Source organism: Agelaius phoeniceus, chromosome 16, assembly GCF_051311805.1.
Source record: "Agelaius phoeniceus isolate bAgePho1 chromosome 16, bAgePho1.hap1, whole genome shotgun sequence".
NCBI lineage: Eukaryota > Metazoa > Chordata > Aves > Passeriformes > Icteridae > Agelaius > Agelaius phoeniceus.
Genome location: NC_135280.1, coordinates 8,146,676 through 8,290,854, shown reverse-complemented (window position 1 = coordinate 8,290,854; position 144,179 = coordinate 8,146,676). Strand labels below are relative to the sequence as shown.

The following is a 144,179-nucleotide window of genomic DNA, read 5'->3' as shown; positions in this document are numbered from 1 at the left end:
GGTTTTCCTCCTCCTCCCATTAATTTTGGGTGATCTTCCCTACCTGATGAGAGCCATGGCTCATCTAAGAGCACAATGTCCTACATGACAGCTGCTGTGTGCTTTTTTTATCAGTTTTTTTAAAAGCAGCATATTCAGTTTCAGCTGGAAGCAGGACACTGCCCATGAGAACTGGCTGATGTGCCAGCATGGAGTCTGAGCAGCACAGATTGAATTAACCTCCTGAGGTGTCCCTGTGGGGACAAAACCATAACCATTGCTTCTGCTCAAAGTCTGTTCTTCCCCAAGCACAGCTTTGAATTGAGGGGGAATGGAAAGGCTCAGGCACTGCAGGCTGCACACAGGGCACAGCTGCTGCCTGGGCACACCTGCCCAGCTTTCAGCCTCTGGTGTAAATGTGAGCTCAGCAGGCACCAGCCAGGAGCACCACACCACAGGGAGGCTGCCAGGCCTGCCCACATAATGCAACTTTTCTGTCTGCTCCAGCTTAACAGCAAAACTTCTTGACTCTGGTGTAGGAACAACTTGGTCACAGAGAAGAAGCCCCCAGACCCAGCATTATTTCCCTTCCAAGAAATGCACAAATATTTCCCTTTAGCAACCATTCTTTAGGCTGAATCACAACGATGGGAGAATCCTCTGGTTACACAATGTTAGTGTTGCAGAGCCTGAAATTGAACTTCAATTCCTTTACAACTCAAGACAAGTTCCAGACAGTGGGCTGAAAATACATTTCAAACAGATCTTCAACATTCAGGACCATCTGTTTCCTTTTTGCGTGAAGTATTTTTATTTGCTGCAAGTAATGATCTTAAACAGATTTCAGGAGATTTGTTATTAATAAAGGAATGTGAAAAATTTGCAGGAAAGCAAAAGCCACGTTCTGTACCTGGGCCTGCTCAGGAGCCTGGGCATTGCTCTGAAGCCTCTGTGTTCTGTCACATCCCTAAATCCAGATTAAGGTTTCTGAATAAAAGAGGCTTCATCTTCAGCACTAAACCACCCTTTGTGTAACATGGTTTAGGAGAGGGAGAGAGGAGCAATTTCCTCACCTGACTCTTCCCCGGGAATATTCAGCCTGCTGGGCAGAGTGCAATTAGCAGGCTGGAACCTGGCCAGGCCATTAGGGTGAATGGCCCTGCTGCTGCCAAGTGCCACGGGATGTAATGAGTGCCAGCAGCAGGGCTCACCCAGAGCCTGGCACCTCCACCTGCCTGCTGTCCTGCTGTCCTGCTGTCCTGCTGTCCTGCCACAGCCCCCCTGGGACAAGGGACAGCCTGCTGCCACCCAGGAGCCAGGGGACAGCACCAGGGAACACAGACAGGGATTTAAATGGGATAAATGGGACAAATTTCCTAAAATCATATGCCAAGAAGCTGTATTGTCACTGGACATTCAGCAAGACTTTAATACAACTAACACCACCTTCAGTGTCTGTGCTTTCTCCCCACATCTATTATTAAAGCTCTGGTTTGGCCAAGACAGATGTATGAAACACATCACACCAACTGGAACAAAATGCATTATCTGCCTCATTAAAAAAAAAAAAAAAAAAAAAAAAAAAAAAAAATATATATATATATATATATATATATATATATATATGTAAATAGAGCTCCCCTCTTTTTTCAAGGTGCAGCTTTGCTGCTGTGACCCCTGTGAGCAGCCAGGCCCAGGGGAGGACACAGTGAGGTCCCTGAAGGTACTGGGAGCACTCTGCTTTAAGAACCCCTGCGTGGGAAGGGACAGATACCCCATAACTTAAACAAGAGATTTCCCATGCAGTGTCTGTATTTCCCTACGGATGCTGCAGGAAGAGCCCCTGCTCTGTGCACCCCCCTCAGCCCCAGGACAAGGGCACTGCTCCACCTCTGCCCTGCTGCTGTCACCCACAGTGGGTCATTACCTTTGGGTAGGGGCTGCTGCTGCTGATACCCAAAATTATCTGACCCAAAATTAACACACTGGTACAACAGCCATGAAGTGCCAAAGCTGGGCCATGTCAGCCAGTTATTGACTGCAGTCAGTATCTGTTTTGCAGCTGCTGTCTGCATAGATAATGAATCAAGCAATACATCTGGCAGGGTGACCAAACCCTTTCATTCAGCCTCTCTTGAACCAGTTAAATTCTGCTGTGCTCACCTGCCTGCCCCAGCCCCAGGGAGACACTTCTGGGGAAGGGAGGACAGGGGGCTTTATTTCTGTGCCCTCTGTGGAGCATCCAGAAACCAATTCCCCTTCAGCTGCAATCCTCTCATTTTTATTGAGGCAGGGAGCAAGACTGAGACTCTTTTGAACTACAATATCTTCCCCTCCTCCAGGCACAGCTCACTGATTTCTAGACAGAAATCCCAGATGCTCAGGTTTTCTTTTGAATGAAAATCTCTGTTGCCAGCTTTTTGTCCGAGGTGATGCCACCATGTGCCACTTGCTGTTGTCCTTCCAGCAAGGACCTGTGCCACAGGAGGGTCACCCTGACTTGGTGCTGTGGTGGGGAGATGCCACCATGTGCCACGAGCAGGAGCTGCTGGACAACCCCAGCCTGAGAAGAGCCTCTGGCACCAATGGCAGGAGAGCCTGACAGGTACAGCAAAGGGTAGGACTTGGTAAATTTAATATACAAACAGCCTCCAGATAAATAACAGCCAAGAAAGCTGTCTAAATATAAAGCCAGGTTTGTATCTGGAAAAATATCCCTTCCTGTTTCAATTAATTGCTGTTTCTGGATTGCATGAACTGCCAAAGCTTTGTGTTTCTATAGCAGCATTTTCCAGCAGAATGACCTCTTTCCATGACATGGATTTTACCATTTTCTATAGTCCTTATGCCTTTTCTGGATCTCATCATACTTGTGGCATTTTACATGAATTTCTGCTTGCCCCAGCTGACTTACTTGATAATAGATCCTCTATCTTTGGCATATTTCTTGCCATTTCTCCACTGTTGAAAGAAATTATCCTACATAGCACTGAAATCACAGTTTCACTAATGATCAGCTCTCCAGTGTGATTTTTCTTGTTTTAATCACCAGGAAGAAAAATCAGCACGTTCAACATGCTATTCAGCTACCTTTCTGTCATGTTTCTCCATTTCAAAATAATTTCTATTTTTTTTACCACAGGCTCTCCCATTTTGCACCTTACACACCATCCTGCATCTTCATCATGGCTTTGGGGTTTTTTTTGTTCTCACCCTAAATTTTGAGCTGGAAGTCTGGGGGGGATGTTCCTAAAATGTGTGAGACATCAGGACTTGCCTTTTATTCTAAAGCACCAGGATTTATTTTTTTCTTTTTGCCATCCAACTTTTTTATGCAGGAGCACTTGATATGCAACAGTGCACAGGCTGCCAAGGAGACTCTGACCTGGGACAAATCTCCAATCTGTATTTTGGTTTTGGAGCCATAAACACGACATGCTGGGAGCTCAGTCCTGCTCTGTCCTCCAAACAAGCCTCTGTGTTCTCCATGGCAGATGCAATCTGATCCAGCCCACTGCTCTTGCTATTAATACAGAACTAAGGTGTGCTTTATCAATGGCTCTGAGTCATTGTTCTCTTTAGGAAAATCCAAAACAGTTTTAACCACTACCCAAAGAAATTTGCAGTTCATTTATTCACAAAGAATAAAAGCTCCTTTTTCCTTGTTCTTAGAAGGCTTTTTAAACTGCCAAAATCTACTTGGGAGCAGGGTAGCAAAGATTTACCCAAAAGTCTCAATAAAATTCATTTGGACCTATTTACAAGACAGAATCCACTTGTCAGATATTTTTAAGAGCTCACTTAGGAAAGTAGTAAATACACAACCCAAGTTTTAAAAAAATAAAATAGCATGGTACTGTTCCCCACTCTCCATCCTACCTAACAGCGCTTTAAATGTAGTTGTGAAATTCCCTAAATCAATGTGAGTAAAACTGCACAGTCAGTGCATCAATGCCCAGTGCTTGGGCTGGAAGAGGGGCAGCAGAATCCCTCTGGAAAGGGCTGACAGCAATTGCTCCACAGGCCTGGGATGAAACCTGCTGCAGCTCAAGGTGGCATGTCTGCTTTTCCATGGCCCTAACCAGGCTTTCTTCCCACCTTCCTCTCTGTGCCAGTTTCTCCCATGGCTCTGGGCTTGGATGAGCTCTGGTTCAGATGTCTGAAAATCTCAGGTGCCCCCAAAGCAGCCCAAGCCATCCCTGCTGGGGAAGGGCTCATCTTACCCAGTAAAACATGGGTGAGGTGGGGTGGACAGGACATCTGCAATGTCCTTTCCAAGTGCACTTTTGAGACCAAGCCCAGAGGAGTTTTGTCTCAGACCTCAAATGAGAGCAAATAGCACAGACAGGTGCCCAAAATGGCCTTGGGCCAGCTCAGCTGGCAAAGCCAGGTGTGCAGGGAGGGCTGCAGCTCCCTGTGCCCCCAGCCTGGCACACCCAGAGCTGTCTCAGCCCTGGCCAGGCCCATGACAGCTCCGTGCTGCTCCCCTTGCTCTCTCCTCTCTTGTGCTTTCATCAAGCAGACAGCAACAAATTGCAAGCAATCACCAGGAAAACCCCTCAGTCAGTTTAGGGCAATGCTTTCCCTTGTCTCATGGTGACCTACTCCATAAATGATGTTAAACTGCTTCTGCCATCAAAAGGGGGTAGATACTGTGCCTGTGACCCCTGCAGCTGTGGCCACATCAGAGGATATCCATGGAAGCCATTAATATATTTTAAAATAAATACTTTTTTTTCTATTGATGTTTTCTTAAATGTTTTAGTCTCTAGAACTTCCTTCCTTCCTCCCTTCCTTCAGTACATGTTAGCCTTTCCCTGCCAGATCTTCAGCTGGAATAAATTTGGCCTCCCAGCCCTGATTCATTAAATGCTGTGAATTTGTGTGTTCAGTTAAACAGGCCATTCACAGCCCTAATGCTTACAGATGAATTTTGGCTTGCTTGGCTTGAGAGGTTTGGCACATGTAGGGCTCCAGTTGCCATTCCAATAAGGACATGGCCGAGTCCAGCCTGCTCACCAGCACACCTGTGCAACAGAACATTCCCCAGAGAAGCTTTTCCAAAGAGGAAATACCCAATTTCCCAGGCTCTTGTTCAATTACTGCCAGATATTGTGGAACACAAACATCACTGAATAACATCATTCCTTCAAACACAGAACAGGGATGTTTGAGTAACTGGAGCATAAATATAATTCACCTCAGGCAGGAGATAAATTACATTAATAAAGTGTGGTGGTGTTCTTTAATTAGTTTGATTAGGCATGACAGAAGATGGTATTGTTCAGAAAAGCTTCATTTCCTGAAGTAAGGAATTGTCGCTGTAGATCCCAATCTCTGGGGTTTAGGTGGGCTTTTTGTGGGGTTTTTTTTCACAGAGCAAACATTAGCAGAGGCTGATGCTGCTGCACCTGTCCTTTGGTATCCATGACCCATTTTCCCCTCTCCAAATGGACCCTACAGATATTCACACTCTGGGGAGGGTCCAAGGCTGCACTCTCCCTCCTGTCAACCTCTCCCAGACTCATGGGGAGACAGACAGACTGTAACTCACACTCCCTCTTCTACAAGTCCATTTATAGTATACAAAGAGAGAAAATTAAAAAAAAAAATAGAATTGTTATTCATCAAGGTAACTGAAAACCTTCCAAAGACCCTGCCAAGTCACCTTGCCAATTCTCTGTAAGACACAAAGTTCAGCCACAGCCCCATCCTCTCTGCTGCGTGTTATTTATTTATTTACTAAATTTGCTGTGCCATTAGGGTCAGTAAGACCTGCTGTGATGCTCATGCTTTGCAAATGTTGGAAACTGTGAAGTGTCAGGTCTGGAAGATCTATTTAACAGTGGCTTTGTGGTGCCAGACCTGGCTGCTGAGGATCTGCTCAGGCTCTGAGCCCCTTTCTGTTTGAGTCAGACCCCTGTACCACACTCTCCACTGTAGCCCTGAGCTTCAAAAAGCTGTGTGTATGTTCCTAATTCATTCATGTGAATAAATTCCAAACCATATCTTTATGTACCTAAATATTGCTGTGCAATCTGTGCAGATTCTTCCTTAGATTTTGCTGTAGGAAAAATCAAACTCTTTCTAAATTCAGCAGCTGATTTTCTATTGACATACAAGAAGGCAAGATTGTGTTTAAAATTTAAAAACTACCAATGTATGGTTCCAGAACAGCCTGTGTCCCCAGACAGGAGAGAGTCAGTCCTGCCAGAATGTGGCACCTTGCTGTCACCAAAGCCTGGTGCTGTACATCAGCACTGCTGAGGTGGATAAAGTGGTCTTTCTTGCCCATTGATCACACAAATCCAATTTGTAGCCTTGTTTTCTCTACATGACAGTTACAGGAGACAGACCTGATTAAATATTTCTGTTCTGATCAAGGAGCTCTCACAGGCAATCCTGTGACTGCACACCAAATCCCTCCCCAGAGCTCAGCTGCACGCTCTGCCTGATGGGCTGAGCTCAGCCGTGCTTCCTGCAGCCCTGCTTTGACAGCAGTGCACAAGGAGTCTGGAGCTTCAGGAGCAGGGATGTTCACACTTTGATAGCAATGCACAAGGAGTCTGGAGCTTCAGGAGCAGGGATGTTCACACTTTGATAGCAATGCACAAGGAGTCTGGAGCTTCAGGAGCAGGGATGTTCACACTTTGATAGCAATGCACAAGGAGTCTGGAGCTTCAGGAGCAGGGATGTTCATACACCTGTCCTTGAGATGCAGCAAAGACTGCTGGAAATTGGAGGACACTCAAGGTTTTCACACCTTTCCTGGAGCTCACCCAGACAGGATCTCAGCCACTTCCCAGGGTCTCTGCTCACTCTCTCCCAGTTAACCTGCTGCAGGACCCAGTGCTTTAGGAATGCCCAGCCAGGGCCAAGGCTCCATGTGCTGTCTGTTTATCCAGCAGCACCAAAACTGCACTAACAAGATGATGTTGAACTCTATTTCCATTTCAAGTGCAGCCTGCTCCCTACAGCAATGTTTCATTACAGGTTTGCTCATGGCAGGGGAGCAGCAACTGGTGGAGCACAATTCCTGCAGCCAGTGGCTGTTTGTTTGTTTGTTTGTGGTGTTTGTGACTGCTCTGTGGCAGAGATTACAGCCTTGCTGTTGCTCTCAGTTGAACAGCTGGGGATTAACTGTGACAGCAGTGCAGCTTCCCCAGCACTGCATTTGGGATCAGAACAGGCACTGGCAGGGCTGAGCAATGACAGACAAGTAAAGGATGGCAAAACTCATTGGCTCTGCTGCTTTCTCCCAAAGGTTCCGGGCAGATCCTTTTGGAGGAGTACAACCCAAAGCACTGTTCCCAGCTGACACCAGGGCCCTTCCTGTGGTGCAGAGCCTGGCAGCTCAGAGGGAGCCAGAGCACTTCCCAGGGAGATCACAGACCCTGCAGGGTGCTCTTGTTTCTGCCCCAGCCTCTCCATCGTGCTCAGCCCACGGCTGAGCTGCCCCCATAAATCTGGCAGGCTGCAGCTCAAACCACTCTTCTCATCCTTCAGCTCCTCGTACAATTCCCTGACCTCCTTTCATCTCATCTGGAACATCTGAAGTTCTCCCTGACATGGGTTATTAGATGGATTTGAAAGAAAATCCCCCCTGAGAAAATTCACCTTTGAAAAAGTTCTTATTGGAAAATTTTGGAGTTCCCAATGGAAACAGGGACAGCAGGAGGAAGGCAGATTTCATTCTGCTAGAAGTGTTAAATAAGCTTTTGATTCCAAACTAAGTTATACATTTTCATAAATGAGAACACAATTTAAATTATTTCTTTTTATGCTAAAAAAGATTATTGTTTTCCTGCCAAAATACCTCATTTTAATTGGTTTTTCTAAGATGACGCTTTAAGGCACAGACAAGACCAACCTCCAAACTATTTTCATAAAACCCTTTCATTGCATTTCTTTTAGGTCATCAGTACCTATTACTTGTATTGAAAGAATAAGCAATAAAGGCACTTTGTGTCTCTCCCTTGCTACCCTTTAATTCAATCTGTCCACCAATCCAATTGTTCCATCTTGAAGCATTTCCATCTCCTAAACAAAATTGCATTTTACTGCTAGAATATTCTCCACCCAAATCCTGAACAGCTTGTAGCTAAGTATTAATCCATAAAAAACAGAAAACAATGTCTTATTAATTCACAAAAATCAATATTCCAGTACACTTTTTGGTGCCAGTTCATTACATATAAGTCTAGATTTATATGCTGCTCAATGGAAAACTGTCCAAATGTATCTGTTTACCTATAATGAGATGAACTTATTGCTAAGCCTCATTCCACCAAAAACAAGCTTTGTGACAGAACTCTGGTTCAGGGAAAAAGAAAAACTATCTTAGAGTGTGTGTAATCCCAATGCAGTGGCTCTTTCTTCTTTAACAGAGGATAGCACAGGTATCCTTTGGTTTTCTTGCTCTTCCTCCCCTGTGGCCAGGATATTTTTTTTGTAAAAAACCCAGCTCTGCACTTGTCCCAGTGACAGTTAATCATGAAGGTTGTCTGTCAATTCAAAAACCATTGAAAAAGATGTGCTGATATGGATTTCTCCACTGGTTTCAGTATATATGTGAGCTGAGATCCTAAAAGCAAATGAAGCTTGAAATTCCCAGAAATAGAACTCCACTATTACAGAAAAAAAATGCTCATAGATATGTATGTATGCATATATATGTGTATATGTATGATAAATGATCATATTTCATTTGCCAATAATGGGAAGAAATCTATTTATTTTTATTTATGTATATAAGTTTTTTCATTACTGACTACTGAAGTCTGATCATTTTTCACATGGTGACATCAGGCTCTAAGATGTTCCTTCCCTTTCTCTTTAGTTCTCAGAATGAAAGTGGCTCATGAATCATGAAGGTTAAATACAAATAACTTGCATTACCACTCACAGCAGACATGTGGTTAATTGCTGTCTGCCTTTTCTGTTAATTGCTGAACACCAGTGCACTGGCACACCTACCACATGCTTCTGAAGATAAAAAAACTCAGCATATGCCCTAATTGTTTGTGTTCTCTTTACAACACTTTTTCTTCCAGAACAACATGGGTAAAATTCACAGATCATGTCCCTTAATGTCCTTTCCTTTTTGCTCTTCACATGGATTGGTCTGGCTGGTCACTCCTGTGTCACACCAAGGCACACAAGAGCCAGGCCAAACAGAAAGGCTTCAAACAGCTCCAGTAAATTAATCCACCAGCCCTCCAAGACCAAGATCTCATCCTCAACCCTTGCCATCCACAAGCTTTTGGATAAGTCAGTTCTTAGTTAGATAAATAAATTAGTTCTGGGTTAGTTCTGATTCCTTTGAAAATGCTGAGCTGATGCTCCTTCCACCCCCAGAGTATGACATGATCATACCAGACATATCCAGCTCTGAAAAACCCCCACAGGATGGAGGAAAAAAAGACTTAACCCTCACCCCTCAGAAGGGTTTGGGTAGATGGAGGAGTTCCACCGTTGGATCAAACATTTCTTTCCAGTTTAAGTCCCTTGGAAAGAGGAAACTTTCAGATGAGGAAAGGAGTCCCTCTCCTCAACTGTGCTGGTGTCTTCAGCCCTTGCAGGGTACCTGGGCCCTTCCCTGGGTTACCTGAGGGATTTCTCATTGCCAAAAGAGCAATCAGGTGTGTTATCCAGGACATGAGTGCTCTGTGAGACTGAGTCTGGCCAGGCAAGAAGGCAGATGTGCCAGATGTGCCCTGTGGCAGCAAACACTGGCCCTGCCCTGCAGCACCCCAGCATCCCCGGAGGTGGAAATGCCATTGGAACCACGAGGTGAGAGGCGTTGTCAAAGCATCTCTGCAAAAGAGACTGCACAGGTTAGACACAGCTCATTCCTCAGATCACATCAGTGCATTCAGACAGGAAAATAGCCCGAGTGTTTGCTGGGATGATTTGCCATCTGCCTGGTGTTTCTCTTGGGTTCCCATATTGGGTTCTCATTAATTTCCTCACTGTTAGCCCTCACAGGCACTTTTTTTTCCCCTCCCTTTTTCATGACATTAACTGAGTTCTGCTAGAGAGCAAGGGCTTCTTTGCACCGAATTTAATTTCCTCTCTGTAGAAACAGACTAGCAAGAGCCATATTTTCCAGTCTATTCTTGGCCATAACATGTTCCTGACAATCAGGCTGAAAAACCTAGAAGGCAACAACCTTGCCAAAAAATTCAGGTTGGGATGTAATGGAGATAAAATCAGTAACAGAAGTGATTAAGGAGTTGTAGGTGCTACTTTTCCAGGAAAGACTGAAAAAAATAATCTGTATAACCAGGCTGAAGGATAATTAAATTAAATCAGCACCTTTAGAGAATATTGAAGCATTAAAGGCAAATCTCCAAAGACACGGAAATCAAGAGGATTTGGGCCCCTGAATGGTTCTGAGAAGTCAGGTGAACATGCCAGATTAATTTTTTTTTTCTCCTCATGCTTTTGAGGAGAATTTTATTTCAACTTCATGTCATTGAAATCAGAGTCACTGGAACCTTAAATAGCTCCCCACTTGTTACAGAAAAAGCAACAAAATTACAGCTGAAGAAATTAGAGGATGTTTACAGAGTGATCCATGGAAATGCTACCAAATAATGGGGTAAAAAGGAAAGGAAAAGGTCAAAGTATAAGGTGAAAATCCTGTATTTGCAGACCAGTGGCACGTTGAAAATTGGAGTGGCCAAAAGATGAATGAGGACAGTGTTGTCTGAGCAAGTGAAGAAATATTTATACTCAATTTAAATTTTGTATTTATTAATTGCTCTATCACTCAGTAGCCATTTCTTGAGAGACAGAAAAGGAGGAAGGAGAAGAAAGGATGTAAGGAACCCCAAAAAATCAATAGTCAAGAGCACATTTAACAGGTATGGAAAGCCTGGAGCCTTCCTCCCTCAAGGAAGGTGTTTGGAGGTCTCACCCCTCCTCATTCTCCTGTAGGAAGAAATGGAGCAGGGGAGGAGGGTGCCCTGACTGATGGAGGGCACCCAGGAGACCAACAGCAGAAACAGCAAGAGGCCCCAGATCTGCAGAGCCCTGCCCTGAGCCTCCTCCCTCTCCTCCCTGGCTGTTTCCATTCCTGCCAGCCATCACTCATTACAGATGGCATTAAAATCCAAAGAAAACACAGCAAATACTTATTATTAATTTCCAAAAGAATACAGGCCTATTTTTCCCATTGATTCCTGGCAGATTCTTTCCCGAAATTTGCCAGATTGGTTCAAAAACAAATACATATAAATTAGCAATATACAACATGACATGAATGAGAACATTCACTCTCTCTAATCATTCCCACAAGCATTTTGTCATTTTTTCTGTCAGTTCTGCTGATAGGAAAGGAAACTGTTTTGCAATTTTAATTTCTTTTCCCTGAGCACATTTTGTTCTTAAAGTTCACTGATATAAAGCAAACGTATTGGAAACGGGGGAGGCTGGTGAGAAATATGGAAGAGTTTTTTTTGTTTCTCCCTGTTCCAGAGTGAACAAACATCCACTGGCACTTCTTCAGGCATCTCACTCCTGCCCCCATCTCCTCACCTCCTTAAAATATGCAAAGGCATATTCTCTTTGAACCTCTCTGAGAGGGAAAAGGATGGGTACTTCCTCTTGATTGATCCAAAAATTTGAACAAATCCACAGCTGACCTTGGTGTCAGGCTCAGAACAGCACAGCTGTATTTTCACATGTTCAAAACTAGACCACATCAAAGGCATCTACACATGGCTGCATCTTCATCTTCTGGCACCAATTAAGTGGAAAAAAGAAAAAAATGGTGAGCTGAAGAGCTGGTGATGAGCAGCATGGCCACACCATCCTCCCTGCCCAGCCCTGGGGAAGGCTTTGTTTGTTGCCACATTTGGATTTCAGTTTCTCATGTGTTTTCTTGCACACTACAGAGAAAGCCTGGAGCTCTGCACAGCACGTCTAGAGATAATAAAAACGTGATGAGTTTATGACACAAGTGATGTAACATGACATGCTGCAATGATGGCTCTTACACTGCACAGAAGGGAACAAGAATGGCTGGGAAACGACAAAATTATAAATTATGCCACTGTTTGTTTGACATGAACTGAGTAAGGTATCATGAGAAAGGAAGGGATGAGGAGCTGCACCTTGTGCCCCACAAGTCAGAACAACTCAAAGCAGCTGCAACAGATGTTGAATGGGGCAGCAAATGAACAGTGAAGCATTGACAGAATTCTGTTAATTGGGCCCAAAAACCTGCAGTAGTCTGCCAGGGGGAAATCTCGGTCCGTGGGACCATGAGATTGGGTCCCTCAGATATGGAATTTCCTCTTCAGAAAGGGAAACTCCCACATAACGTGTCCAAAACATATTCTATAAAGCAGAAAGACAACTAGCTCTTGTGAAAGTAGGTGTTCAGCCATTCCCCAAATCAGAGACATCTAATAAAAATCTGCTCTCCTATCAGTTTAGATTGCATTTCTTGGCCATTTTCTATGAATATAAATTACGTTTTTGTGCCTATTGCTTTATCTTTTTCATGCCTCTCAGACCCAGCTATTATCCATCTTGCCAATAGTTATTTATTACTTTGTGATTATGGGCAAAGTAGGTAATGACCTATTAAATCACAAACCCACACTTATTATCACCAAACCCAAACTCCAATTGCTAGAAAAGAATTGCTTAATTTCATATGCAGTTAAGAGTTTACTTTCTTTGCAGCCAGGATAATAGATGGCCATGGCAAACATTTTTCCCAGGAAACTGGCAGTTGGAGTAAATAGTCTATAGCTCATGTTTAAACTGTAAACAGAGGGATTGCTCTTGATACATATTCCAGGAACAGACCTATACCCAGGGCAGCAGAAAACAATAGCAAATATATTTCAGGTTTTATATTACAATGTGTTCTGAAAAAGTGCTGGCATTTGTCAACACTTTCTCCCTTGGAACAGCTACAGGTGGGTTATGCAGACAGGCACAAGGCAGGGGCACACACACCCCCTTCCTCCAACCATTTCACATTCTCCCCCAAAAGCAGAATGAGCCCCTGAATGAGGACCAGAGCCAGCACATGGGCACATTCCTCCCCTTGAAACAGAACAAACAAAGAGGCAAAAAGAGCAGCAAGCTCAGCATCACCTTCCCAAGGAGATGCTCCTTTTACCAGAGAGAGCCAAGCATCATCACTTGTGCATTGAAGTTTTTGGGATCCTGGATGAATTATTAGTGCTGGCTCTGAAAAGGACAAAATCCTGTTGTGGCAGATACAAACCCTAGCAAAAACTATAGCAAGAAAGAAACATGACAGATATTTAGATCAAGTGCAAACCAGCTGTGTGTGTTCTGCATGAGAAACTATATTTAACTAGTAAAGAAATAATTATCCAAGAGACTTAGTTAGCCAGAGGTTAAAAAAATTCTTACTTGGAGAGAATTCAAAATCAAGGCCAAATTAAAAAAAAAAAAAAAAAGAAAAAAAAGTGTAGTTAAATTTGACATGCTTACATGAAAACTTTTGTGATAAGTAGCTGCAAGTCTCCTGCCAAGAGCTGACTGACTGCCAAAGGTTGTGTTCAGAAAGGTTGCAAGCAAACCATTGGCTCAGGTCTCTATCCAGAAACCTGTGGAGTTGTAAAAAACTCTTTGCAATGTTCAGTGACTTACTTTCCCCACTCCCAAATGGCAACCTATGTTGAAAAACAGTATTTATTAAGCAAAATAGGAAAAAAACAGTGCAGTAGGTAAGCCCATCACATAATATCTGCTTCCTGAGATATAATTAAAACTATTTCACAGTTTCTCCTCCAGCAAGGCAATTCTTACCACAGCTGGTTGTTATCTTCCTTTTGCAACACCCCTGTCCCCTCAGGCCAGGTCTCAGTGAGCAGCAAACCTGACTGGAGTCACCTCTGGAGGGGCAGGAGCTGCCCCTCTGCTGCCAGGCAATTCTCCCCTCTTCTCTCACCCATGCCAGCCTTCCCAGCAAAAACACACAACCCCCTTCAAGGTTAAATTTTGCTTTCCAGGTTCCAAAATCCATCTCAGACTTCTCTTTTTCATGCTCAAAACTCTGCATGCTAATAGTAGAAGCCAATGCCTGGCTGCATTTAGGGAGACACAAAGCACGCTTGGGCACAATAAATCACATGCTAGTACACTGGAGAACCTTTCATTATTTTATGGGCCCTTTCTAACAGAAATTTCTCTCACAGAAAAAAAAGAAATAGAAAAACATTAATGTTCCAGACACTTTGGGCCCTCACATTTATCTTTCCTTCCCTCCTCCAGAGAGTTTTGACTGTTTTGGGATTGTCTTGCCTCTGAAAACCCAGCTCTAGGGAGAAAATCAGTGGGGGCTTTATTTTGTGTGAGACTCCAGTCCCCAGACCTGTGCAGCCTGAGACAAAAAGCAGCAGGGCATTATTCCTGACCAGTTTGGATCCACTTCTGCAGCAGCATGGCATTTAAAATAATTTCTTGTGCTCACTCTAAAGGCTGAACCCTCAGCTGATGTGAGCAGGCACAGCTCTGCTTTGACCCCTGCACGAAATGTCAGATGAAAATGTGTCCTGATAGCCCTGGAACCCAAAGTCAGGTGTGACCCCACAGACAGCCCTGCAGACAGAGGGGTGTACAAATATGTTACTTATTTCTCCTCCAAAATAGCCCTTTTAGACTGTCAATAAAATGGCTTTTTCAGAAGTAGTCAGTCGTACAATGGAGCAGAGAGATCCAGAAAATCTCCAAGGTGCCAGCAGAAAACAATGATGAGATTCCTCAGCCCAAAAAACACATAAAACATATTAAGTTGCAGCATGTGGAAAGTCCTGCTGACTTCTTTCTGAAGAGCCCAAAGGGCTTTAGATTCCAGGAAACTGCTTGCTGTTATGGCTTTAATACTGATGTGAAATTGGGGTGCTTTGGGCTTTGTCTGTGTGAGAGCTAATGGAAAGATTAACTGTCCATTTTTTTATTAGAGCCAAAGGCTTGTTTTTCTTCTCGCTGTTCTAGGCGCTTTCAAAAGTGAAGCCCAAGAAGAAATGTGTTCTGGGGGTTCCCAAACTCCTGCAGCTGAGAGAAAAGTGCAAGGGAATTGTTGCTGATTCTATTTATTTATTTGTCCTGAAATGCTGCCCAGAATGCCACATGACACGATGGGATGCAGGATCTCTGCAGAGAATCATTCACCCTAAATAAAGGACCAGCCCCTCTGGGTGCTCACACTTTGCCTGCCACTTCTCAGGTGTTATCAACCCAGATGCCACAGAAACACAGATCTTTTCCTTTTCTCTGTGCCCGTGCACAGGAAGAGACTGGAAGGAGTCAGACTGTGATGTCTGGAAGCCCAGCACAGAGCAGAGGCACTCCCTGAGCTTTCCTGCATTTGCAGGATTGTCCTGGCAGTTCTTTTCTGCCCTCCTTCTCAGCCAGGGTTATGTGCAATCTGTGCTTGCCATACAGCAGAGAAATATAAAATATATGATTTCCATTTAAAATGCAATGTTCTCTGCACAAATATAAATAGTCTTTAGCAGAAAGGAAAATATCTTTACAAGTCAGAGATACTACGGACAGCATGCCTTGGTAGAATTTCTCTTCTCACCAAGAGAAGCTCAACAAAAGAACTGGAGAAAGTTCATCTCCACCCTGAAAAGCAATCTCCCTGTTTGCTCATTGTTGGCTGTAAGTGCTGTCAGGTGATTCATTGGGAAAATTTTTGATAAGAGTATTTGCCAGGACACTTTAAAATGTGTTAAATACTCAGAGAACCCGCCCAGCTGAGAAACAATACACAGAAACAGTTGTTCTGCTGAGTCCAGATTCAAAGGCCATGATATTTATAATCTTACAGAATTACAGATATATTTTAAGTCTTATAATTTCTTAAGGAAAATTGTAGTTTAAAAGAGTGATGCTGGGAAAAAAATCTCTGTGAAGCCACAGGAGCTCACCTCTTTTGAATTCCAACATATATTTACACATGAGTGACTAAGATGTATCCATTAGCTGCAAATACACCTCATAAATTCCTTTAGCAGAAACCACAGGCCTGGAAGCTAGTGCATCACGTTAGTGTCTAGTTCTTTCAGTTTCAGAGGGAGTTTCTGCAATGATATCTTCTGCAGCCTAGGGATCTATTCACTACTGTGTAGCAGGTGCTCCTTCATGCCTGGATGTTCTAGAGAGACCCAACCCTGAGAACTTTCATCCCTGCCTCACAAAAAAAGAATAAAAAATAAAAAAACCCACAGAACAACAACAACAAAAAACCCACCACAAACACAAAAATATCCAATTATTTCCATCCTCATCTGGTGAGGGTTTGGCTGCCCCTGTCTGTAGCTCTGGGAGGCAGTGCCTGGTTGCACACCCAGTCCTTCCCCCTCTGCATTCTTTTGCTTGAAGCTTCCCAGTACCTGCACAATCCAGCTTGCAAAAATCCAAGGGCACCAAATTCCCTTTAAAAATACCTCCTTTTTTCCTTTTCAGAGCCTTTTTTCAGCTGAGGCAATTATTGCATGTCATAAATAAGAACTGCCAGCTGTGAAAAACATTCCATTCACTGTTCTAAAAATGCTTTCTAATTGTTTCTTTCTTCAGCAAAGAATTTTCTGACTACTCTGTGGTGCATTCAGGCAGTCAGGGGATGCAGTGGGAGGATTTCTGATCAGGCTGTCCATCACTGTCACTCAGAAGGATTGGACCCCCAGGGTGCACTCACAAGCAGGGAGTGTTTGCAGCACACTGGCAAACCTCAGGGTTCCACTGCAGCTGAGGATGCTCAAGAAATGTCACCACACAGAAGGAGAAATGGTGTCCATCATGCTAAAATCATGCCTTTATCAGAGCTGGGGTGTGGTTCTTTGCTTCTAAACTGCCTTTCTGAAAAGAGCACGTGTGGATTATGAGAAGAAACAAATGAGTGGTTCTGGCAGTTAATGCCCAGGACAGGCTGAGGATGAAGGGTGAGGCTGAAGAAGACATGAGAGCTGCAGACAGCTCTGCCTGCAGGTGGAGGCTCCAAGAAAGAAGCCAGCTGACTGAGAAAATAGATCTTGCCTTAAGTAACTTTTTTGCAGTGTCTGAAAGAGAGCTGGAGCATGGCAAGATGAGCTGCTCAAACTTTGCTTGTCAAAAAATTCAGATGAACTCAGACAGATTTCAGTTTGCAAGAGTTTTACATTTCTAGATTTTCCTTTTTATATTTATAGGTTCAACAATCCCAAAATGAAAAGGAAAAGAAGTCTTAGTTTAAATGAATGGGGCCCAGTAACCAAGAGAATTCTGTGGTGCTTCATTCACCTTTCATCCTCCTCTGAGATTTGGGCTTTTTGGGAAAGGCCAAAATGGGGAAAGAGTTGGAAAAATCAGCACTAATAAGTGGCTTCACTTTGCTTGATCTACAAAAAAGAAAGCCAATAGGAGAGCTTGATAGTCTTTTTATACATTAAACACCATTATTAAAGGATGATGAATTCTAGGTTATATTCTGCCCTAGTGGCTGAGGAAACAGGAAAAAAAGGATAAGAAATAAAAAAGGGCTTTATTAGCAGCAAAGGCTCTTTTTGGATAGTAATAAAAATATTTCCTTGAGGTAGTAGGGACTGAGATACACTGCCTTTGGATGTGCAAAAATCTCCTCAGTGCAGCAGTGGAGAGCAGTTAAGCTGTGATATGTCATGGGAGCTGTGTGGGCTGACCTGATCCTTCCTCAGAGCAGCACCTTGGGCTAGGAAGCCTCTGGAGGCTCCTTCCAGCCCTGCACTCTCAGCTTCCTCTGTGATACCCCAATGCAACATCAAGAGGAAACATTAATTCTGCCTTCCTGTGGCCAGAGCTGCAGTGGTAAATATCTGACCAGGGAATTGAGAGGAAAACATCTTCCTGCCAAATGAGACTGTGAATGACAAAGATGGCCTTTGGGCCAGGGCCTGGAAATGAGGGAACAATCACAGAAATGCTCACAGCAAATCCAGCTGTAACAGGCATCCCACAGTCTGAGCAGAGGCAATACAGCTGTGAGGGACAGGATTTCAAGGGAAATTAGCACTGCCATGGAGAAAGGCACAGGCTTTGTGAAATGAAATCATCTCAATGAGGTCACGGTTTCCACAGCCAGATTTTGGTGGTTGCACAGATGCTTGCTTCCCCTACAGGAGAATGCTGGCTGAGTGTTTCTAATGCTAGGTCTCACTGTGCTGTCAATAAAATCCAAGCACTTCCAAGTGCCCAGAGCAGCTCTGGGGCACACAGGTTGATTTTCCTCTCTGGAGGCAGCAGGAGCTCCAGGCTCCACTGTCACTGCAGCATCCCAGTCAGCACCAGGGAGCCCTGGCTCCCTCACAGCACCCTGGTCACCCAGGCAGTTCCTGACATTCTGCCCCACTTCTCCCTCAGAAAAGAAGAGTGGAAGTCTCTGCTTCTGTGCCTGATTGCTGAGAGGGGCTGGGTGTCACTGCTCCTTCTCACCACTGAGCTCTCCTCCTGCCCAAACCTGGCAGCTCTTGGAGGCTATTCCAGCTCTGATGAAACACAGGCAGGAAGCAATCCCTCCCTCACACCAGGTAGCACAGTCACAGTTCCTCCTAAACTAATTGCATCTTCTTTCCAAACTTTGGGATGAAAAAATGTTAATTAGTTATTTTAGCATGGCTGCAGGGAGAGCTGGATGAGAGCCTGTGCTCTCCAAGGTGACTTGTGTGCTTAGATCTTCCCAGGTTGGGAAACACCAACAGCTCCAGTTCCAGGAAGCCAGGGGACCACATCCTTTGGGGACAGATACATTAGGATGTGTGTCTGAACATCAGAAGCCATCTCAAAACTCAGCACCCAAATGCAGAGTCGTGCTTAAGTCTAAGCAATCCAAAAACAAGCTGGGAGTTGAGGAGTCTCAGGTGGAAGAGCCACATGATCTGTGTGCAGAGGTACCAATCATAGCAGAGATCCAGCTTTGAAACACTCAGCAAACAGTTCAACACCTCAGTGGAGCAGCAGAATGCAATTCCTCCTGGAAGTGCTCTATTCCCATCCAAAATGATGGCTGGGCCATATTTACAGTGAAACTGCATTTGCCCTTGGAGAACATGCCTTCAAAATGCTGAGAAAATGCAAATTCTGTCAGATGGCAGGTTCCAGGATGGGTGATTTGGATTCCTCAGAGCCTGCAGGAGAGCTCCCTGGCAGGGCAGGAATGTTTGCAGCTGCCCTTTCTCCCTCCTGCATCTCTGCCCCAGCCACACCTCAGCCCCTCATCCTGGGCACAGCTGAGCCTCACTTGGTGCCAGTGCCACACACAAAGCCAGCCCTGGTCCAGCAGTGATTTGTGCCCAGTGTTCCCAGCTGTGAGACCACTCAAGGATGTGACAATACAGTGTCAGCTAAGCAGGGTGCCCAGGAGTGCTTGAGCATGGGTTACACAACCCACGGCAAAAGAGAAACACATCCCCTTGCCAGGAAAGCACAGAACATCAATCAAATAGGTTAGTTATGGCCAATGCAGGGAAAAACAGCTCTCAGTTTGGCCCACAGGCAGCTGCCTGGTGATTTGACCACATGACTCTTCCTCTTCATCCTCTGAGATGCCCAGGCACAAACACACCCTCTCAGCACCTCCAGTGCCCTGTTCCCCTCTGCCCTCCCACACCTTTCAGGCTGGCCCCACATCCCTTCAGTCTGGGGACAGTCCTGCTGTCACAGGGGGACCCAGCCCCACCTTCACCCCTAAATGTGAGGCTTTATCCTCCCATTTTTTGTCCAAACTGGACAATCACTTTGGCCACTCTGGACAGCCACTTAGGCCACAAAGAGAAAGGAGTTGCATGCAAATTGTTCCTTGCAATTCCTTTTCTTCTAATCCCTGCCTGACTGCTCTGGCCTCCTTCAGACCATTCCCAGGTGCCTGAGTCTGCTCAGACCCTACTCTGGCTGCCACTTCCACAATTTCTTCTCCCACCTCACCTTTCCCCCTCTGCAGCTCAGAGTGACACACAGCTCACCCAAGGGGTTTGCTGGTTTGGGAGAGAATAACACCAAAAAAACCCACCCAGCCAGAACTGCAGAGGCAAGGTGGGCATACACAATGAGGAAAAGTGCAGGAAAATGACAGGAATGCTCAAATACTTCTTTAATGCAAAAGCTAAGACATATAAATTCTCACAGCCCAATTTCCAGCAGTGCTCATCACCTGTCACTGATGGAACAGCTTCAGGAAGGGCCCAGTCACAGCCAGCCAACACCTGACTTTCAGAGAGAGGCTTTCCATCAGTGGTTTTGCAGACTGTGATTTGGATCCACAGCCTTGTGAAGGCTCAGAGAGCTAAAATCTGCACCGTCAGACAGGTGCAATTAGCCCCATCTGTTCCTGCAACTCATTTACTGGTTTGTGTAATTTCTAGTGCAAAACTGAGCTTGAGGGGGAAAAAGGAAAAGTTACTTCAGAAAATCATTGTTAGGAGATAGGATTTGCTGTTTCCACAATTTTGAGTGACGGTACAGGGAAATCAAACATCACTGTGCAGTCAAACCTTACCCAGTGGCAGCTTGGACAGTCCCTACGTGCACTGTTGAACATAAACCTGCCCAAAACCACGAGGCTGAGCCCAAAACCTGCTGCCCACGATGCTGGGGCCAGGCTCACTCTGCATTCTGTCCCCAGAGCCCAGGAGCAGCCCCAGACCCTCCCTGACCTCCTGTCTGCTGGCAGCAAGCACTGCACGCTCACCTGTAATTCAGTAATTCAGTGCTGTAAGCTGGGCTAAAGAAAACTGAATTAACAGCAAACTCACGCTTTGTAAATTTGGATTGAATTCAGGCAGCACTTAATCAAAGAAGGAGAACCACTGAAAGCCTGCTGGCCTTACTTTATATTTTCAAGATTCATTACTGATATTGCATTCCACAGAAATTTTGTTCTTTTCTTTTTTGCAGCAAAAGCAAAAGGCTTAGATCATTTGAAAATAAAATTACTTATTCATTGCAAGCTGAATAAAACATCTGGGTTGGAATGATGTTGGGTTTCCTTTTACCTGCATTTCCCCCAGAATTAATTTTTTAAATGTTGTCCTTGTAAGAGGCAATAGCATGGTTATGGCACCCAGTGTCTTTCAAGGAACCTCAGGCTGGTGTGTTCAGGGTTTGAAGCCAGGAACCAAAATCTTTTTTACATTTACAAATGGATGCAGAAAAGGCTGTTTGTGTACCACAGAAAATGACAGCTACCTCTGCTCTGCTGCTGTGAGCAGTGAAAGGGGACCTGCAGATCCATGTACAGCTTAGATCTACAAATATCCCAATTTGTTTTGGGAACCAAGTCATTTCCACAGAGCCTTTCATCAGCCTGCAGAGAATGGATCCCACCACATCATCTTACTGGCATTAAAAACAATGGGCTGTATTTCCATTATGACAAAAAACATTCCCAGCAAGTATCACAGCTGCTCTAGGAAGGTTTTTATTCTCCTGCACCAAAGCACATTATTTGAATTGTTATGATTTAGCCTGTCTTGGACACAGGTGCCCACACCTTTCTAAGATGGTGGAGTGACTGCAATGTTATAAAGATGAATGGATGATATAAGTCATCTCTATGATACACAATATTTTTTTGAGAAATTGTGCATAAAAAGTACAACCAATCCCTTCTTTGCAGGCGTATGAAGACACAAAGGAGTGGAGAGCAGTGCAGGATGGGCGTGGGGAGTGGAAAGCACAGAGACACCTCACACCTCCATTGTAACACCACACAGCTGATTTCTGGGTGGCCCAGGGTTGGGACAGGTTCACACACCTTCCAGCACTGATTCACATCAATTTTAGTGTTAAAAGGGACTAGAATGGTCACTGGTTTCTCCACCCTGCCTGTGACAGGATTTCCCCCAGCAAGTCCTTCACCAGACACCATCTCAGCAATGATCTTATTTTCAGAAGAGGCACCCAGGTTTTAGGACTACACATGACAATGAATCCAGCACAACCCAATGTAAATTACTCAAGTAACTAATTCCCCTGGCAACAAAAACATTGACACATTTCTAGGCCTGGTACATCCATTCCCTCTTCACTGATCTCCAGTACCCAGGAGAGATTCTTGCACAGCCTGCTCCAGTTCTGTGGCCTGGCCAGGAGCAGAGACAAACACAAACAATGGGAGGATACTCAGAGGGCTGCCAAGCACAAGCCCAGCCTGTGGTTCTAGATGTGCAAACACAAATGTGCAAACACAAATGTGCAAACACAAATGCTGCAGGCCAGGAACCTGAGCCTCTCTCTCCCTGCAGGGCCCAGCGGGCAGAGCTCAGCCTGCAGCCTTGCAGCCTTGCCCTGCTGAGCATGAAAGCTCAAAACTTTTCCATCTTGACAACAGCAGTGATTTACAGCAGCACAAAAGCTCCGTAGAGCAACTTAAAGCAAGGCTCCATTAGTTACCAGACAGAAGATAGGAGTAATCAATTTTGCTCAGTCTGGACTGAAGTTCTGGAACTTTCCTCGGGTTCAGAAGAAGCACAAAGGTGTTTGAGCATCATTTTTTAACCTATTGAAGAGAAGATGATAAAAAAAAAACCTCCTAGGAAAAAATCCCACAGCTTGCCCTTCTGCTTGGCTCTTCAGCACGTATAAAGAAAATTTAAACAAATAGTGGTTGAGATAAGTGAGGATTGAGTTAAGAGTTTTGTGTTTCTCCTGGGACTACTCTTTGCCATGCTTCCTGCCATTCAGTAGGACCTTGCTCCTAAAACAGTTCATGGTGAACAGCAAGATTATTCAGAGAAAAAACTCTTTATAGAGGAGGCTACATCAGACTAAAGGAAAAGTCAGGATTTGAATAAGAGGGGGCTTTAGGCAGCTGGACTTCAGCTGTCCTGAACTATATCCTTGGACTGCTCAGTGTGTCAGCTGCATATTGTCTCATTTTATCTTCAGTAGGTGAGCCAGAAACCATGGGAAGAAGCAGAATAAAGAAAACAATGAGTGATGATGAGGGCTTTGAACAGGAAGAGGTTTGTTGTGGTTCTTTAAATCAAATACTTTCACAGAAAGGTTTAACAAAATTTACCTATGTTGTAATACCCTGCTAGATTAAAGGCTTAAGCACATTTGCAAAATGAAAATGAATCCTGTGTTTAATCATTCTATTATAAAATTCATTAATATTGCAACAGCTTTGAATTACACAATTACACAAATATTTTGCATTCTATGATTTGATTCAGTAATCTCATTTATTTTAGATTTTATTAGCTATTTGCTTCAAAATGTTCAGTGAGATGCTCATTTGCTGTGCTTCAGAATGGGAAGGATGATTTCTGCACCCTAATGGGAAGATCAGAACCAGCCCTCATATCTCAGGGCTGCTCTGGAGACCAAGTCTCTTCTCCCTGGAGCATTGTTCCTCTCAGGGAAATAAGTTCATCTCCCACCTTTTCCTAATTTTCTGGAAGTAGAGGAAATGGAATAAACAACTGGTGCTTTTTGCTTGTGGAGCTCTTCCCAGCCCCTCAAGGGCACAGCTGTGGGACCATTGCTGTCCTGCAGGTGACAATCCCTGTCCCTGGGCATCTCCCCCACTTTTTATGATTTCCCCTCTCCTCCCTGCACAGCACAGATGAGGAGCAGGGGGCTGATGCTGGGATCTGCTCTGGGAGCACAAAGGGGCACAGAACTGCTTGGGCTGCTCTGCTGCTGGTGTGCAGGGTGAGGGAGGACGATGCCTTCAGGTTGGGGGTTTCTCCACAGCCTCACAAGACTTTGGATTAACTGTGCAAAACTTCAAGACCATTTCCTCCTCATCCTCCCCCACTACACAGGGATTAAACAATTTAGCTGATGATTTTTGGTTAACAGACCAGGTGAACAAAAAATACCAAAATGAAAATCCCCATGGGCAGACCCCCACAAACACAAGTAATCCTCCTGATCTGCAAAGCAATTTGTTTTAACAATCAATTATGTGGAAAATATACCATTTTGAATGTATTTGCAAAAGCAATGGTTCAATTTCCTCATCTACTGCTGAGGCATCTCCACTTTAGAGATGACTTAAACATTTGGAGCCAAGATCACTGGGTATAATCCTTCCCTGGCCTCAGTGAATCTGTAAACAGATAAGAAATGATCTCTCCAGCAGGTCAGCCTACACAGACATGCACACACACACACTCTCTTCCTCTGTTCTAAAGGTTCAGAGTATTTTGTTAGCTGCAGGTAGGATTAAAGAAGAATTAAGTCCCCCAAAGCCTTTCCCTAAATGTGAACATGTGATAAGACTTTGAGTTGAATCATCAAAAGCAGTGAAAGTTGGGACTGAGAACAATAACAAAATCAGCACTGCAGATCCACATGAGCAATGATTCACATGATCAGCTCTTTCTAGGGGTTAAAAAATGGATCTAGCAGGATTATTGCAGCCAGCCTTAGGCTTTGAAGGCCCACACAGACACATTTCCAAGGTAGAGGGCTTCATTCCAACTTGAAAGGCAGAGGGAGGAAAGAAGAAAACAACAGGTGTGATGTCCTAGTGCATTGAGAACTGAAAATCTGCTTTCCACATTCATTACAGAAGAATAAACCTGAAGTCACAACATGGTATATCCACACAAAATTAATAAGATCTGCAATTTATACAAGAGCTTAAACCAAATTTTCAAGCTCCTGTAGGTATTTCTAATTCATAGTACTGATGTATTTCCTTAAAACAGTTGGGATATATACCTCATCCTCTCTCACACACACAGGTAAGGTGGCATAGATGTTAACCAGAGTGTATCTCCCTGTAACCTGCTCTGTCCTGTGAGAGGGGTGAGGCTGACCCTGTTCTGAGCACCTGCATCACCTGCCTGCTGCAAAGCAACTTCAGGAGCTGCTGGGGGCCAGGGCACCCAAACTGGGCTCCCTTGTTTGCAGACACAGCACCCTGCAGAAAAACCAGCAGCAAATGATCTCAGCTTAATCCCCCTCCTAAGGGAAATTAAAATCTCAGGGAAGGCTTGGAAAGACAGCAGAGCCTATCAGTGATGTCCCAGTTGTTATTAGTGGAAGGCCAAAGTACTGTGGAATTTTCACCTCCCTTTTTCCTCTTGAGGATGGTATCCAAACCTGCTCTCAGCACAGGCCTGTGGTGCTACAAAGATGTAGTTCAGACACCAGCAAAGGGCTCAAGGGTTTCCTCACCCTGAGGAAGCTGCAGCTGCCTTTGGGGCAGTGCTGTCCATGCCCAGGCAGGAGGCTCACTTGTCCAGCTTGGCAGGCCACAGGAGCCTCTCTCAGGTTCAGAGTGAGGCACTGATGGGAAGAAGAAATTCCCAGTTCCAGATGTTCCCTCCTGCTGCCCATCCATGCTGGTGGCCTCCAGGCTAAGGGCAGCACAGGCAGGGTGTGGACACCTCTGCTGCTTAAAATGCCCACTGCCCTTGGGAGGTTCTTCACTCCTCCCTGGGTCTCAGAACTGCAGGAGGGATCAGGTGTGCTGCTGCAAGTGCCATCCCCTGTGAGCAAGCCCTGTCCCTTCAAAGGACAATAATTTATAAATATGTAAGAGTGCAGCATTTATCTGGAACGCTGGCAAACACAAACAATTGCTACAAGGTCACTCAGACAAGAATTTATAATACTTCACATCACATCTTCTCACTGGGTATCAGTAAAGAATAGCTCTTACTGCCTTTGCAGACCACTTTTAAATGGTTCAATTCCATAGTGTTTGTACACAGAGCATTGCATTTTGACTTATAACTTACACCAAGATCTGTAAGCTCTATTTCTTGAAGTTAAAGTTTCATTTTTTCACTTGAAAAAACACAAAGTCACTTCAAGGCAGGGAACATCTTCATATTGTGTATATGGGAACCCCAGTCCCTGCTTTGAGGGAGGGAACAAGACCCAAATACATCCATGGGCAGCATCTCTGCCATGATGCAGGGCCTTAAGATGGGTCTCTAAATGCACAAGAAGTGGTGGCTGTGGCTGAATCAGAATCAGGCAAAAATTTTTTGTCACTGAAGCAAAGCTGCAAAGTTGATGATGAATTGAAGCAAATTTGGTATCACTGCCTTGTATCGCAGCACACATCTGACACATCTGCTGGGTGTTTCCTCTGTCCAAACCCCTTTCCTGGCCCTGCAGCCACAGTGCCTGGAGAGGGGCTGCAGAAAGCTTGAATGGTTTGTTCAGAGTCCTGCAGGACAGGTTTGAGCTCCGGACTGCTCCAGCAGCCTGGGCAATCCCCCTTCACTGAGCTGGGCTTGATTTAGCACCATCCAGCCATTCTCAGCCTCACAAAGACTCAGAGCCAGGCATGCATGGCAAGGAAATGACTGTGCAGTGCAGGCAGGGGGCTGGCACTAACAGACATTTAAACTACAAAACCAAAACTAAATTAAAATTCAATCTCCCTTATTAAACTTCTAATTGTCGTGTGATGCTGTGTAATCATTTTTAAACCACTGGCACCTTTTTTTTTATGTGACAAAAGTGGAGGAAAATATGGGTTGAACCCAAACCTTTGCTTGGCTTTATTATGTGCAATTCCTTTTTTAGCATTCTGAGCATTTAACCTTGAAAAATAGTGTTGTTTTGCTGCTGTGTTTTCTGATTGTTAGTCTCAAGGCATCTCGGTGGCATCTTTATAAATCTGCTGTAGCTGGTAAATATTTCTTGTGGTCCAGAGTGAGGACTGAAAAACCCAGATCACTTTTAGCTGTCAGGCAATTAATGTAATCCAAAGGAAATGAAAGGTATGTGCAAGTGGGACTGCTTTTAATAATACAGGGTTCCTGACTCATGCTTCTAGGGGAACAAGGAAAAACATCAATAAAAGAAAGCATAGACAGGGTGCTGGAAAAGATCCTGAGACTCTGAATGCCATTTCATTGCAGATGATGTGACAATATTGAGAGAGAAAACACTATAAATGTATTTATGGGTATCCTGTTTCAAACAACAGCCATATTAGAGTTACACAGGGCTGCATCATCTCACACCAGCCATTTCTAATTCTTCCTCTTTTGGGTCATTCATTTTTTTTTAAGTAAAGCCAAGCACAGGAAAGAAGTATTTATGTTTAGAGATGCAAAGCCAGTACTGCTGGCTGTTCTTAGCCAAAAGACAAGGGGGCAGAGGGAGCTGAGGTGGTGAGGTACAAAGGTAGTAAGGCACAGGATCAGCACACTTTGTATATGAGCCAGGATCTGAAACAAGCTGCAGGCTCCCTGTGGGCACAGAGCTGCTGCTGCAGCTTCAATCCAGACTGCAGGGGCAGAGGTTTCAGCCTTCACCCAGGTGATGGTGCCATCAACAGCCTCCCAGCAGGCCCCAAGGGAGGAGGCAAGTGCTTGGCACTTCAAAACTCAAACCAAAGTTTAGGGATATGGCAATCCAACAGCAATTCAGGGCTTTGGCAATCTGGCAGCCTTTTTATTTGGTCAATAAGCACTGCCAGTGACACAGAAGACATGCAAAAGGAGTGAGTGCAAAAGCCTGGCTGGGGCAGGGCTGGAGATGAGTAAAGTAAGGAAGGTTTTGTGAGCTTCTCCAAGGTCCCCTGGCCCAGCTGGGGATGCTCCTGCTTTAGCAAAACAGGGGCAAAACCTGGTGGGACACAGGAGAGAACCTTCTAAGCTCCAGTCCCCCTGAGCAGAGCTGGGACAGCATCAGGGCCTGTGGCTAACAGGACACAGCCCCTCTTCTGGGGATTTTCCATGCCCTTCACCCCCAGAGCCTGGACAATGTTCCCCTGCCTGTGCTGCCCTAAGCACTGTACAAGAAACCTCTGGGGCATCTCTGCAAGCCCAGAGCCACAGCATTCCCACCTGCATCTCCTGGGTAGTTCAGCTTGCATCTAACCCTCCTTTCCTCTCTGGAGTCAGGAGGAGTCCTGTCTGTATTAGGGTGGCAGGATCAGGCCCTTTTATGGTACTTCCAATATAGAATAATTAAAGCAAACTAAATGAATAATTCCAGCGGATGAAAATTAACTCAGTCACATAGGCAGATAAAAGCATCTCCTGTTATTTGAAGTGTCTGTGGAGCTGCACCTTTAAACACCATGGCAACCAATACCATTACTGAGTTCTTTTTTAGATCTCATTTAAAATGTAGGAAAATTGATGCTTTATTCACTCCGGGTTTTCTTTTTTTTTTTTTAATGAAAAAAATATTTTATTTGGGTATGGTCCTGCTTTTAACAGCTAAATCCCTTTTTCTTGTGACAGCTGTCCTCACCTTTCTGCATACAGCTTTTCCTTCTCTAGCTCCCTGCAGGTTGGCCATTTAACCAGCACCAAACATCCCTCCCCAAGAACCCCTTATTGATCTGATTTCTGCTCTTACCATATCCTTTCCCAGTTCCAAAGGCTGCACTAAAAGCAAAGTTAGGACATTTTCATCTTGGCACCTGATTCTCTCAGCAGCCCACAAATGCTGCGTGGTTTTAATCAACAAAGCAATCCCTCATTAGTCCTGTGTGCTGACTTGGAGCAAGCATTGCCCTGGCTGGGAAGGGGCTGTGCCCCCTGCTCACCCTGCAGAGTGAGGGGTGCCTGCCTTGGCACAATCCCACACAGCCCATTGGGGGATTTGCTCTGCCTGGTTTGTGTGTGTGAGTTATGGTCAGCCCTTCCCTTTGAAACACCACTGCAGGCAGCAGCAAATGGACAGAAATGAGGATTTTTTTCCTCCCAGAAGATCTAGCTTTAAGCACAGGAAGGCTGAAAGCAGGAATTGCTGTATGGGATTCACCAGCCAAGTCAAGCATTTGCTGACCAGTCCCAGACACGTTGGGAAAAGCTGATTATTAACACCCTGTCATGAGAACAAACAAGCTGCCTCTCCATCATACTCTGCTGTCCCTGCCTGCACCATGGCTGCTCTGGAAGGGTGTACAAGGAGTAAAAGGTGCATGAGAGCTGCCAAAAACCAGACCAGGCCTCTGGCTTGCACAGACCCAGCCACAGGACAGCAGGCAGCTCCAGGACAGGCTGCACAGGACACAGGAGCTCCTGTTCTCATTCCAAAAAAGCTTCACCTGAGCCACCAGTAAAGTTTAATTTACAGCCTGAAGGACAGCACAGGAAGCCCCTTCCATCAGCCTTCAGGATGTTTTTGCTACTGCAATTACAAGTTCAATCCCCTTTTTATTCTTTCTGTGTCTTGGCTGCAGTGCTGCTGCTCCAGAATTTAACCCCACTGTTGCCACTCTGCCTGCTGCCATTATCTAACAGTTCACATCCTGCTGAAAAGGCCAGAGGGCTGCTGCAGCACTGAAATGTACAGGAGGCACTTTATACCAGAGTAAAATATAAAAAAAGCCCCTTAGGTCCAGCTACAAGCTACAACAGAAGCATCACACTTTTGAGTCAAACTGTTCATTAAATAAATTACTTGTTCAAGAAATTTAGCCCTTCTTCAGCTCATTAACTGTTCCTCCAAAAAGAGATTAATTTTTACATGTTTGTTCATTACTAACAGCTGCTTAATATATTCAAGAGTGCAGACAACTCCCAAGGTGGATTTAAAAGAGAACCTAAACTGTTGGTGTGTTTGCTGCTCTGAGTTTACCTCTGTGTGCCAGTGGCTATTGGGGGTCAATTCTCCCAGCTGAACTGAACATTTCTGATTCATCCTAAAATTATTTTTGGTTGTTCTTTATACATATTCTGTTTTGTCAGACCCACAGAAAGAGTTTGTCTGTCCTTGAAAAATTACCTAAATTAAACTCTGGCAATAGAGGTGTCCATGAACAGTAAAATGGAAGATGAACAAGCAAATAAGTTACAGCAGAGCTTATACAGATCTCCTCAAGAACTTTCTCCTCAAGAAAGTTAAAAAACTGTTGCATACTCTGTTATTTGCACTTTTCTACTCACTTAACATAAAAGTAATGACATTTTCTACTCAATTCTGCACACTCTGAGTTAAAGCAGCAATGCCAGCTCTGAGCTTTCAGCTCAGGAGAGTAAAGCCACTCTTTGCCACCCCAGACAGAGTGACAGAAGTGTTCAGGGGTGCAGTTTGCACTTGCTGGGTTGCCTGTCCTGCTAGCAGAGAATGCACACTCTCCCCCAGCTGGGAGTGCTGACACAGGTGGCACTGCCAAGCTCAGGTACTGAGAGAATATTTTCCCACCACTGCAAATATTTTCCAGAAAACACCACACTGGTGTACTGAATACTTGATCAGCCAGGATCAGAATATTGGGAAGAAAATTCAAATCAACACCACTTAGGAATTTCTCCTGCCTTCAGCTTCCAGGAAATCTGGTTCTACTGCATGGCTGGAAGAGGAGCCCAGCACTTCACACAGCTCCATTGTAAGATCAGGAAAGAGCTGGGTGAGAGCTGAGGGTTTGCTTTGAATGGTTGAGTTTTTGACATTTCTCACCAGTTACCAACAGGCTGTTGGATTGGTGTGGCTATGCTAAACACAGGGGCAGGAAAAACAACTTTATCTTTGCTGTTGGAGCAGACGTGGCCAGTCAGGCTGGGCTCACCTCAGAGCCACCTCCCTGCTGCTGGCACGGAGCTGAACCAACCCCTCCAGCTGCCAAAACTCCCCTCCACAGCACCAGTAACATTTTCCACTAACAGCCTGTTTACCAAATGAGCTATTGCACCCATCTACCAGCAACACTTCACATTTGTTCTTAGCAATTTTTTTTTAATGTCGCTTGACTGAGTGACCTAAAACACGACCACAAAATGTGCACATGGATGCATTGTTAGAAAAGATTCTAAAGAATTGAGGAAAATGAAATATTGTGCTATAAGCCAAAATGCAATCTTCGCAGAGCTTCTTATTAAAATCTGAGAAGCAGCCTTTTTAGTACTCTTCCTTTTACTGATATATGGAGAAGTGCCCAGGATAGCAAATTAACTCCCCTTGGTTGTTTTTATCAAACAAGACACACAACATTTCTATCTGTGATGTTGTGTGCACTTATGAACACTTGGCCAAATTTAGCCCTGAAATAAATGTGTCATTACAACTAAAAATCATCAATCCTACCTGTCCAGAAAGGAATTTGTCCTTTTGTCCTTAAGGGTACATTTTGTTAGAAGGTCACATACCTTCATGGAGCTGTGCTTGACCCCTACATGGGGGAAATAGGAAAAAACCCCAACTCTTGCTGACCACTGCATACAGCTGGCCAAACACTGAGATGTCTGATAAATCAATACCTGTTTATATTGAAACAAACCATGATATCCCCTGGATTTTTCTTTTTGAAGAGAAAATAATTTTTGACTAAAATAAATTTTTCCCCAAATTTATTTTTATTTTGTGGAATCAGGAGCAAGGAGTTGCTTGGGCATTTTTCATTTCCAATCTACAGGAAAGTTCCACCAAATGAATTCCCATTACAAAAGCAGCACAAATTAATAAATAAAAATCACAAAACACAGTAAGACAGCCCTCACTTAGCTGATCCAATGTAACTTCCTATAAAACCCACATACTATCTTGCATAGGTGAAAAAGATCAGCTTCAGTAAAATCAGCCTCATTACAACTTGCTGACAGCTCTAATGTGCTGTACATATGTTTTGTAGCCCAGAAACTCAAACATTGCTGATGTGTCCACACTTCCATGTGCCATAGTGACACACAAGTCAATCATCCAGAGTCACTTCTGCCATCACAAACAAATCAGATGAAGTTTCATGACAAAGATATTTCTATGATAAATAATTGACACCCACAGAACACAAAATATTCCATCCTTTGTGTACCGACTTGAACTCTGCAGGTGCCCTCGATGAATTTCACAACTGCACTCAAACTGAGCAGAAAAGTTCTCATAACCAATGAAGATTTGCATGCCCACAAAATAAAATTCAAGTGAGGTAAGACAGTGCTGAGATTTTACAGGGGACAGTGGGACACATAAAAGGTTCTTCTGCTTTCCCCTAGTCCCTGCTAATATCTACTTCCACAGTAACTCCTTACTCTCTCTCAATGTTTCACAAAATAAATATGGTTTAAGGAATTTTCAACATATAAATTGTAAGAGGAAGTGTTGGACATGCCATTAAGGTATTGTTTGGCCCTGCTGGCTCCATTATTTCTCCAGAAGAAGCATATTTATTGATAAAAGACTTCATTATTGCCAAGATGTCTCACCCTTTCTAGGATGCTGGTGGTACAATTACACAGAATGTGACTTGATGGCATCAGCAACAACAGAAAAAAGACATCTACTAATTTCATTTTGGGCTCCAAAACAAGCAGGTCTGGCTGTCAGAAATGCTGCATTTGGCAGCTCCCAGCCTCACAGTCACACACCCAGAGGATGCAAGGAGGCAGAGGGAGGCTTGCAGCTGTAACTGTGAATGAAACAAGACCCCAGCACCTCCCAGGCTGGGCAGAGAAGGAAGGGCCCAGCTCGAGGGGAACCTCTGGAGACAAATCAGCCCCTGTGAGGAGCAGGATGAGGGGCTGAGACACCTTATTCACCTCCTGGAGGGGATAACCTGGTCTGATCTGCCCAGCTCTGCAGCTGGTTCCAGTGCCCTGGTGCCAGCAGCACATCAGGTCATTTACCTGCCTGTTTCTTACATTTCCCCATCTTCTGTTCTTTTTTTTTTTCCCTTTTAAATCATTCTCTCAGCTTTCTGCTGCACCATCCTCACAAACAGCCCTGAGGAAAGGATCTCTTTGCAATGGGATTTTCTGCCCTGAGAGCTCACTATAAAGTTCCTCATCAGCCTGGCTCCATCGTGCCTGTGCCACTTCACATCACAGCTTAAACAATAGGAATAAATCAAGTAAATGAAAATATGCATCCTGAAGGCCTAATGCAAGTGATTTCATCCATTTTAAGAGTCACCAGCTATGATTTACCTTAGAACCTTGCTTCTGCCTTGAGGGTGCCTCTGAAGTACCCTGTGACTAATGCCCCTATTTTTAGTTTTGTAGCAGAAGCCAAGGAGAAATTAAAGAAATAAAATGGAAAAAATAATGAGAGCTCATTTCAGCTTATAATGGTATTTTCTCAGGTGACTAAACATTCATTTGACTTTTGGTAGTGTTGAATTTGTTCTCCATTAGGGCAAATATGATTTGGAGGCTAGCTTGACCTCTGAAGTGTAGAGCTTTCCTTTATCTTTATTGCTGGCTCCAGTTATTTATCAGGTCAGTGTGCCTGCCCAGGTTCCAGGAAAACAGAGCAAAGAAATGAAATTAGCACCAAAGACAAACACAGTTGGAGAAGCTGGCTGTTGACTCAGATGAGCAATTCCTTTCAGACTGTCACCAGCCTCAATACAAGATGAGATGCCTGTCAGAGTCCAGAATCTGTCATCTAAAGATTCATTTCATTGAATGATGGGAATAAGAAAAAGCTTTTTTTCTTTTTTATAAAAGAATCTAATCTGGAAGCATTTACAATATGCTTCACATATACTTGCTCCTTTTTGCATGGTCCTACAACATTCAACTTCCATAGAAGTCTTTATAAAAACTAACAAATCCTAGGATACATATTTTTAGGAACTAAGATTGCTGTGAAAACCACATTTATTAATAAATTTCATGTAGAAGAAACAAATGTTCTTCTTGAAATGCAAAGTCAACTCATACTCTGAAGGTGGACAGCTTATTCTGTCTGTTCATCTGTGAAAGAGAAAAAGAGGGACCTGTTTCAGACTCTCTGTGAGAAAATGACAGATTTTTCTGATTCAGATCAAAATATTTCTGTATGTGCCCAGCAGGTCTGAGGCCACACGTTGGGAATTGGCTGCATTAAGGTTTAAACACAGCTTTTCTCCCAGCCCTGCTGCAGGCTCCCAGCAAGTCTGAACCGCCCATGGGGCAGAAGAGATTTTGCTAAGCAGAGCATTGCTAACTTATTTAGCAAAAAGTCATCCAGGACAAAGACCTTGCTCGAGCCTGCTTTGCTCAGAGTTTGTGTTATGAGGGGAGAGACTGGAGTGGGTTGGAAAGCTATTGGCAATCCTGCCTTGTCCCCTGAGAAACACCAAGCCAGATTCAACAGGACTAAGACGCTCTGTGATACAAACAAAAATGGTTTCCAGTGTAAGGAAAAGAAAAAAAAAAGGAGCAGAGCCCAACTGTCGGTGGGAAGTGCTCCATTTAGCAAATTCAGTTCTTAGAAATGCAAAATGCAAACTAGAATGCTCCCTGTTGGATAAACAGCACAACTGGCTACGTTTAGCCAGCCTATATGAAAAGTGACATTTTTTCCCAGGAATATTTCTTGTAAAATTAAGGATTTTTGGTGGTTGTTTTTTCACAGATCACAACAGGAATTTCTGCACTAGTGAAAGGTGCCAAAAGCAGCTGCAGATAGTCAAATCCAATTTATTCCTCAGCATGAGCAGAGCAGCAGCAATGCAAGCCTCTGCAAACATGCTTTGAAAACGTCCTTGAAAGAGCCATTCCCAGAGGTGGCCAGGGAGTTGCAAGTCCCAGCTCCACAAACATCTGCCTCTCACAGGGCTTTGCCCTCCAGAGTGTCAAACACAGCCTCTGCAGGGCACAGATGGGAGGGGATTCCTCACCAGGCAACAGGGAGAGGGTACAGCAGATTTCACCTGAAGGGGAACAAAGAAAAGGTGTTTTTCAGGCTCTATCCACCCAAATCTGCATGAGAAGGTCTCATGCAAGCCAGGCACTGCTGGTGGACCAAGGATCTGAGCTGCCACCGGGGTGACAAGCTGTTCCTCACTCCCTGCCACCCCCACACACCCTCATGGGGAGGAAGAAAAGAGGGGGCTTTGAGTGTGAAAGGTAGAAAATGAAGAACATCTCCATTATCTGAGAATAGACTGTGCAAGGAATGATTTCTGGGTAGCCATGCCTCTCTCAGAACACATTATTTACCTGCTGGCCCTGCTGTTCAGCTCAGTGCTTCAATTAGATGCAGTGTTTTCCTCAATTTTTTTTTTTTTTAGAAGATTCTTCCCTGTCAAACTTCTAACTCCACTCTGCTCCATCCTCAGCAAATCCCAGATCTGTCCTTTTTTCCAGCCCCAGGAGCAGCAAAGGAAGGGTGACAGTGACTCTGTGGAGTGTCCCTGTGCCCCAAACAGCCCCAGCTGTGCTGTGATCAATGGCAACACAGCTCCTTGGGCAAAGGGCTGCACAGGGCTTGTAATTAATGCTGAAAGGATAAGGGGGATCAACCTGACTGCTGCACCAAGGGCCAGCACATGACAGAGCTCTGCTTGAGGTTCCCAATTAGATAGAAGAGAAATTAATTTTCTCAGAAACATCCTCTTTGGGATGACAGGAATGACCATAATGGCTATTCCAGCCTCTCCAAAGCAGCACAGCAGGCCACAGAGCAGTAAATGAGAAGCAGAGGGTAAGATACCCTGCTCCAAGGGCAGACTGCAAGAGAGCAGGACCTCAGCAAATCCTGCAACAGCAGTATTCACTTTTTTAATCCCTTTCACAGAACTGAGGATTCCTCCCATCAAGAATTCTTTTCTATGAAAACATTAATTTCTTGTCTTAAAAAAAAAAAAAAATTAGTCTGTGAAGGCAGCTATCCTGCTTTGGGTAGGATTTCAGCTTTTGATAGCTGCTCCTTCCACTTATTTAACAATGTAAATTATAGTCACAGTGCCATGTCTTCATTCCACCAGTCAAAGGATTTTGCCTCCCACAATGAATTAGAAAATGCACATTAGGAAAAAGCTGGCAGACAGATTATTGTGATTATCTTAACAGCAGGTATTTAAAGCTCATTGTCACTAAAGCTCCTTGCCAATGCCCAGATCCTTTGCCACAGTGAAAGGTCTGGGCTGCTGCCCTGACAGACATCACCTCCACTGGAGCTGCTCCTTGTTTGGGCTCAGTGAGGGCGGCTCAGCAGGGCTGAAGCAGTGCCACGGTGACATGGGCTGCTCACAGGGGGAGATGTGGCCTGCCATCTGCTCATCCTGCACTTCATGGTCTTGAAATTGCACTGGAAGAATTTCCTGGCTGTCATCCTGGAAGGAGCTGCAAGCAGTGTGAGTTCAGCCAGCCAGCAAGGCAGAGGTGAGCAGAGCTTTCAGGCATTAAAGAGGAGAATTATTCAAGCATCAGGTGCTGGAAGGATTCTCTCATCTTACACATGGATAAAATGAGAGGAAAGGAAATATTTTCTGGCCTCCAGCTTCCTCCTCAACATTTGTTCACTTTGTACCATGTGAGGTGTTTCTGAAGAGGACACTCAGTGGACAGGGACTGGTCTGGATCCAGCCCAGGAAAAGCACAATGGCAGAGTGAAATGACTGGAAAAGGGTTGAAATAAACAAGCTCCCATCACTCAAATATCTGGGGCTTTAAAACTCTGAAGCTGTAAAGCATATAACAAAGTACAAGGCGGTTAAGGAGCAGCTTTGATCACAGGAATATCACCTTGCACCTGAGGTTTTGAATAAGAAAGCTGCACCCCAGCACATCTCCAGGGAAGGTGGGACACAGAGGGCCCTCGGGCTGGGGAGGGTGAGCTGGACAATGGCTGAGGCTGCTGAACACAAACACCAGGTCAGAAAGGCAGTGGGAAGGGCAGGACATGCAGGACTAACGCAAAGCAAGAGGCAGAGTTTGACTCCACACTGCACTGGCTGCAGACAGGAGGAGCTCCCAGCAGTGTTTAGCATTCCCAAGGGAGGGGGAATATGTCTGAAAGAGAAAACAGTGCTCAAAGACTGAGCACAGACAGACCACGTTATGATTTTTGCCTTCTCTATTATTTTTCCTTATTGAACAGATTAACAGCAATTAGGAAAGCTCAAATGCTAAAGGTCAAAATTTTAAAAAGAGGCAAGAATAAAAAATTAGCCAACTTCCAGGGAAACACAGTGTTATTAACAGCACAGACAAAGCAAACATAGGATGCTGGCACGAGAGTCAGATCATTTGGCTTTCCTTTAGGTTTTTAATTTCCTCTCTTCTCCAGCAGCAGGCAGGGCTCAGCCTGAGCTCCCTTGGGGGCTGCAGCACCTCACACCAGCCCTGTGCTGTGCTGGGAGGGAGCCAGGTGACAGCAAAGTTGGGGTTTAGGAGGGAGGAAGGGAAGGTGAGAGCTATAATCCACTGGTGTGCAGTTCTGGGGCTGGATGTCCCCAAGTGCCACCACCCCCTCCTGCAGGTCCCCCAGCCAAGCAGCCACAATGGCAAATGCTGGCACCTGGTTCACTCCTGCCAAGGGAGACTCATTGCAGTCAAATTAAGAGAAATGCACAGGGAGAGCTCCCAGGTTATTGCAGCTGGGACAGCTCTTTACCTTTCCTTGCAGAAATGTCAACACAAACAGGGTGAGCTATGAACTCAGGAGAGTTGCTGGTATTTGCTAGCTGGCTCCATCAGACTTCATGAGATGTGATAACAGACATGCCACACTGCCTCCCATCAGCCAGCTCCTCTCAGCCTCATCACAAGCAAAAATTATTGCTGTTTTTAAAAATTTATGTATTTATCTATTTGTTTCTTCCTTTTTGGGAAGCTGTCCAAAGAAACTGAAAGCAATTCTCCCTTTTCCCAAGCCCCAGATTAAAAGAGATCAGAAGCACTTAAGAATGCAGTATGAGAGGGACTCAGACACTACAGCACAGCAATCACTTGTCTTGAGTGTGATACACATTGAAAGTGGGAGGTGAAGGGAGAGTGCCCTGTGAGAGAGGCAAGTTAGTCTGTTCTCTGTGAGATGCAGCAGTGAGAGAGGGTGATCTGCAGCACAGAACCCAAGGCAGCCCTTTTTCAGTCTCCTCAGGGCTGACCACCTCTGGCAGGCTCCAGGCATCAGGCCATACCCCAAGGGACATGCTGCTTTGTTCCAGGTCACCCTTCCCTGCAGTCCTTGTCAGGACAGTTGAGTGTGCTCCCATGTTAATGGCCAAGCAGCTTGTGACAGAACCTATTGTTTGAAATACCCCATTATTCCTGCATTCATTAATTTGGACACTTTAGCAGTAGAGTAAATTTACAGTGGGATGTAGCACAATATGTTTGTGCTTATATTTACAGAACATGCCATGGTGCATTTTTGTCTACCCAATAAATCACACAAACTGCTGCTGTGTCTCATGTACTCCAATATATTAAATGCAATAGTCTCTTTTATATTCTTCAGCACAGAGGAGGATCTCACACTGGCTATGGAGATTGCTCCTAATGTCATTGAAAGTCAGCAGCCAAAAATCCCTGAAGTGCTGAATGTCACTGGCAATATTATGGTACATGGACAGATGAACATGATGTCAAGCTCCATGTCTGCTCCAGAAGCTGGAAGAAAAGCTCTGTGTGGAGAACAGAAGCCTGAGCAGGATGGTGGCTGTGCTGCAGAGGAGCTGCTCTCATGATAACTCTTACACCACAAATCCTCATTTCACAGCACTGCTAGATAGCCTCATTTCCTAAGGGATGATTCCTAGAAAACTATCTTATCAGCAGTGCAAAACTGGCTGCTCTGGAAAGCCACATTGCAGTTCTGAAGTCCTGGAGAGCCACAGCCAGTCAGACATGCCAGGCTCACCCAGGAAAGCCAGTGCAGTCCCCCATGGCACAGAGCCCCTGTGCTGGTCCCCTGGAGAGCCACTGCCACCCAGGGCATGCCAGGCTCACCCAGGAAAGCCAGAGCAGCCCCCCATGGCACAGAGCCCCTGTGCTGGTCCCCTGCCCCTTGGAAACACCTGGTGACCTCCACAGAAACCAGAACTGGAACATCAGCTCTCCCCTCCCAGAGCCCATCAGGGCACTTCCATCACAGGGATGGGGCACCCTTCACTGCCTGGGGAGGTGTCTGGAGCCAGCAGCCCAGGGATGGGACACCCTTCACTGCCCTGGGGAGGTGTCTGGAGCCAGCAGCCCAGGGATGGGACACCCTTCACTGCCCTGGGGAGGTGTCTGGAGCCAGCAGCCCAGGGATGGGGCACCCTTCACTGCCTGGGGAGGTGTCTGGAGCCAGCAGCCCAGGGATGGGGCACCCTTCACTCCCTTCACTGCCTGGGGAGGTGTCTGGAGCCAGCAGCAGCAGCCCCAGCGCTGGGCAGAGGGGACAGCACTGCGGGGCTGGAGCCTTTCCCTCGGGATCCCTGTCAAACACGGGCCACGCTGCCCCAGCCTGACCACGGGGCCCTGGCAGCAGAGATTAAGGTGACAAAAGGTCCCCCTGCCATTGACAGCAGATCTGGCCAGGAGAGAAGCAAAGGCCGAGCACGGAGCCCTTCCCGGCTGTGCCACACCGCAGGTGTGACAGTGCCACCTGCTGACCCTGCCCCGGGCAGAGGGACACTGCTCCCCAGCACAGACAGGGTGATGCTCCTCCCTGCACCCAGCCAGGGACAGCTCGGGAGCAGCAATCTTTGGGGTTCACTGATTGTTACTCCAGATGCAGCACAAATCAGTCTGCAAGGCTCGGCTGTGGGGACAGGCTGACAGACACAGATATGTCCCCATGCCTTTAAAAGCCACTATAACATGCAATAGTCTTAGCTTATTTAAATGAACAGAGGCAGAATGAACTAATTGTTGATGCCAGTGCAGGTGGCCTGGGAGCTGCACTAACCTAGGACAGGCAAGGCTTTACAAAGTGAGCACTGTGACACATTCTCCTGAGCTGGTCTGAAGGTTTAGACAAAGTGAGCCCTGTGACACATGCCACCGAGCTGGTTTGGATGGGGACAGGGGCAGGAGAGCAGCAAAGCAGCAGCAGCAGCAGTGTGAATGCCAGCACTCCCATCCTCAGCAGCAGTGCTGCCTCTGTGTGAACGGCCCATCCTGAGCCCAGCAGGCTGCAGTGGGGCCACATGCAGCTCCTTGTGAGAGGAAGAGTGCTGTGAAACTAAATTTAGAGTACAGCAGAGAAAATGGTCACACCAGCCTTCATACCAAGTTAGGCAACAGAACCTCCACAGGCAGAAAGCAGCACAGTGCAATAAAGGAAAAAGTGGTGTCTCCTTTTTAAGATCCTGTGGTGTTTGCAAAGCCCAGAGGTGAAGGAATGCAGATGGTGCTCTCTGACAGCTGCCTGCAAGGAGCATGGAGGAGCTGAGGCTGCAGCAGGGGCAGAAAGGGCTGCCAGCATCACAGCTCTGAGCCCAGCCCTTTTCAGCTGCTGGCACAGCTGGTGACATTTGCTGTTAGGCTCCCATTAATTTTTCCAGCTCCTCTAACATTCACTAGCTGGACAGGCTGGGTGGTGTTGGAGTGCTCCACCACAGCAGCACCACCAGACACAGGCTCCGTGGCCAGGCTGTCCTGGCTGCCCATCCTGAGGCTGCCTCTTCCTCTGCTCCCAGCCACACAGCACTGCCCACATTTGCTCTTTTCCCCTCCTCCACAAAAGAATATGTCCATGGTTTTTTTCTCTCCTCTTCTAATACTTTGGAATTTTAAAATTATCTCTTGCCAGAGGCTAATCCCACCCTGCTAAAGCCCCAGTGCATGGGCTCTTTTCACAGGCAGCCACCTGCCCTCTGCAAATACCCACCTGAAGGCAGGTTCTAAACACCACACCCCTATTTTTGGGCTCAGTCCCTCAAGTTAATCAAAACTCAGGTCATAACCTGACATCTCAGTTTTAAAGCACAGATTAAAAGCAAGTTTTGAGTCCTATCCTGTGCTACCTGCACTTCACACTGACTGGGGAACCTTAGTCCATGTATTAGCAACTCAAGAAATTAAGAAATTATGAATTCCACTTGCACATCATGAACTGTTTGTTCTGGTCAGACTGGGAATTACTTAGAGAAGAAACTTGCAATTTGCTGCAATGAATTTTTCGAGAATTTAGCAATCTGCTCACAGGCCATTTTCAGACAGAACAAAGGAGGAACACATCCAACTTAATAATTGCAAATTAATTTCTCATGTGTAACAGAAGGACTTTCCACTGAGCTGTACTTCCTTTGCAGAAGTTTCAGAACACTGCACACAGCAATGCAGAAGCACAACTACACTGCCAGAAAGGAGAATCTTGCTCTGTTATACAAACTGAAAACAATGAACCAAAGCTAGGCACTAAAAGTAGCTAAAATACCCAAAGAAAACAGAAACTGAAAATTGTGACTTTCAGATAATGAGAGCTCAAAAGTTTTGTGGGGGAAACATTTCTCATCCTGCAAGGGAAAAAAAAAGAAAAAAGGACAAAAAAAAAAAAAAAGACATTTCCCCTTCCATAGTTAATCAAAAAAGTCAGGTCAAGACTCCAACATTTTCACAGACAAACAAACAACACCAAGAAGCTTTGAGGAGTGTCATCAACTATCCTGAATGCTCTATTGCAGAATCAAACAGATTTGCCAAACATATTTTATTAAGAAATTTTTGAATCCCATTTCTGCAGTTTCAGACAGTCCCCAGCAAAATCTGGTTTGGGAGACTTGCAGGAACCAGTACTTCCCTGTGACCTCCCTTTCTGAAAAACACTAGAGTGCTTTTCACTCTAATGTAAAACATCAGAGTTCCTACTTTAATTCCAGAGAATTAGAACAATCAGAAGCACCCAGCTAATAAAACTGAGCTGGATGCACAGGGTGAGCATGGCCAGAGCTCTCTGACCCCCTTGGGACAGGGGGGACAGAGCACAGGGGGCTCTGAGGAGCAGGAGAAGCCCAGGTGTGCTCAGAGAGCAGCCAGCCCAGCCCTCCCTGCAGAAGGTGCCAGGCAGGCTCAGCTCCCCATGGCCAGGACAGCCCTGCACAGGCAGCACCCAGCCCAAGGCCTCTCAGCTGAGCAGTGAACCCCAGCAAAGGCTTTGCTTTCTGCAGGACACTGAGGTTAAACAGGAGTAGCTGTGTCTGTGTTCCTGGGCCAGCCCAGGCTGCTGGCTGCATGTCACTGAGATCCAGAGCTCTGTGTGAGAGTGCAGGTGACAGCAGCTGCTGCTTACAGCCACCAACAACAGCCTTACAACTCCAGCAAAGGCTCACACAAAGTGAGGCCTTGGGGCTACAGCTGAATCCCCTTTCCAAGAGATGCAGGTACAGTAACAGCTGTGCTCCCCATTACTGAAACCTGATGTCTCAGCTCTGTGCTGAGCACTCTGCCACTGGCAGTGACACAAACCTGACTCAGTGCATTTTGGTTCCTAGCTTTGATGGACACTTGGATGTGTCTGTTGTCCCTCCTGGAGGAAAGAGGTTTGTTTTCCTCTGTGTCACCAAGGTCTCCTCACCTTCCAATGTGAGAATGCCAGGGTGGTGCAGAGAGGCTTCACACAGAGAGGTGACAGCACAGCACACAAGGACACAGCCAGAGGGGTTCCACCCCTTTGAAGTAACACCACCAGACAGCTCAGCTTCACTCAGGCAGCTGGGAGCAGCAGGGCCCAAAATGTGTATCAGTATCCTCTGCTCACACCAGTCAAAATCTGAGACCTCTGGTGTCAGGCATAAAATAGAGCTTGCATGGTAATGTACTTATCTAAAACACACCCTTATATTTAACTTAGCTTTCAAAAGCGCTCAGCTAGAATATCCTGTCAAAGGATAAAGCAAAGTTGGAATTTCAGAAGAGGCTGTTCAGTTGTTTTAATCATCTACTCCAGTTCTAAGTTCCTATTGTATAAATAACATGTATTTTAATCATGTCACATAAATTAACTCCACATACAAAAGTGAAATCAAATACTTAATTAAGGTTTGTGTGATAGAAATATCCTCATCTAAATGAGCTCAAAGGAAAGCACTCTCAAGACTCAAAAATCATTTCCATTCTTTATCTCAGCACAGAGAGAACAGATTTGAATTGAGGGAGGTTGGGGATGTGCTGCTCCAGCAGTTCAGGGTGTCCCCAGTGCTTTGCACAGAAGCACTGAACCTTCTGGCCCTGGCTGCCCTCAGTTCCTCTCCTGCTCCTTCTCCAGCCTTCCCCATGCCCTGCTGTGCTGAAACTGCTGCACCAGGCTCTCCTCCCACCACTGATGACGCCCCAAGCCCTGCTGGAGAACAACTGAGAAACACCTTTAATGCCCCTTATCTCCTTGCTGGGGTCAGGCATGCCAGGGCCCTGCTCACTGAGGTCTGGGCTGTGTCCCCTGGGACACCCTGCACCTTTCCCTGCAGCTGCCTGGATCCACACCCAGCTCTGCTCCCCTCCCTGCCACAGGTGTCAGAGACCCCAAAGCACTTGGTGATTAATAACACAGCATTTAATAACACAGCATTTAGTCCTTGTCCCAGCAAAAATCCCACACCATCTGCAGCCCTGAAAATACCTTGCAAAAGCTTTATCATCATCACCTCAGTATTCCCAGCTCAGTGAGAAACCCAGTGTTCTTCCAAAAAGCCAGCACAGGATTTTCTTGGAACAAAAGAACAGGTGACATCAGTAGCCCAAGAACTTCCACAGATTTTTTTAAAAACCCTCAGATTTCAGAACAGTTCTGGCTCTCAAAACATCTGCCTTACAAAGGTGATTTTTGTGGCTACTTAAAAGCAGAGCAAACTCCAATTGTCACACAATCAGCACAGCCAATTGAATTAGAGAAGCATATTTATGCACCTAACAAGTTGAATCTGAATCTGCACCTAACAAGTTTGAACCTGCTGGGAGCAATTTGAAAAGACTAATGAGACTTTTCCCATCAGCAGATGGGTATATTCTCCTTTAAAGGTTTATGAGCATGTCATTTCATTTCACTACAGCTTTTACAAAATCATTAATGAACTTGTGAAAACAATTAGAGAGATAAAAGGCCAAGAAATTTATGTGTTAGCCTGAAACCTCTGATAATTCAGAGTAGGCCAGGCAGAGGAGAATGCACTGCTTTGAAAGCATCAGACAGAAGATCCTGGTGCCTTATGCCTTTTAAAATTATCATTCCTAGTTTTGCTCTTGATAATATTTAAGTGGAAAAATATCTTTTTAGAAATTGATCTTGGAGACTCTGTTGCTTATTAGAACAAGAGGGACAGCAGAACAATCTCATTAGGGTGAGCAGAAAGACATGACTGTCAGGCCATATAAAACACACCTCATTAATATCTGCATGAACTGAATGGCAGAGCCATGAATGCTATAAAGACTGCATCTGCCTTTGATCTTTTGAAGCTACCTTTGAATAAGTCCCAACCAACTACAGATTGCAGAAGAAAAGCAAATGTTCAAAGGGAGAAAGGACCCAGAATCACAGACTCAGTGCCACAGCAGTCTTTTCTCACTCTGGGCATGCATGGATTACTTTAGCAAATGAGCCCACCAAATGCTGTAACCAGTGAATACACGGAGTACTTTCCCTTGCAGAGGCATTTTCTCTTCTTTGCCAGGCCTACAGGAGCAGACATAGAGAAAGCCCCATTCTGCTTTAGAACACCACATTCTCCCTGTGAGCCACTCCAGCTCCCCAGCAGCACAAATACCCCCAGGGATGTCTGTGTCTGTCAGGGCTCTGGGCACCAGCACACCTGGGCCAGGGCTAGGGCAGGACAGCCCAGGGTGTGTCACCAGAGCAGCCAGCACATGTCACAGCTGAGATGGCCACAATACACAGGACAGAACCATACAATTTCAGAAGGCTTTTAGCATTCCCCCAAACACAGAAACACCTCACCTCATCAGAAGGCCTCAGGCATCTACCCACACAGAGTAACATCCCTTCAGAAGGCTGCAAGCATCTGCCCTTCCTGTCCTTCAGCCCAACCTTTTATACCCTCCTGTTGATGCCCTGCACCTGTGTGCCCCTCACTGTTAATGCCCTGCACCTGTGAGCCCCTTGTGGTTCATGCCCTGCACCTGTGTGCCCCTCACTGTTAATGCCCTGCACCTGTGAGCCCCTCACTGTTCATGCCCTGCACCTGTGTGCCCCTCACTGTTAATGCCCTGCACCTGTGAGCCCCTCATGGCTCATGCCCTGCACCTGTGTGCCCCTCATGGTTCATGCCCTGCACCTGTGTGCCCCTCACTGTTAATGCCCTGCACCTGTGTGCCCCTCACTGTTCATGCCCTGCACCTGTGTGCCCCTCACTGTTAATGCCCTGCACCTGTGAGCCCCTCACTGTTGATGCCCTGCACCTGTGTGCCCCTCATGGCTCATGCCCTGCACCTGTGTGCCCCTCGTGGCTCATGCCCTACACCTGTGAGCCCCTCGTGGCTCATACCCTGCACCTGTGTGCCCCTCGTGGCTCATGCCCTGCACCTGTGTGCCCTCTGCTCCCTTTGGTCAGTGATTACCCACCTGGGCACTCCATGGCTCGTTGCTGCCAATGCTGATCCCCTGCTTCTCACAGCTGTGCCCATTGGGGATGAGGTTCAGCGACAGCCCCACTCCCAATTACTTCAAGCTGTGTGCCTGCAGCCACCAGGGCAGGACTGAGCTGCAGACCGGTGTCCCAACTCCCTCCAGCTGTCAAACTGCTCCCCTGCTTCCCCAGTGACCTCCTGGGCAGCCCTCAGCCCATCTGCTGCAGCACAGACAGGACCTGCTCTTCAGCTCCCCTGATAGCATAAACCTCTTCTCTGTCTCCATTTGTAAGGAATAACCAATAAATTGTAGAGAGACTGCTCTGGGGACCAAAAAGAAAGCGATGATCAGCTTCCTAAAGTGACAAGCAAGCTACAATTTTTCTCTTCTGTACATAAAGACTGTTGTATTCTCAGCCCTGTGCAACTGAGGCTGTGCCTTGGCATTCACCATCATTCCTGCAAGTGGCTTCACTTCTTCACTGGCTCCTCTCAGGCACACAATTGCTAATTCAGAAAATGGAGACTGCAAGCTTCACTTCTTCCCCTTTCCCTTGGAATCACCACAAGTTTGGCCAGCTATGTGGCAGAAAATATACCTAAATACAGGTCAAAAACCAACATTGATTCTGGGTGATTTACTGGTTAAGCTTGAAGACAAACTCCAGTAGAAACTCGCTGTCTCTGGCAAAGTCTGAAAATTTAATCCCTTCCCCTGTGCTCATTAATGACCTGGAACTGGCACATGGGATCCCAGCAGTCTGTCCCATCCCAGCCTCAGGGCTTAGGTAATGTCTGCAAAGCATCTGCTCCACAGGAAGGGGAGTGTTCCCAGTGTGGTTTCAGTGCTTAGGTGACTATGTCACTTGCAGAAATGGAGCTTGGCTGCCTCTGTGATGCCATCATTTATAAGTGGTTTAACCTACGTGCTGGGCTCTCTTTCCCAGTAGCTGTGGACAATTCTAGCCTGGGTCCAGAGTCCCAAAGCTCTGGACAAGCACACTGAGCTCCTGGCTGGGAGTCAATCATCTTGGAGCAAGAGAACGAGTACAAATGGCTCAGAGTCAACAGACAGGGATAGAAAAAAGTAGGACATTTTACCATCCCCTACACTCACACAAACTGGACTGCACTGAGCAGGATTGGTCCACAGCCCAGAAAAAGTACTGAAAATATTGGCAAGGACTCCAGTGATTTTAAATCACTTTGGTGGTGAGTGAGAAACTCTAGCTGGGATCTCCAGCCCCTAGGATCCACCTCTAGGAAGAGCTGCATTTTATCTTCTGCTGCATCCTGCACAGACCACCCTTGTGCACACAGCTGACACTGCAGTCCCTGCTGCCACTCTGTAAATCTGCAGGCTCCAATGCTTGCTCCACATACCAGAATCTGGCCCAGCCTCTGTGTCTGGCAGGGAAATTTGCATTCAAAGGTTCTCCACACTAGTCATTTCTTCCTTTCTCAACATGCTCCAGTCTTCTAATTGCCTTGTTTGGATTCTCCTCTCATGCCTCAAATCTTCCTGATGGGAATAAAATACACAGTAGATGACAATTTTCAAGTAATTTTCATGTCATGTCTGATAGCTGTGGTAGGAAGGTTATTGATACTGTTATTAATTCTTTCATTTCAATTTCCCCTATACATTTCTGCCCCCAGCAAACTCTCAGTATAAAATGATTTCCTGAACTGTTTCCAGCCTGTTCCTGATGTTGCTCTCAGAATGATCTGGAGACAGATAATACAGCTGTCATTTCTCAAGGCTCCACTGCCATGCTTTGATAAAACCCAAATTGTGGTTTTGATGGTGCCAGACTTTACTTTTATTAAGCTGTCTCTGCCAAGGATGGTTTTCCCTTTACAAATTCTGGGCTGATACAGGGTTTCCATGCTCTCCACAACATTTAACATCCCATCTCTGCCCAATTCTCTGCATTTTTTTTATTATTTTTTCTTAATCTGACTGCCATTATAGCAGCAGACTCAAATGAGAAAATCAGCACAGCCACAAGGAGCAATCACTTTGTTTGTCCTCAAGCAGGGTGTCAAGGACAAATATTTGCATTTAAACAGGAAAATATAAGCTATGTAAAAGAAGAAGATACCTTGCCTTCTGGTTTGGATTTCTCTACCTTTCCTTCCTGCTGAAAGATCTCACATTCCCTCCTAAATCTCACAAGTCCCTCCCAAATCTGAGAAATCAGAAGCAATGCATATGGCCAAGAACTGCATTGAAATCCCAGCAGCTTTAATGAGACTCAGACACTGCAGACAGTGGAGATGTAGAACAGGTGGGAGGAACAAGACCTACATTTCATCCCAGCTCTGTTTGATAACTTCAGACATTTACTATTCTCATCTGCCAGCTGGGTCTTGCAGGACATACCTGGCCTTCTCCAGGCCCCCTGGATTTTGCTCATGTGGACTACACTGGAAAGAGGGCAGACACATCAATTTAACCTTTACTTAAACATCAGCTCCTGGGCATGCTACCCATCTGCTGAGAGTTTCCAAGAGGCTCACCAACTCTTGCCATAGGTTGCCAAATAAAAGAGAGTTTTTAGCAAAGGAAAATTATTCACCAAAAGCACAGGTGGCTCCCCTGACCCCAGCACAGCCTGCCCACAGCAGATTTGCTTTCAGCCACACTCTGCAGCTCTTCCCTGGAGGTGCCTGTAAAACCTCTCACACCCAAACCCCAGCAGTGCCCTCGTGCTCCATGGTGGGTCTCAGACACAGCTTCTCCTCCTCACTCCCATCCCACCTTTCCCCCAAAGCCCAGCCAAAGGAGAGAGAGAAGCTCCTGTTCCCCCTTTGCTGAAACCTCTCCAAGCACTACTGAGTGAAGCACGTGACAGATTGCAGGTCCCTCCAGCCATGCCAACACTCTCTCCTTCCTTGGGACTCTCTCAGTAGGTGCACTCTCTGGAAGTGGCTGTGGTCCCAGGGATGCTGGGCTTTGCTGTCTTTCCTCATAAAAGAATCATCTCCCAAAGGTCATATTCCAGCCAAAAGCCCCCCAGAATGACAGCCCAGCACAGAGAGGCAATGTCCCCTGCCAGCAGCACACAGCCTGTGAGCTGAGCACACCTGCAAGTCTGCCCCAGCTCTGCACCGAAAGCAAAAGGCTGGGACTCTGCCCTGGCACAAGGGAGGACAGACAGACAGACACAGCCATCTGTGCCATGTGTTGCTAGACCACTTAGATCATCCCCATAATGTGCCTGCATCATGGAACTGGCTCATTTTCCCAAACACTGAGGCAGTGTCTGCACTGGGAAGTGCCTCCCAAGTGCACTGCTAGGGCACCCAGCACAAGTGTGTACTCCGAATAGCAAGACCAGAGTTGCCTTCAATGCAAGGGTCAGGCAACACAGTTCACTTCAAATTCTTCCCTTCCAAGCTCTTTAGACACCTGAAAGAGCCAGAAAAAAAGGGGGGACAATATTGCTTGTTCAACTGTTTTTCCATGCATTACACATACTTAGATCCACGAGACTGCCCCAACTAGATAAGCAGCTGAGCCACATTTACACTTTCTCCTAAATCACTGATTTCCCATTAACTGCTTTAGGATGGCAAGAACATCAGGTTAAGAAGCAGTAATTTTCCATCATGAAGAGATGAGGTCATATCTGCCTATTCTGCTTTAGATTTTCCAGTGCAGAAGTGAGCTGTTGCTTTTTATGCATTGCCTTTCAAGCATACTGTAAGTTGTTTTCTAACGAGCTGGAACATCCTGCTTGATGACATCTCTGTTTAAATTGTTATTTTCCTCCAGCTGGGTCAGGGCTTTCTGACTGACACAATGAGAAAAGCACACACATTTTCCATTATTTATACATTGCAAAGGCTCGAGTGTCCACGCTGGCAGATGCAGCACTCTGGCATCCACCCTTCTTCCAACCAGTTGCTTCCCCTTCCTACCCAACAAGGGGATATTCCCCTTTCTCCCTTCAGCTTCAGGAGGGCAGAACCAGTCATGGTCCTTGCACATGATGATGTGGGTCATTTTCCTGTGTGGCCCACTATTGTATTTGCTGGGAAATGCCCTGACGAAGGCAGGAATGATGAATCTGACTCCATGTTTTCAGAAGGCTAATTTATTACTTTATAATGTTATATTATATTAAATAATACTATACTATATTATACTAAATACAGTATATTATACTATACTATATTTATATAATATAATAGAATAAAGAATTTCTAATTCTATTATAAAGAATACAGAAAGGATACTTACTAAAATGCTAAAAAGATAATAATGAAATCTCGTGAGTCTTTCCAGAGTCTTGACACAGCTGGGCCCTGATTGGCCAGAGAGTCAAAACAACTCACACCAGAATCCAATGAAACAATCACCTGTGGGTAAACAATCTCCAAACACATTCCACATGAGCAAAACACAGCAGAAGCAAATGAGATAAGAATTGTTTTCTTTTTCCCTGAGGCTTCTCAGCCTCCCAGGAGAAAAATCCTGGGTGAAGAAGGGATTTTTCAGAGAAGGTGAGTGCCACAGCCCAGCACACAGTGTGACAAAGCAGCCCAGGCTGGCCCTGGGCAGCAGCAGCAGCATGTGCAGCAGGTACCCTGCACAAAGGCGTCTGTGCCAAGCAGCCACCAGCGTGTGACACAGCCAGGCTGCTGCCAGCTGAGCTCACCTGTCACAGCTCTCAGATCCTCAGCCAGCACTTGGCCAATTTGCAGTTATTTGCTTTCACAGTGTCTCCTGCTTGACAACAAACCTACCCCTGCTGCAGGGTTTCACAAACAGCCATGCAGGGCTCTTACCTTCAAAGGAAATTCCCACTGAGGCCACTGCTTCCACTCCACTGCTCTTCCTCCACTGGCACCAGGTGTCCACCCTCCCCAGCAGGCACAGAGCAGCAGATGTGTGCCAGAGCACATTGCACAATTTGTTAGATCAAGGCTAGAAAAAGCAATACTAAGCCTGTCTCACGGATAAGCAGACCTGTTTAATTACAGGTGTGCTCTGACAGGGAGGATTTGCCATTCAAGCCCTTCATGGCACACTCCCAAAAATAGATGAGGACCCCAAAAATGTCAACAAATATATCCTCACATCACCCCTGCTGGGTGAAGCAAAGTCCATTTTCCAGAGAGGAGCATGAAATGGGGTGTGTGCCTGCAGAAATCCATGGCACACAGAATCCACCATCTCTGATGTCACAGCAGCAGAGCCCCTTGTTTGGAAGTGAGGCCTCCCATCGCAGCTGGGCAGCACATTTAACCCATGGGCAACATTCTGCCTAAAATGTCACACTGTTTTATTAAGGTGTTGCTGTTGTGGTTGATTTATCAGGAGAAAAAACAGAATAGAGGTGATTCCTGCCTTCTTTCCACCCTCCTGGCCTGCCCTCAGATTATTCAGTAGCTTGACGGCAGAATGCAAAATCCTTTCTCAGCCACTCTCCTCAGAGAGACTGGTTCTTGTTTTACACTGGTTACACCAAAGATGGCAAAAATATCAACTGCATGGTAAAGATGTCTCTGTCAAATTGCACCAAGGGAATTTTAAGGTTCAACATTAGAAAAAATCTCTTCACTGAAAGAGTTGTCAAGCATTGGAACAGGATGCCCATGAAAATGGCGCAGTCACCATCCTGGAGTTATTTAAAAGATGTGTGGGAGATATGGTTTAATGGCAGTGCTGGGTTAATGGCTGGACTCAATTATCTTAAAGATTCTGTCCAATTATCTAGAAGATTCTATTACTCTAAAATTCTGTCCCAGCAAACTGCAGTTGTTCTGCCCTTTCAAACACAGAGACCTGTGAGAAGGCAGTGGAGCCACCAACACTCAAGCAATGTAGATTTTATCTGCTCTGCAATTCCCACTGTCCATGCCAGGCACAGCAGAGCAAAATGTCATCCAGAAATGGGATATCTTGGAAAAGGGATAACAGCAGAATTACATTAAACACCCAAAAAATCCTGCAGGAAATGCGGAGCCTGAACAGGAGCAAGTCCTCCAAGGCTCTGAAGGGTGCACACAGAACAGCAAGGCACAGGTCAGCAAGAATTTGATCTCCTCTCACCCTGACTTTGATGAGGTGCTCAAAAAAATGGCAAAATTGGAATTTGGGTCTACTTGAAAGTCAAAGGACAGCTATAAGGTAGAGCAGTGCTTCAGCTGGTATTTAGGGGCTGGATTGTGCTCCCTCTCCTAAATCTGAGAGCAAAGAGCTCAACAAATGCACTCCTGGACACCCTGCTCGTGGCCAGACATTATTTGGTGGCCACTGCCACCTCGTGGCACTGTCACCTGCACAGGGGCCCGAGTCAAGGCTCCTTCACCCTGACACTCAGCCATGAACAACACAGCAAAAACAAAGGAGTTCTCTGGACTGCACAGTGGCATAGAAGCAAGAAGAGACCAGACTGTGTAGTTTTCCCCAGCTGGAACATCCTCTGCCTAATTCCAGGCCAGTTTATTCAGGCCAGGACCTTGATGCCTGCCCCTGTCAAGACATTTTTACCAGTACAACAGAACAAAGCAGGTTCTGCTGCCTTAAAAGCACAATTGTGACTAAGATTTTTTTACATGTGGTACAGTTGCCCTTTAAAAAAGGGAAATCTAACATTTACAAGAAGAATAAGGCCTGGAGAGACACAAAATTTTCAGTCCTGATGCATGCTGAAAAAATGCAACACCTGTACTACTAGAGAACTTGTTCAGGGTGTATTGGGCAGCATCTCCTGCAGATAAGGTGCTGTTGGCATTGTCCCAGCTGTCCCTGCTCTCTCAGAAGCTCACTCAGCTTTGGTAGGAGCTGATGCAGAGCACTGTTTTCATGGTCTACACACAGTCCTTTGGGCAAGAGTCACCACAGGTCAATCCAGGCAGCACAACAACACAAAACATTTCCTCTAGGGGCAAATAAAACCTTTTCCAACCTTCCCCTCCACAGCCCAACAACACAGCAAAGTTTTTGTAAAAATGGAGATGAAACATGCAAGTTATATCCTTGAAGATGCAGCAGCCACCCTCGGATGCCCAGCAGAAGCCAGGCTCACCATGTCTTGCTTTTCCCTGCCAGGTTACGTGGGAAGGCACACACACAGAGCAGGCACCCCTGCAATTACCACTCTCATCTGCCCAGCCCCAGCTCCTGGGGAAATGGCAGCAGAAAACCTCCTCTTCCTCCTGCTGCTGTGTGACCCCTGCCCACTGCCTGCAGTGAATTCACTCCTGTGGTCTCCCTCTCACTGTAGGCTGACTCCCAAAGTCTTTTCACTTTGGAATGTGTCAAGTAAATGGAAACACTGACAGGGAGAGTAATTTAAGCATCCAGAATCCAAACTACCATTAAAACACTGGCACACACAGGAGCACATACTGATATCCTAAGGAACTTTAGCCAATCTGGAGAACAATAGGCAATTTTCCTCTGTCTCCTGCTCTTTTTATGGCTCATACTACCTGTCATAAGTAGCTACTGAGAAGCCCATACCACAGCATGGCAGAGAGGAGGGGGAAACCCAAAGTATTCTACAAAACATTCTCCCTCAAATCCTGCCCATCAAAGGGAATTTAATCTCCAGCTGTCTAACATTTTAAAAATATCAAGTAAAATTGTGAGAGTAGACTGCAAAATGCTGGGTTTGCCATTATGCTCACTGCTGAGGGAAACGTTTTTGATGGGGTGACCTTTGCATGGAGCTGTGTTCAAACTGAAACACATTCTGCAGACCATGAAAAAAAGCTGCTCCTTTTGACAGCTGAACTCAATACATAAGAACTATTTAAGAGAAGCTGCTTTACAAGCAGTGGGTGGCAGATGACAATTAGGTTTTTTCTTCTGTTATGGTACTGGGGGGTATGGGAAATTATCACCATTAGTCACAGTGTGCTTGATGCAACAACAAAGAAGGACCAGGCCCTCTCTGTCTCCTTTCCCATGTTTTATTTTCCCTGTGTATCTGCACACATTGCCTTTATTCCTCCCTACATGCACACACACACTCATTCTTCAGTCTGCTCCCAATTTTGTCCCCCTTTGCTTTAATTCAATCCTAAATATGTTACATATTTAAATATTTAAATATGCTAAATGCAAATCTGACCAGCTTCCTGAGCTGTTGGAAGCTGTTTTGCTTTGGTCCTTAAAGATCAGGATAAAAAAGTTGAATCCAAGCAAGACAGGGATTAAAAGAGGAGGAGGGGAAAAAGAGAAGAGCGGGGAAGAAAGGGGGCACAGCACAGATCCTCCAGCAGCACTCAGTCACAGGGACAGCAGGAATGGGACAGAGAATGGGGAGATGGGAGAGTGGGAATAGGGGAGATGGGACAGAGGGAATGGGGGAGCTCCAGCTGGGCAGGGCTGGGGGGTCCTGCCTGCAGCCCCTTAAACCTTGTGTGGGCCAGGAGCTGTGCTGGGCCATCAGCCCATCCTCCTCAGGGGCACTGAGGCCTTCCAGAGGTGCCTGGCCCACCTGAGCCCCCAGGCTGGGCTCAGCACCAGGAGAGCAGCCTGGAAAGGCAAAGACCCCAAAATCCCTGGGACAGGGGCCCAGTGTCCCCTCAGCCACAGGCAGAAGTGGCCCAGGAGGGAACAGCAAACCCAGGTGCTTCTTGGCCACAGAAAGGCCATTCTCAAGGTTTTGGAAGCACCATCCCCTGTGGGGATCCTCAGAGCATCACCTGCCTCTGTGAAGAGCTGCCCATGGCTCTCCTGTGCCCCACAGCTGAGCCTGGAAGCACCAGCAGAGCCAGGCTGGGCTCAGGAACACCAGTGAACACCAGCAAAGCCAGGCTGGGCTCAGGAACACCAGTGAACACCAGTAAAGCCAGGCTGGGCTCAGGAACACCAGTGAACACCAGCAAAGCCAGGCTGGGCTCAGGGACACCAGTGAACACCAGTAAAGCCAGGCTGGGCTCAGGAACACCAGTGAACACCAGCAGAGCCAGGCTGGGCTCAGGGACACCAGTGAACACCAGTAAAGCCAGACTGGGCTCAGGAGCACCAGTGAACACCAGTAAAGCCAGACTGGGCTCAGGAGCACCAGTGAACACCAGTAAAGCCAGACTGGGCTCAGGAGCACCAGTGAACACCAGTAAAGCCAGACTGGGCTCAGGAGCACCAGTGAACACCAGCAAAGCCAGGCTGGGCTCAGGAACACCAGTGAACACCAGTAAAGCCAGGCTGGGCTCAGGGACACCAGTGAACACCAGTAAAGCCAGGTTGGGCTCAGGAGCACCAGTGAACACCAGTAAGGCCCAGCTGTGCTCAGGAACACCAGTGAACACCAGTAAGGCCCAGCTGAGTCTCCCATCACTCCCTTCACTCCCAGTGACCCCAGCAGCACGGGCCCTGCTCTGAGCTGCAGTTCTCACCAGGAGAAGCTGCAGCCCTCCCTTGCTGTGTTCCCTGTTTGTATCAGCACTCCATGGTGTCCTGCACTGGATTTGGGGACACTTCCTGAGCACCAGACAGTGGCCTGGGCTAGGTGGCACCTTTTTGCTAAGAAAAGGACAAATTTCAGCAGACTGTGTGCAGTACAGTGACTTTTTTCCTCAGCTTGGCACACAGCACGTTGGGCTGAGGGGGCAGAGGCCACGAGGGCTGCAGGCCCGAGTTCAGCACAGGCCTGAGGGTGCTGTGGGAGACACACACAAAGACATTTATTGAGCACATTCCCACCAGGCAAGAGAGTACACAAAAGGGCAAGAAAAACTAATAAAAAAATCCCATCAAAAAGTTATTTGGCCATAAATGAACATCAGGGTGGCAGCATCAGATATGATGGCTCTCAAATGCTTTCCTTTCCCCTGAAGGTCAGGCAGCCCTTTAATAAAATTTGAGAATCACAGCTGTAAAGTCTGCTCCTGCCTCTGTTCTTTGCCTGCAGAGAGAATATATATGCATGAGTCTGTATTTCTGATAGCTGGGGCTAAGGAAAACTCAAAAGATCTTCAAAAAAGGATAAAAACATCCTTTGTCATACAGCAGCTCCTAAGCCATGATTTTGGTAGAAAATAGGCAGAGTTGTATGAAAAGCTACACAGAGCATACAAAAGGCAACAAACAAAAGTATGTGAATTCAGGACACGGCTGAATCATTTTAATATCAGCTGAAGCTTTGAAAATGTGATTAGCATATAGTTAGGAGACACATCTCCTTTGCATCTAAAAATACCATGCCAGCTCTGGAAGAGAGCAGCCACCAGCAGAGCAGGAGTTGCATAATCCTCCCTCAGCCATTGTCTGCAGGGAGCAAAAGGGCCCCAGGTGCTTCCTTGGTGTTGTGGAAATAGCAGCTAGTTAATTTAGCAGTTTGATTTTTATGACACTTAGCATAACAAACACATCAAGGTCAGCCTGAAATAGTCAAAAGACATCCATATTCACACCAGACACTGGCATCCTTTGATAAAAGGCTGTGCATCTCCTGTAGCACTTAAAAATGAAGGAGGAAACAGCATGAGGAGCCCAGTTTTGTGCCTCTGATTTGCATAGGTCCCACCTTGCAGGGACAATAAGGAGGCCATGGCTGCTCTGAGGCCAGCCCAGCTGGCAGTGCTGCCTCTCTGGGCCAGCAGAAACCTTCCCTTCCCCTGCTGGAGCCCTGGGTGGGGTCTGGCTTGCACAGCCCTAAATGTGGGGGATTTGCTGAGGAAGGACAGCTCAGCTCAGGGCAGAGCCCCTGGCAGGAGCCAGGATCAGCCCTTGCTCTTCAGACAGAAGAAATCCCTTTATCCTTCACACTGGGAGCCAAAGGCAAGCACCTGGATGTGTCCCAGGCTGCAAGGGAACCCTGAGATCACGATCTTGGTCTGTCCCCCCTCTGTGCCCTCCCAGCTGAGCCTGGCACAGCCCCAGCCCCGCTGCTCCCCACACCCCCTGTGCCTCCCACAGGATCCTGGGTGCAGCTCTGGGCAGCCAGCTGGTTTCACTCAAGGCAGTTCCATGCTTTTCATTGTGTTTTTAATTTTCATTTCACCGAGATTCACTCCCACGACCATGTTTTCTGGCTTCTTCCAGTTTCTGTCCTTTATTTTTACTGCTGGAGTCAGAGATGATTATCTCCAAGAAAGAGATTTCAGCTGTGCTATATTGATGGTAAGTGCTGTTTTTCCTGCTCTGATTTTCCATGCAAGATGCTTTTGGTGTAGCTTTAGCTGCTGCAGATTGTTTGCCACGTCTGGGAGTTTCCCTTTCCCTGCTGTGCAAGGTGCCAGCATTCCTGCAGGGAGGGACTGCAGCCTCTGGAGCCCCAGAGGAGCAATCTGCTCACTTGGAGAGGGGCACAGGAACAAATGCAGGCTGCTCTGAGCAATCTGCTCACTTGGAGAGGAGCACAGAACCCCACAAATGCAGCTGCTCTGGGGCACTGTGCCCTCCCCAAGTGGTTTCCTGGTGTCTCCAGGCTCCTCTGTGTGTGTGTCCCAGGCAGGAGGGACCTTCCTGTGCCAGGCACAGGACAGCCAGGGGATCCCAGCCCCAGCAGGAGCCTGTCCCAGTGCTGGGCTACCTGCAATCTAATACAAAATACAAATCTTACAGCATTTACATCCAGCTTAGAAGAATCATTACATTACTATATTGTGTTACATTTTAAACCCTAAAAACTACTCTTTAAACCCCTTCTGCTAAGCTAATAAGGTCTGCCCTGATCTTTGGACCTGTCTGCAAGCTGAAGGTATTGTTTCATCAAAAAGAGATTACTTTCAGCTGGCCATGCCATTGTTTTCCAGTTGTTCAGTAGCTAAAGTATCTCAAAGCTTGCTTTCATTTCAATCTCACTTATAGTTTCTATATTCTCAAAATCTTATGCCAAGCAACCATATTTATAAGGCTTTCCTGTTTCATCTTCCCCAACACTCCACCCTGCTGGGAAATGCCCAGGCAGCAAGGACACCCTGCTGAAGGCCAGGACTGAAGGCACTGATGCCACCCAAAGTCACCATGAGCTGGACCTGGCCAAGGCCATCCTCCTAGAGCATCATTTTCTCCACCCCAGGGCCTTTATTGAGCTGCCCCATGGATCTCCAACTCTGACTAAGCATCTTCCTCCTCCTTTCAGACAGAGATGGCCTCCCCACCTCTCCAGCAGCACTCTGTGTTAGCCTTGCCCACCCTTCTTTCCCAGCACCACTGTTGGGTGCTCGTGCTCCAGGGCACTCAGCTGCTCCCCAGCCACCCTTCATAGCTGAAATCTCCTTCCCCAGCCACCCTTCACAGGTTACAGCTGCTCCCCAGCCACCTCTCACAGGTGAAATCTCCTTCCCCAGCCACCCTTCACAGGTTACAGCTGCTCCCCAGGCACCTTTCACAGGTTACAGCTGCTCCCCAGGCACCTTTCAGAGCCCCCAGAGCAGTGGAAGTCCCTCCCTGCCCTGCCCCAGCCCTTGCACAGAGCCTGGCAGTTCCAGAAGCTCTCTCACATCCCTGCACTGGCACTCATGGCTGGGAGAGCAGCCCTGTAAGGGAGGCACGAGCAGGAAAGCAGTGTCCCCACCTTGTCACAGGTCACCAGCAGCCACCAAAGGTCCAGCAAGGCTCCCTCAGCTGTCACACTGCCTGTGCTCTGCAGGGGACACTCGTGTGACTCCAGCCAAGGCAGCACTGCAACCTTTCCCTCCCTACCAAAACTAAAGCCAGCAGGAGAGTGCCCAGAGCATCCCCCAGGCTTGGGGAATAATCTCTGTCAGGGCAGTGCAACAGACAAAGTGCTACTGAAAGTTGCTGCTGCCTCAGCATTTTTATTTTCAATCAAAGCAGCATTTTTTACTTTTTTGTAATAGTTTTTCCCCCTTTGGCATTTTCAATAAAAGACCAACAGGAAAAAAAAATCCTCAACAATCCCAGAGTGGAAGTTATAAGCAGCCTGACACCTGGTAATGTGATATTTCAAGCTCTGGTCTGGCACTTTTATGGTATTTCTGAACCAAGCACTCAATCAAGTGGGGCTTAAAACAGAAAGTTTGTTACTCCCAGGTTTTTCATCTCACATTTCAGCAATGGAAGAATACAGTACAATGAGGCAGGGAAATACCTAGCAAGTAAATACTTTTACCACAGTATAATTATTCCCCTCCACAAAAAGGCTTGTGAGATGCTCCTGAGACAGTGCTCAGCACTCACAGCCCCCCTGAGAACACCTTGCCTTCTTCTTTGAAATGCCTCATGGCTTTTCTTAAGGAAAGAGGGCTCTAGCAGTCCCTTTGTCTGTCCACCCTGCTGTCTTCCCTTCCCTAAGCAGCTGTGCAGCCCACTCCAGGCTGGAGCAGGACAGTAGAGGTCCAAGACTGTCCATATCCACACATTCTGACATTAAAATGCAGAAGAGAGGAGAAATTGCTGTTTCAAAGCAACAACACAAAGATGATGCCCACTGAACCACTCACATGCCAGATTTGTCTGGAAGCTCTTGCCAGGAGCTCCAAGAGCTCTCGCAAGCTCTTCCCTGCGCTGGCTGGCAGTGTCTGCCCAGCACAGACTCCCAGCAAAGCCTTCCCTCCCTCCTTGCTGCAGGGCCTTGGGGAGGGAGGATATGACAGCAACAGTGCTGATGTCCTCACTGAACTGCTCAGTGCTTTCCCAGTCACTGCAGGGGTGAGAAATGCCAAACCTGTGGAAGGAGGAGGGCAGGGCTGCCAGACCTGGCACAGCCAGACCATGGCACAGGCACCAGGAGCAGAGCAGCAGGACAAGGCTGAGGTGGGCAGGCTCCCAGGAGCAGGAGGGAGGGCAACCTGCACATCCCAGCAGCCAACCTATCCCCACCTGGCTCCTCAGGAGACAAGAAAGCCTTCACCCAGTCACCCTCACACCTGGGGCTGATTCCTGAGAGATAATCAAATGTTTCCCCTCCCAGTGCAGGCACAGTTCCAGCTCAGCCTGCTGGCTGTGGGCAGGAGCCCTGCAGCACCCAAAGGAGAGCAGAGCCACCAGGGGCAGGCACTGAGGGGGGACAGGAGCCAGCTGTGCTGCTCTGCTTTCTGTCCTGGGTCACCACATTTCACAGAGAAAAGCAAGGCACAATTCTTCCCAATAATATTTCTGGGTTTCACATTCTCTGAACCTCAGAGAAAGGAAAAACAATTCTTATCATTTGCTGTGCCTGTGTTTGTGCAAAAGTAGAATGCAATATGGAGACTGTTTACCCACAGTGATGGGGTTTTGTTTCCTTGGCCTGTCAGGGCCTATCAGTGTGTGCGTGTGTGTCGGGACTGTCCCTGACAGTCACGGGATTCTGTGCAGGGTGTGCAGAGTTGAGTGCCTGGCAGATTCAGTTTAGATGTAATGTAATATAATGTAATATAGTATAGAATAATATAGTATAATAAAGTAATTAATTAGCCTTCTGATAAGATGGAGTCAGATGCATCATTTCTCTCCCCCTCATCAGGGCAAAAACATCCACAATGGTCCTGCCTGCCACAGCAAGGGAGGGTTTGCCCAAAGCACAGAAAGGAAAGGTTTGCCCAAAGCACAGAAAGGAAAGGTTTGCCCAAGGCTCAGCCATGCCTGGGCCCCTCTCTCAGTGCCACAGCAGCTGGCACCACCCAAACACCAGAGCTAATTGCAGAGACAGCAGAATCATCTGCATTCTGCCCAAAACAAGCCATTGTTATTTTTATGCACGCACACACAGACACAAGTAAAGAACCCTTCTTGTTTCAAGCTGTGCTATTATGCTAACTACAGAGAAATAAATATGCCACACTGTAGCTAATAAGTGTCATTCACATCAGTATTTATTCCAAACATGTTTCCCCCATCACGTCTGTTCTGCCTGGAACTGCTCATCACTAAGGAGGAGACCTTTATTTCTAGTGATTTAAGCAGACAGGAGAGAGTTAGCAATTAAAGCACACTTTTGTACAGTTTAATTCTTTTTATTTCAGCTATCAGGGAGCGTTATGTGCTACCTCTGTATCTATTTCTGGAGCCACCACCTACCAGCACTGGCTTTGTAATTCAGCAGTTTGCAAGATGGGCTCTCTGGCCTGGGCCTGGGGCTGACTCCTGATGTGCCACAGGCCTGTGGCTCTCAGCCCCACATCCTGCTCCATAGGACAGGGTCTCTCTCGGGAAAATGGGCTCAGAATCATTTTTGTTCATGCTCAGATGCCTTCCTGCACCCCAGCAGTTCTCTCTCAGCCCATGCCTGGTTAGGTGGTGGCTGCAGGTGGCGGCTGTCCCAGGAACTGTCCCAGGAGCTGTCCCAGCCCTCCCTTCCCACACTGAGCTGCCAGCAGCCCAGCTGATCCAGGCACCTCTGGCTCTTCCCTTCAGGGATTATTTCTCTGCTCATCAAAGGCTGGCAAGGACTGAATGTCATTCAATAAAAGTATTTCAGAGCTAAAAATAGTCTCCTGATTTTTGCTTCCTTCCCAGAGCAAACACCTGCCTGCAGATGAATTCGGTGGTGCTATGCACACCTCTCCTCTTTCCCCTGATGTAACACACACTGCACAAGGCTTCACATAAAACCCCACCTCCTGCTACCTGGCCTGGACTATAAACTGGAAATAGAACCAGAAATCACCACCAGTCATGGAAAACAAGCAAGGCTTTGGCTTCTGCCCAAGAGGGACAGACCCATGAGCCCATCCTGGACAGGACACAGGTCCCAGCAGGAACACCACGAGGTGTGCAGTCAGCTCTGACACCCACAGCCTCCCCAGTGAGGTGAAAATGGTTTCAAATTTGAGGAGGGCAGGTGCTTAACTGAGGGGCTAATGTTGCTGCCCTAAGGAAGGAACCCAGGGACTGAAGGAGGGCCAGAGCTGATTACCTGCCCTCACAGACATGGGGATCAGTGCTGAGGATCCTGTTATGCAAGAATACAGCTGGGCATGCTACTGCAAGTGAGGAGACAAGCACCCATGTGAATTGCAGAGGGGTAGGGAGAAAAGGAAAAAAATAACCTTCAATTTCTCCCCTTTTTTTTCATTATTATGGTTAAAGGCCTGATTTGTAAAGATACTGAAAACCTAAAGCTGTCATTGATGTTCCTGGACTTTGCTTTTTAAACTGGCACAAACAGTAGTGGACCAAACACAAACTGAGCTCCATCCATGGAGCTAATGAGACTCAGACAGTGCCCAGATGTGGGCTGCAGCTGCAGCTTTTCTCTAACCTCATCCATCACTTACTTTTCCCCCAGTCCCAGATACAACCTTGCCCCTTCCTGCCTACAGCCTGGTCCAGCTGAAAGCAGAGTTAACTTGCATCAGGGGAGCACAACAGGAATGGCTGTGCCATGTTTCTTCCCCACAAGTGAAGGGGCCAATCCCACTCCAATCTAATGGGGAGGTGAAGATGGAGGAGTGCTGCACATACACACTTCTATCCAGGATCACATACCAAGTATTTCAGTACTTTTGTCTTTTTCATATTTTCTTACATTAAGGCAAGAGAGACATCTAGGGATGGCAGGCAGGGGATTGCAAGCTCCTGGAGAAAAGAGTTTTCTGGAGAATGTGTAGCATGGTTTGTTCACAGAGTGGGAACAATAAATCAAGTGAATTAAATATGAAAAAAAATCAACCCCTAGTCATAAATTATAAAAGTCCAAGAGGAAATAGCAATGATTACAGAGTGGCAGGAATGGTGTCCATTTCCATGGCCCTCACACAGAATTATCCCCAATCTGTTAAAAAAGCAGTCTGAAAGCTGGGGAGGGAGGGGGTCACATACCCTGCTAGAGCACCTTGTCCAAAAGCAGGCAATGCCACAGGAATGCACACACAACGATTAAGTGCAGCACCAGCAGATAAAAGCCTCAATAAAATGTAACTAAACTAGACTAGGAACTTGAATCCTGCCCCAGCACAAACGTACCAACAGCATCACTGCTCCCAGCTCCATCACATGCCTGATCAGATGGGCTGTCCTGAGAATGAGGATAATTACAGCCCATCACTGCATTTAATGATACAAGAGCAGCACCTGAGCAGAGAAAACATCAGAGGCATGAACAAGAATGGAGGCCACCAGCCTCTGCACCCCCCTGACTGCACTAGAACAGTTCTCCAGACTAAACTGTGGTTAAATCCACCCAGATATTTACTGAGAGCTGGATACTTACATTAATAGGCAGTAAGACATAGCTTTTAAATCTAAATCTTAAATCTAAATTAGCTAAATAACATTAGACAAAAGGATGAGAAGGAAAAGGTGCATTTCCAGTCACACACCAGGTTCCTGAGCCTGCTGCAGTATTTTGCAGATCCACGCTTATTCTCACCTCCAATATTACCTTAGAGTAGGCTCAAAGCATCAAGGACAGAGAAAACTCTCATTGAGGACCGGGGCACAGGAAGCAGGATCCTCCTCTCCATCTCCAGTGACTGAGGTCGGCTGCTGCCCTCTGCTGACACCTTCTCAGGCACCAGTAAATCGCTGTTTGGACCCACGGCAGGCAGTTTGAGCATCCTTCATCCTCTTCTTTAGCCACGGCATGAGGAGCACTCCAAATACTGATCTGACTACAAGGTGAGACCGGGCTGTGCCTCACAGGGGCATCACCAGCCCTCTCCCAGCTGTATCCAATTTACTCATTTTCACAACCAACCAAAGTTCTGACCCCACTGTGCCCCTGGGGCTGGGCTGTGATGCTGACCCGTGGCTGTGAGCAGGGGGGCAGCAGGAAGGGGCTGCAGGCAGGGCAGCTCCAGACGGGCTCAGGGTGAGCTCTGGGCTGCTCCAGGCATGGACAGAGGGCTCAGATGGGTGTGCAGGGCACAGAGGTGACACCACCACCTTCAGTGCTAGACCACAGGGCACCCAGGACTGCCCCAGGGCAAAGCTGGTAACTCAGGGAACTCCTCAGGGATTCCCACCCTGCCCTGTCAGCTGCTCTGTCCCTCAGCTCCTCCATCCACCACTGATCTTGCCTCTGCCCCACAGGTACCAAACCCCTGCTCTGAAATCTCACCTGCCCCTGATCACCTGTTGTAATCCACACTGCACCTTCAGCTTTGTGCCATTTCCCCTCCCATCTCTATCAATCCTCCTCTTACCCAAAATGCTTTTACCTACAGACTGCTTGCCCAAGGCATATAAATGCCCTCAGCCCAGGAAACATCACTGAGGTTAAAACAATGACACCACTTTCAGATTTTAAGCATATCTGGGAGTAAGAATTCCTGCATTAAAGCACCCATCTAAAGCTTGTGTTGTCGTGATCTCTCCTGTCAGCTCCCAAGGCCACCTTCCAAAGTTCATGGCTCTCAGCCAGCAGCAAAGCTCTCACCAGTGAGGTGCAAGCTCAAAGATCATCTCAGGAACCCAAACCAGCCACATCAGCTTCCACATGTGGTAAGCCTGGATGCAGTCATTTTTGTAGATATCCTGTAGAAAAGGTGCTTCTGCGGCTGCTTCCTTACCTTCAAGTCATTCTTGTTACATCAGAGCTCTAATTTCCATTTAATAAGTCTATGAAAGTTCCTGGGCTGGCTTGTGGAATAAATTTACAGTTCATTCCCAACTGATCTGTCAACTGAGAACATCAGAAATTGTTACCTCAGGAGTCTCTGTGGGAGTAAAGGACACACAGCTAAGCTAGGTCAGGAAAACTGCCATGTATGTCCTGTGTAAAACTGATTTAAAACAAATGTCAAACCAGCAGGAAACTTGCCATAGTCAATTCATCTAAAGGAAGCTTTGAAATTGTCATTGGCCTTCTTCTACCAGGTATGAGAAACGTGTTCTATTCTAGACTTGATAAAAATCAAGATATTATAAAAAAGAATAGTGAATCTTGATAAAATCTTCAGGGTTACTCTGAGCAAGAAGTACAAGATCTCAGCTGTCAGTGCCTGGTACTGCAGAATGAAACCCATTAAGGATAGAAAAACCCCACCTGTCACTAAATATCTCCATTTGACAAGAAAATGAGGGCTGAAACAGACTTTGTAACTACTCTAATTCAGTGTACAGACCTGCAGCTAAGCAGATTTGTTTCCAGCCAAACTGAGAACCAGTGATGCCATTTGAATGTTTTCTGTCTCCAGTCCATCAGAGCTGTGACCCAGCAGGCAAACCAGCTTTATCCTGTGCCCCTGCTCTTCTCAGCCAGGCCCAGGTCAGGGTGCTGCTGCCACCACATCCCCTGGGAGCACTCTCAGAGCTCTGCTGGCTCTCACCCTCCTCGGGGAGCACCAAGCACATCAGGGACACTGCAGTGTCTGCCCAGAGTAAAGACCTTCTGCTTAACAGTATCACCCTCTCCTTTTCTCCATAAAGAGTAACAGACTGCACCAAGAGAGGTTACAGAGTTATTGAGCTCAGACTCAGTGCCTGAAGAGCCCCTTCCAGCTAAGGTTTGTGATAAGTATCACCTTCAAGGCAGGACACTTCCAGCCCAAGCAACTGTACACGGTGGGCATGGGGATGTATCACCAAGCAGGAAAACTTGGGTTCCAACTGTTTCTATCAGAATCACAAATTTCACCAGCTGGTTTAGAGTGTGTTGAAACACTTGCTACATCTCCAGAAGTTTCTTCCTGGTAGGACTGACTCCAAATGAAGTGAAGCAAGGCAGGGCAGTTCCAGCTGTTGCTGGACAATGCCATCAGCCCAGCTTGCTGCCCATCCTCTATCAAGTTGTACAGCTCCATGTACTGCCTTGAAACACATCTGATTTCTCTGCATCAAGGACACTGTGCTGTCATGTGCCTGAAGAAAACCAACTCATTCAATACTAAGTATTCCCTACCTGTAGGTTCAGACAACCTTATTTCCCCACTCTGAAAATGTAAAGAAATCCCAAACAGTTGTTTCTTTGTGCCAACACACAAAACAGATGCACAGCAACTACTCTACCCAAAATCCTGGAGTTTCAAAACACTTTCAAAGGAGAAATTTGAAGGAAAAGAATAATTCACCTCCTAACCTCAGTAATTCCTTTCACATCCTATGATGTGAAACAAGTTTTTGATCTGAAATCAAAACTTCAACCATTTTAATTATTCCAGAATCCCACATCCCACAACTTTTTAAACCATAAATAGGAAATACCTTCTGGCAAGGCATCTTCTATTATAGAGGCAAAAGGTGAAACTCTAGAATCACACAGAGGTAACTGCAAACACATGTACTGAACACCTGTGAGGTGAGCCCTAGCAGGACAGCTGGGATGAGCATTGGTTTAGAATTAGAGCTCCCCTGCTGAGGCTCTCCTGTACAGTGCCCCCAAAATGCCACTCCAGTGGTAACTTTTAGAAGTACATTATATCATTAACAGAAATAGAATTGTGACCAGGGATGGTGTGGAACCCAAACATCATCTGAAGTGAAGCTGGACCTCCAGCACTACTGAAGAGCTGTTACAAGCACTGTCACAGGCAGTGTTCAAAGCCATTAAAATACCCACTGGAAACACCTGAGTCCATTTGGACAATTTATTAGTATCCTCTTTTTTTACAAGTTTTAGAAAAAGAATCCCAGGATTTTGCCTCCTGTGTGTTTTCGTCTCGCCTCCTCATGGTCCATGATCCCAGCTGAGGTTGTCAGGACAATATACCTGCCAAGAGAGAGCAAATGTTCAGGTTATCTCCCTGCTGCAGGCTGCTGCAGAGCTGACAGAACCACCTTCATCTGTGTCACAAACAGCAGGGCCTGCTCCTGTAACAGGCCCAACACAGTGAGACTGATTATCACCAGTGCAAGGCAGCTCCTCTCAGGAGCACAGCCCTGCAGCACACTCAGGACACTGACAGACCTTGCTCCCCAGCTCTTTGCCTCCTTCCCTACCTATTCCCACTGGGCACTCCCTGTCCAGCTGCTGGACAGGTTTCTAGCCCAAGTCCACTTCTATCCTCCACAGATGCTGCTCCCCAGTGCAGGCAGAGGTGCCACAGTGCCAGTGCTCCTCAGCTGGGATCTCTGCCTGGTGCAGAGCAGCATCTGCACCTGCAGCAGCTGCCACTGCTAAAGCCAACATCTGCCTTACCAACACAGCTCACCCACACAGCCCCAGGTCTGAGAACCTCCTGTCCCACCACTCTATACTCTTAAAACTCCCAATGACAACACAGAGTAGCTACACAGGGCCAGCTCAAGCAGGAGCTACTGCTGGAGCTCTAACAACAGAAACAGCACAGAACTATTAATCAATCCTTCCTTTGATGGGACACACTGGCTGAGGCCCTGGAGACTCTTCCAGCTCTGCCATCCTGGTGCACAGGGAATTACAGCTCTCAATTCCACACACTTTGTGAAGAAAAGGTACATTGCATAATGTAAGATTTCCTGTGTTGTGGAGGTTTGTTCAATGGAGCCTCCAAGTTACTCATCATTTCATACCCAATTAACTTGCACAAAGGACATGTGAATTTAAGTAGCACAATTTACTTTCACCGACCTGGTAACTTACATAACTCCTTCCCCATTTAAGAACAGCCATTCATAAAACCAAAACAAGTATGAGAAAAGTCCTACTTTCCATTAAACTGTGAAATGGTCAAACAAGGATTTCACCAAAGCCAAACAGAAACAGATCCTTGCTTAGCAGTGCCCCTGTATAACTGGTTTAAAAGGGCATTTATATGGAGGATCGATTTTTACACTGGAATTTAACTCCAGGCTGATCAGAGGAAAAGATGCCAGGTGAGTCTAACCCAGGCAGTTTGTGAGTGTAACATTTTTACGCAGAACACACATTTGACCCTTCCTCATACTCACCCAAACTGACGGGAAGGCAGCAGGTTGTTCTGCCACTTTTCCAAATCCTTCAGCTGCACATCAAATCTGGGACTGATTACACCACACTGTAAGTAAAAGAGGATTCCATTACAAACTGAAGAACTTCATGGATTTGCAGATGTGTGATCCCAGCTCCCTGCCTGCAGGACCTCACCAAGTGCTGTCACACACTCTCCCTTACCCCAGGACCTCACACAGCAGCTCCAGCTCCTGCCTCAGCCTCACTCCTCCTCCTCCTCACCTGCACAGCCCTAAACTGCTGCTGAAGCCACACCACCCACGTGATACCCACACCTGGGGGAAGCACTAAAGCATGCTGTAACATCAGCAACATTCCTGGGATTGCTCAGGGATATTCCATCTCTAACCATCATACACAGTTAGCAAAAAAAAAAAAAAAAAAAAAAAAAGAAAAACAAAAAAAAAACAACCTCACACAGATTTTAACCAGGAAGAAATTAACATTTACTGGAATTTTCAAGGTAATTGTATCACTGACCAAGACCACCAGCACCACCCCCAGTTACCTCAGTGGCTCCAATCATCTCAACTATCCAGCCCCAAACCAGAAGCACACGTTCCTGCACTACTCACATTTTCTGAACTAAACAACTGTTCCCTTACAGAAATGGTTGAGAGAAACATTATATCCATTAGCCTGGAAGATCCATATCATCCTGGAAGAGTTCAAGGAACACTACCCTCAAACCTGACCTACATCACTTTTATTACAGACACAACACTGTGTCTATTGTAATTACTGTAACTACTGCAGTAATTTGGGGGTGTCAGCATTATCTGCCTTATACACTCTGCAATTTTCAGATGACATCTCCTTCATGAGGACAGCCTCCAACATATTCTGACCAAGAAATATTTTTTATTTCTTTACTGAAGAGCCAACTCTCACTGGAAGAGCTTAGCTGTAAACAGTGATGCACAGCAAGTCACACAGAACTACACAGCTCAGTAGTTTGAGACATAAGCATTTAAGAATTTCCAAAACACACACAAATGCTTCATATGCCCCAGGAGCTTCACAGGCATCAATTAATGTAACATTCAACTTCTCCTCACTGCAAGCAAAGCCCACCTGGCAGCAGGAGAAAGGTCTATCTTCTCCACGTCTGCAGCTATCAAACATCAACTGGAAACCAACTCAGCCCCTATCTCTTAAGACAAGTCTTCCAGACAGCTTAAATATCAAAGAAACTGAGAAAGCACTAGGTAGCCAGAAAGCCTTTGAACAGAGAGAAATACACAGCACTTGCAAGCAGACTTCCCTGAAAGTGTATCTTACATAGTCAGAGTTTAAAAGAAATATAATTAGTGACCCACACCACTTTGAATCCAGGCAAATTAACCACCCTTTTAACTGATAACATCCATGCCACTCTTATTTACACTGATTCAACAAATACCACCTCCTTTACAAGCAGTTCTTTTAGAAATAGAGCAGACAAACATAAAATTAAAAGAAAAAAGTCTCACTTAAACACCTCTTTAGAGAACTGAATTCAGGAAGACAAATCCTACCTTGTTGAGTCTGCCTGTGAGGTTGACAACAATCTTCCCAGCTCTGTGATCATCAATTATCTCGAATTCACCAATGTAACCTGCAGGAGACCAGCAGACAGAGACACACACAACACTTAGCTACAATAACACAACTAATTAACTATGTTGCACCAAACTACTTCAAGCACCTGGATTTACATCTTTTACCCCAGCAGCACCCGCAGACACCCGGGGGAGCAGGGCCGGCACTCACCGTGCTTCATCATGACGGTGAGGAAGCGGACGATCACCTTGGAGCACGGCCGGATGAGCACCTGGCGCTTGCCGCGCTTCTCTGCGTTGTTGATGCTTTTGAGAGCATCGGCCAGAACGTTCATCCGCACCATGGTGCCTGCAGGGAGGGCAGCAGTTACTGCACCGGCTCCTCGGCACGGAAACGCCGAGCAGCGCTGCTGCCACGGCTAATTCTACATCGAAAACATCCAACACTGACAGAAAGTTGTACTGAAGCCTGAAAAGCACTTCAAGCCAAAGAAGAGAAGCGATCACACGCTCAGCTGTGATCAAGAAGAGTCACCACTACCAAAACACGTCAGGAAGCCTGACACGGTTAAATTTGGCTCTATCAAAGCACACACACGATTTCAAAAGCACCATCCAGACACCTATCAGCAGTGTGACAGCTCCTCAGGTAAATCAGTTTGCTCTTAAAACCCAATTAACACCCAACTGCACAGTACCACTCCTGTGCAATAACTAGATCCTACGTGATACTAAATCAACAGATGCTGCTCGGCTCACTGATCTGCAAAAACCCTGCAGGATGCACAAACACAAAGCTTCGCAAAGGAAACCCAGCAGCAGCTCTCAGAGGCTCGCCAAAAGGAGCCTCGAGCAGCCCAGGCCGGCGGGGATGACTTGGCACGGCCACCGCTCCGACAGAGCCGGGGCGCTGCCAGCACCGTGCCCAGAGCTGTCCCTGCCCGGGCACCGGGGCAGCTCCTGTGGCACACGAGGACTTTCACCACCGGGATACCAGCACCGCGCAGCCAACTCCCGCCCCCGGCGAGAGCCGCCAGCCCCCCGCGCCAGGGCCGCCTCCTCCCGGGGCCCGACCGCGCCCGCTCCCCGCGCTCCGCTCCCTCTGCCCCGGCCCCTCAGCGCACCGGCTCCGTGGCTGCCCCGCGCCCTGCCCGGCCCAGCTCCCCACAGCTCCGGCTCGGGCCCGGCCGCCGCTGCCGCTTCCCGCCGCGCATCGCTGAAGAGCGCGGGGCCACGGGCGGGAGGAGCCGCCCCCCGCCCCGCGTTCCGCGGGCTCTGGACGGGGCCAGCGCCGGTGCCGGCGGCTCAAACCGGGCCAGGCGGGTGGCGCGGTGCCCGCTGCCCGCGGCGGCGCGGGCGGGGCGGGCGCGGGGCGCGGATGGCGGCGGGACGGGGCGGATGCTGCGCGCCCGCAGCTCCGACCCCACTCACCGAAAGCGCGATGGCGGAAAAGGAAGAGCCCGGGCCGCGCGGGCTGATGGGAGGGCCAGCGGCGGGCGGAGATATCGCGAGACTTCGCCTCTGAGACCTGGCCTTCCCCATTGGCCGAAGCCGCGCGCCGTACTTCCGGAGCGACGCCGCCGCCCGGCTGCCATGGGAACGGGGACGCTTCGCTCGCGTACGGCGGGGCGCGAGGGACAAAAAGCTGCGCTCTGCCGGGCAGTGCGCAGCTGAGGCCCCGGGCCGGGACAGCGCAGTGGGGACACCGCGACAACGGGGACACGGGGCTGCGATGAGTACAGCCCCCGCCGATGGATGGGCTGTGTCTGTACTGAGCTCGCACTCCGAAGGGGCACACTGTGACAGCAGACGGGCACCACCCAAGCCGCTGTCAGTACATTCTTCACTCTCGAACACAGCTGGGGACACGGCGCCGTGTCACCACTCGGCTGCACACACCCAGGATCTCCCCCATCCACAGGCTGTGCCCTTCAGCACTCCCTCAACCCTTCCCAGACCTCCTGCTACACTGAAAAATGCACTGACACCCTTCTCTGGACATGGACGAGGAGCAAGTGTTCAAGTAGTTTCTCTTTAGTCTGTATTTACCTATTCAACAGTTACAATAGACACTGAAGAGAGTTCATTTAAAACAGTAAACTTTTAAAACATTAACACAGGTTTTAGCTTTTTAAAGAAAAACAGTTCAGTTTTAAAAAAGGAGGGAGAGATCATAGAAAAGCACAAACAATTCAGGCTTATTTACAGAGTCAAACTCAGCATATTCAGAGTGATTTTGTATACAGACAAACATTCATAAAATCAAACGTGCTACAAGGCTCCATGACAACAGCAGTTTCCAGAACAATCAGCTCTTAAGGTTACACACACCCTCACTCATTTTCTACAGTCTCAGTGCAATGAGTTTTCACTACAGTTTACACTAAATAACTGAAGTACAAATTTATATATTCCAGACCCTACTTCACACATTCTCAGGTACACACAGCCAAACAGGTTCAGTGAGACAATGGAACTTTCTGCCCCCATTTTGGATGTGCACCCTCAGCCATGGCCATTCTCACTCTGCTAATTGTCCTCCTGCCACAAGGATCAGTAGTAACAAGTCTCCAAGGAGCATCAGCCTTCAGAACTGCCTCTCACACTTGCTGTAACCACAATTAATGACCAGCAAATCTAACACAGTCACAGAAATACTATCAGGCATTACAGCTCTGCTGTTGGGGTAGTTATGCCCAGGGTCTGTTGGATGAAGACACTTAACAAGCTCCATACATCAAAGAACAGGATGTCTCAGACAGATCAGCTCCAGGCTGCAGAGCCCTACTCATACTCAGCACAGCAAGAGACAAACCCACAGCAGCTGCTGGAATGACTTTTTCACCTCATCAGGGAGCCAATTAAAAAAAAAGTCAGTGAGCAATACAACTTCTATTGTCTTAATTATACATTAATTCTCAAAACTGTTCCCAAGAAAACCTTCTACTAGAGTGAACAGCACTTAAGCCTTCATTCATTTTTCTTTTCCTTGTGCTTGAGAAGTTTGTTGATCTCCCTTTTTGCCATTCCAATGTACTTTGTGATGATCCCATGTTGGTTTAGTCCAGGAAACAGCAACAAGAAGCTTACTAAAGAGGAGAAGGAGAAAAAAAAAAACAATTAATACTCCCTTAACAAGCTACTGTCACTCTGCAATTCTTTGCTTCCCTTAAGCCCCATTAATTGCCTGAAAAGAGAAAAACATAACCCTGCAACAAAAACATCCCACCACACTAAACCAAAAATTACTTCTACCAGTCTCAATCCATTTCAGGCAGCTAACAAGAGAGTTCCTTGTGTTTTGCATGCCCACACTTACCAATAAGATAGGTCAGAAAGAGATTGTGAACTTGCTGTCCAATCCAGGCAACCACAGCAAGAGTGAAGACCATGGTCATGAAGTACTGAAGGTGAAAAGGGAGGAGTTACCACAGACCTGTTGGGGATTCTGCCTTCCCTTCAGTATTTGGCAGAACTTCAACATTTCAAACTAACATGAAGCTCTCTGGCTCTTCCACCCATGATACCTATGCACAGGCATGTTAAAACTGAGATTACAGGATCTGTAATTGTCCATTCTCACTTATTTTCAGACCATCAGCTGGACAGGGTACATGTTCTTTTTTGCCCAGGTATTCCTTAGTGCCAGACTGTGCCATCCCCAATGCTGCACCCACAGCTGGTTTTGGGACAGTGGCTCAGTAGCTCATGTACCAGCTGACACACTACTGAAGATCCAGGTTTTTGGAGTTTGTGCACACTGGAAACAGCTTGTTTCCAAAAATTTACCTATCCAGAGAAATCCAGTCTTCCTTTATCTAATTATCAAGGGTATGGTCCTAAACTACACAGAACTGCAAGTTTTTAAGCTTTGTACCTTACCACTCACTCCAGGTCTGAATAATTGTGTGACCAGTACCAAGTCACAGCCAGAAGTGCCAGTTGCTGGTGTGGAACACCAGTTCATTCAGACCTCGCCAAAATACTTCAGACAAAGCTAAATCACACAAAATCTTAAGACAACACAGATTAATTCCTAGAACTCAGTACCATTTTAGGCTTTTCTTCCTTCAGAGTGAAGAGGCGCTTCCACCAGCCAACGATCCGGCGGCGACATTTCACCAAATTGCGGCAAATCTCGTGAAACCTTTGCTGCTGTTCCGTGGTCCTTTTATTAAAGGGAGGGGGGAAAAGCCAGAAATAAGAATTCAAGATTTAATTTTAAATTTTAAAAATCCCCCATGGCATTTTCCCAGCAGTAAAGAAGTACCCAGTGCTTATCCAGGCCTTTGCTTTGCTTGATACCTTATTGAGCACTGCAAGGAAGTGCCCGTGTAATTCTCCTGTCTGCTGACTGTTAATTAAACTGACTCCCTGACCTTCATCTGATACCAGTGTGATACACACAAATAATGCTTATCTACATAAGAACATTTATCCATTAGTCATCCCAAAGCAGATCCACTAAAATTCACCTTTAATTCAAAATGTTGTTCAAATTAGGTTCTTCTTCAAGTTACTGCTTTTGTACAAGACTTGCTTTTTTCAAATCTGTTTCAATCACAATCACATTCATACTCTCTGCATTGCTCTCTTTTTTTATCACATTTACTACCGCTTTTTTCCAAACATACAATCAGTACTCTTCCACATAATTTTACTTTTCAGTATATATTATCCATTAATTACTAAAAACTAGTCTAGCAGAACTAATTAGCATGCTTAATGGAGAGCAAAGAATGTGCCTACTTCTTAAAAAAAAATCTGATTTTTCCAGAAGAAAAGGAACAATAAAGGTATGTAGTAGTAGTAGTTAACCTCAGAAAAAGAATAAAGAATATGTTGCTACTGTCCTCACTTCATGGATTATAGAGATTGCTGATTTCTCTCTACAATGACTCTACAAAGTAACTATTTGATATCCACAAATCAGATATCCATTTTGATGAAGATCATAATTACACTCAATAAACTTTCAATTGAAGCTTTCCTCACCACTTATTAGAGCCAAAGATTCGAGGAGCAAGAGCAGGAACCAGGTAATCAGCCAAACAGAGGAACATGACCAAACAGGAGACACCTGAGAGAACTGATGGGTCCAAATAGTAGATCATCCTGCAGAAAGAAGAGAAATTATTTCTGAGTGCTCCAACTGCTCAGTACTAGACACGCTTGGTCGCTTCTTCAGGCTGGCTCAGAGCTTCCAACAGCAGAGCTCTCTCTTCCCTAACCTCAAACAAAATTACAAAAAATGCCTTTTTCTCTTAATATACCAGATAAGAATATACTACAAGCAAATAAGGTATGAATTCAGTAGAAGTAAAATTTCATCATTATTATTCTCTCAGAAATTGACCAACAGTGAACTTAACACTGATTGAGGGATGATGATGACTGAACAAATGAAATAACCAGGCAGAGTAAAAGCTCTAATTTTGTTGCTCAAGTCACAGAATTCAAATCCACTAGAGGCTGTCATTTGCTCTGTCTCTCCTGGGAGAGCCAGCCAAACCTGTTCTGGCCATCAATCTCCACTTAAAGCAGTGCTGCACTCTCCATATTCAGTCTGCCATCACTCAAACACAGCAGAAGGGCAACTGGATAAGAACCAGCTATCTCCTTAGTATCTGATAACACCCAGCTGGGCCCTCTGCTATCCAACTGTACTTCACAGAACTTCCTGAAAACTGAAATAGTAGAAGCAAAGAAATGACCCAGTCCATGGTGGGGCTGTTCTGTACATCTGCAGAGTGCTACTGCAGGGCCATGTGCTCTGTACATCTGCACAGTGACACTGTGCTGAGTGTTCAAGGTCATTGTGGTGAGTTCAGAACCTGAAGTAGTTCTGCATTTCCATAAAGTATTACTCAGCACAAGATCTTCCCTGCTATAACCACAGAATTTATAACAGAATACCCTCAACTTCACACAATTACTTCTTTTAAAAGTTACTTTTCAGTTTCCATTTATTTCCACCATCACCTCCCCTAAAAGCAAAAAAATTTATATTAGCCAAAAGACCAATTATTCCTGTCTCACCTGGCTGAACATTTTTTTTTAATAATTTCTCTCCTTACTGCAGGAACAGATAGAGCTGGCAAACTGCAGAGCTGGCACAAACAGCTGTCTGAGCAAGGCAGTCAGGTCATCTTTACTACCATGTTACATAAAGGCACATCCAAGTACCTCCAGCACCTCCTATCAGACAGGCAACATCTTCCCACCCTGCTGACTGCAGCTACCTGCAGTCTTCCCTTTTCTCCTTTCTCAAAAGACATGACAGAGAATATTTAAAAACCCTAGCTGTGCAAAAAACACCCTGAACTTATCCTGAACCCACAGCAAAGAGGCAGAGTAGGAACATTGTGCCCTATGGAAACAAGCTTTCTGTAAGGACACTGCTGCTGCTGTGGGGGGGAACCAAAGGAGATCATGAGATCTGACCAAGAAGCAGGGGACAAAGAATGAGGGCAGAACATGAATGCAGCACTGAAGAACATTCAGCTGAGCACAGGAAAAACCCCAGCATCTACTGCTGGCAAACAGCTTTTGCAGAAACCATTCTGAGCAGGATGTGAATCATGTGACTTCCTGATTTCATTACTTTTGGGTTTAATTTCCAACAAAGTTCACACGTTTGAAGAAAAAGAACCTAGAGTAAAAGCCTTCCTATTAGACTTCTCCAGGTGTCTTACTAATTTTCTTAATAGGCTTGGTCAGAGCCATGAAGATGCAATGATGCTGCAGGCTCCCAGAAGGTACTCACAGGAAGGAGAAGGAAACAACACTCATCAGTGCCAGAGGAAACCAGGCTCGCTCCCAGCGCAGAACTTTATCTGTCATCAGAATCACTTCTCCCCATCCTTGCAACTGCTCTTCCAAGCTTGCAGTTTCAGCTGCCTAAACAAGAGAAGAAAATTCCTTTAACCAGATTATCAAATTAATTCCCACACTGAAGTAGCTAAAAAAAAAAATACAGTGTAATAATTAAAGATCCCAGACACAAATCTTTCTGAGTAATTAAATTAGTAATAATATTGTGAGTTTTGTACTAAGTTATGACATGGCAGCGGTGATGCCTTTAAACAGTCAAGATCCTAGCAGCATGGACAGGCCAAACAATACCTCCTCCCAGATTTTGCCAAGGTGTTTTCCCCTAATCTCCCATTTACCATACCCCATCCCCCCCATTCGTAGAACATCAGGTTTTAATGCCTCTCAAGTTTTCAGTGTCAATGACTGGAAAAGTGTAATATGAGAACTGTTTAAAAATAAATGTATTTTCCAAGACAACTCTACCACATTAAATTGAAGCTTTCTGGCTGCTGTCCAACGCCAGTTTATTATGAGGAAGATGGATAAAGACTCAGAATCCACAGTAAAGTCATCCAACTGATCACATCAGGACAGCACGTTTTCCCACAAGCTGCCCAAAACAGCCTTTCAGCTCCACTTCCTATGTGATTCCTACATTCCTCCCTACACCCCTCCTGCAAGGAGGCCCCACCTGTGCTGCCATCAGCTTGCTAAGCAGTTCACCTGAGGTGTTCCACATTTAACAGAGCTTAACAGTGTCCCCTCAGTGGGAGATGGCATCTCAAAGATTACAAAACTCCGGTAAACCGTGAACAGAACCGACAGCTGCCCGAGCAGTAAGAGGCGAAAAGCCATGAAGACTCGCACGTCTGCCGTGCAGAGCTAACAGAACAGGTTTCACTCGCACCAATGTGCTACACTTAATTCCAATGAGAACTCCGACGCCACTAGAATAACAAGCACAACACAGCTCGTGGATTTTCTACAAATTCCGGAGCCCCCCCCCAAGCTCCGAGCTCCCGAAGCTGCTCCCTGTGCCCAGGCTGGGTGTGCAGCACCGCAGCGCTCAAACGCCTCCAGCCTCTGCCCCTTCACGGGTTTTTACTGCCATTTCCCCATTTCCCACGGCAGCCGCTTACCAACTGAGGCATCACTATATATATAGCCTTGTGTTTATTTAACTATTCAAGCATATCTTGGCACGTTTAGTTAAGCTGAATCACCCAACGCCTGCCGCTCTCCGGGATCGCTGCGGCGCTCGGTCCCGCAGCGGGAGGCTGCACGCACGCAAACAGACACACAGGGACATGGACTGACAGACTGACATAGGCTGTAACCGCCGCAGACCACGTAACGCCAAGTGCTGCTGGGGGCTCCGGCCCGCGAGCAGCAGCGCAGCCGCCGCTCCCGCGCCCCGGGCCCGCAGCGCCCGCCCCACGCGTGGGCCCCGAGCCCACCCCACACCGAACCCCCAGCGCTGAAGCGCGTCACACAGCGCGGGGCCGAGCAGCCCCTGCCAGCCGCCGCTGCGGGTAGGACAGGACAGGACAGAGCACAGCAGGGCGGGCCTGGCTCCGCCGCCCCCAGCAGGCCCGAGCGGCCGCCCGCCCTCACCAGCTGGTGGGCGCTGTTGTTGTCCCCTTCCGCCATCTTGCGCCGCTCCCGCACCGCCGGCCACGCCCTCTCTCCGCAGGCCACGCCGCCGCCTTTTATAGCCTCCGCGGGCCGCCTGCGCGCTGTGATTGGCCAGCCCGGGCGCTCCGCCGGTCGCCGGTTGGCTGCTGGGATTCGAACCGCGCGGAGCGTGCGCGCGCCCCCCTGCGCGCCGCAGTGCGGCTGAGGCGGCGCCGGGCCCGCGCGGGGGGCGCTGCTCGGCTCCGGGGAGGGGCGCCACTCCCACTTAAAAAGTCGCGTTGGAAAAGAGTTCTGAGTGCAGCCTGCGAGCAAGCACCGCTTTGTCAACTGCGCCACGGCACTGAGTGATACACATCGGATATTTCCTTAAAACACCTCCAGGGACGGTGAATGTATCACCTCCCTGTGCCGCCCGTTCCAATATGTAATCACTCTGTGAAGAAATTCTTCCTAATGTCCGACCTAGACCTCCCCTGGCTCAGCTTAAGATTCTGTCCCCTTGTCCTGTCCCTTGTTTCCTGGGAGCAGAGTCCGACGCCGGGCCCCTTTGACGAGCTCCCTGAGGTCACCCCGAGCCTCCCTGTGTCCCCATGAACACCCTCAGCTCCTTCAGCCGCGCCAGCCCCTTCCCCAGCCCGTGCCCTGCTCTGAACTGTGTCCCAAATGATCACCTTCAGCTCCCTCAGCTGCTCCAGCCTCTTCCCCAGCCCGTGCCCTGCTCTGAACTGTGTCCCAAATAATCACCCTCAGCTCCTTCAGCTGCTCCAGCCTCTTCCCCAGCTCCGTGCCCTGCTCTGAACTGTGTCCCCAGTGAGCAACACCCTCAGCTCCCTCAGCTGCTCCTCACACCGCTGCTCCAGCCCCTTCCCCAGCTCTGAACTCGCTCTGTCCCCAGTAAACACCCCCGGCTCCCTCGGCTGCTACTCCAGCCCCTTCCTCAGCTCCGTGCCCTGCTCTGAACTCGCGGTGTCCCCATGAACACCCCCGGCTCCCTCAGCTGCTCCAGCCCCTTCCCCAGCTCCATGCCCTACTCTGAACTCCCTGTCCCCCTAGTAAACACCCTCAGCTCCCTTAGCTGCTGCTCCTCACAGCTGCTCCAGCCCCTTCCCCAGCCCCGTGCCCTGAACTCCCTGTGCCCCCAATGAAGACCCTCGGCTCCCTCATCTGCTCCAGCCCCTCAGTGTCCGCTCTGAACTGAGGGACCCTGACCTGGTCACAGCACCCCAGGTGCGGCCTCAGCAGTGCCCAGCACTGGGCCAATTCTCTTGGTAACATCAAAGCCCAGCAAGGTGTTTTATTTCCTTCAGAACTTGTGGCAGCATGGAAATAAATACAGAGAAAGGCACTGGGATATAAATATTGTTTCTGACTCAGCTCTCTAAATGCTTCAGGCACGTGAGTTAATGAGCGTAATCACCGTGCCCAGGATGCAACGCAAGGCTATAATGAGAGCAAAGAAAACATCTCGGGCACCAAGACTGCTCTGGCACCAGCTTGATGGAGACAAAAAAAAGAGAGGGACTAAGGAAGACTGTAAAAGCAAACATATGTCTGTCCTGAATGGTTTGGTCTTTCACAGGGTGCTTCTCACTCACCCTAGAACATATGTAAAGAACAGATGCCATACTGAATAACTTTCAAATTCATTCACATGCCACTAAAAGCTAACAGTATTTTTGTGTAACATTCTACACTTATAAATGGTGGAATTCACTCTCAAAATCTGCAATTTTACCACAGCAAAGCTCACACAAAAGGTGATTTCATAAGTGATGATGCCAGCAATAATTTTATTAGTCTTTTAAAAGAGCATGGAGCCATATAGAGGCATGACCTCATAGTAACCTTCCAGTGTCTGAAGGGGCCTACAAGGAGAGGGATTCTCCATCAGGAACTGTAGTGACAGAACAAGGAATAAAGGGTACAAACTGAAAAAGAGGAAATTTGGGTTAGATTTTTGGAGGGAATTCTTTACTGAGGATGGTGAGAACAGGTTTGCTCAGGGAGATTCAACGCTGGGACATGTCCCTGCCCATGGCAGGGGTGTTGGGACTAGATGGTGTTTAAGGTCCATTCCAGCCCCTCACCATTGTGTGGGTCTATGATGCACAACAGTTTCCACAGATACTTGCAGTGCCCTGCAGCAACACTGCTCTGGCTATGAGATACCATCAGCCAGCTCCTGGTTTCATCTATTTGTGTGATTCTCACCACAAAACCCCAATCACTTACCAATGGAAAAAGGCACTGCCATCATCTCCAGCCAGTCTCTCAAACCCAGCTCCCCAGCCAGCTGCCCTGGCAGCATTTCTCCATCCAGAGGGCCCGTGGAGGCGCCTTTCCCTCCTGTTAGGTGTTGCTGCATACCTCAGAGGGACAGGTGAGCATTGCTGGGTGCCCTCAAGCCCAGAAATGCCAGAGAGGCCATGGAGCACAGCACAGGGCAGGCCCTGCCACCTGCCCACCCCTCCCTTGCTGAGCAGCCAGGCCTTGAGACACCAGGTCTAATTAAAAAATGTGCCTAAAGTACAGGTATTCACAGATTGCATTGTTAAATCTCAGCCATGGTGCAGGAGGCAGAGGATCAGCAGCAGCTCAGCACCTCCTGCACCCTACCTGAGCTACACCCAGCTGTTCTGCTTGCCTGGATGCATGGCACAGACCATGCTGCAATGGGATCCATTCTTCCTGCACCAAGATTCTCTCTTAGCAGATGCACAGAAAATTAAATCCCCAAGCTGGCTTCAGAGCACCTTTAAAAGGGGCAGTGCAATTGCTTTATGCACTGAGAACAGGCACACAAAGTTTACATGTCAAGCCTCCACCCTTTCAGCATACCTAATACACATTTACTATGCTATTAATAAAAAATTAGCCTGATGAATGGCAGAATTGCTCTAATCAGGAATGCATTTTGGTACACAGCAGTAGTTTGTAGCTAATATCTGTAATTTCTGTGAAATTCTTTAGCTAAAATGGTTAACAGTATGCTCACAACTTCACTAAAGAAAAAATGCATTTTATAATTTGGGACCACATTAACAAACACACAGATGGCAGATGTCCTCTCAAATATTTTTCCTAGTCAAATTCTTTAATGTATAAAGTGTATCTGCTAATTTTAGGAAAAGCTTGACAATAAAAAAAAGGGGAAAAAAAAAGAAAGCAAAGAAACCTTTGAAGTACTTGAGTGTACTAAAACAGAATGGCTAATGTACCAGGCACAGAACAATGATGAATAATTGAAGTAAATTAACCTTAAAGACTACAGCACCTAGAGAAACAGAGCTTCAGCTTGAGGGACTTGAGTCTTTTACAGACATTTGAAAAATTAGACAAAACATTATTCTGTTTAAATAGGATAATCCTTGAGGGCAAAAATATTATTGCAAAGCAAAATCAAACCATGAAGTCCCTAAAAAGTACGAAACTAATTTCTGTTAACTGTATAGATCTGCTGCATTTTCCATTTGTTATATTGACTGTGCCATTATCCTACCAAAATATTCTAGGACACCACTAATAATTCCAGTTTAACACATCCCAGCAACCCATTTGGCAGAGCCATGTTCACATCATGGCTTTCCAAAAGGGGAGAAGGAAGAGAGGCAAAAAACCAACTCCATTTTCAAAGGGCATCTCAACCATGAGCCTACAGAATTGTGAGGGGGTAACAAAACTGCTGAACATATGTGGAATTTGGCTTTGAGAAATCACTTTATAGCATGGTCCCTTGATCAATATTTACTGCAGGTAAGCAACAGGCAAAAAATTGCCCTCAGTTGAACTGTTTGACTTCTACAGCTCCAGCTGATTTGTATGTATTTAGAGAGGTGATTCTAGTCTTGCATTATTCTACGTGTGCCTCAGTGCAGAGAAAATCAACACCAGTTCTACTGAAAATAAAGGAAGGACCCTTATGTCTTTGTAAGATGCATCTTTTAAGAGACTGGAACTAATGCAGTCTTATTTACTATGCAGGATGTGTGAGCAGAACCTGAATTTTAGGTTTCATCAAGACTGTACCAACCTCCCATACTGTCAACATTTCCAAGAAAAATGTGTCAGCACACATGTGAACAGTGCCAGTCCCACTAACTCCTGCACATCTGAGCTGTCTCCCTTGCATTAGTTATGCAAATTTAAGTCTCTGGAGAATCCTGCTGTAATTCGGGGTTTGGTTTGTTATTTGTTTGTATCAGGCACTTTTATTCTTCCCTGTAATTTTCACAACCACACAGTGTTGCATAGAAGGAAATTAAAAACACGTATTCTTTTTTATTTTTTAAAACTTTATTAAATTACGCAGTAAGAACCCATCTCCACACAAGTGTTTCATTTCTGGATGGCAGAGGTATAATACATGAGCCACAGGTGAGTGCATTACCCCTCCCTTCCCCCCAGCTTCCAAGAAACAAAACAGCAGGTACAACACACTCCTGTCACTACACTTCTCCAACAGATTGTTCATAAGGTCATTTTGAACTGGAGAAAAATGGAAAGGACCAACAGTGTCAAGTGTCCTGTTGTGCACATGAATGTTCTTCACTGCAACATTCCAACAGCGTCTCCTGCGGCGAGGGTGGCAGAGGGTCAGGAAGCAGCGGCAGTGGAATGCGTTTGCACGGGGACTGTTAGATGCAAAGCCTGTGACTTCCCTAGAGGTAATCAGGCAATCAGAGTGCAAGGAAGGCCATATGACTGTTGAAAACTGTTACACTTCAAAGTGCATGTCCACAAAAAGTTGGCAACAGAGGAGAAAGTGAATTCTACGACCTACTGCGGAGGCAGAGCAGTCAGCATAGTGCAAATACTGAAAGGAACAGAAGTTTGCTGGCATTATCCAAAAATCACCAGCCAAGCTTCCTACTCAGATGAACTGCTGCAAACTGCTTTCAATTAAATTAATTTTATGCCAGTAGTGGGCTTGGCTCAAATATTTTAATACTTGGATTTTGACTGAAAAATGCTGTATTGAAAGTGTGGTTTTACTCTGAAAAGTGACTAAAATGGCATTAAGGATCTTCCCACAATTTTCAGCAACTGTCCATAATGAATTCACCAAGTTTACAAAAGAGAAACTTTTTATACAGAGCTACAACGAATTTATCTGGGTTCAGAATGCCAGCGTGCATTTCTGCTTTAGCTATCAGCACCTTTACAGTTCTGCAGTTGTAGCTGAATTCTGTAGAGTTTGTTTCTCTAAGAAAAGGAAGTTGCCTTTTCCTAGAGGTGTCCTGCTTAAAAAATAAAGCAAGAAGTTTTCAGACAACCAGCAGACAAGCAGGACCTTGATCCAAGGATGATGATGCCATTTTTAGAGAGACTTTTCTGACCATAATCATACTTTGAGAACTGATTAAAAAAAACCTTGGTGGAAGATTCCTTATGGATGCATTACTGAACAGCCATCTATAGAAGAAATATGGCAAAGGAAAACTACTTTGCAGAAATCTTTACAGATCTAGTTGAACAAAAATTTGAGAGTCCTTCATTTCTTGGATTATAAGTATACCCCTGTGAAGTGAAGCACTAGAATTTACAAGTGTGAACTAAAAGGATTAGGAAAATGAAGTAAAAGCATATCACTCTACCTCCACCAGAACATCACTTTATTGTTTATCTGTCATCAACAATGTAAAACTCTACTAGATACTCTATCCTGGTTTTTAAAAAGGTAAAGATTACATTGGATTAGCTACGTCGTACGAAAGAAACTACAGCAATCACAGTAGAATGAGATTGGAGGGACAATTTGAATTACAAAAAAGTGTACACTGCAAGCAGAGGGAAGTGCACATTAAATCAAATGCCTGTAGGAATCATTACTTTTAAATGCACAGTGACAATTTTGAGAAACTGTACATAATAGAATCACAAAAATGACTTTAAAATAACCAAAATTACATTTTGCATTTGACCATCCAACTCATAAGTAATCGTTGATGTTCTATATTTTCAGTGCTTTTGGAGAAATTGTTTACCAAACAGAATTTAAGTTGTTAATTTGACTAAACTGTGAAGTAGAAGGATTGAAATAAAAAGTATATTGGAAGTACGCCTAACCTACAAGAATAAGCCAAGAGGGGTGTATGCGAGGAGAGGCTGGGAGGGAGGAGTGAAAGGAAAGAGGAAAGGGAGAAGAGAACAAAGGCTTTTTCTTCTATCTCAGAAGTTCTTCCAATGCAGCGTGTATCTGATGTACAGCTCTTTGCTTTCAGTCCATTTCTGAAGTTTACATTTTGTAGCCTTTTCCCGTACTAACTGGTCAACTCAACCAGCACTGCTGCCACAGAACAAGAGGAACGAGGATCTGAACGCATCAAATCTGCCCTTGCTGTGATTTCTTCATGGCCCCATTTTTCTGTTTTTCTTTGAACAGGGTTCGGTGTTTCCTGAATTGTTCACAGGGTCAGGTGGAATTGAGTTCCAAATCACTCTGCCGTTTGTAGCATCCTGATTTCTTTCTGCAGCTGACCCCCAGACACGTTTGCAGTTCTTCCGTAGCAGAAAGACAAACCGTGTTGCTCAAGCGGTGAGCGTTCACCCTTGACCGTGGGGGTTGCAGACCATTGTGTTTAGCGTATCCCTGAGTGCAGCTATCCTGCAGGATTCACTTCCCAGTGCACCGAGATTTCCTAGGTTTCCTCAGATTAAGCCCCAGTATGCATCACCACCGACTGTGGTGCGGCTACGGATGCCTGAGGCCGAGTTGATTCTGGTGGATGTCTGACCTCGCTGAACCAGACCGAGCTGCTGTCTCCCTACTCATACCCAGGCAGTCCAACCTTCATACAGCTGAGCCAAGTTATCTAGATTAGTTGCTTCCTTAATCACAAAGTCAACCTATTAAAAAGGTCAAACAAGGAATTAAAAATAAGCTGGAATTTTAAAAGTGTTTAAGTGATCTTAGAATTTACTGTCGAATGCCACCTGTAAATATTTCACTGAAAAAAATCTGAAGTAACTGTAGACATAACTTTGTGCAGTCCACATAAGAAACAGGAAGCTGTACTGCAAAAATAAAAATCACATTATCATCTCATTCACAGCCCCTATCTTGGCAGTAGCCACACCATTCTCAAATAGACGTGGACAACTGTGTCCCCTGACTCTGTTGCCCAGAGACAGGAGTTGTGTGTTGTGTTAGTGAACACAGACAAGTTCTGTCCCTTGGGCAGCTGTACAGATCTCGTGTTCTCCCTGGCTACCAGCAGCTGTGGAATAAATGTTAGCTTAGTGACAGACAAAAGACAATTTTATCTGATTCATGGCTCTACATAAACCTCCCATACAAAAAACAAAAGCATATGACAGTAAAAAAAAAAAAAAAAAAAAGGCAGCAATACAAGGCAGCAGCAACCTTGATTTGCACTGCAATAGCTCCCATCCCCAAAGGAACCCCCATTCACACCGGGATTTCAGCCCTGAAGGCACAATTCAGCACACAAACCTGCTAATTAGCATGTATTTAAAGCAAGAACCACTACTGGAACTTTATTTTCAACTCACCTGTTCAGCCACAGACATTCTCCTGTTGGGATCCACATCTCGGCCCTCTAACTTGGCTTTGACCCGCTTCCACACGCTAACTGCGTAGGAATTCCTCTCCTGCACAGCTACAGGTACAAAATAAAGTTAATACAACTTCACACTCCCGCACAGAAACCCTCTGAGGTATTTTTTTGTTGTTGTCAGTTGTAGGGCTGTTGGTTTTTTAAGGTTTGTATTTACCTTTTCCTGTTTTAGGGTCCCTGGCTGTCTTTTTGGGACTACAAGCAACACTTTTGCCAGTTCCTGGGACTGTGTTTGGAGGAGTATCTGCTGATGTTGCAAGATTTTTCTGAATTAGCTTTCTTGCATTCTGTGACATCACCTCTGGCTGAGTTTTCTGCCCTGTATTGCTACGTACAGCTGTAAAGAAAGTTTCAAAGTGCTTAAAGTCTTCAAAATAATAGCATATTACAGATGCAAGAAAAAGCACAATTAAATGCATATCAAATAGACCAATCAATTTTTCAGAAAAAATGCATTTTAAATTTGCATTTTAAATTCTGCACGAATTTTCAATCTTTCCATTTTCTAATTTCTTTAGTTTCATAAACAAGAAGTTTTATTCCACTGCTAAGAATTTATTTATATTAAGTAAACTGTCCCTCTCTAATATCAATTCCTGGTGGTTTCATGTTTGTACTTGTGCAAGTATTACCTGCAGCAAAGGTTGGCTGATATGTAGCAGCTGAAGTTGGGCTGGAGCATTCATTTGCTGTATCCGTGACTAAGGGTGATGCAAACCCCACCAGATTATTGTAGACACTGGGAAACATAATGGAGTTGGTAAATACTCATGCAACTACTCGACTTACCGAAAAACAAAAAATTAAATTCATTCAATTTACAAGAAGATTTCTGAGTTTTAAGAAAATCATCAAGTATGTGCCCCATGATGTGTTCCTGCTACATGAAAGCAGGTATGCAAAATGCCTTTTGTCACCTGAGAAAAGGTAACTCTCTTACCTTTGGCTCTGTGTTTTCAGTTCTTTCAAGGTGGGAGTTATTTCCTGCAGCATTTCAACATGTTCCTGACTGCGGACTTGACCCATAACCTGAACTAATGTAAACAGAACTGTCTGAATATTATCTTGCCATGATTTATATTCACCCAGGAACTGCCTAACACTGTTCTCATAGGGAACATCTTCACCATCTGCCAGAGCTGCTTCTTCATCCTGTAACCAAGATGTGCAAAAAGGTCAACTGCTACATTTTGGCTAAGAGAATAAAATGGAGATTTCCAAGCCCTTTCAGTCCTTTAGTTTGTCATCTGATTACAAATAACTATAATTTTCAGTAGTTATGTATTAAGAAAAATTTTTAAATTATAAAATTTTTTACAGGCTAAGAACCAAAAGGATTTATAAACACAATGTTTCAACTGCCAAGAAAGAGAAAAGGTTCGGTTCAACCAAAGCCTGCTAAGGCTAATGCTAGACAGTTTTATGAATTCTTAAACATGAGCTTTATGTCTTGAACTCCATATGCACAAACATTTTACTGTTTCTAGATACTTTACAAAGCACATAGCTACAACTGTTATTTTTCTTAAACTGTACTGACATGGGTTTGAGGAATAAATTTAAGCATGTTTCAGACATACCTTTGCCATAGCTTTCAGTAGATGTTTGACATCTCCAAGCTGTCTGTTATGACCCGTGAGCACAGTTTTAATACTATCCACCAGATTCTGAATTGTTTCACAAACTGTTTCTATTTGCTGTTCTCTTTCTGTTTGTACTGTTCTCTGTGTAGATATCTCCTGGGTCAACTGCTTGTGAGCTGAGTGAAGCCATTCAGAGCTGCCAATAGGATGTTCGAGACCAGTGCCCTAAAAATAACAGAAACATTTCTTTATCTGTGCCCAGAGATAAAACACACTTGCTGTGTAGCCAGCAGTGCCGAGTGTTTAACTGACAGCATGAACTCTGCAGCCACACTGCATCTGCAGGTACAGATAACCCAGAGAATGAAGGCAAAGCTGAGAGCTCCCTGCAGTGATTCTGAGAGGTTCCATGCCCTGCCCTGCACTCACCACCCTCTGCAGCAGGCGGAGCTCCAGGTCGGACACGGAGCTGTTGAACTGGGATGCGAAGGAGCACATCTGCTGACAGCGCTTGAGCAGCTCAAACAGGGCAGCGTCCAGGTTCAGGGCTTCCGCTGTTCTGGTACGCAAACTCTCAAAATGAATGATGTTACTGCAAAGGAAAGTGACCTGAAAATCAAAGACACAGGGAGGAAAATGATTTCACTTCAACTGTCTATTAGACAAACACTGTTTTTTTCATGTGCTTTGAAGTGAGGATTTTAAACACACAGAAACTGCTCTGTTACAGTAGCAGTATCATCCCAGGGTCATCCAGCCCTGCAGCAATTCTCACAAAGATTATTCCTATTGCTTTCAAGTGGGATTCCCAGAAGTATTTGATTATCTATGCGTGCTCTTTAGATGCAGAGCAGAAAAATGTCTTCTACATAAACCTCAAGTAGGAAATGAAGAGTGAATACACTCATGGAATCAAGAGTACTTTACTTATCCATAGTACCTGGCTTGCTCTTTGACTTTCTTTCAGTACAAGGTTTCTTCTTTCAGCAATAGTGGCATCAAAATCTTGCAAGACTGGGGCCAGTGCAGGATTAGCACCTCCTGCCCATTTTAAACGTTGCTCAATACTTGCTTCAAGTGCTGCTAGTTTCTCCTGCATTGGGGAAGAAAAAAGCCCATATAGATAATTCATACTGATATACAGAATTCTAAGCCTGGCTTTAAATAAATTATGCATATATAACACATGCAGACACTTTCTTACACCATATAAAATACTGTGGCATTCATGATTGACAAATGTTAGTTTATGCTGTTTAAAAGTTTATTTCCCGTACACATCACAACTGGATTTGATTGTTACATGAAGTCTACCTGTCTAGACTTTAACTCACCAAAAAAAAGCAAAAGTAATTCGATTTCTAGACTAAGAACTATATAACAAAGAGTCACTCCATTATTTTGCAAATAATTCAAGAAATTATTATAAACAGTACCTTCACAACTAAAAAAGGAAATTAAAATTCAGGAAGCTAAGCAGTATTTAACAAACAATTAAACATTCTCTATTACTGGCACCAAAGGAATCTAAAATACTGAGCAAAGCCACAGCATACAAATCTTAACACAGAGAAGAATAAATTTGCCCAATTCTACAAAGGGAACTTCTGACATTTAGCTATGAAAAATGACAGTAAGGATGATCTAAGGCACACAAACTCAAATAAAAGGAGCATTAGTAGCCTTCAGATTTGTATTTTTCTTCAAAGACATTTACTGCTATTCCAAAGAACATTTTGGATGAGACAGCAAAATCAAACAATATAACAGTATCCATCAGAAAGAGATCAATGACAATACCCCCACATTTGTGTGAGACAGCAAGCCAGATAACATAATTTGAATGTAGCAGATGATTTTGCAGTTTGTGTTTGCCACATTTCAATGTGCTGCTGGACAACCCTCCCCAAGCAGCCATACCTGGACTGTTGCAATGGAAGCTTCAATCTGACTGAGTGTGTGAAGTTTCTTTTTCATGTTGGCCAAAATTGCAGGACGAGGAGGAGTGACAGAAATAGCCTGGGGACGATTGATGAGGAGATCTTCATGCTGCCACTTTAAGAAAGCAACAGCAACACTTGAGTATCAATATTGCTCAGCACAAAATACTTTACATCACAAACAGCAATTCCAGTGCTCTGGTACCCTTTATAAGTAAGGGCACTTAAAAGGGCTGCATGTCAGACAGTACCAGCACAGCTTAAAGTCCTAAATCATTCAGGAGCATTAAATTATACAAGTAGTTGTAAATGATGTTTTTCTGGCTTGGATGTTTATACCATTAATCAGTCCACTAACTAACTAGATGTGATTTACACACATCTTTTTAATCTAAAGGAAAAGCCATCAATATTCAGAAACAATTCACTTGTGATACCTTAAAACCAAGACAATTTTGCTTACTGGTCTATGAAATGATTTATTAACTGACCAGGAGAAAGCCTTGTCCCTTATAAAATTAAGATCACAGACAGTACAACACAACTGGATACCTGTGTAAAGGTACATAATGGCATTTATCTAAAGCCTCAGAAGAGCATTTTTCAGGACTGATACTGCTGCTATTTGTATTTTTAATGAAGCAAAGAGTGGAGAGGAGACAGTCAATGAATTAAAACTTTGAAGGAAAGGTACAAAATGACATTCAGCACCTCATATCCTCTGTTCTAAGCCATCTCCTCCCTTAAAATCATAATCTGAGAAAAAGGAGGAGAACAGGACAGCATTGCTGGTAAGAAAGCCAGAGAATGACCTATTTTCTAAAAACCATCTTAATGGCTGTTGAAAAAAATTACATGTATTGATTCAAAAAAATGTACATGTTGCAGAATTTGCTTCTTGTAAAGCAGCCAGTCTTCCAGAAAAGCTAGCAGCAACACTGTTCCTTATATATTTACAGCATAATTATAACCAAAATAACATAAAGTCCATTAAAATACCTTAGAACTTATTCAAGAAAATAACACATTGGTTGTAACTCAGGCTCATTCTCCCCAGCCACAGCTGTGCTGGGCTCTCACCTGGAACATGGCAATGTGCAGCTGCACTCTCTGCAGGCTGGTCTTGCACGAGGAGATGCTGGTTTCCAGCCTGCGCACCAGGTCGTGCTTCTTCCAGGCCGTGTCGTAGGAGCTGGCCAGGACTGTGGCCCTGTTCATCACCAGCTGGGAGAACTTGCCAATCTGGATGTTGTGCTCCACGGCTTTCTTGCACAGGTCATCCACAGAAACTTTGCTTTCTGCTCCAAAGTCTTTAGCCTCTACCTGAGCAATGATATCGACACCCAGAGCGCTGATGAAACTGCACAAGGTCAGTCCCAAAGCTTGATTTGGAAGGCCAATTAAAAGCTGCCTCACAAAGTCTGCTGTAAAAGCCTTAATTGGCTTGGCCATTTGATCTTCACTAAAACAAGAGTTCCTGTAAAGGGCTTTCACATTGACAATTTGAACAGGTCCATTTACTGCATTCTGATCTTCAATCGAACTGATTCCTTTTAAAGGGAAAGAAATAGTACTTTTGTTATAAATGAAACATTTGATGCATCCAGAAGAATAACACCCAAATTACAAACACAGCAAAAGCATGGGAATTCATTTTTAGTTTCTGCTTCCTTACCACATATCCAGGTTAAGTTACAGCAAAAGTGGTCACTTTATGTTCTTCTGAACAGGATGAGAAGTGGATAAAGGCATACTGAATATCTGATAACATTTATTTACCTGACAGTGTCTTAGAAAAGGTACCACAGAGCCTGAAAAATTCTTTAATTGTTTGCAGTCTCTTCAGAAAGAAAATCTCCTCCAGGACTTGCCGATTATTGTCATCATCAAAGAAGTTAACCTGCGTGCTGCGGGCTTCCCTAATTATGTCAATCTTACGCCAAGCAAGAGGTATCTCCATCTTGTTTAGCTGAGCAATGTAAAGGAAATTAATTAGTTTGGGTGTTTTGGAGGTTTCCTAATTCTGACTCAAACAGTACTCCAAAAAGAACAAATCCATACCTTTTCAATCAATAAACCAAATGCAGTTTCCACTTGAGCAAACATTCCATCAAAAGCTACCAAAAGCATCTGACCAGCTGACATTTTGGGAGTTTCATCAACTGAACCATTTCTTGGCTGAATCAGTTCACCATACTGAGCATGAAGTACTCTTAACAGGAAAAGAAGAAAGAAAATTTACCTGGTTTCACTTAGTCCACAATAAACAGAATTTTCTTAAACTGACTGATTCCACAGATTCCCTGTACCACTGATGGACCCACCACAACTGGCTCAAGGGAAACACCACCTGAAGATTTTGAATTGGTTTGTTGTGTACCAAGCACCTACCCAGAAATTTACTGTCCCACATTACAAGATGCACAAGTCTATGTCTGCTTGGTGTTTTGTCTCATTCTGCTTTTCTTAATCAAGTCACTGACTCATTAAGCAAAAGCTGCTCATCAAACACTTCTGATGAGGAGTGCCATGGTTACAAGCTCTTCCTTTCACAGGTTCCTCCCACAAACTAATGAACAAGTTCCTATTTTTAGCATCCTTTCACTTCAAATATAAAATCACAGCTACATATTTGGAAGAAGTTGACTACCAAAAGTCAGTTTTAAGCAGATGTAAGTGTAAATTGCCACAGCTCCATATTTCTGTGCAGACACATGGATAAACACACAAACACAGAGGAGGAAACAAGTGCACAACTTTATCCCCTGCACTCTGCTGAAGGTATTCTTGGGCAAGAAAAGCTGTTACCTCAAACAAAAAATAATTTTAGACAAACTAATGTCCTTCTGTCTTCACTCTCTCACACCTGAACTGAAAAAAGGTGATTTACCTTGCCACATCAATGTAATGAGTGTGTGTCTCCTCCTCTATACCCATAGCAGCATTTCTTAAGTAGGCTTGAAGAGATTCAACCAGTGTTTGCAAAGGGACTCCATCAGTTGTTTGCTCTATGAGATTATCCAGTTCATGGAGCATGCTTTCTAAAGTGTACTCTCCTTTCATCAAGCACCTCAGTGCTTCAGGGAAAATGATCTGCCGGAAGTTGGAGTTCAATTCCTGTTGGCAAGTAGGTATGAAAAAGTGAGAACTTTTCCCCCTTGAAAAGTATCACATGCAACATCTTTTGTCAGTTTAGTACTACACTACCGTGCAGCAGACATTATCTAAAATATAATGCAATGGTGGTCAGCCAAAAGTCTGCTCATGGATTAACTTTGAAGAAATCAGGAATACATTAAACCCTGTACAAAGCCAAAGTGTAGCAATATAGCAACAATCACAGCACCAGCAGCAATACCTGACAGCCATCCTCAGCAGAGGCTGGGGGGCACAGAGTTCATAATTTGTGAATTGGTTTCATCAATGTCAGCTTTTCTTTTCCATTATATAACTATGAGCAAATTAAATTATTTATTGAATTTATGATTTGCTAAACTGATTGGACTGGACAAAGCAAAACTAGCAGAAACTTGCCAGGTAGTGATAATTTGGCCACAGAAATCAATGTAGGGAAGAAAAACAGCACCTTAAGTGGCACACAACAATTTCCCCCAAGGAGAATGCAGCAGAGAGCTAAAGGCAGCTACAGAAAGAACCAACGTGCTCTGTCTCCAAAAGGAGAGGATACACACCAAAAAGACTGGTTATCTTGACTGCCAAGTGAGCAGGGAGCTCAGTGAGTACATCTTATCTAAGAGCTCACAGGGAGGACAACAACGTGTGGGTGAAAGATCCCCACTGCAATGCAGTGAAACTGCTGCCATGCACATTTCTGAAACAGTTCTGAAATGTTGCAACTTCAAAGAGGGAAAAAAAATAAAGAGATGAAAATCCAAACACACTTATGCAGCTTGAGAGGAAAATATTTCTCAAATCAATGCAATGGAACCAAAAGCCTCAAAAATCTATTTAACCAGCCACAGTTTATAAAGCACTTTAGTCTTCAGCAGGTATTTCATTCAGACTGCCCTTCATGGGTTTTTTGTGTTTTATTAATGTGGAAACATTGTTGAACCACAAAATTATAAATGTACTTTTCTCCTACCCAAAATTGGAGACAGGGGCCTGTACAACAGGCCCTGTTTCTGAGTTTATTTGAAACTAATTTGATTCAGGTGAAAATAAGTAAAGTTTAGCAGGAGCAGAAAACAGAAAGAACACAGTTTGAAGAGTCTGGAAGTTGATCTGGACTGCCAGCAACAGAACAGAAAAATGAAAAGCAGACGTGAAGCTGGTGTGCCTATAAAGCTGATACCAAGGTCTTCCTCAGGGCTACTTACTTGACAGCAGTTTTTTGTAATTTCTTATGTATAGATCAAAAAGGTTTCTTTTAATCAATAAAAATGTAAATGACAGAAGCAAATGCCTGTTCAGCTCAATCAAATACAGCAATCAGGAGCAAGACTTATGAAAAAAATCTCAGCAGCATCATAAACAAACACTTAGCCCATTAAGAAAGAATCAATAATTAAGAATGACTTCACTGAAGCCTTGAAGGATGAGGGGAAAAGTAACATAAAAGAATCACCTGAAGTGAGATATATACTCCATTGGCTAAGTGAACAGCTTCTGATGCTTCCATGGGGTTGGGAATGTCCAAGTCCTGGGGTACAAGATGGCACTGCTTCAGCAGCTGCACGAGGCACGTGACATTGCCACTCATGCTGCAAAGCTCCTCCAGGAACCAGGCTCCATCTCTGGATGTCAAATCAACCAGCTGCTCTCCAGCACTGGACGCTGCACCTTCCATCATCAGGTTTCGCCTGGATGAACAGAGACACTTAGGCACGGTGCCTGCTGCCGCTCCCCTCACAGAATCCATCACTGATTGCTCCTGTGATGTGGCCTCTGCAAGAATCCGTGTCTCTTGAGCTGTTGTTTGAGTCCACCCTGACTAGCTATGGACCCTGACCCACACGGTCTTACATGGACAAAGCCAAGGACGAGAAACGCTCTTCTCCATGTGGGGACGAGTGTCCCGTTTATGGGCTTGGGAGAAGACACCTCAGGCTCTGGTGAGCTCCCAGGTGGAAAAGAGGGCGTGACCTTCTTGCAGGGGATCTTTATACCCGAGGCAATGGGGGCAGGGGAAGAGGACCTTAGCCAATGAGATACCATTGAGGAGGGGTGAGGGGAGGGGTAACCAGAGCCCAAACCACCAGGGGTATAGCAGAGGGGTGCATGAGGGAAAGACCACGTGATGGGAGAAGAGAAATAACAATCTACGTGACGTAACATACTCAGTACGAATTTCCAATCACCCAGTGCAAAACAACAACTAAATAAACTATTTAGTGCAATACAAGAGGCCTCCAGCAGGAACTTTCCCGAGGGAGCTCACCTGGTCAGGGCGCACAGAGCGGAGATGATGACGCTGGCCAGGCTGAGCGAGCCCTCCTCGCCGTTCTCGTGCAGGAACACTTTGATGCAGCGCTCGATCTCCTTGAGCTGCTCCTCGCACACGGGCACGGTGACGGCCTCCTGCTTGAGGCGCTCCACCTGCCGGATCAGCCGGCTGTTGATGTCGGCCGCGTAGCGCTGCAGCGTCATCTCCGTGGCCGTGATGAACTGGCACACGCTGGGCGCGGGCTGGGGCGCGTACTGCATCTCGTACCTGTGCAACACAAACACACGGACCACGTTTCCCCTCTCAGGTGGTAACAGATTGCTTTCTGCTCTGCAAGTACGAAAAACACTCCATGTTCTGTAGCCATGATATTTTCTGAAAAATCCCTTTGTCAGGATTTTTCTCCTGAGAAGCTGAGAGGCCTCAGAGGAAAAGAAAAACAATAATTATCTGCTGCTGCTGTGGACTGCAACAGGTGCATCTTTGATTGGTCTGATGTGGTTGTTTCTAATTGATGGCCAATCACAGTCCAGCTGTCTCAGACTGCCTGGTCAGTCACAAGATTTTATTATCATTCTATTCCTTTGCTTGCAAGCCTTCTGATGAAATCCTTTCTTCTATTCTTTTAGTATAGTTTTAATACAATAAATATATAATAAAATAATAAATCAGCCTTCTGAAACACAGAGTCAAGATTCTCGTCTCTTCCCTTGTCCTGGGACCCCTGTGAACACCACCACAATGTTCAAACTGTTCCTAAATCACCTACTGTGCCCAGTTCTGGGCCCCTCAGTTTAGGAAGGATGTTGAGATGCTTGAGCACATCAGAGGAGGGCAACAAGGCTGGTGAGGGGCTGGGAACACAAGCTGTATGAGGAACATTTGAAGGAGCTGGGGTTGTTTAGCCTGGAGAAGAGGAGGCTCAGAGGTGACCTTACTGCTCTCTACAGCTTCCTGAAGGGAGGCTGAGGACAGGTGGGGTCGGTCCTTCCACCAGGCAGCACTGACAGAACCAGAGGACACAGCCTCAAGCTACGTCAGGGAAGGGACAGGTTGGATATTAGGAAAAAATTTTTCACCAAAAGAATAATAAAGTCCTGGAATGCTCTTCCCAGAGAGGTGGTAGAATCATCATCTCTGGATGTATGTAAAAAAAAGACTGGCCATGGCACTTGGTGCTATAGTCTAATTGAGGTGTTAGGGCATAGGTTGGACTCTGATCTTAGAGGTCTCTTCCAACCTCCTTATTCTGTGATTCTTAACACTAAATACCACAAGAGGTTGATGACTCTCCTAATAATACTTATATAAGGTCCTAAAATGCACCATATTCCACACCTATTTGCAAGGACATAAGGCAACTGTCCTTGAAGCAAAGAATGAAAAGAAGATAAAAAGAAAGGAAAGAGATTTCAGAGGAAATGCTCAAATATAATCTAGATCTCTTAAGCCAAGCCATAATAATGTTGAAACAACTTGATTTAAGAAGAAAAAAAGAACCAGAAACTGCTTGAAAATCTACTAGATTTAAAAAAACCTTTCCTTATTGATTTTTAAATATTAGAAGTTTCTAAAACTCGAAATATCACTACTCTGAAGCCACAAAGGTTAATGCTCCATTTGATCATTACAGGACAATGTTACTTGATTTTCTTGTTGAAAAGATTAAATTCTGGAATGGTATTTTTAAAGCAGTTTTTCATATTCACTCCAAATTTCTAGAATTACAATTTAATGTTGGTTTGCTTTATACTTATATAGGTCCTTGCAAAAGTATTTCTTTAAATGATAAAATTAGGGTAGTAGCTTGAAAATTATGTTCTTTGAACAAGCCAATATTCTGTCAACTTACTTCCTAAAGATATCCTGACAACGCTCTATTGTCATGTTACAAATGAGCTCTTCCATCCAGGTTTTCCACTGCTCTATTCGGTGCTTCTGGAACACAGCTTTTGGATACTGCAGAGCTACTGTTGCATAGTTGTGCAATTGCTCCAGGCAGCCACGTAACACAGATCTTCTCTGCTGCAGAAAAGCACCAACCTCTCCTTCCAGCTGCTCACACTGGCTGATTAGATGTGCCTGGCCTGCATTTTGCAGAAATGCTGTTGCTGGGACATAACTTGGAGGACCTTTTAAGAAAGAAGGTTACAAATAAAGATATGTCTGAAAACACATTTTATACCATAAAATATTGAGCATTAACACCTTTTCAATTTTTTTTTTTAAACTTGTGATAAAGGAAGCATAGAAAATTCTTATTGAGAATTTTGAGCACAAGGTTAAGAGAATCTCATGCCCAGGTAGGATAAGACAGACAAGTTAAGTGCTCTCAATCATCCTTTGAAGCCCCTTTCTTTTAACTTACTACATACAGATCATTGCCTTTAAGTTAAAGGATACTCATAATGCCTCCTATATTAAACTCAAGTTATTTTCAAACCACTAAAACCACCCCCAGAAATACTATTTTGTACCTAGGTCCATTTGTGTGCTAATTTCTTGGAGCAGACTTGCAAGTTGTGTTGCCTCTAAATTACTGAAGGCAGTTTGGTAATGGGTTATCCACTGCTCAAACTCATTCAGCTTCACCTGGATGGCTTCCTGGACAGCTCTTTGTTGAGACTGCAACTGTGTGTGCTCAGAGTACCTGAATTATTGAAGCCACAGAATCAAGTAAGTACTACAAGAAAGAGAATACTTAACACTATAGAATACAGAACAATATTGAACAATACAACTGTTAACCAGGAAATGAACACGTTCTCATCAATCACATTAAACTAACAGTGTTGCATTATTAATTAATTCTGTTTTCCTACAAAATAATTAATGCCTCTGCCTATTCATGCAATTCTGAAATACTTGACTAATTTCAAATAACCTTCAAAAATAACTTAAAGAATTAGAAACTTAAAAGAAAATATTTTTGTGCTATTAATCAATAGCTCCCTTAAGTGGATTATAATGATGGGACACGACTTTCAGAACATTCCCTCTCTTGCCTTGAGGATCAAGTGTGGAACTTGGACTAGTACAAGTTATATTGATGGAGTATTAGGTGCAGGACATAAACAAGATTATTCAGTAGGAAAAGGTTTCAGTAGTTCTCCTGTACAAGGAGAGACCTGCTTACTGCAATAGTTTTTACCCAGCTATTCACTCATGTACAGATTCTAACATTTAACCCATAAGTACATTGCTAAAACACCATCTGTACTGGACTGTGAGACTTCTGACAATTCCTGGCTCCTCTGTACCTGTGCTGAAGTGTGTGGGAGGGATGATCCACTCCTTCTGCACCTTCCAGAAATTCGATCTCTTCCAGCAGTTTTCCTTGCAACTTTTCTACATCTGTTAACTGCTCCTGCAGGTTCAGGTACTCTTCTAAACTACTGTCCAGTTTTGGCAGCACAGCAAGCATTTCATCTCTGTTCTTAAACCAGTTAACCTGCAATCAAGACACAGATGTTACTGAACTGCACTAAATCAAACTGGCAGCAGAATGTAAGGATATGGCAGAACTTAACCCTTCAACAATGCCATTCATCTAGCACTGCTTCCAGTGCTACAACTGCCAAATCTTAACAGAGATTCTTTATTTAAACTGCTCTCTAAACCTCTATTGTTATTCTCCTAGCCCAGATTCAGGTAAAGCACTAAAACATGTTTTAGAATTAAGCATGCAGGAACTGAAAATTAAATACTTGCAAGTTCAATGTAAACACCTCCCTTCACATAAACTGCATTTATCACAATAAAATTCATGAACTGTTGCTGATATATGACCCTATCTTCCCCCATTCCCAAAATGCAAATAAACAAAATGAAAGTGCAGAGTCTACTTTGGTTTAAAAATAGAAAATTATTGTAGTAAACTCACCTTTATCTCGGCCACTCTTGAGGAAAAGAGACTCCGTGTAATATCCCTTTCCATTTCCCTTTTGCTCTGTTTGTTTTCAGCCTGCTGGCCACCACCACCATAGACAGCCCCAGCAAATCCTGCCTCTCCTCCAGCTGTCCAGTCCACCAGTGGATCATAAACAAAAGCCTCCAGCAGTGTAAGCAAAGTCTCTCTCCCACGCCGCATTATATGAAGGACCTGCATTGTATTTTAAACAGACTCGTTCTGTGTTATCCTTGCAGAATAGTGGAAACTTAAGAGGCAAAATACTGTACTTGAGTAGGTACAGAAATCCACAATGTATGCCTAACTACTACAGAGGCAGGAAGAACACCACAGTGGGAACAAATGCAGCTAAGCCTGTAGGAAGATCTAGCCTTCCACACAAACTCTATGCACAAGCCATAGACACTTAAGGAGGAAAAAATCTCCCTTCCTCAGAGCATTTTTCTTTTCAAAAACATATCTGTCATGCTTGTACAGGATGAGTCCCAAAGGAAGAGGGCAAGAAAAACATCTCAAAAAAATTCAGGAAAAACATAACATTTTACTCTACAACTAGGAGTCCCCCTTTCACCCTAAATTTTAGTTGTGCCACTACTTCCATGTGCATTTATCAGACAATCTCATGTTTCTTAAATACCTACCACAGGATATAGCTAAAGTAAGCCAAATTAAAATCACAGCAGAAAGATGAAGGCTCTATAAACCAGCAGCAGAATGTAAAATAGAAAAGTTCTAAGACAGTATTTGGCCAGTGATGGCCCTCAGTTTTCAAATCTCCAACCATACCTGCTCACAAGAAAGCCTGAACACCCCCTCCACTCCTGTCACTCCCAGGGCTGTCTCAATGTTGTGCGTCATCCGGAACGGAACCTTCTCTGGCACCCTAAGGCTCTTTCCTTTAAGATAAAAAATTAAGTTGCTTCTTTTAATTGCCAAGAAAGAAAACCTTTTATTTGAATAACATAGAGCATTTTTTAAATTACCTTTTTCAAAGCAAACATTATAATCTATGTGGACAACTTCTCCTGTAGTCATATCTATAAGAACATTATCCAGATGTCTGTCTCCAAGACCAATGATGTAGCCAACCATGGACATAACTGCAGTGGATCTTGCATACGACTTAAAAGAGAGTTTCAGGAAAAAATTATTTGTGGGAATCCTCTGCCAACACATTGGACTGACTACCATCTTAAAACATTATTTAAAGTGTAAGTGTAAAACAAATCAAGCCCAACTTATTCCAAGCAGTTTTCTACTTGTGTTTGATGGTATCTTACAAGAGTTTTCATTTTTTTGGCTGATAACTCTAGTATATTAACACAGACTTATCTGGTCTATACCCATTTTTAAATTCAATGGCACAACTGCCAATGTTTCCTCAAACTCACAGCAGCACCAGCTCTCCAAACTCACAAGTACCACAGCTCAGGCATTTGGTGCCCCTCATCCCATTAAAACCACAGCCTCTCCTATGTAAAATACAGCTGTTGTAACTCACCTGTGTAACTCTCCACCACTCATCTGGTGTGGTACAGGATGACCAGAGCTCCTTGGCAAGGAGATTCGGGGGAGTTGCTTCCATCAGCTCCTCCAGAACAGCCCTCATGACATTCAAGGGCCAGTCACGACGCGACACGTCGAGACTAAGCCCGACTGCCTTTAAAGCAGGTCCAATTTTACTGTAGTAAAGTTCACTGGGTCTAGGAACTATTCCAGGGTTCTGAGGGGTCTGGTAAGAGTCCTGGGCCTAGAAGAGATGAAAAATGGTAGTTGATGTATTAGCACAGAAAAAAAAAAAATCCCAAATTCAGTTTTGGTGAGAATGAAATATGAAATCAATGCTTTAACTGAGCATGACTTCTTCAGCTCAAAGACTGCTTTCAAAATTCAGTAGTTAAGGTCTAAATAGATTGAAAACACATTGTTTTGGCCTAATTCTATTCTCAAAGTAGATCTCATAAATATAACTGCAAAAACTGTATTTAGAATGAAATGAGTAAACAAGATATAGAACTAAAATGATTTCAACCAAGGTTAATTCCATTTGTAAAAAACAGTTCTCTTGAACTATCATGCCAGAAGAGCATTTTTATGTTACATACTGCAATTATATCTAAATAACAGACATGCAATTTTACTGACTTCAGGTGAAGTCTCAAGATACATGAATACACAGAACCCTCCTGCATTATTATCAACAAAACAATCCTTGTAAGGCCATGTGCCTTAGAATCACAAAGCAAATCAAAACAAGCATTTCTCCTCTGCCTTGTTCCACTTGGCACAGAGCAGAGCTGTTACCTTTTGTGCCTGCAGAGCAGCTTCCCGCTGCTGCCAGCGCTTGTACAGCCCAAACAGAGGTGTGGCTCCATCCACCCACTGGATGAGGCCTGACCTTGTCCCCAGGGGTGTCACTGAGTAGTGCCTCGCGTGGAACCGCGGCGTCTCCTGCCGGTTGATCGTGGCAAACATGGTGTTCACAATGGATAAGAACTGCATGATCCTCTCATCTAGGTGCAAGTCTTCCAAACCTACAAGAAATTTGTTTAAAAATTAGCTTCTAGATAAAAAAAAATTCTCCTAAAGCCCAAAATTTAGTATTTTCTTAAACCTACTACATGTCAGACTATGAATGTCTTTATAATATGTAGATTAAGGATGAGTTGTTTGGCCTAAAGCAAAGTGTTTACATGCTATTTACCTACCAGTTTATGCCAGCTTGCTGTGTGAGCAGTACACACAATCCTTACAACATAACAAATAGGCCTTTCCCTTGAAGGCAAAACAAGAAGTCTCTAAAGTTGTCTTTTAGGGGCTACATTAAGCTTCTGGAAAATTGCATCCAGCTAATCCTATCAACATCCAAGCAGAACATTGCTTCTGATGAAAGAAGGGATTTGACTTACAGTTTCACATGGCAAAATTCCTTGAAAAATATCTGGTGACATGAGAGGTAGGGAAGAGAGAGCAAATGCTTCAAACTCCTCTTTCTCTCTACCATTCAGGCAAATAAAACTAGAGTTGCACCACACAATCTTCCTAATTTTAATACAGTCTAATTTATAACAAGAGACAGTACCTGGTATGAGAAAAATTCTATTACTTACCTTTGAACAGGTAGGGATAGTTCTTCCCATCTGAACCCAGGAAAAGCAGCTTTTTAGGTTTGGTTTTGGTGGGCAGGATGGTGATGGTGCTGCCCACACTGTGGATGGTGACTGTGTCCCTGGTGGACACCTCTCCAGGAAGTGCTATTTCAGTGTTCATCATGGCAGCCAGCCAAGGACTGATTTCTTCAAGCCGTAAGAGGTAACTGGCCCGTTTCTGTGCTCTTTGCTGCAAGCTCAGCATTACCTATTCCAAAGAAAGTTTTTTCTTTTAGGTTGACATTCACCTTAACAGTTAGCAGTAAGAACAAAAACACCATCAAACCACACTTAATGGTGGTCATCTTCCAGAAAACAAAGGTTTTTCCTAAACTCCTTTGCACCCTTGCCATGCTGTTAATCCAGACAGTTCAGGATGAAGATTACAAAAATTAAACAACATCCTCTCCCTGTGCAGTGACAAGAAGCAAAATCACAACACATCATGCTCTTCAAGATGTTTGCTCCTGTATTTACAAATATCTGAGCTATGGTTAAAGGCAGCAGCATTCAGCAACCTCCTGTTTATATACGTGAACGCTTGTCTGTATTACAAAGCTGAAGAGGAAGCACAAGTAAAAAAAGGTCTATTTGCATGTAAAACCTCTGTTCTGGTTTTAAAACACTGGGCTGGCTCTGGAGAGACAAGTGAATATTTTGTTTCTCTTAAAACCCATAAACTAGGAGAAGATGACATAACTGACAAAGGACCTCTGGGAAGGGTCCATCATTTGGAAGTTGCTGCACAGCCCAATGACTATGCTTAGATAAAGAGAATTAACTTGTTAAAAGTTAAAATCAACTAATCTCAAATACCAGAGTTTCAGAAAGACAGTATTTAAAAGAAAGAAAGCCCTCTGCTTCCAAAGCTGACAGCATCCCACACAGAAGAAGCCGCAAGATTTGAAAAATGTAATTTCAATGGGTAGAAATGCGTTAACAGACAATCAATAGGACTGGCTAGAGGCAAAAATTATGGTGTTTTAGTGCCCAGCTTGCCTCTGCTGACTGCTAAGACAAAATTTTAGGCTGCAATTTTGATATGATAAGAGAACAGCAAGAGGAGATGGTCAAGCACATGGTGCAGCAAGAGCAGCAAGTGTCTCTACATTGTACTCTTCCTCTTGCATGTAATACCTCTTTAAATGGGAGCCAGCTGCTTCCAGGTTTAGCAGGATTCAAAGGATTCTTAAGCTTCTCTAGTGCATTTTCAATTGCATCTCCATAGTTATCCTGAAACCATTTCTCATGAGGAGTTTCTGCAGGAGCTGCAGTGATGCTCCTCACGTGCTCCAGAGCAAACACAATGGGCTTCATCAGAGCTGTGTGCTTCTCACGCATGATTGCTATTTTCTCCTCTCTGTTATAAAAAACACACAAAAACCTCTTCTTAATGCCATAAAACCAAGTTCTCATAAGGACAGCATTAAACAATAACAGACATTGAAGAACTCACAAAAATAATTACTTCTCTAAAATGAGGTCTTCAGTTATGATCATATTAAAATGAAGAGTATTTCATTCCACATTGAGTAAGTGTTCCTCTGAACCACACTTTAAAAAAAAAACCATTTGAAATGCATTGCTCACCACCAGAAACCCTGATTAGAAGCTCTGAGCAGAAATCACTTTAAGCAACTGATTTCCTTTATTAAAGGACCTTTTTACTACTACTTGTTGAGGATGCACCACACTATAAAGAAGAAGAGACATTCAAATCATTCCATTCTCCCATTCCATGTCAGTCCCGACTACAGAAAATGAGAGGCATTCTTAAGCTTAGCCAGGTGCTCAGTGAATGGATCTGCTCTTCCACTACTCTGTTCACAGGAGAACCCAGGTGAGGGAGAAAGACAGACTTGCTCAACACTGAAAACTAAAATCTGATTAAGACATTCTTGTTTACTCCAAACATCTGCATTTACAGTGATGTCTAAATAGATTAAGCATGTTGAACCGTGTATACTCATTTCATCTGACTTGGAAATGGAGAACTAAAGGATCTCATCATCCACAATACAATATACATTGGGTTCTAACATGGTATTACTAAAGAAATCACAACATGGATTCACAGCTAGACTGTTTCTCCCATTTGACTGGAGAAGTAGCTGTAGCATAAAATGTTCCTGAAATAAGGCCCCAGGCTTACAAAGCAGCTGCTGGGATAGTATGGATTCAGGAACAACACCACTGCTGATTCATTTGACTGTTTACTTCCCCAGAAATAACCATTTGTTATGATTCTCCCCTGTATTACTGAAACAGACATACTTCCGTAGAGTGTTGTTATTTTGGACCCTCTTGACTTCATCTTCCAGCTGCTGAATCCGTCTGAGGACGTACATGTGCTGCTGCAGGAGAACTCCCAGCCACAGCTCATCCCAGAGAACTGTAACCCTGCGCAGCTCAGCCACAAGCATCTGAACCTGGAGAAAGCAAGAGTCACTTTTCAAAAGAACTAAAATTCAGATTTGTTTCAGTACATGAACAAGTTGGAAAAAAGACAGAGACACAGAAAACTTTCAGTAGGCCAAGACACATAAATTATGTATTTGTGGTTCAAGCACTGAAGCAACATACATTTGAATTATTTACCTGCAATACCATTGTTGGATTTGCAGCAGAGAGTTTCTCCACAATTTTGCTGTAGCAGTCTTGCATCATTGCTTGGTCTTCATTTAATCCAGCTTTTGTATCATCTTTACTACTTTCCTGGGAAGCTGGAGTGCTCCCTCCATCACATTCACCACCCAACAGTTCTTCTCCTTGTATATTACCAAGCAAAGTAGGGATGGCAGAAGGCAGCTTGTTTCCTGAATTAAAACCAGATGATAAAATATTAGCTACACTAAGATGTGTCACTCCATAGTTTATTTAGCATCAGGTCCCCATTAAGTATTGGTGAAGTGTAAGAAAAATTTTCAAAATCTGGTAAATCAGATTAAGGATATCAGTGAGTTCCCATACCAAAAATATTCTTAAGATCAAAACTGAGAAAACAAAAACACCACCTCAGCATCATCCTACCCAGTAAATAAAAATATAGTAGCTTAAGTTTATTTGAAGGCTTTTTCCTTTTCTCCATACCTGAAGTCTGGGATTCACTGCTAAGTGAAATGGTTCCCACTATTGCAGGATAGAGGATGAGATGAGGAGAATCCTGAGCAACTCGACAGAGCAAGTTGCAAATGCTCTGACGTACGTACACCTCTGGGTGATTCAGGCGAGAGAAAAGCTGGGGAATAATTCCTGCAGAAAGAGGAAAAGCCAATTCACTTCATTCCTCTTCAAATGAGATAGAATTTTATTTTTAAAAGCATGCCATTATTTTTGCATAGGGAGAATGTAGATCAAAGAAGAACAAATTTACCAATTTACAGAAAAGTCCAAAACAAAGAGCAATTTTACAATAGGTGGCCTCCTCCTCTTTGCCTCCCACACTAACACTATAACCTTTGAGGGGAAGTCCCTGAACAACCAGAACCTGCAGTGTAGTGAAAAACAACTAATTCTGAAACTTGTAGCTTTAGTCACACATCTTTCTCAACTATAACTAGAAAAAACCCATCTCATTTGTTTTTTAGAGTCATGTGATGCAATACTTCACAAACCACATCCCCTTTCTCCTTTCTATGTCTTCAAGTGGGGTAAGGAGGGGATCAAAATCTGTGCTACTTATCTACTTCACAATCAGAGTGTGAGGCAGACTTTAACATCTTCAGTGACATCATTTAGTAAAAGACAGGGTCTCCTTTCCTCACACTTAAACAAAAATTTTATCAAAGTGCAATAAACAGCTTTCTGCATTTAGAGAAAATGTCTCCAAATCAATTTTAACAGCTAGATAACATATGCTTACCTCTCCAAGGAGCAGTAGGTGTAGTTTCTAGCCCATGCTCTAGATACTGTCTAAGCTCTCCAGCATGCTTCACAAGCAAGCGTAACAGTCTCAGGGTTGCCATGACAATTACATCATCTGTGCTTTGCTCAGAGGTGTTTCTTAAGTGCAGTCTGGGATCTTCTTCATCAAGTGGAACCTTGAAACACAGAAATACTCCTCTAAATTAAGTATATAGCTCATATCCTCATTTAAAAAACTTTGTAACTTGGTTTCCACATCAACACTAACCTGCCCAGCATTGAGTTTGAGGAAAGTAAAGTAAGCACTGCAGGACAGTTTATAGAGACTGAAGATTCTGTCTACAACTTTCCTCCAGACTTTAATTAATCCTTCTGTTGCATTTTCATCAAGATCTGAAAGCCAGGGACAACTTGTTAATAACTGACGCCATATCACATCCACCATATCATCTTCTTCATTGTCCTCATTTTCAGTGATTTGTAGAGTCATATCTTCATCCTAAATGCAAATAAAGGGAAAGCAGGTTTGATTAAGTCCTCCAATAATTCCTACACGCAATCTTAGCTCCTAGGTCAGTTTTTGCCTAGCAGCTCATGCAACTGCATTACTTGATCAGACTACCACAGTTCATCCAACAGGTGGATTACCACATAGCTAACAGATGGTTTCTTGTACTGTCTGAATTTTAACTTTAAGACATGTACAAGAGTTAACATGAACTGCAAGAAGAGGGAAATAAGGTTCATGCTGAAGCTGAACATTTTTTCACACAAACAAATCTACACTTACTTGAATGCCAGCTGGCCGACACACTGCCTGCCCAAGAATGCCATAGATTTTCTCTTTGTCCTCCTCTGTGATGTTGTCTGGGAGCAAGTTCTGAACCTCGGATTTCTCCCGGGGCAGCAGCCGAACACCTTCTCCCTGACTGTAACAGTTAATGAATTATTGATCCCCATTACATGAGTATTTGTGGACCTACTGCAAGTCTATCTATAAAACTTTCGAAGGAAGAAATCATGTTTATCTCAGAATTAAGTTAGCTTTGTTTTACAAAGGCAACCAACCAGGAGAAAATTCATTTCTCTGCTCACGGCAAACTTCAGACCACATACAACAGCAATCATAAATACACAGATAAGGTTTATCTTAAGAAAACCAATTGTACTGTACAAATTCAAGCACTAGGCTGTATTTACCTGGCATTATCAACTACTTTGCGGCCCCATCTATAAGCCCAGCTAGCCAGGGCTGCCCAGGACTTGGCTACTTCAGGTGCCTGTACTGAAGACAAGTGATAGAGCTGGCCCAAGATGAAGTCTGGTTCTCCAACTCCAATGTTTACTGTGATGGGAGAAATAGAGTAATATGTGTTACAGTGTAAAACCTACTTAGGCCTTCCTTAGCACAGAAAATAACACCAAAAATTAGGGGTATACAGTATTTTTTTAGTAAAATTAATACCCAACAGTGCAAAATTTTCCAAAATGCAATTATTTTTCAGTTCTGACACAGCTTCAAAATAAAGCCTAGTTTCCATTTGCCAACAAGCACTGCTGACACTCTACAATTCCTTCCTCTCTCACAGAGAGGTGGAACTGAGGGAAGGAACTCATGGCCTCCAAAGGAGCACAGTGCTTCAGAGAGAAGATTTCTATGAAGTACCCAGGGCACTGTGGTTGTGTTTATTTGTGTATATTTATGTTCTTCGCCATCAAGTCAGAAAGCACCTACTGTTTAACATCCACCAACAGCTCTACAATAATTCTGACTCTGCATGAGAGGAATGAAATTATTTATGAAATCCAAGTTTAAAGAAACACAGAATTTATCTTAACATTTAAAGAAAAGTCTGCTGGAAATTAGGAATGAGAACACATTCTGCAGCAACAGAAAAGTGTTCAGATTAATTACAGATTAAAGATAATGAAAAATCCTAAAGTATTTTTCACACTTATGGGGGCCTTCATAACATAAATCCTCTCCATGCTTAAACCTGAAAGATCTAACTCAAACTTTAGCAAATACACAAGCTGAAAGCAAACACACACAGGGCAATAACTGATATCCTCAAAACAAAATAAACATATCCCAGTTTCTTTCTCAGGCCACCATTACTTGAATGGGAAAAATGTGACAGAAATATGAAATATGTTTGGGTGTTTGGGTTTTTTAACTGTGTATAGTTACCTTTTGCACAAAATACACACCCCTCACACATGTATTAGGAAAACAAATACATGAGTGATGGAGCACTTAGTCTTCATCAATATAACTGATGTTATCCCTCACTATATTTATCAGTAACTAATTTTAAAAAAGAACAATGAGAACAAACATACCTGTAGATTCACTTTCAATCCTGGGATACTCATCTTCCAGTGTATTAACAGCTGGCAGCTCAATCAAATTATATATGTTTTTAGACAAGGTAGACAGGCCACTGTGATTCTGCTGCTGTTGAGCTCTATATACTTGTTTCAACTGTCCTGAGATCTCTTTCCATTCTGCTTGAATCCATTTAGCCAGTGTGAGAATAGATTTAGCAACTGCATATTCAGCTTTGGCAGATTTGCAGAAAGATATGGCACAAGAACTCAGCATTTCCATGGCATGTGTTGACTGACCTGCATATCATGGAAAGCAGGTTTTCAGTACACTGCTATTATTTAAAACAATTCTGAAATTCAGCACACTCATATACAACTTGTAGCAATATATTTTTACAGAATTTTTACAGAAAATTCTCTTTTGAAGAATGACAAGCATGAAAAAAACTTGTGAAAACACTTTCCGACAGACAACAGCTAATGGGATGAAATCAGTTCCTAGTGATAGTGCCCTACTGTCACTTCTTCAAGGTGAGGAGAATTAGCCTGGTTATAAGGAAAAAAGTCAAGTCACTACAATGTAACACTCACCTGCTGTGTATAACAACTTTGTTTTCTCAATATCAAGTTCAGGACCCCATTTTTCATCTATCTGACCTGGTGCAGACAATTTTTTGAAGTGCTGGACTAGGTCCTGTGCAGTGGTGGTTTTCCCCAGCTGCACCTCGCTGCACTGGGCCAGCAGCCGCGTAGCCAGGGCGATGTTTCCTCGCTTCCGCGCAAACTTGGCTGCTGTTAAGCCCAGTTCCATTAGATGGCTTTTAATTGGGACTGTTGGTTCTGAAGAAGAGATCAAGACATTGTAAACCAAAGTATTCAACCACTGTCTGACACACAGAGAATTTCTGCCCAATATATAGTGTACATGGGCATCAGTAAAAATTGCTTCAGAGATTTAGATGACTTCATTTCTGCCTAGAATATTTATACACCCCATGTCAAACATAAATTACATCCATAGATTATCAGCTGGGCAAAAGATTTTTTCCCACTATAACCATTCTTCTCAGCTAATAAGCCTACTTTTCCCCTGACAGAACTTTCTTTCTCCCGTTACTTCTTATCAAAGTGCACATTTAAATGGCTTTCATGACTGTGTGTGAAGACTCATTATTCATAATGTTGAAATGTTCAAAAGTGAAAGCAGTTAAAATATGAAATGATGAGCAAGTAAGGGGTTATTAGGAGAGGAGTATACAACTACTAAACACTTCAGAATGTTGTTTTTCTTTTTGAAACTGTCTACATCACAGAACTAATCAAGACAATGACTAGTAAAACAAGACACTTGAAGACAAGTTCAAATTCTGCATTTGCTTTTCACAACACCATCATGAGAGCTTACACACCTTTAAGCTTTTCCATCAGTTGATTCTGGTACACTGTGTACCTCAGGGCATGCATCCATGGCCTTACATCGTGCTGCTTGCATGACCTCAACGCTTCATTGAAGAGAGGTATAAGACAGTCCTGCAAGAGGCACAGTTGTCTTGAGAGACAACTTTACTACCATGCATTTCCATTAATTAAAAACAAAGACCATCTTTAGAGCAAACAAACATTCTTATTTATATTGGTAACCGCACTTTATCGCTAAGAGAAATATGTTTTATGTTTGATTTTGAGAGGAGGACACTAAGAACTGTTGTCTTCTGAACAATGGGATTAGAAATTACATCTAGAACATGCATAGTGGTTGAAGTCTGACATTCAGTTCTTAAATGCTGAAGTGATTTTTTATTAGAATATTTTTAAGTTGTTTTGAAAGTAAATAAAGTGCATGTTACAATGTATTCAGAGAAGAAATACCAACATTCTAAAAGGCAACTATAAATAACAGTTCAAAAATACTCTAAGTGTAATTGAAAGAGAGGTATATTTATAACTATAGAGAGAAGTCCAATTGAGATGTAAACTTATAAAAACTTGGGTCAAGGCACATTAGAAAACTAAATGAGGTCTTTTGACAGTACGATTACCATCAAAACAATTAATGCATGCTTTACATTCAATACTCCACAGTATGACATGGCAAAAGACACTACCCCAATTTAGGTTCTAAACACACAGAATTACCTCTGATGTCAGCCTATTGCATACAGTGTTTTCCAAAGCAGAAGAACAGTACAACTGAAGAGTGCTCAACACTGGCAAAGACTGAGACACGGTGAGCGTGGAAAGCCTCAAAGGCCCAATAGCAATGCGGGAGGTTTGCTTCAGGTACTTGATAAGATTTCTGAAATTAAAGGATCAGGACAGTCATTTTTCTTAGCTAGACTGTAAGAGTAAATAATGATATCAAAATTACTGAAGAAAAAACAAAATCAGTAACAAAATCAGTATCTTTAAAAGGATGGTGAGAAAGTGTTGCAATATCATACAAGTTATGTTACAATACTTTATTATTAAGCTGACACAGAAGTACTTTACCAACTCAAGTACTTTATAAACTAAATGAATTCCATGTTAAACAATCTTATTTTTCCTCAGTAAGCTTATAACTCACAACAGCTAGAACTGCCATGGATGCTGGAGCTTTACACAAAGTTATGTTTAACAAACTAGAACAGGTTTTCACAGTTTTCACATTAATTCATAGCACATTTCAACTTACTCAGATATTGACTGCCACTTTTGCTCCTGTTCTATGTGGTTTACAGCTGTTGCCAGACATACTGAACTTCTCAAAAGCTGTACTTCAACTGCTTTTTGAAGTTCTCTTGGATCAGGACTTAGCATATTAGGAAGGAGCTTCTTCATGTCTACATGGAGATTAAACAATTGAAACCAACTAGAACTGCCAAATTGTATCATGTTTCACCATCTGATAATGCATTTTTCACAGTAAGGAAGTTAGGAAAAAAACCCCTCTCTTTTAAAAATATATTTTATATGTGTATGCATTCATAATATTCTATTATGCATATTCATCACAGATTACTTATAAACAGTCACAATAACTCCAGAAAACACACTTGCATCAATGTTTGGATGCCCACTGCCAATCATTCTGAAGCTTGATTCATAAGGGTTATGGTCAGTCCACTGAACACAGCAAACTGCATTCAGAAGTTTCAGTCTGTCATTTATACAAACAGATACACAAAGAAATATTTACTTTTGCATTTGAAGTAAATGTTAATTTATGTATTTATACCTATTTTTTCTTTGGATCCCCCTGCAAGCAGGTTGATATTTTCTCCTGGTAATAATTCTAGTTGTTCAATGCATTCAGTAAGTTGTCCAGACTCAAAGCTGCTCAAAGATCTGCAATTCAACATTTATAGTTTTATTTTCATAGTTCTTACTTCACTCCAGTTGCCAATTATATCACACAGCAAAAAGAAAAGACTCAAGAGTAACTCCAAATCCTACAGAGCGCTTATGATTAATTCTAACCAAAATCTCAATTATCACATACATCAATAAAGGCACTAGTTCTGCACCAAATGAATGAATGCAGTACCAAAGGGAAGGAAGAGCCTCTTTGTCTGACAGAAGCTGTCACCTTTTCAGACCTACAGATTTTATTTCACTGGTCCCTTTCTGTGCTTTTATTTTCAAGTCAAGAAATTTCAGCCAAAAGGATTTTACTATGTTGACCACAATCATGCAGGAGTGGAAAGCAATCAAGTTGTCAAATAAAAAGAAACTATCAAACTTTGAAGATCTACTCAATGTCACAAGAATTTTTTAATGAACTAGAAAAATATCAAAAGTTCAGGAAATAAATACAAAAGCTACAATTCTAAATTTCATTTTAAAAAAGAAACAAAATTAAGAAACTCAGCAGCCAAGACCACTTCCTTTCCTATACTTTTTCCATTAAATTAAGATATTTTTAAGAACATGAGATATATTTAAGTTGTGCAAAAGGATTCATCTTCTGCTGAGTAAAGCAGAATAAATTTGCTATCTTTTTTTCTTCAATGAAAGATCTTTTTCTTGAATACTAAGCAGCCTCAGCAGCCAGAAAGCTGCAGTAGCTATTTAGAACGATGTTATCTCTTCATCTGTAAATGCCATGGCCAAGTTTTCACCCTCCCAAGAACACACCTCTCTTCTTTGTATGCCTCTATTAGAAACTGACATCCAATTTTAAATCCATTAAAACTTTAATATTTCAGTTGTAAAACAATGAACTCTTAGGTACTGTTGAAAAAATGAATTATACCCTTACTTTATGTAGTTAAAATCTGCTTTCAGGTTGATTGAGGTATTACTATTGCTTTTCTTCAGTTCATGGACCATGTTTTGCCACTCCTGAACAGCAGACCAGTCAGCAATGGAAATGTAACATTCACATGCTTTGTTACCCAGGTAGTTTATCACTTCAGGTGAAGATTCACTTGGCTTAGTCAGAACAGTTTTTCTAGTTTCTCCTATGGAATGAAAAAATTTTACATAAACACGCACTTAAATATCTATTTTCAAACAGCAGTTCTATTACTCAAACATTATTTCTGTATCTTTTGTCAAGAAAAACTATTAATTAAAAAAAATCGAAGTTACACAACTTTAACAGGATTCTTCCACTGACACTTCTTCTAAGGGAAAAGAGAACCTTTTCAGATGAGGTTTTGAAAAAAAATTAGTTTATATCTGTAAAGGAGCATCAAAACAGAAAAACAGAACAACTAAATTGGGAACAAGGGAGGTTCATTTTCAAAGATGAAACAGAATACTGCAACCAAGTCTTAGAAGTTAAAAATCTCTGAGTAACTAGTGCACTTATGATACAATTATGTCATAAACACTAAGGTTTAAGTTATGATGATCTAAAATAAACTAGATTTAAATTAGTAAGTTACAAAATATTTTACCTATTACCTTTAGTTTCATTCAGCTAGACCTCAGTACTGCAAACCCTCCTATCTACACATAATAGTGGTTTCAAGGGCATTAAGTGGTTCAGTTTAACTGCAGACAGAAACAGCTTTTCAGATTTCAGAGTCAGACATTACCATGGCTGTATCACTGAATGTTCATATTTTATGCACACATTTACACAGATGTATTTCTCTTAAAAAGAAAACAAATACTGACCATTCAAGGAATGCTTTGGGCTGGCATTGTTCACACTGTTGGAATTGGCCAACTTCAGAACAGTCTTGTCAAAACCTGTTATACAGCAATCCACCCCAGTCATGGAGCAGAGGTGCTCCTGGTACTCTGCAGTTGCTTTTTCAAACCTAAAACAGTTCAATATTTCAGTCAGCATCTTAAAGAACCAGGTTGGGTTTTTGGTTTTTTTGTAAATAAACTAGATTTTGAGCATTATTTTACTCCAATACTCATATCACCTTCAGCAAAAGAAAGGGATTAAGATAGGATATGAGGTTGCTAGCTGAATTTCCAGGTTATGGCATTTGATAAAAGCTTGTCCATAAAAGTTTTAATGTAAACTTCAGATCAAGTAGAGAAAGAAAGAAAGAAGGAAAGGAAGGAAGGAAGGAAGGAAAGGAAGGAAGGAAAGGAAGGAAAGGAAAGGAAGGAAAGAAGGAAGGAAAGAAGGAAAGGAAAGGAAAGAAGGAAAGGAAAGGAAAGGAAAGGAAAGGAAAGGAAAGGAAAGGAAGGAAGGAAGGAAGGAAGGAAGGAAGGAAGGAAGGAAGGAAGGAAGGAAGGAAGGAAGGAAGGAAGGAAGGAAGGAAGGAAGGAAGGAAGGAAGGAAGGAAGGAAGGAAGGAAGGAAGGAAGGAAGGAAGGAAGGAAGGAAGGAAGGAAGGAAGGAAGGAAGGAAGGAAGGAAGGAAGGAAGGAAGGAAGGAAGGAAGGAAGGAAGGAAGGAAGGAAGGAAGGAAGGAAGGAAGGAAGGAAGGAAGGAAGGAAGGAAGGAAGGAAGGAAGGAAGGAAGGAAGGAAGGAAGGAAGGAAGGAAGGAAGGAAGGAAGGAAGGAAGGAAGGAAGGAAGGAAGGAAGGAAGGAAGGAAGGAAGGAAGGAAGGAAGGAAGGAAGGAAGGAAGGAAGGAAGGAAGGAAGGAAGGAAGGAAGGAAGGAAGGAAGGAAGGAAGGAAGGAAGGAAGGAAGGAAGGAAGGAAGGAAGGAAGGAAGGAAGGAAGGAAAGAAGGAAAGAAGGAAGGAAGGAAAGAAGGAAAGAAGGAAAGAAGGAAAGAAGGAAAGAAGGAAAGAAGGAAAGAAGGAAAGAAGGAAAGAAGGAAAGAAGGAAAGAAGGAAAGAAGGAAAGAAGGAAAGAAGGAAAGAAGGAAAGAAGGAAAGAAGGAAAGAAGGAAAGAAGGAAAGAAGGAAAGAAGGAAAGAAGGAAAGAAGGAAAGAAGGAAAGAAGGAAAGAAGGAAAGAAGGAAAGAAGGAAAGAAGGAAAGAAGGAAAGAAGGAAAGAAGGAAAGAAGGAAAGAAGGAAAGAAGGAAAGAAGGAAAGAAGGAAAGAAGGAAAGAAGGAAAGAAGGAAAGAAGGAAAGAAGGAAAGAAGGAAAGAAGGAAAGAAGGAAAGAAGGAAAGAAGGAAAGAAGGAAAGAAGGAAAGAAAGAAAGAAAGAAAGAAAGAAAGAAAGAAAGAAAGAAAGAAAGAAAGAAAGAAAGAAAGAAAGAAAGAAAGAAAGAAAGAAAGAAAGAAAGAAAAGAAAGAAAAGAAAGAAAAGAAAGAAAAGAAAGAAAAGAAAGAAATGAGTTTTATATTTGACTGTCACAATTTTCATCTGAATGAGTAGAGCTGAATACTGATTAAATACATACTACATCTCTGAAAAGATTCACTGAGTACAATTGACATGGAAATTCATCAGCAGCCTTGACTCATGCCACAGTTTAAAAGACTCAGAAGCAGAACTTTCCCTAGAAGGAAAAAACTTCCAAGTTTGTAGCATGCAATAATTGATGAAAACTTACCGTCCTTCTGCTTGCTGAGCTACAGAATTGATCCAGGAGAGGCTCTTCCCAACTACAGCAGAAGACCAGACAGCAATACCCTGAATAGCTTCAGGACAGTGAAGCTCACATAATGCTTCTACCAGCATCATAATTGTCACTTCCAATTCATTTCCCTAAATGCAAACCAAAAGCATTATTTAACAAAAGTCATCTAATGCATGAGCCCCCTGTCTGTGGGTGAATCCTCAGAAACAGTGAAGCAGTATTTCACTATACACATCTACAAGTGCTCTGATATCCATCCCCTGCACTGCTTTTGGAAGAGCAGGGGAGCCAAGGGAAGAGTTTGTGCTGTGAACTCACAGCCTGAACACCAATGGTGAGCAGTCACTGTGTGGTGGCTTTGTACCTGTATGATCATTTCTAAGGGAGCACAAAGTAACAAAGAGCTATCAAACCACCTTTGGTAAAACATTTAAGCAAATCAAGTCAAGTACTGAAGAAACTATTCAACCCTTTCAAGAAGGCTTTAACTACTTTATCCTTCCATCCCACCCTTGAACTTAGCTGCTGCTAGTTAGAGGAAGGGTACTCCCATGACACAACCCTCAGGTAAGCAAACCATCACACTACCACAAGCATGGGATGGCCTCACACTAATGCAGCACCAGTTTCACAAGGTTTCCACTAAATTGGAAATTGCTCAATTAAAAATGTGAATTAACTGTAGCATTCGTTCCTGTGTAGTATTTGACCACATGTGCTCAGTACATCCTAAATTCCAATCCACAGTATCACAACCACAACAAAAACACACAAATTAAAAATGTGGCTTTAAAGAACTCATTCTTTTACATACCACTTGGTTTAGTAACTACTGGTTGCCTTAGCTTACTTCTTTTAGAATATCATAGTGAACATTTCTGCAGTAGTCCACAGAGTTTGAAAAGAGAGTACCTGAGTGATACTATTATTAGTTTTCATTTCTGTGAGTAAATCAAATCCATGCCTGACTGTCACAGCAGGCTGGCCAGCCAGCAATCCAACTCTCATGATGGACAGTCTAATCCGTGTCAGCCAGTCCTGGCACGTCTGGCGATTGGTGTAAAAGAACGTCCTGATAACCTTCAGAGACAGGAAAGGAGTCTCACAACAACATTCCTCTGCACAAACCCAAACAGTTAAGTGCTTAAGATTGATATCAAAGGCAGGAAGATTTATTTTCTCCATTCTTCAATTAATCATTCATTTTATTAATGTAAATGGTCTGAAATCACATGTAGCATGCAACTGGCCAGGCACACTGGCAGGCCAGAAGTTTTAATATGAACTAACTATAAATCATCTATCAGTGTCACATCAAAGTCTGGTAATTGAGCAGTTTATTTCAACAGTGAAGAATGTTTTGCACTTAGAAATACACAATGGGGTATGTTGCTTATAAATAATTACTACACTCCCCAAAAAGCAATTAAAGCTTTAAATAACTGTGTTACTTTATAATAGGGCTGCTGACAATCTACAAATAAGTAACTGCTACAAATCAGAGGTACTACAATCTTGCTGGATTTGTACCACTATGCAAGCTGATACTCCAGAAACAAAGCCTGGTCTAACCTGTTCTGTAGGATTATGCCAAAGTTAAAGCCAGAGTTTTTTAAGAGTCTCAAACTTTGAGAAGTTTTTTTTGGAATTCCATTGCTAAGAACTGAACAATCCTGAAAACACTGTTCATTCACCATACTGTTCCAAGCAACATCAGCACTGCAAGACAGACAAACCTTGGGTGGAGAGGTAAGGGCATTGGCACATCCTTCATATGCATTGTACATCAATTTCTCCAAGTTCTCCAAATACTGCAGAAGAAGAACAAGCCTGAGCTGATTGCTACTGTGTCCTTCATCATTGTCTGCAGTAGTCCACTGGCTGACATCTTGATCAGGGTTTAATGTGTGGGCTGCAAGGCTCCTAATAATACCTGCACATTTTAGCAAAACATGGGAAAAAAGAGTTACCAAATGGTATTGTATTTAAACGTGCAAAGGATAGCAATGCTAGCTCTCAAAATCTACCACAAGTTAACAGTAATTATGCAGCATCTTTAAAATCTATAAGCACTGAAAAATAAATCCATTGTGCCTCTTGCCTTAGACATGAACGCCTTTGCCTCACAACCTTACCAAAAAATCTCATCAAAATAAAGTGTATTTTTTACTTTACCTTCAATTGTTTGAAATGTATCTTGGGCTCTCCCCAGAGGAGTTCGTAGCTTTGAGAGAACAGTGAACTGAGCTGCCTCCCAGACAGCCCATTGCCAGAGCACAGCATCAGTCTTCAACAGGTTCCTAGGGATGGCTGGCTGATCTCTCTTATCTAGCCTTTGACAGCTGTAGAATAACCTTTCCAACCAATTATCCTTCCTGAAAGAAAACATCCGTGCATTGACAAGTTTATACTGTACACATTTCATCTCCCTCTTGTTCACAAACAGATCTCTCCCAAAATTAACTTCCAAGCAGCAATGTATAGAGGAAAATATGCCAAAAGTTGTGTATGTAAGATGTTTATAAATATTTAAGAGTATAAAAAAAGTTTGAAATTAAAGCAACATAGTTTATAATGATAATTACAAATTGTAAACTAAATGTAACTTGGACTTGTTTCCTATAAATTCAACATTGATAGATTTCAGTTCTACAAGGAGTTCTTACCCAGTTCGGTGGAGGTTTCCATACAAAATAAAACTGATGACATCAGAGAAATCCTGTGGGTGGAATGTGTTACTTGGAGCTTTGCTCATGTGACTTCTTATGGCCAAAGAAATTTCTTGTATTTCAGTGTGGGTACGGTTACTGCAGGAAGAGAGGGAAAACAACCCATGCTGTAATGTACTTGAATAGACCAAAACAAGGTTTGTAAGAGTTACACACACACTATATCTATACAGGATGACTAGAAGTAATTACATGCTTTGGTATTAATAGCAAGTGCTTTCAGAGTTCAGGTCTTCAAGGCAAATTATAGGACATAATATTGCTGAAGCTCTGGACAACAGGGACCTCACAGATACTCAGTGTTTGCTTCAAGAAGTGATGCACAGCTTAGCAAATTTATTAATTACTTTGTGTACTACATACTGTTCTTAGACCAGTAAAAGCATAGGAGAGATAGCAAAACAATTAGAATCACAGAGGGTGGGATGAGACCTTTAAGATCATCAAGCCCAACCATCAACCCAGAACTACCATTGTAAACTCATGCTTTTTGATTTTGAACTAAGTCCACTGGCATTATTTTTCAGGTTGTGTCTCTGAAGAAACTAATCCATTATTTACACTGAAGCTGGTCTGAGCAACTCACCTCAACACCACATCCAAACGAATTGACTTGAGCAGTTTTCCAAAAGCTTGTCTCACACGAGCACCACTATGGACAAGCTGAACACGACACACATCAACACACCTGCAACACCAAAAAGGAAAGAGCTGTTAATATCCCCATCATCAGCAGAATTCTAATAACAGACAGAACTCTGTGCAAGTACCTCTGTAAAAGGTCATCTGGAAGGGAGGAAGACAGGGCATGGAGTTGAAGACAAATGTTCACATCTTCCAGAAGTGCTAAATTAAGGAGTTGAAAGGAGAAAAACAAGTTATTCTTGCTGGAATTAGGTAACTTCTGCACTGCTCTGCATTTGTTCCCATATTATTTACAGATTTTGGAATTGAATATATCACAGAACTGTTCCAGTGCTTTTGAGAAATGATTTGTGACTGGGAAATTGATCTACCAAAAATGTCAGTGATGTGTCAAATCTCTTAAGATTGCAATTTATTTTAAGAAAATTAATTGTTTAAGTAACAGGCAGGGATCCACTTTAAAAAAAATCATAAAAAGAGTCTAAGTTCTTGCACAATACTACCTTGAATCATCCTTAAAGCAAATGAAACAAGTACAATTGCTACTATCAGTGGGACAAGGCTATATAAGTACTTCATTTTGAAATGTAAAAGACAGTTAAGTAAAAATATGCAATATCTTACTGTTTGCTAAAAGTCCTTTGCAAAACTTATGAAAAGATGGGAGAGAAAATAACGGTGTGTATGTTTCTGACTTCTTCATCAGAAGAGCCACTTCCAAAGCCCATGTTGTAAGTAGTTTCCTTCAAAAACCAAAAGTTTAGTCACTCTACACAGTTACAGAAAGGTACTTTCAAACTACTTCACCTTGTACATCAGTATCACACCACAGCTCACACTTTTTAGACAAGTTATTCTTAACTTTAAAGATGTCCCCAGCTTTCACAGCATTTTGGTAATACGGGATGGCAACTATTGCAAAAGGATAATTTCAGTGAGCAAACCCTTTCTTTCAGTGAAGTTTGAAAGCTCTGTTTCTACTGGATAGATCTTAGGATGGTTTAAACTTCTCTAGTTTTCATATATTAAAAACAAGCAGCTACTTTTTTTCCACAATTTCGTTCACAGTGTATAAAAAACCCAACATTTGACAGGTTAAATTTACCCCAAGTTTTACAAATTCAAATTATTGTGGTTTCTGAATTAATGTATTCTACCGGACAGAAAAAAATTTCCCGATTTCTAAGAATATTTTCCTTACCTGGTATCTTGAGTAAGGTTATCCTTCTTAAGCAGTAGCCCCAAAAGGTTCAGTATGATTGAGAAATGTTTTTTTGTTGCTGTAGTTACGGTACTTATAACTGCTCCATCAAACAGAGAGGGAGAGGAAGAGCTGAGGCTACTGGATATGAAATGGTCGTGCCTGAAAAGGCAAGGAAAAACAAACTGTAAAGCTACCCCAAGATTAGAGATACTTCCCTGAAGTTCACAGGAGGAGAAAAAACATCAACAATTAGCAACAAAAGTTAAATGAACACATACACACACAAACCACACTCTGTCAAAACCCAAATATTTTGATCCCTAGCCTAGAAGAACAAAGCTACAATTTGCTATCAGTCCATGCAGGTCAGTAACCTGTTCTCAACTGCATCTGGTATCCAATGCTTAGTGAAAAATCACCACAGCTAAGAATGTAGAGTAACAGTTAAAATTATTCCCTTTAACAACAGTTTGTATTAATAAACTCTAAAATGTATTTACATCTGTTGTTTACATCTCATTACCTCTCCCAGATCTCTCATTAAGCAAAATAGTAAATAATCTTTCCTAATTTACTTTTAGCAGAGTTCTCCCTCAGTTATCTCTATTCAAACAAGATTTCTAATCTGCCTTTGAATAAAAGGCCAACTTTAAGCCAGGATATGCTTTCCTGGCCGAGATACAGCTTCCCAGCAATTAATGAAAGTAAAAATCAATTAAGGAAGTTTGGGCAAACATTTGATTGTAACAGCCTATTTCATTTCATCCCTCCAACAATATATTCTATTCACATCAGTCCATCCTAGTGCTCTTAAAATATGCTGAATTATCAAACCCCATACCTGGAGCAGTGTGAGTACAACGTGTAGAGCACTGCATACTGGACAGCAGGGAAGTGAACTGCTATGTCACCATGAACAATCATCAGGTTTTTACTCAGCAGTGCAAACACAGTTGGTGAAAGGGCCCACATCTATAAAACAATCACAGAAACATAAAAACTAGGACCTACTTTTAACTGTAATTTTCACACCATCAATTAATGTCTTTCCCTTTTTACTGACAGGAGATAATTTAACTCTATTGTTTTCTGACTGTAACTATTTTCTTTCCCATTTTTTAGAAGTTGGTTAAAAGTAGTTAATGTTTTTACATGCAAAGATCTGGAAAGTGCTTTCATATGGCTAATATACTACCAAAGGACATTTTACAGCTGCTCTTATCTGTCTTGAGTTTTAAAAGCAATTACTATGATGATCTTAGCATTAAACCCTTAATAACCCTGATAAGATGCTCTTTCCTAGAAACTGCTTTTCATTATGCAACAACTAGAAATACAATCCACCCACTGTTTCCCCTTAGTTTTAGCACTGGAAGTTTTAGAAAAACTTAGGAAGTTCAGTGACAAATATGATCATTTTAGTTATACATATGCACCCTACTGGTGTAATACATTAATTTTAAGTAACCAAGTATTTTTTACACTTATTGCATGAACTGTCTGTTGAGTTTTTACTCACCCCAATTAATGAGTTTTTAGCATTTCCAATAGTACTTAGAGCACTGAGATCAAATATAACAACAAACTTGGCATTATCCACATTGGATATAAGCTTCTTGAAAGAGTCATGCTGGATTTCAGAACAGGCCTCAGGAAGATGTAAACTATGGAGCAGACTATTTAAAGCACAGGTCATTTCTCCTAGAATCAACCTGTAAGCAGTCTCCAGAACAGGAATGTTCTTCAGGCTCAATACAGCTTGGTATACAGCAAGGGCTGCTGCAACGACCTTGAGAACATAATTACAGCAATAACTGATTAGAACAAATCATAAAATACACTAAGACTTTAAAATCACTCTTCTTTATCTATGAATAGCTTAGTGTGATACAGATACCTATCTTCAGTTTTCTATACCTCTTACTTACAGACTCTAGATCATCCACCTAACACACTGAGTATCAAAGCCAGATGAACTAAGGACTTCTCTACCTGGAATGATGGCAAACTTTCCAATTTCTTATCAAATCTAAATGCTAAAACAAAGAAGTAGCTATATCTGTCTTTTCAGAAGTTTCAGATATTCAGTTAGACTAAAACAACGTATTTAAGTTGAGCTTTACAGCTTAAGTTTTACAGCTTAATATATTCTAGGAAGTGCATGAAGGCTGTTGGGATATACCTGTAGAAGTTACTTCCTCTTACCTCTTTTTCCTTATGATAACGAAGAACAAGTAGTTTAGACTCTGGTATAAATAATTTCTCTACAAATGATGATGGTAGTTTTGTATTTATTTGTTCAACAATCTGGGGATAAAAACCAAAATAAGTAACTTCACCTGAATTCTTACTCATTATTAAAGATTAATCAAAATACTGTTTTTCTAGACCCTCACAAGAATAAAAACATGTACAAACCAGTGTCAACAGATTCAGGACCGAAATGACATAGTCAGTGCCACAAGTCTGACAATTTTCCATTTGATCTAATCCATAGGTGATGACCATGTCACAGTGTATGGTCATACTGGGATCCAGGCTGCCAAGTAAAACCCCAACACACTCATTGGCAGCTGTAAGCACAGCTTCAGAAAAGAACACTTGGTTTGCTGCAGTCACACATCTCATTACTCTGTACAGAACCTGCAAAATTAAAAACACAACTGAGTTAAACTCCATTAAAGAAAGATGCTAATTAATTGTCTTCACACCCATTTGATATCCTGTCCCCTGCTCTGCAGCTTGTTCAATTCTATTCTGAAAAATGTCATCTTGACATTACACTTCAGAAGTGTAAGAAAAAACAAACTTTCAACTGCTTGGTTACCAATTCAGTTAGAGATCTACAAAACCTAAATTCATGATTCACAGTTCTGTTCAGTTCCAACTAACATCACCAGAACTCCCCTTGAAAAAGACAGATGAGTTTTCTTGAGATTTTGTCACAAGAATCCCCTGCAGATTAAGGCAGAAGTTACATAACTGTCTTGTCTTCAACTGGGAAATCCATACACTTATTTACCCAAGAAGTTGTGTCTCTCACAAAATTCTGCAAGGGCATAAATTCCAGCTGGGCAGGTCATCCAGCAGCCACAAGAGTTTGAGTGCAAGCATTTTTATCTCCTCACCCATTACAGAACTGTATCAGCTACTTAGCATATTATATAATATTTATTCTGAGTTTACACCATCCTATACTATAGAGCTAGAAAAGTTTGCTATCAGATTTAATAGATGAAATTTCAACAGAAAGAAGAATCATCACATTTTATAAAGTCAAACTCATAAGTAGAATTCAAGTTTCTACAGCGGCATAGTTATCTGAATAAACAATAACAGTTTCAAGTTAAAATTAAGTTAAAATGTCTAAAAAATTAATTTCTGATACAATTTCCATGTGCCACTATTACCATCTATACTTTAATAAAATTATTGTAGAGTATTTCTTGGAAAAAAGTAAGATTTACTCAAAGCTGAGAATATACACATTCATGTGAGATTCATAAAACCTAAATCAGCTCAGTCAATGGCATTGCTGTATGGTGACAAAACATCTGAGCAACCAATAAATCCCAAGCAGTGAAGCTCTTACATCAGTTACATAAGCTTCTGTAATGGGTGGTCCCCTGATGGGGCTGAAGCGCTCGCCGATGCTCCTCACCACGGTGCTGAACACCCTCAGCAGGGCAGCCAGCTTGGGCAGCGACACCGACGGGGGAGGAATGTCCTCATCTACTGATTCCCCTGAAGCCACGTGGCTGAGGTCCTGCAGCACACAAGGTTTGTGTATCAGCACACATCATGAACTTACACATGGGTAAAATATCAGAATGTGAGATTGAAAATACTTCATCTCTTTTCCAGACATTAAACTGTACAATCTAATTACAGTTGTGTTTATCCAGTATCTCTTAACTACACACACAAAGGTGGAATATAGGCACACAGTGACAACGAGAAGTCACAGAGTAGCAATGAGTTTAGCCACTGAAACAAAGTACTCAGACTATATCTTGTAAATTAAACCTGAGGCTTATGAAGTTCCTGGTCTCTGGAACATGATCATCTGTATTGCTGCACTGTTACAACAGTTGTCTGCACACTTTTACCACTCTTCCAAAAAATTCCCATCCCCAAACTGGAGTGGAGATGTTTGACTGGCCATTCCTATCATACATGTGAACTACGTTGATCTGGAGACCAAGAGTTCACTAACAGCCTACTCCATGCCAGCTGGCACCAGTGCCTGGGAACATTCCCAGAAGTGCTGATCTCATTAGTGGAGCTGTAGCCTTGCTCTACCCCACTGTGAGATAAACACACTGGCTGGAAGCACCTCCTCCATGTTAGCACACGTTATCTTAAAACTCTTCCGTGACTAAGAATACACACATTGACCAGAGCAGCAGCCAGCCTGATAAGCAGTGATTTACTGCTCTGCCCTGAGAATCCTAAAGCTGCCCAGCAAAGGCCCTGCTGTACAGAGAATGGCACTGACCAAATTATTGATTCTGCTTTGAGTGACACAAATTATGCTTCAAGTACAGTTTTACCTACAGGACCTGCATATTAACATACACAATGTAGTATAATTGACCTGTAAGTACATATTCATGTAAGCACCTACACCTTAAAAGACAGCACTCCTCCCCCCCAACCCCAAAGCACTTCCTTTAATGACAGCATAAACTCTATGCCCTGTTAACTAAGCAAAGGTTACAAAGTCAAAATGAAGTATAATAAATGAATATAATCTCATTTTCCATCAGTTCCTGCTCCATTATTTCCTGCACAATGTAATCTGCTGCTTTACTTTAAAAAGACAGATTTATCATTAGTCTTTTGAAGCATTAAGATTTCCTCTCTCCCCCCAACAGTTACGAGTTCTGAAACACTCTGAGGTTGGACAATTAAATAAAGCATCAAGGAAAAATCATGAGCTGTCTTCACATCAGCTCTTAAAAAATAAAAGCATTCCTGTTTGGTCAATTGTTTATAGTGTTACTACAACACTATATTCTCAATCAACAATGGCTGAGGGCCTGGTTGTGATACTAATTAAATAGTTCATGAGTATTTGTGCAGTTGGTCATTGTACATGACTGAATTATACTCCATAATTTGGTCCTCTTTTCCCCAGGAAAGCCTACCAAAGTAATACAGGCACGAAAATCACAGCTGTGGGTTTATTAAGAAAACTGTAACAGTTAACTCTGGTATATACCATAAAGTCTTGTTTACCTCAGCATAAGCTTCCATATCTTCCAAAAACTGACCCAAAAGTGTGGTAGAAAAGGTTAGATCAGCCACCCAAAAGGGCTCCAAGCTCTGCAGCCATCCTGTACAAAAATACCAAGCCAATTAATACAGGGTGACATACAATCTTTAAATTTTAGTTGCATATTTCTGAGGGAAAAGTTGCTGAGCTAAGAGGTCATCTACATGAAAATACTAACGCTATATGTTTTTAAAAGAAATACAAATTGTATCTCTCTCTTCTGTCCTTTTGTAAAAATAATTTTAAGGTTCAGTTCTGCCCCATAGCAGTAAACACCAAGGATAGAATCTAGGACTATAACACAAGAAGCATAATAAACTTGCTGTGAGTAACTCCCAAGAAAACTGACAAAGCTACTGGAAAAACTCTCCTCATTTTTTAAATGCCAGTACAGGATCTTTATGAGAAAGATTCTCTAAAAGTACATAGGGAAAAAACATATCCTTTCACAGAGGATATACTAAGACCTATAAATTTATTAAAGATTGTTATAAAATTGCACACAACAACTGGTGTTTAAATGTACCCTGAATAAAGCATCCCATTTTTCCAGAATTAGCAAAAAATGGAAAATGCAAATTTACTAAAAAGCTAGGAACAAAGTATCTTGTTATGTAGCCAGAAACTTAATTTGGTTTTATGTCAGCTTGCATGTCAGAAGAACAAAACTGGTGGAAATAAACCCCAAACATCTGCAAGCCAGAGCAGGCTGTGAGACCCTCCATGAGCTCCTGTGGCCAAACTTACCAGAGACCTGTTGTGTCAAAGAAGGTTTCTGAGTATGATCTATGTGCCACCCAACCAGGATGTCCACTGTGTCCTGGAAAGCAATTGTGAAAACAGAGTCATTTCCCAATTTAATGCACCAACATTTCCATTGTAGAAAGAAAACACAAAGCACAAAGAAAGCTTACCCTAAAATTGGTGCTGAAAATGTGTGGGTAGCATCGAGACACCAAAAGGATGCACTTGACACACTTGCACAGTAACTCTGGTGTATCAACATTTTCTAGGATGGACTGCAGGCTGGTCATTACAAGCTGAAAAGTAAAGCAAAGCCACCAGATATTTCACATTAACATGAGAGAGAACACATTGCAACAAACTACTTTGATTCAGTCAACAAAACTCTTCTCCTTCTGCAGGGAACAAAATGTAAAAGGCATCACATACACTGCATGAAAATAATCACTTCAAAGGGGCATTTGCTTGATATATGGCAGAGCCAGGGAACACTTTTCTTTAGCTCTTTAGCCACAGAACAACTGTGTAATTTTAAGTCCTATTTCTCCTGCTGAAGCTTTCTGGCTCTGTAAAGTAACTATTAAATTGGAGCACAGACCTGGCCATAGCTGTTCTACACCCAAAATAAGAAACCCTAAAACTTGTACAAGGGGACATCATCTTGTCTGCACACATCCTACTCCTTCTCAGACCTACCCACCATTCCAGTTAGAAATTGTAAACAGCAGGTGGCACAAAACAATCAAAAGGTTGGGTTTTGTGTACCATTCCACATAAGTTTATCTTCTTGTCTCAACAAGATTCTTCTTGGATTTGCCATAAATACTAAAAAGTTGCATCAAAATATGTATGATCCTACAAAGACATGTCATTCTTTTCTAATTTAACCAGAACCAAATAATCCCATTCAAAAAGTTCCCTCCCAGTTGTAGTGATAATTACTTATTATGTCAATATAGCATTACTTACTGTTCATTCCAGTTCAAAAAGTTCATTCAAGCATTGCACTGAGAAAATCATTAATAATCATGTTTTAACTTGTAGTCTTACCTGCATTAAGGATGAAAATGCTTTCTTTTCTCCTACAGTCTCTAGTGCTTTGTAGGTTGCACACAAATAAAGAAGTTTAACTTCATCTTTTGTGGATGAACTGAATTTGCTAAAAATCCATTTAAAGATCTTCTCAGCCTCGTAGCTCAGAGAAGCACAAAGAAGGCCAAGACAGCAAGCTCCTTCCTGTCTCAATTCCTGAAGCAATTTGCTACTGCATTTTTGGAGAGAAAAAAAGAAACTTGGGATCTCCAGCCATGACAGCAAACAGAAGCATGAACAAAATTATAAAGCAAAAGAAAATATATGCAGAAATGAAGCTGCTTCTCTCCTACTTAATGGCAGCAGTGGCAAAGCTAAGATAAAATTCTAAGAAATATTATTTCTGTGGAGTAAATCAACTTGAATTAAAGTATGCAAATGTGCTGTTTCACTAGCAACACACCACCCAATAGAAATAGTTCTTAATATGCAGCTGACTCTGGGAAATAACACTGACCTAAGCACCTAAAAACCCACACAAACCTCAGCATCCTCTACATACATTCTTCATTGGATGTAAATGACTCAGCTTGTAAAAAAACTCATTTTGTTTTGGAAACTACACCACCACAGCATTGCACAGCTCCACCAGCTGAGTGAACACACCTGAGACAGACTCCACACCACCCACAGCATCAAAGCCACACTTGTGCCTTCACATTCTGGCCAAGGGAGGTGTGCTCTAGACAGCCCAACAGTACTGTTGATATACCTAAGAGCTTTACTCCCCCCTAATTTCATTCTGTTCCTGCAATGGGACACCCATGCAAAACTAGCAAATCAATTTCTCTCAAACTTTTCCCTCTCTATTTCAAACCTAATGCTGACATTATTTTTCCCCTTTAGAGCATTTTTTCAACTTACCTTTCATTGAGCACATCATGAATGGCAGTCAGGATATTATCCAGTTGTTTAACAAGTACCTGGAATATAAGATACATAAAAGGCATAAGCACAGTAATTGCCCAATGCTGCCTCCACAATAAGTCCTGCTTACACCCACATTAAACACAATACTCCCAGTTCTCCTTGCCAAGAAAATGCCATTATGCTTTCCATGGCCACTGCAGACTAGCATCAACTATATTAAGCAATACTGCAATATTATCCTAGATGTTATATTTGATATTTATTTACAGTAGCCATGAAAATACTGGCAGCCTGCTATCAAGATCTGTTCCAAGTTTAGTTCTTGCTGATAACATTACATCATCATGGAAGACACATCACACAGCTCATGAGTAGCATCTACTAAAGACCAAATCTCTAATATTAATAAATAAATTGTATCACTGGAAAATTTAATGGAACACATAATATAATCTGAAATATTAAAGTTTCTATTTAGGCAACCCTGCATTTCAGTGAAATGGAATACAATTTTGAAGATGAAGCATTATTGATGACCCAGTGCTTTTCAGTAAACATAACCAGAAAGACTTGTTTTCCTAACATGCACTGAACCCCTGCACTTTAGTGATCTGATTGAAAAATCACACATTGGCTGCAACTGTGTAACATATTAACAGGAAGTTTTCTTGACAAGTTAATAAAAAGGTTTATTCTGCTTTCTTCAGAAAGACATTCCTCTTTAACACAGTGCATGGTATCCAGTTTTTGTTTAAAGTTTTGAGCAACATCATGCTTTTGAGGGTGGAGGGACAGAGATCCACATGCTTGACCCCTCAGAACTCATAAGGGCATTTTGAAAATGTGTCTGGTACCTGCAAGACAGGCTAAAAAGGAAAAGACATCTCTATAATTTAGAAGCTAAAGCAGGACTCCATTAGATGACAAGAGACCACTGACTTCTACCACTTTACTTTGAACTCATATTTCAGCCCTGAAGATGAAAAGAACTCAGTTAAACTACACTAAATTGTGTCAAGACTACTGCTAGGTTAAACACTGTCCATTATGAAGTTTTGGCCTTGATATCACTTGACATCTGATCTTATTCTCATTAGTGAGCTCAGAGAAGCTTCTAGGTGACAAACTTCTAATATTCTGACCACTAACAAAGTTTGTCATCACTGACTTATACAACAGAATGACAATTTCAGTACATTCTGAGATAGCAATAAACCTAAATAAAATGCAGTTACAAAATAAAATTTTAAAATGGGGAAAACCTCATGGAGAACAATGGAAGTAACTCAAAATAACCACAGAATAACTGTGGAAAGCATTTGCTTCCTAAACCCTTGAAGTAACAAGAGGAAAGTTGAAGTGTTAACTAGGCTTGCACAAGGGCTTCTTACACCTAGGTGCACAGACCAGAATACTCCCCATATTCAAGTCTCATGTCCTCTGGAAAAGAGCACAATTATCACTGGTTAATTAACATCTAATGAGAAAATGAACCAGTTTCTTGTAAGTAAGGACAGACACAGATCCCACAGCTAAAGTATCAGAGCACTGCTTGCAAATGAGTGGCAGGATATTAAACCATCACTTCCTGCTTTTTCAGTACTTGGAGAACTCTTAAGCTTTCCAAAACAGTGGGGGAGATGTGTCAGACAATATGCTCTTCAATATTTCATTTCAAAATACGTAATATTAAAAATTTATACCCACAGTGGGATACTTCCCTTCCCATCCCCATATCCTTAAAAAACACTTGAGGACATTAGAGACTTCAGCAAACCACCAGAACTCCTAAAGATGTAATGAAAACAAAGATTAACTTAGTTCTCTTCCCACATACAGAGATGTTTAGTTAGAAAGCTGAGTAGCTCTAAGATGAGCTATTCACAAGAATAAATACCTGTTTATTTTTAATTTAAAATACAGAAGCAGTTCTTGAACAAGACAACAACACTTCCCCTTCCCTCTGTTTCCTTTTTGAGGGATCCAGAGGCTATTCCTAAGAGCAGTCAAAGAAAGCCACACACATGCCCATGTTAATTCCTACAGTTCAGGCATTCAGCAGTTTAGTTTAAGGCCATACATCCTAATAAAACATTTCCTGCATTATGGAAACAAGACAGACAATCCAGGAATACACTCTCCTTTCTAGTGGAATGAAATTCTCTGTATACAAGATAATCCTGCAGACATATCCCAATACTCAGATCTGAAAAAGACAATTTTATAAAACAAGAACCACCCAATGCCATGGAAAAGGAAGAATTGCTGACCAGTTTGTTTTCTGGTTGCTGAATGAATTCTTTCAGTTGCTTTACAGTAGCCAGTCTTCGGTCTCTGTCGTCTTCCCGAGTAATCCTCCGAAGAAGATTTGACAGTCGAGACTCGTCAGAATAAGACAACGGTCGCTCTGCAAAAAGCAATTCTTTATTTTCTCCTACAGCATTGATCAACTGCACTGTATTGTCCAATATGTCTATGAGTGGAATCAATAAGTCATAATAGTCATTTAAGAAAATAATTAAAAATCAATCCTGATTGGTTTTAAACTTTCATTAAAAGGAAGTTAAATGTAAAATCCAATTTAGCTACCAAAATATTTCATTTCTTCATGTGGACAGCCCAGTACGTGTTGAATGCATTCAGAACTAAGCAGAACTGTCTTACTTCTACACAAAAATCTGGACTTAGTTTCCTTCTACATAAATGGAACCAAAAAAAAATGGTGTGGGGTAAGATTAAACCAGACTTCTGGTTGAATAAACAAAAATAATTCAACAAATACTATTTTGAGAAAACCTTGAGGAAAAAAACAAGCTGCTTCCTGAAGCAAAGAACCAGATTTAAGTTCAGGCAACTACAAACAAACAGTATTTTCTCTCTGATAGGTAGCAGGGTTCTGCTTCAAACAGGAAAATAGACCTGCTCTTCATTGACTGAGGAACAGAAGCCCCCAGCATGAAGAGGGACCTGGCAGCTCACTTAAGCAGATCATGATGGGGAGAATGAACCTTCCTAAGGCAACACTTCATTAAACCTGGCCAACAGCACACAATACCAGAGAAGGTCACAATGCAGCTCACCTGCCCCAGGGACAAACTCCCTATGAATTCATACAAATAATTAATTGTCTTCATTTGAAAAAAGGAAACAAAATTTCTTTCAATAAGTTTAACATTAGATGTTTCATGGTGGTTCAAATCAGAGGATTCATGGAATATGATGAGGCATCCTGAGTCAACATGACTAATGAGAAAATCCAAGACATCTACAGAGCTTTCTGCTCTTCTCTGCTAGACATCAGTCATCTGATGTGACTAAAGCAGCTTTGTCTTTATTCACTTAATAGCTAATCTACACTGGCATTACCCCCCAAGAATGTCAGCTAATTGTTAAATCACAATTACAACTTTAAGAAAAAAAAAGAAGCAAAAAACACTAACCAAGAACATGAACGAAGCTACACTAATCAAAGCACTAGTTAACAAATACCTGTGCCATCCACTTTGTGGAAATTCAGCCAGGTCTCAGCCACATGCTAACTCACAGAAGACTATTTTTTAAATTGTTTAATGAATATACTAACAAGAAAATATCAAAGAACTTAAAACCCAAAATCTTGTTGCAGCATAATCCCATTGTATTATAAAGAAGATACAAAAAACCAAAATGACTTGCTGAAATCTACAACAAAGCCACATTCTAAAGGACAAACTCTTGAAATCTGACATTTCAAGGAGAGAAAACATGCAAGTCATAGGCAGCAACTTCATTTTAAGTATTAAAGAGATGCTCACATACCCAGAAAACAGTCGGAATTAACTATTATTTAGTACTGGCAGGAAGTTTTTTCATTTGAAGAGTGTTCTATTTCCTCTACATAAACATGAAAACACACTAAAAGGACTACATCATTTTAGACCAAGACACCAGAATGGGATTCTAAAGCCTGAGTTTAACCCATTCCTAAAATCACATTTTTGAAACAGTCATGTCACCACTTACACCTCAGCTCTTCCACTGCAAAGTACACTGAACATTGTTATTTCTCCTCTGAAATATTAATTCTTGAGAAGAAACAGCCTGTCCTCATGTTTTTAATGTGCCTGGCATAAAGCAGGCAGATTTTACCAGTGGCTCAACTACTACTTATACTAAGTGATGCAATAAGTGACAGTGCTTAGTCATAAAGTTTCTATTTTCATTCAAAAAATGCTTAGAATAACTTCTTTTTTGGTTTTTTTTAAACTATGACTCAAACCTCAAATAGTGGGAAGAGTGAAGCCTTCTTCCTCAAGAACACAAGCCCAGCATTCCTGCACCCTCTTGAAACTCCAAATTTGTTCTTGCTGCATCTCCCCAGACCTTGCCCACATTCTTAGGATACTTCCAGCTCCTCCCTGGCCTCTGTTCCTCAGCAAGAGGGAGCAGGAGCAGTGGCAGGCTCAGGAGGACACAGTGACAGGACGTGGTCACTGCCTGTCCTGCAGCCCAGGGAGAACAGGAACAGCTGAGCTGCTCCCAGCCATTGCTGCTCTTCCCACACTGGGGCTCGTTCATTACAACTTTTTACTCAGGCATCCATTTGCAACAATTCCAAAGCAAGTTCTCCTCCTTAGAGATGTCTCTGCCAAATCTGGCTAACCTGAGCAAGGGTTCAAAAGCCATCTAAAGGAAATTGAAAGATTAACAGCCTAAGCCAGGTGGTTGAGAGATCTGCCAAACCTATGGAGGAAGCCTCAGCACAAGGAACAGTAAAACAAGACAAAAAACGAGCAAAACAAGTTTCTATCAACACCATCTAATCACGTATCACAAAAAATAAAATCCATACAGACTGCATAAGCACAGTGAACTTCTTTTCGTATTCTGAACACAAGAAATATTGCCAAAAGACACATCCTCCTCCTGAAAATCAGCACTGTCCTTACCCTGTGATTTCCTCATGTCTTTTGTGGCTAAAGCACGATTCCCATGCGGAACACTGGTAAAATCAGGATTGGTCACATTGTTAACTCTCAGCTCTTGCCCCAACGACTTCCGACCATAAGTATTTTCCCCAGATCCTCCATTGACACTGTAGCCACCTGTGGACAAACCAATGTGACATTAAAACAGGCTCTCAGACCACATATTCACCAGGGTGCTGACTTGTGAGTTATTCAATTCATATGCAAATTTGCAGCTCTATCCTCCACCACCTCCTTTAGCTTCCTTCTTCACTTCCACATGCATCAAGGTTTTGTTATATCCTGTAAATTTCCAGGTCACAGATTAAGAATCTCGTCTTTTTTTTTTTTTTTTTTTTGGTACATGAAAAAAACCCTCGATTGTCATAAAGTTTAATATCAATTTTGTTGCATTTCATGTTTTCTTATTATTACTTTGACTTGAAAGGCTTTGTAAAATACAAGGTCAAACTGCTAGTACACATGGCTAGATATTTTCACTGACTTGCTCCTTTATGTACATGAAATCTCCATTCTGTTTTTCCTATGAATCCACCACACAAGCTAAGTAAAATGGCCAAAAAAAAGAAAGTTTTTGAAAAGACAAACATGATCTGCTTGCACAGATTGAACAACTCTCCTTAAACATAAAGGTCAACATTTTCACTAATACTGCTATCATCCTCAATTAGGGAGTCTACATTGTACATTCTCCCACTTAAGATACATCTTTGGTAACAACAGAAAATGAAAATAAAAGCATCATTTTGAGTAATTCAATTGACCTTACTCCTAGATGCACAAGAATAAACACACTCAAATGCTGAGACTGGAAATTTTCCAGCCTGCCACACCACTTTGAGGGCAGGTTCTTCCCCTCAATACTGTAGAGAAGTGAAACTGTCCTCTGAGCCTGCCCAATCCTTCACTCCATGTATTAGAGCTCACCTCCAAGGAACACTTCTGAAGTGCCTTCCTTCTCCAAGACAGGGAAGAATCAACTAATAAAATTAAACCCAGAACAGTAAAAAACATGCAAGATTTCTTTCAGAAAAGATATTTCCACAAGTCCACCTGCTTCAATGTATAAAAGAAGGTCTGGGGAAAAGGAGAGGTGGCTCCCCATAAGAAGCTGCCTACTGAGACTAAAGAATTGATAAAAAAGTAGAGTTCAAAACATTGAGGTGAACCTAGACCTCAGTAGATTTAACAAATGTTTCTTTAAGGCAAAATATTTGATAAAAAGCAGATATTAACTACCAGTATACATCTGTGCATTCCTGTACCCATGGGGCTACCCTACCATTACAGAAAACCCTGTGCAAAGTCTTACTTGTAATTGGTTAACTACAATTACAGTAAAGACAGTTTTTATCTATTTAGATTTACAACATTATTTTTTACAGCTCAGTTTTTAAACAGAAACTAGCAAGTGTGCCACTTTTACATTATTTTGTCAGAACAAACCACACTGTCCTATGAAGGAAGTAACTTCTAGCAGCAATTAATGCATTTGAGCCTAAACATAAGAGTCACATCCTTAGAGGTTTTCAAACCTGAAAAACTTCCAAAAATTGTAAATTTGTAAGTGATTTTTATTATTAACACCAGAAAATGGGGGGAGGCGGGTAGGGGGCGTATGGAAGCCAGGACAGAAAATCTCCAATGAAAATTCCATGCTGGCAGACTCCAAGAGATGAACTGAAAAATCTTAGTAAACAAAGAAACTATTCTCCATCTTTAAGCTTACAAATTTCTCCACTAATAAAAACTAACTAGATACACCTGGAACTTGGTTTTATAGTGAGAATATCCTAATCACTTCTTCTCAAGTCACACCTGAACAAAACAGCACCAAGTGCTGAGCTAGCAGAGACATGCCCTGCAAGATACAGCACTGGAGGGAGAACCAGGTACATTTTTCTTCTCAAATGGCACTTTCCCAGCAACTTCACAAACTACCTTTCTGAATTTCTCCAAAACTTACTATTTCACTGCACTGCCAGTACATTCTTCAAATACCAGCACCCTTCAAATTAGAAGAACAACCTCCTCTGCCAGTCTGTGTTAAACACAGTACAACATTCCACATTAGCAGACAGACAAATACACTCACCTCCTAAGCAGTTTCTCTACTGAAGTAAAACAAATCTTAAGGTTCTCAAACTATGCAGATAAACATGCTTCATGCTTCTCCCACCTACTAACACTACCTTCTACTTATAAAAAAATTAATTTGCATCCAGCTGTAATTTCCCCTAAGATACAGCAATTATTCACAGTCAGTTACAGGCCAGACAACTGGGGGGAGTTCAAATACTTTTTAGGGTCCTGAACAAAAACTCCCACACTACTATTCCTGTGAGATTTTCTCTTGAGTCTGGCCTGCCTGAGGATTTACATAGTCAAAAAGTGACTCTGCAAGTAAGAAATCCTCCAATTTGATATCTGTATTTGGCAATTAAAGAAAGAAAAAAAAATCAGAATACAGACTTTTCATAATTACAGAAAAGATGTGATTCTGACTGTTTAGTTATTTCCTAGAGATAGTATTCACATCCTAAGGATAAAAAAAAACCAAAACCAGTAAAAATGTATGAATCACACATCACATGATTTACATGAAGTCAGACTGAGGTACATGAAAGTAGAAACTGACATTAATTATAAGAATATAGAACTGATTGCTGAATAAAGATTCCAGTTTGGTGCAGAAAAGCTACAACAGGCAATAGATCAGCCTTGTAGCCCATTTAATCCAATACCAGAAGTACTGGAGACTATTCAGGAAGAAATTACAGCCTGAAGACCAGACACATCCAGAATATCATTCTTCAGGAAAAAGTACTAATTCTGTGAACACATCAAGCCTTCTCTTGCATTCTTCTCCTAACACAACTGCACGTTTTTCTCAGTATTCACAACAACCACAGTATTTCTTTGATCCCTGACACATCTCCCAAAACACTGATACTGTGGCAATGAGACAAATCAGTTCACTGCCTGTTTTGGAGGGAGGGGAAAAAAACAAAACAAAACAAGACTTTCTCCACCATTTCAGTTTCCTGCCTTTCCCTGCTCGTCCCCTCACAATCACACATGAAACACAATCTGGGTACCTTTTTCTTCATTCTGTATGTCAGTGTGGACTCTGATATCATCGTGTCTTTGCCGAGACACCACAGCTGAATTTGAGGGTTGTAATCCATAGGAGGCAGAACTGCCCCGATCTCTGGATGAAGAATATTTTAAATTGTCCTGGTCAGCTGATGCACTGTCAGTTCTACAAAGAGAAAAATATTTTTTTTATGTAGGGATATAACAGGAGTGGGATTCACATTCACTTATAAATGCAACATATTTAAATGACAATCCCAAATGTATTTCACTATGTCAAAAAAGTTGTTTGTCTAACCTGTTGCTTAAAAAGTGACCTTAAATTCACATTGGGACAGGAATTGACTAATGATCACAGCAACATGCAAAGGAAATCCATTCTAGTGTGCCAGTGCCTTTTCTTATGACCTTCTCAAGTCTCTTTCCAGTTGCATGTCTATACAAGGCAAACATTACTTCCCAGAGGTGACAAATAAAACACAACTAGGTCCAGGTATGTATCACAGCTGGATGAGACAGTGCCTACCATTTGTGAAAGTCATCACTAATCTACAGATGAACATTTCTGTAATATGCCATGGGCCTTACTCAGCAACATAAACCCTCTTATTAGATGGAAGAATGTGACTGATGATCAGGACAAAAATCACAGCTGAAGTTTTTACAAAATAAAAAAGGAAAGAAGCCGACTTTACTGTGAAAAACTGAAAGGTAAATTAAGAGCTGTGATCCTTAAGTGTAAATGTCTGCAGATAAAAGGCAACTTAAAAAAAAAATCTGCATTATGTTTGAACCACTCTCATATCAGAAAACTGATATAGACCAGACTAAACTTTTAAGGGAAAAGATTAAAATTATGAAATCAACTCTTCTCCCTGGACACACTAAGTGGTTTAATTTTTAAACATACAGGACTTAAATAATAAACATGTGTGCATGAGACTTCAGAACATAAACTCAACCAATCACTTTAAATGCACTCTTAGAAGCAATGATGGGAGGATGATATTAAAACAAATAAAGCCATACCCATCCAAAGGGAGAGTCAGCAGAATTTCACTCAACTCCAGTGTATTTAGAATTAGACTATTCAGATTATTTACAGCAAGCTTTCCCTAAAGATCTACTATTTTTACTTAAAGTTTTGGATAGTTCATTTGATTATTTAACAAAAAAGCAGGACAGATCACTCATGTAAATTAACTACAATTTGTGTAAGGATAAACACCACATGTCCTTAAAGAAAATTTCTTTCATTTTTCCTTTTCAAGACAACACTGTGATTAGAACTGGTAGACAAATTCAGGAAAAAGGGAAATACATCTCAAGGCCAAAAGGGAAAAACAGAGGTAAACTTTTTGATAAGCAGTTGTTACTTAAATGGTACTAAAGGTTTGCTACTGTCCAACACAGCTCAGCCTCAGAACAACTGCAAGAGGAATACCATGAGCACTGACACTTGCAAAACCAACTGGAATTAAAGCACACATTTTATTCTCCTGAGAATGTTAAAAGACATTATATTATCAGTTTGGAACAATAAGAAAACTGTGCTTTTTCCATGTTGTCACAGTGCAAGTTGGTATTATATTTGCTTGGCAGGTATTATTCCCTTTTGCACTGTAAGCAAGCTCATTTTTAGACATACACAGTAAGACACTTTTTCTCACTCAGTATTCACTGTGCCATCACATCTGCTGCTTTGTTGGGCACTTGCTTGGACTATTTGAAAAATAGGCTCTATTGCCTCTACTCTAGAGGCAAAGCCTTAGTAAAAGTCTTTATTCCTTACAGTTAACTAGGATTGTAAAAATCTTTATTCAATTGTTCCATCATCATTCACCCAAGCTATGCTGAACAGGAAAGTTCTGCACTTCACAGGTTATGAACTTTAATTGTGACCAAAAATCATGTGCAAATTTCCAGACATACAGAGACCCCAGATCTTCTCCCTGCCCTAAAACCTCCCAGTTCACTTTGAGCAATTACATTAGCTTTTTAATGAAACAGCCTGACAAATTTTCGGCTGGCAAATTTAAGTACTGATGGCTTCTTACATTTACCTTCCCAAAGGGCATCGCTTTTTTAAGGCAATGTGCTGTAAACTGAATCATCTCTAATTGTCAACCATTAACACCGAAATTCCTACGTCTGTAGAAAAGCTGATTAAATGTACAATTTTTAACACTGTTCTGTGCATCCCTATCAACTGAAGGACTACACATGTTCTCAGCTAACCCCACTTCCCACAGGACAGCCTTTGAACGCTTTGTAAAATTTTCCATTGTGGTAAAAAACATGAGCCTATTGTTTCCCCAGGAAAACCCACACACTCACTTCATTCTGGCTTCTGGAACAGCCAACTGCAAGCCAACCTGCTCACACTTTATCACCAACTAAAAGGTGAGTCCAATTTTAGTAAAAAATATGTAATTGTTCTCCTATATATCAATTTAAGAGACAATAATGCCCACCTGACAACACTGTTCCCACTACAATAAATGCGTAGCTTCAATAGGATAGAAACTCCTGGCTATCTTTATGAGGCAGAGACAAAAATCATCCTAGAAAGATGCTGGTGTTCTGTGACCCAACTGACTGCCATGGCCTGTACTGCCTGGAAAGAGGATTTCCAATGGGAAGGAGCTTGCAAGGAGAGGCAGAGCAGAGGACTGATGGACCTGTGCATTTCCAGCTGCCCAGGCACTCACCACTCCTCAGTGGGAAGGCAACTCCAGAGCTGTTCTGTGGGCTCCTGCAACACCACTCTGGGAACGTGTGGCAAGGGCTCATCAAGAGCTGGGGCTGTGACCCAGCACCTGTCACCTGGCCCTGTGCTCCAGACACCCGGGTGACACAGGGCACTGCTGTGCACACCCACTGCATGCACAGGCAGACACACTCCATTTCCAAATCCATTGCTCAAAGACACCACTTTTCATGTCAGGAATGTGGTTACTATTTTGAAAGACAGCCCCTCACAACTCAGGCAGGCAGTCTTGTTCAGGTACTTGCCAAAGTCTTAAAAATAATTACTTTTTCTGCCTCCCTCCAGCCATTCCACCAGGCAATGGGCAGGACTGTAGTGCTGGTCACCTCAGCCCATGCCTGCACTTCAGGAGGGCCCAGTTCTGCTCACATGGTGATATTTACACTGAAATTGCACCAAGCAGATGGCAGCCTACACGACAGACCTAATGCTCAGCATTATCCTATGTAACAACAAATTTAAGTTAAATACATTGACATTGCCACACACCTAACAAACATCATATATTGACAGAGTCTCAATGTACAATGTTAGCAACAGATAAGCGAAAGCATAAATACAAATGCTATATTAGATGAAATCAAAATGGGAAACTGCAAGGATGAACATGACTATGATCACCATATACTGTAGCTTCCAAAGTTTATTTGGCACTTTATGAGAGACTACACTGCATTACTTCTACCTGAAAAGCTCACTGATGGAGAGTAAACAAGGTACTTCAAGAGCTCACATGAGAGTTTTCATCTGTGTCTGGTTCTGGTGGAAGATCACCCATCACCACCAAGTGCCTGCAGACGCTGTTTTAGCAATATCTTTAAACAGAAGATACTGCATTCAATTTCTGCAGGGTGATTTTAAACCTGCCTTTGTCCAACAGGAAAAGAAAATAGTTCACCCACATAAATAAGCAGAAATAGCCACTAGTGTGTCCTCCCTCTCCAAAAAGGCTGCTTATTTTTTTCCACTGGCATACAAAAGGAAACAGACTTTAAGTCTACTATCTCATTTCATCAGAAGTATAAATATGATTTCACTTACCAATTTGTCTGACTGAAGAGAGCACAGCTAAGAGCAACTACTTTAACTTATCCAGAAAAAAAGAAAAATAGATCAAAAATGTGTTATTTTTGTTATATGGGCACCTTAAGAATTTTGTCCAAGAAACTTGCTACAATCTAGTGTATACTGTTCACTATGTGTAGCTTTTTCAGAACAACCCTGCCATATGGACATTATTTTGAGACAAAAATCACTTAATTATTCTATTAGATTTTATTTCCAAATACAGAACCTACATGAAAGATTTACTCCAAGGCAACTCTACTGAGAGAGCTCTATTATTACCCAAGTCAGTTGATTCTACTTGCTTACTTGCTCTATTTGCCAAGTTTATTTGAAGTAATGTCGATAAATTCTTCATTACTGAAATTCTTTATCAGTAAGATATTTAAAACTTTAAAGAGTCACTGTATTCACCCAAATTAACAGCTTCCCACCAAGTTTCTGACTGTTCTGCCACTGGCATGCAGAGCTTCCTTTTGCCATGATCTTCACTTGGTCCACCCTGCCAAGCCAGAGCCTGGCTGAGCTCACCCCAAAGCCTACTTCTGCTTCTTCTGTGCTGAGAAAATACAAGTGGCTGTGGTTTCTATTCATGAAATAACTAATTAACGATCTTCCTACTGCAGTTCTGCCATCTCCATTGCTGGACATCTACCTGCCATCACAGCAGCATTTCAAATCACCTCTGATTCTGGGTCACTCCCTTCTTAGACAGTAATTTCTCACCAATTTCATTCTGTTCCACACTGGGCATTATGAGAAGGGAATGTCAGGGAAAGGTAACACATATACACATCCTCTTCTTTTTCCACAGGTGTATTCCAACAGACATTTTGGGGTACAGGATGTTGAACTAGCTAAACCCTTGGTCTGATTTAGTATGGCTGTTCTTGAATGGAAAACAATCCACACTCCAAGTTTCTTCTGCTTCCCATTGACACACTTTCATCTTCTTTAATCTTTCTCACATCTCATTCTCCTCTGTCTTCACATTAAAAACAAAGGTTCTTACATTACAAATTTCAGCTCCTCCATTTTACCAAAACCCAAAAATGGCTTGGGAAGGTGTGAGATCAAAGAGTTATCATAATACTTAACACAAATGTAAAAGGAGATCAACTGCAACTCCAGAACTGAACCCATTCCTGTTCAGCATCTCCCACATGCAGTCCACTGAATCTCTTCCCAAGGCTTCCATTGATGTTTCACAATGGCACCTTACAACTGATCCTGCATCTCATTCTTTCAGCTGCCTTAACATCACTGACTACTTTTCTCTCTCCCTTCCTATCTCAATCTTTGCTCTCCTCTCTCTCAGCTACCCCTGAAGGGACAGAAGTCACATCCACTTTCACCCTACATGACTCTACACCCATTCTTAGGTAATCACAGCAACATCCTCAAACACCTCTATGTTGCCAACTTTCAGGTCTCTCACCTATGCAAACTACAGTTTCAGCCTATTTCTAACAAAGTTTTACAGGTACTTTGTTGTATATGCAAGCACAGAAGAAACAGTCTCTGTCTCAACTTTCCTTCTACACAGCACCTGCTACCATCACCTGCCTGTCATTCACTGCCTGGATGCAGCACTATGATCAGACAATTTCCACAGTGAGTGCTTGCTTTTTGTAAAGGACATGCCTCTGCCCCTCACAGCCATGTGAAAAGCACTGCTCTGAGCAGCACTTTCCTGGGCCATTTGGTCTAATGAGTTTCTTTGCTCCCTGCCAGTATCTCCCAACCTGTCTGAATTAAATACAGGGTACTTACTTGTCCTCAGTTACAAACTTCCAGCCAATATGCTGGAAGGGCTGCTTAGGCCACAATCTACCTGCAAGGAGACCATATTTTACTGGCTTGTCTTGTTGGGTGTACACCCATGAGGACCAGGCAGTAACTTGATTTGGCAAGCAGGATGCTAACAGAAATTAGTAACTTGTAACACTGACTTATGCTGTAGGAGAAGGACACATGCCATTTTCATTATTTCAGTACTAAAACCTAATAGGACACTTCTGGCAGTTTGCTCGGATGTGACAGATGTTGTTTTACACTTTTCCACATCCTCCCCTGCTAGCCTACATTTATGGTAGGTGAGGGAGAGAGAGAGGTCCTGTTAATTAAAATCTTACCTTCCTTTTCACACTTTCACCTAAGAATGCCATGGTGCACCCTGCACTTGCTAACCTGCACTCACACTCCTGCATTTTCTCCCAAAGAGCAGTACTGCTTGTTTCAGTACATAATGAGCCCTCAGCACTCTAACAACTGAACTCTGTTCACACACAAGGCCTGAACACTGAAATTATTTTATTTTTTTCCCCAAGAGTTGTAACAGGGAAAATGCAGTGAGATCTGCTGAACAAAGAGAAAAGAAAGAAAGAAGCCAAGGTCTAGACAGCTGCAAAGATTAGGAGAAGGGGGAACAAGATCTTATCAATCCTTCTCAAGAAATCCTTCACTGTTCTCTGTCACATCCATCCAACATCTGTCTACAAAGTTTTTGTGTTGCTCTTAACTGAGTCTGGTACAAGCAGTGCACAAAGCAATATGCCCCTATACATCAGGACAACTTCTTCCTCTGTAGCACACAGGCAGCTCTATCTGCACACAAACTGTTGGAAAACCAGTCCATGTGCTTCTGATGTATGACTGCATCCACACACACACATACAAAAAAAATCTCATTTTCATTAAAAACTACTTCTCCTTTAAAAAAGCTCTGCGCTCCAACTTTCAGTTTCACACTCTTTTCACCACAAGCCCCAGTGCTGATCAGCATTCCTAAAAACTGAGAGGAAATCTGGACCTACTAATGAAAATCAATCTAGTCACTTTTACACACACAAAAAAGTGCATTTGAAAACAATCCATCTGATGATACACCCATGTATGAGCAGTTCCTTTTCTTGCCCTTAGGAACTTGAAACAACTACAATTATTACAGCTTTCAGTACTTGGGCCACCACTTCCTTCACCTCTTCCACACCCTGCAAGAAAGCATTTACCAGCAGTATCACCTGAAGTAAATGAAACAAACAGCCAGCAGAAAGGGGAAAGAAAGAATATGTGGGTATATTTGTGTTGTGGAGTTTGTCCAAGATCATATTTCAAATTATGAAAGCAACACAGACTGTCAGTTTTATATAACAGATCTCCTTTCAACCATGCATGTGAATCACTTTTAAAAATTAGTTAACACCAAATAGACAGACTGATTCAATCTCTGCACTGTTCTTAAATTCATAGTGTAGACTCAGGTTTCCCATCACCAATCTTTCTGAGATGTAAAACAATGGAGTGCTGCACGTAGATGAAAATGTGCTGTGTTCGGGATTGTGTGAACGTTTCTGATTCCTGGTATCCCCCACCAGAATTAAAAAAAAAAAAAAAAAAAGATAATATTTGAAGGAAATGATACAGTTAAATTCTGAGAAGTGTCAGGACCAGAGTAGAGGTGTTGGCCATTTCTTAGCAGAAGCTCTTGATCACACAGTGTGATGGAAACACAACAAGGCCCTATCCATGCTGAGGCTCCCTTAGGCTGCCACACTTGCCCTGGTGCTCTCACTTTTCCCAGCTTTGGCTCTGCTGTGGCTTTGTGGCAATTTGTGACAATCATTTTAGCAGCCCAGGTCACACAGGTGTACTTGAGAGCTAAGGAGGCACCAAACTACAGGGAACACACCAAAGCCACACATGGAGGTAACTTCTTAAACCAGCCTTTTCACCAGGCAAAGCATTTCTGTAACTACACTCTTACTGTCACCCTTAACTCTACTGAACCCTCTGTAGGCAATACTACATTGGATAAAATCAGCTTCCTAACCCTCAGAAGATGTATTTTTTAGATAAAAAGATAGAACTCATGACAAGTTCATACATCCAACCAAAATGCATTTATAGAAATCATCCACTGCAAAGACACATCAATATCTTCCAGGTGGAAAGGTCACAAGTTAGGGTCCAGAATTGCAGAGTGCAGCCCAGAAAACTGAAGAAGTAGGTAAGGAGTAAGAGATCAGTCTTCTTAATTCTCTCCCCAAAAAAATCTAGATGCTCTAAAAAAATGTCACCAATAATGTTCATAAGTTCTTAAGTGAAGAAAAAATAGTAAATTATGCGACCAAGTATTTCAATCACAGAAGAAATTAGAATTTAAATAACCATGTCCCATACACCATTAAGAATTGAACAGCCTCTAGCACTGGCCCTAGAGGCTGGGCTGTTAGCTGTTCAAGCAAAAGGAAAGCTTCTTTCACAGTAAATGCTGAAGTGACCTTCCCATTCACCCAATTTTTCTAGTCCAAACTACATGAGACTGGGACCATCACGTGTCAATATATTCCCAAGCATGTGCCACTCTGTTCTCTACTGGAAAGTTTGTAAGTAGGGTCCCATGTTGTGTTAAACTTTCAAAAACTCTAAAAAAAGCCTCAAATCCACATATTTTTCTAAAAACCTAAGAAACACCAAATTTATTTAGGATTTCTATATGACAATTTTGACACTGAAAACAGCAATACTGAGCAGTAGAGCAAATACATTGGCATGAGATAGATTAGAAATAATTAAGACCTGAAACACACTCTCTACATCTAACTAAATCAGTGAACAGATTTTGAATTTTACTATAACGTGCCAGGTGTAAAACACACCTAAAGCCTTACAACACATTTTAAGTAGGCTGGGTTGAGAGCTTATATAGATCAACTATTCTCCCCTGATTGTTTAAAAAAAAAAATCCAAAATAAACCTATGTAGTACCATGTTAACCCTCAAAAATCTACGAGTACTCCTGCAGCCTCAGCTCTTCCCTGGCTGTGTTCCAGCTGAAAAACAGGCTGAAAATACGGGACCCGAGCCCACCCCCGCTCCCCGCCCCGCGGCCGCCAGGGAGGGACGCGCTGCTCGCAGGCACACACCGGCCACCGGCCGCACACGTTACAGGCCGCGGGAGCTCCCACCCCGCCGGGCGCTGACACCCCGGCCCCGTCCCGCCTCCGGCAGACGCGGCCCCGTCCCGCCGCCTGGGCCCGCCCGCCCTCCCGCGCTAGGCCCGGCCGCCAGGAAGTGGCTCCGCCGCCGCCCCGCTCCCCCAGGCCCGGCGGTGGGGCCCGGCCGAGCCGCCCGCCCCGCTCTCGCAGCCCCGAGCCCGCGCCCCCGGCCCCAGCCCTGCCCACCTGGGTTGCCAGTCATTCCAGCCCCGCGGGTGGTAGTGCTGCCTGCTGCCGGTGCCGCTCAGCCGAGACCCCGGGGCTCTGCGGCTCATTACCTTGCCCGAGACGGCATGGCCGGCCGGGCAGCGGCGCGGGACAGGGCGGAGGAGCAGCAGGAGCAGGAGGACGCGGGGGGAGAGGCGCGGGCGGCGGCTCCTCACTCGCGCTCCGCGGGCGGTGCTGCTGTCTCACAGCGCAGGGAGGGGACGCGGCCGCCGCGGCTGCTCCGGCTGCTGCCCGGGCGCGCAGCACGCCGGGATGGCGGACATGAGCCGCCCGCCCCTCCGCGGGGCACGCCGGGAGGGCGGGCACGGGGCGCGGGGGCGGCGGCTCCGCCTCCGGCAGCCGCGGGACGGGATCCCCACCCGGGGGGTCCCCGCTGCTCTCCGCCCGCGCCTCCCCCGGGAGCGGCTGGCCGGCGGCGGCACCGCCCCGGGCGGCCACAGGGGTGTCAGCCCCCGGCCCTGCGGAGAGTCGGTGACAGCCCGTGCGGAAGGGCAGCCAGGGCGTCCCAATGCCAGCAGCGTGAAGGGATCGCGGAATCCCTGGGGTTGGAAAAGACCTCTGAGATCATCGAGTTCAACCTCACTGCGAACATCACCACGTCAACTGTACCATGACACCGAGTGCCACGTCCAGTCTTTCCTTAAACACCGCCGGGGACGGTGACTCCACCACCTCCCTGTGCCGCCCATTGTCTAATCCTTCTTGTGAACTTCTTCCTAATATCCAACCTAACCCTTCCCTGGGCGCAGCTTAAGGCGATGTCCTGCTGTCCTGAGGATCAGGGTACCCCGAGCCCCGAGGGCACCCTGGCGCCTGAGGAGTGCCCGGGACACGACGGGAGGCCGCGGCTCCCAGTCCCCGGCTGTGAGGGGAGCCAGGAGGATCCAAACCCCGAGTCCCGAGGGGAGCCAGGGGATCCCAGACCCCGAGTCCCGAGGGGAGCCAGGGCATCCCAGACCCCGAGTCCTGAGGGGAACCAGGAGATCCCAAGTCCCGAGGGGAGCCAGGGCATCCCAGACCCCGAG

The 144,179-nt window shown here is 43.5% G+C and overlaps 3 protein-coding genes across 4 annotated transcripts; all 3 read right to left on the bottom strand.

Annotated features, from left to right (window-relative positions):
- Positions 1-65,451: 65,451 nt before the first annotated feature.
- On the bottom strand, positions 65,452-69,846 carry RPS15A (ribosomal protein S15a). Its single transcript, XM_054643445.2, has 5 exons — positions 69,760-69,846; positions 68,540-68,677; positions 68,305-68,384; positions 66,748-66,833; positions 65,452-65,587 (listed from the first exon to the last, which is right to left on the bottom strand). The coding sequence occupies exons 2-5, from the start codon at positions 68,670-68,672 to the stop codon at positions 65,494-65,496; spliced, it is 393 nt and encodes a 130-aa protein (XP_054499420.1). The 5' UTR covers positions 68,673-68,677; positions 69,760-69,846; the 3' UTR covers positions 65,452-65,493.
- A 500-nt stretch (positions 69,847-70,346) lies between these two features.
- On the bottom strand, positions 70,347-76,915 carry ARL6IP1 (ARL6 interacting reticulophagy regulator 1). The gene is made up of 6 exons (XM_054643443.2): positions 76,759-76,915; positions 75,095-75,228; positions 73,324-73,443; positions 72,379-72,496; positions 71,648-71,732; positions 70,347-71,417 (listed from the first exon to the last, which is right to left on the bottom strand). Exons 1-6 carry the CDS (start codon positions 76,792-76,794, stop codon positions 71,299-71,301), a joined length of 612 nt encoding a protein of 203 aa, XP_054499418.1. The 5' UTR covers positions 76,795-76,915; the 3' UTR covers positions 70,347-71,298.
- Positions 76,916-81,050: 4,135 nt separating this feature from the next.
- On the bottom strand, positions 81,051-143,436 carry SMG1 (SMG1 nonsense mediated mRNA decay associated PI3K related kinase). 2 transcript variants are annotated; one of them, XM_054643612.2, is made up of 63 exons: positions 143,113-143,436; positions 134,094-134,257; positions 130,957-131,112; positions 128,299-128,435; positions 126,023-126,081; positions 125,117-125,330; positions 124,237-124,362; positions 124,070-124,142; positions 123,286-123,383; positions 121,637-121,810; positions 120,463-120,687; positions 120,250-120,351; positions 119,564-119,833; positions 118,886-119,016; positions 118,042-118,203; positions 117,465-117,583; positions 116,966-117,041; positions 116,782-116,883; positions 116,133-116,273; positions 115,642-115,841; positions 115,203-115,399; positions 114,379-114,546; positions 113,440-113,594; positions 111,647-111,792; positions 110,781-110,982; positions 109,758-109,867; positions 109,215-109,362; positions 108,677-108,836; positions 107,950-108,070; positions 107,132-107,380; positions 106,553-106,837; positions 105,410-105,554; positions 105,000-105,138; positions 104,478-104,708; positions 104,208-104,385; positions 103,436-103,597; positions 102,944-103,161; positions 102,620-102,774; positions 101,483-101,705; positions 100,307-100,553; positions 99,501-99,730; positions 98,698-98,946; positions 98,180-98,318; positions 97,983-98,092; positions 97,170-97,388; positions 96,547-96,737; positions 95,764-95,936; positions 95,139-95,418; positions 93,281-93,553; positions 92,468-92,702; positions 90,770-90,996; positions 89,941-90,091; positions 89,659-89,848; positions 88,960-89,429; positions 87,860-87,994; positions 86,880-87,032; positions 86,369-86,548; positions 85,937-86,164; positions 85,297-85,508; positions 84,989-85,095; positions 84,514-84,693; positions 84,292-84,398; positions 81,051-83,625 (listed from the first exon to the last, which is right to left on the bottom strand). In XM_054643612.2, exons 1-63 carry the CDS (start codon positions 143,199-143,201, stop codon positions 83,548-83,550), a joined length of 10,974 nt encoding a protein of 3,657 aa, XP_054499587.2. In that variant the 5' UTR covers positions 143,202-143,436; the 3' UTR covers positions 81,051-83,547. The 2 variants fall into 2 exon arrangements, with proteins under 2 accessions (XP_054499587.2, XP_077042805.1); XM_077186690.1 differs by lacking the exon at positions 134,094-134,257.
- Positions 143,437-144,179: the final 743 nt, after the last annotated feature.

Excerpts from the sequence above, each read along its gene's own strand:
- RPS15A (XM_054643445.2), bottom strand. The coding sequence starts at position 68,672 with ATGGTGCGGATGAACGTTCTGGCCGATGCTCTCAAAAGCATCAACAAC. Across the intron at positions 66,834-68,304 it reads TCACAGGCAGACTCAACAAG|TGTGGTGTAATCAGTCCCAG; the intron begins GTAGGATTTGTC and ends TTTTACTTACAG. Across the intron at positions 65,588-66,747 it reads CTGCCTTCCCGTCAGTTTGG|GTATATTGTCCTGACAACCT; the intron begins GTGAGTATGAGG and ends CTCTCTTGGCAG.
- ARL6IP1 (XM_054643443.2), bottom strand. The coding sequence starts at position 76,794 with ATGGCGGAAGGGGACAACAACAGCGCCCACCAGCTG. Across the intron at positions 71,733-72,378 it reads AGGAAGAAAAGCCTAAAATG|TACTTCATGACCATGGTCTT; the intron begins GTACTGAGTTCT and ends TTTCACCTTCAG. Across the intron at positions 71,418-71,647 it reads CTTTCTGACCTATCTTATTG|TAAGCTTCTTGTTGCTGTTT; the intron begins GTAAGTGTGGGC and ends TCTCCTCTTTAG.
- SMG1 (XM_054643612.2), bottom strand. The coding sequence starts at position 143,201 with ATGAGCCGCAGAGCCCCGGGGTCTCGGCTGAGCGGCACCGGCAGCAGG. Across the intron at positions 118,204-118,885 it reads TTGTACTCACACTGCTCCAG|GCACGACCATTTCATATCCA; the intron begins GTATGGGGTTTG and ends TTGCCTTTTCAG. Across the intron at positions 85,509-85,936 it reads TACTGAAAGCTATGGCAAAG|GATGAAGAAGCAGCTCTGGC; the intron begins GTATGTCTGAAA and ends TCTTGGTTACAG.